Consider the following 144,179-nt stretch of genomic DNA (forward strand, 5'->3'; position numbering starts at 1 on the left):
ATATCTTAGAAAGGTATTGAAAACGCGAGCGAAGCGAGCGCCAAAATTTTTCGATATAAAAAAACGCAATTTGATGGACAGTTGTACATTTTTACTTTTAGTACGGAAATCAGTCACATCATTTTATCACGAAAATTGACAGTGCCGCAACAGTAACGTTGCAACAGAGTACCTAATGCTGCTGCAGTCGCTACCCGAATGTCACCTTTATCATATGTCAGGAAGTCATTGAAAACGCGAGCGAAGCGAGCGCGAAAATTTTTTGATGTAAAAAACTTATTTTGATAGACAGTTGTACATTTTTACTTTTAGTACGGAAATTAGTCACATCATTTTATCACGAAAATTGACAGTGCCGCAGCAATAACGTTGCAACAGAGTACCTAATGCTGCTGCAGTCACTACCCGAATGTCACCTTTATCATATCTTAGAAAGTTATTGAAAACGCGAGCGAAGCGAGCGCGACAATTTTTCGATATAAAAAAAACGCAATTCGATAGACAGTTGTACATCTTTACTTTTAGTATGGAAATCAGTCACATCATTATATCACGAAAATTGACAGGGCCGCACCACTAACGTTGCAACAGATTACCTAAACGTGCTGCAGTCGCCACCCGAATGTCACCTTTATCATATGTTAGGAAGTCATTGAAAACGCGAGCGAAGCGAGCGCGAAAATGTTTTGATATAAAAAACGCATTTTGATAGACAGTTGTACATTTTTACTTTTAGTATGGAAATCAGTCACATCATTTTATCACGAAAATTGTCAGTGCCGCACCAGTAACGTTGCAACAGATTACCTAATGGTGCTGCAGTCGCCACCCGAATGTCACCTTTATCATATGTTAGGAAGTCATTGAAAACGCGAGCGAAGCGAGCGCGAAAATTATTTGATGTAAAAAACGCATTTTGATAGACAGTTGTACATTTTTACTTTTAGTATGGAAATCAGTCACATCATTAGATCACGAAAATTGAATGTCACCTTTATGATATGTTAGAAAGTTATTGAAAACGCGAGCGAAGCGACAATTTTTCGATATAAAAAAAACGCAATTTGATAGACAGGTGTACATTTTTACTTTTAGTGTGGACACATTATTTTATCACGAAAATTGACAGTCCTGCAGCAGTAACGTTGCAGCAGAGTAATGCTGCTGCAGTTGCCAACCGAATGTCACATTTATCATATCTTAGAAAGTTATTGAAAACGCGAGCGAAGCGAACGCGTAAATTTTTCGATAATTTTTGGTGCCCCTAGACAATGGTGCCCTAAGCAAGTGCTTATTTTGCTTAAAAGAAAATCCGGCACTGCAAATGACAGAGGTCAATGTTTTTTTTTTCAAAGTACCCAACTTCGTGGCCATTATTAAGTGCTTAAGGAGGCGATACGTATGAATATGGATTTGATATGGATGCGATATAATTACAATTAGGTATAATTCATGACGGAGAAAATAAATAATTTTATGCAATTATACGCGTGTTGATATGTGTGTTTATTTTACCACTACGTAACTATGTAAACTCATTTTTAGTTTTCTTGGTTACTTAATGTTTACTCAGCTCCCCAAAAGATGGCACTGTGCAATGAGGGGCAATTAATTTACTGTCGTTTAATTTTGTTGTATTATTAAATCAACACAATTGTTCAATTAAATTTGTTGATATCCGTACGATTGATTGAAATTTTAGAAAAGGGGTCTTCTAAACTTAGAGTTAATTTGGCAAAATCCTTCCTCGGTGACTTATTTATGTCACATCGTATTAAATTCAGCGCCATCTGTTAGTTTACCAGGGTACTCTATAGTGTTAGCACATATTTGAAAAAAGTTTGCCCCTCCTTCCTAAGTAGCGCCATACGATTTAGGGGCAAACTTAAGTCAATCGAGTGTTGTGGCTACCCCCCCTTTTAGGGGTTGAATTTTTATAGCCTATAACCTGGCCGGGGATTTTCTCGACAGATTAGTAAAGTTTTCATCAAAATCCGTTCAGCCGTTTTCACGTGATGCGCGTTCAAATAAACAGACAAACAGATAAACAGATAAACAGACAAACAGACAAAAATTCTAAAAACTGTTGGAACGTGTTCTGTTATCAATTCTAAGTCTCCCCAGCCAACTTTTTTTCAAATATCTTCCATGTACAGACTTTCGACCCTCTTCAGCTTTATTATATGTATAGATAGATTACATCATATTAAGATTACATTTCATGCATAATATCCATAATATATTAATTACATTAAAATAATATCATAACTAAATTTATCATTAACTTAACGTATCATTAATTAGATGGAAGTTTAGTATTAGTACAATTGTTGCTTGTAATAAGGTTGATTTTGGATCTTGCTGTTTTTTGAAATAATACAAATGAGTGTTGCTTGTTCTACGATTTATTGAAGACTGAAGTGTGTTTAGGATAGTACGTATTAAATACGATATGCATGTGTGCCTGGGTCATGCATACAAATAAGATTTTTAAAACAGCTTTAACATACCGCCCACCAAAAGGATATTGAATATCCTTTTTCAAAATCAAGTAATCATGCAAAATTTACAACAAAATTAAAATACAATTAATCATTAATACATTCATTAGGTGTAAGTTTTCTTAACCAGGTTTGCGTAAACATCAAAATTGGAAAGAAATTTACAAATTAGTATAATAATAAAAATAAATATGTTCTTTATCAGAACAAATATAATTTTTTGGACGTTATACACAAGTATAATAGTACCTAGTTAATTTTAAATTTACAAATTAATATAATAATAAAATAAATGTTTTTTATCAGAACAAATAAAAAATTTTGAGAGTTATAAACAAATACATATAACAGTAGTTTTATTGTACCTACTTATAATTTAACGTCTACCTATTCTGAGACATCGACTGGAAAGAAACAAAGTTTACTGATAGAACGTTTAACAATATTTTCACCGCTCTTGACACTGTACACTCGCGTTAGGCCGTCGGTTCCAGGATGTTTGTCGACAATGCGTCCTAATAACCACTTTCCAGGAGGTAAGTTTTCGTTTTTTATTAATACGATTTGGCCAATATCAAATTCCGGTTCCTTTTTTGTCCATTTCATTCTTTGTTGAAGCGTTGATAAATAATTTTGTTGCCAAATGTGCCAAAAATCATTTAACATTTTTTGCAGGTGTTGCCAACGAGATAAAACGTTCGTGTTCACATCTTTGAAAGTTGGTGATGGTATAGTTATCGGTGCCTCTCCAATTAAAAAGTGTCCTGGAGTTAGAGGATCCGCGTTTTCATCGTCGTCTATGGGAACGTAAGGCCGTGAGTTAAGGCACGATTCGACCTGGCAGATCAGAGTTGAAAATTCCTCAAAGGTAAGATGAGAATTAAGGACTCTCTTTAAATGGAACTTCATGGACTTTACTCCACTTTCCCACAATCCACCGAAATTGGGACTATATACTGGTACAAAATGCCACTGAGTTCCATCTTGTGCTAGCTTTGTAGCTATATCTCCATCAAAGTCCAACTTTGCTTCTTCAAATGCATCTGCCAACGCCTTATTTGCTCCAATGAAGTTCCTCCCTTGGTCACTCCAGAGATTTGCACACCTACCTCTTCGTGCAACAAAACGTCTGAAGGCTCCAATAAAGGCTTCCGAGGTTAAATCTCCGACAAGCTCCAAGTGTATGGCTTTAGTAACCATACATACGAATATAGCTATGTATGATTTCATGGTTCTTAATCCTCTCCCCTTTGACATAAGTGTCTGATATGGACCTGCGAAATCGACGCCACTATTCAGAAATGGACGCGCTGGGGTAACCCGTTCCTTAGGTAGATCTCCCATTAACTGTTTCTTGGCAGTGGCGTTCTGTCGTGCACATATCAGGCATTTGTGAATGTATGATCTGACCTTTTGTTTCATTTTTAGGATCCAGTATTTACTTTTTAGTAGGTAACACATCATCAACTGTTGTCCGCCATGAAGCGTTCTCTGATGAGCATCAGCCACAATTAAAAAGGTAAGTCGGTTCTTACTGTCCAGAATTATAGGGTTCTTACTGTCTTCGTTCAGATTTGCGTGTTTAAGACGACCGCCCACCCTGAGTATATTAACTTCATCCAGGTAAGGATTTAATGATTTCAATTTACTGTCACATCTTACATTTTTGTTATTTTGTAATCTAGTTATATCATCATTAAATGCTTGTTGTTGAACCAATTTAATGCAAGTCGTCAATGAATTTTGTAACTCTTCTGTTGTGAATGTAGGGTTCGGGGTAAGCTTCTTATAATTTAAAAAGCGTTTGCAGTATGTAACTGTCTTAACAAGTTCTTGTAAATCATCAAAATTGTCAAACTGGCTTATAATTGAATAATTATCTTCCTCTTGTACTTCCAAGCTGGTGTGAAAGGTTCGTTTCATTTCCAGGTCTGTCGTGGCGTCTGATTTATTAAATGGAATGTCATGAGTCTTTAGCCATTCTGGCCCGTTCCACCATAAATGATGTGCGATGAGTTCTGGTAACGGGGAACCACGTGACGCAATATCCGCAGGGTTTGATTGGGATGTGACATGATACCATTTATCGCCAATATCATCGAGAATGGACACCACGCGATTTCTGACGAAGGTTTGCCAGCGGTTAGGGTCTCCCTTTAACCACGACAAAACTATTGTTGAGTCACTCCATGCGAACACTTGGCTTTCCGGGATTCTCATGGCTTCTCTTATTTGTTTAAGCAGCTTTGCAAGCAGCGCAGCGCCACACAGTTCTAATCGTGGCAAAGACACTGGCTTCACTGGACTTACACGGACTTTAGCTGCTATGATATTCGTCTTGATTTCACCTTCTTCAGTTTCTACTCTTAAATAAGCGACAGCTGCATAAGCCTTTGTAGACGCATCAGAAAATCCATGTATCGTAGTTTTATCTAGTCTTAGTTTAGTTGTGTGTAGCCATCTTGGTATATTGACGTCCTTTAAGTTTTCAAAATTGTGTCTTATGTTTAACCATTCTTCTTTTATTTCAGGTTCTACTTCATCATCCCAACTTGATCGGTGCAACCAAAGTTTCTGGATAAGCATCTTGGCTTGAATTATGCTTGGTGCCAACCACCCCAAAGGATCGAACAACTTTTGTGTTTCTGCTAGTATGTTTCTCTTTGTAATAGTTATCGGCGGCTGGGGTAGTTCAAGTTTGTACTGAAAACTGTCTTCACCCATGTTCCAACTGATACCCAGTGCACGTACAGTTCCGTCTAGGTTGATGTCCATGTTTACATTACTGTTTCTCTCATCAGGTGGGAATTGCTTTAAAAAGCTGGTGCTATTAGACGACCATTTCTGCAGATCGAATCCTCCGTTTTTCAGAATAATTGCTATATTTTTCGCTACATCTACGGCGTCTTCTGTGTTATCTTGGCCCGACATGAGGTCATCGATGTAGAAATCTTCTTTAATCGTTTTTGCAGCTACTGGATGATGTTTTCCTTCGTCTTCTGCGACCCTTTGTAACGTTTTCACAGCTAAGTATGGTGCAGATGCTGTACCAAACGTGACACGAAGCAGGCGATATTCTTTAATAGGGTCAGCTGCACATTTGCGCCAAAGTATACGCTGCAGATCTGCATCTTGTTTTGTAACCAAAATTTGACGATACATTTTCTGTATGTCTGCAACGAAGCAGATTTTCTTCATACGCCATCTCATGATTATGTTCCTTAAATCTTCTTGAAGCTGTGGATCCACCAGTAACTCTTCATTAAGTGAAATATTGTTTATGCCTTTAGATGAAGCATCAAACACAGCTCTAACTTTAGATGTGTCCTTGTCGTTCCGAATCACAGCATGATGTGGGAGATATACTGATGGGGCTTCTATTTCAGTGTCTGGAACTTCTTCCATGTGCTTCAATGTTGAATATTCTTCTATGACTTTGGTGTATTCCTTTTTGAATTCTTCGTCCTTTTCAAATTTTCTTTCTAGTTGTCTGAATCTTCTCAGTGCTATGTCCTTTGTTTGTCCTTCTGTTGACTTTATTTCCTCTGTTCTTGTGGGGAGTTTCACTACATATCTTCCTTCTTTTGTTCTGGTAGTTGTATTTGCATAAATAGATTCACAAAGTTTCTCATCCGCTGTAAGTTCTGGTTTTTCTGCTGACTCCAGTTCCCACATGTTTTTTACCAGAAGGTCTAAGTTGAGTTTGTGATGCATGACAATAATATTTTTTGAAGAATTGCCTTCAGCGTCTCCGAACACAATCCATCCAAGGCTTGTATTTTGTGTACATGGTGAGCCTGGAGGACCCTTGACTAAGCCATTCATTATAATTTGTGCATAGACCTTAACGCCTAGAAGCATGTCTATTCGACCTGGTTGATGGTAGTTCGGGTCTGCCAGATCGAGTCCATTAAGATGCTGCCAAGCGTGATGAGTCTTGGTGAGTGCTTGTGATGGAAGTTCAGCGGTTACTCGAGTAGACAAGACAAATGCATTGATGTTTAGGTTGAAGTCAGTGTCAAATCTTGACTGAAGCTCACACTGTACCATACTGTTGACCGAGGTCTTCATTGATTCCAGTCCTGTGGCTGAACCCCTGACAGGTGTCTTGTGTAGTTTCATCATCTGCACGGCTCTCTCCGTGATGAAGTTCGCTTCTGAACCTTGATCAATCAAAGCCCGCAGTGTGAGCACTTGCCCCGTCTCACCCTTCACTAGGACAAGCGCTGTAGCTAATAAAGCATCTGACTTTTTAGTAATGAAGTGCGTCGCTACAGTGATATCATCTTCTACTTCTTCTTTTGGTACGTCATCCTCAGTATTTTCTTCTATCTGACTAAGATGTGCCTTTATATTTTCATTCTTTGTGTGGTGCAATAGAGAATGATGACGTTTGTGACAGACTTCACACCACACCCACCCACCCACACCCACCCTTCAGACTTCAGTTCTTTCAGTTACGTCCATATTTGCAAACTCCTTACAGTGGCTCAGCGTGTGATTATCATTACACTTGATACATGTTCTACTTGAAGTCGCTGCTGGTGTTGTATTCAAGCTACTTTGTTCATTTGAAGGAGCTGGCGAAGTTAAATGAAAGGTTTTCTGCGTAGCCGGTCGAGAAACTGAAGGAACGGCCGAAGTAGTGTGGTGAATAAATTCCAAAGTACGGAATTTGGTTTCAAGAAAAGTCCTCAATTCAGACCACTTCGGTAAGTCATCCGGTGTACTCTTAAAGGAATATTCTTCCCAGTCCTTGTGAGTCTCTGTATCCAGTTTCAACACAATCAAATGCACTATCATAGGATCCCAGGACTCGACAGATACTTTAAGGTTGCTTAGACTGTTCAAACACTCCGTGGTTGTGTCTAAAAGTGACTTGATTTGGTTAGAAGTTTGCGAGTATATCTTTTTCTGCGAAAATAATCTCTTCATAATAGCATTAACAATGATTCTTTTGTTTCCGTAACGGTTCTTTAAAGTCTTCCAAGCTTCGTCGTAATTAGCGTCTGTTACTTGTATGTTCTTGAGTAAAGCTTGTGCTTCGCCAGTGACACTATTTTTCAAAAAATGCAACTTCACGACGTCGGATAACGAGCTGTTGTTGTGTATAAGTGACTCAAATATGTCTTGAAACGTTGGCCAATCTTCATAACTGCCACTGAAAACTGGTGGCTGTACGCGAGGTAACTTCACTTTATCGCCGGTTATATTGTAACGTTAGCGTTTCAACGCTCCCTGAGTGATCAATTTTGTCATAAAGGGTACTAAGAATAATCTTAAAAACTAAATAAATTATAAAAGGTAAAACTAAAATATAAGTGCCTAACTAAACAAATAATTCTACTGTAATATTATTGCTCGTGTAGCAATGTAGGCGCTTATCCATCGCGAAACACGTATGTGACGTATGTATCGTCATCGCGGGGCGCGAGGGGAGTTCATGCATATGGCTCGTTCATTTGGACTTCCGCGGCGGCGCGATGTGTTCGCTCCATCTTAAATTGTAACGGTCTCAAGCAAGACTCCAAAAATGTGCCGTCGGAAAATTAATAATTTGCAATAGAAACTATCGTTTTCTAAATTTATTTTGTGCGTGAGTGTTTTCCCCCGCTCGGGTGAGTGTTGCAAAATTATATTTTATAGCTACTATGTGCTAATTGTATCATTAGATAGTTATTTCTTCCTAATAAGGTGTGTGTTTAGCTTAATTGTAGTTAAGATCCTTTTATTACGCTTCGCCGCAGTAATTCTGTACAATTGGTTTCCTTTGTTCCTTGTAACATAACGAATTTCTACCCTCTTGCCTAAAAAGTGAAATCATGATTTGCAATTTCCAAGTAAATGTGTAGGTTAAATACAACTAGATTGCCAATGCTTAACATAATTGTTTTTCAATATAAATTCCACATTTACATGTTTTGAATTTAATAATTTTTACTGCATAAGTACTTACTCCATAGTACTGAGCCGATTTTGTATACTTCTACCACATCACTGATCACTATTTAATGCTTTGAGCTTGCCTTCCTTCTTCCTGCACTTTCATCTTGCGCTTTCTCTTCACGCGGCAAAATGTGGCAGGCAGTAACGCAAAATCGGACATTTTACTAAATGTCCAATAATGATAAATTCCAGGGGTCCTACCACCTACGCCTCCAACACTGGCTCCGGAGTCCACCTGCTGCCCTGCTGACCCGTGAAGACCTCAAGGCTGTGACGTCACCACCACTTACATGCGCAACCACCATAGCACCAAGCGCACAGCAGGGGAGTGGCACTTGTTCATGAGTTTGTGCAAGTGAATACGGGCTCGCTTTAAATTGTCTAAGGAACCACCTCTGAGATCTATAAATTTAATCTACCCTCAAATTTGGTTAATTTTACAAAATCGTTTTTTTTATTATTTTTAATATAGTTTTTTATCATGTATTAGTTGTTTTACTTCCTAGAACACTAAATAACAGCTAAACTGTTACAATATTAGAGCTGTCAGTGGCCGTACTGGCAGTATGATTACATTTACCAATCGAAAACGACGATAACATGTCCTTTATATCGCCACTTAAACAGAAGTATAAATCTTCATAAATGTAGTAATCTTCATTAACCAAATATGGTATATCCATTCGCTTTTCCGTAGGTGTACACTTAAGAAGGTCTTGATGCGCATTTTGAAATATACTCCAGTAGTGTTCTATGCTTTTTAATCGCGATTCAAGATACCCCTTTGTAAGTCGTGCTTTAGGACATTTCTTGAGATTTGTTTGAGTTTTTTGTAATATAGTTGCTGTATCTTGTAACAAACTTATTAATTGTTCCATATTTGATATTTTGTTTCACTAAATTTCACGTAAATATCCTTATATAAACGACGAAAAAGCTCAACCTTAATGTTGATTAGTTGCACTCAAATGTTTCATGTCTATTCACTTTATAACTTGCTATTTAATTGCAAAGTAAATGCAAAGATCAAAGTATTACACTTTAAATGCAAAGATCACAAAATGTTCACTATGAAAAAACAGTCGCCGGCCGCCTTATCGCTCTGGAATGCTTTTGTTCTCGGCTCCAGACTTCTTTGTTGCTATCCGGTTCGGTATGGACCATATGTTGCTTGTAATAAGGTTGATTTTGGATCTTGCTGTTTTTTGAAATAATACAAATGAGTGTTGCTTGTTCTACGATTTATTGAAGACTGAAGTGTGTTTAGGATAGTACGTATTAAATACGATATGCATGTGTGCCTGGGTCATGCATACATATAAGATTTTTAAAACAGCTTTAACAACAATATTTATAGTATTCATTATTTCTAGTTGTATGCATCATTAGAAACTAATTTACTTATAAGGTGTGATAGTTTTAACTTTTAGTATTTATTTATTACAATAATTTTCTTATATCTACTGGGCTGTCCATTTTTGGACATAGGCCTCCTCCCTCCTGTTCCACTCGTTCCTGTCGGCGGCTACTCGAGTCCAGGTGATGCCCGCCTCGGCGACGATGTCGTCTCGCCACGCGGGTACCAGTGCAGAATTTTCTCGCTCCATCGTCTGTCATTAGTGCGAGCCGTGTGCCCAGCCCATCGCCATTTTAATCTACAGGCCATTTCTGCTGCATCTATTATCTTTGTGCGACGGCGGATTTCTGAACTACCTATCTATCTATTTTCTATCTGTTAACTTAAGATTTAGCATACTTCTTTCGGCTGATCTTTGAAACACTTTGAGTTTGTGCGCAAGTTCTTTAGTTAATGGCCATGTTTGGCATCCATACAATAGAGTAGGCGTTACTACAGAGTCCATGACTTTTTTCTTTAATTTTGTGTCTAATTTAGACTTAAATATGTGTTTGTACGACCAGTATGCCTGCCAGGCTTTTTTAATTCGTCTCTCGACTTCTTGAATCGGGTCGCGATCCTTGATAGATATATTTTGGCCAAGGTACGTGTATTCTTTAACGTATTCTATAGTTTTGGATGATATTGTCGTAGATTTAGAGTCGCCGTTGGTCATAATACATGTCTTTTCGGGGTTCATTTCTAAACCACATTACTTTCATGTTGTAAAGTTTCCAGCATGTATACGAGCTCGTCGTGATGGTCGTCTGTCATCAAAACTATATCATCTGCGAAGCGTAGGTGATGAAGCCGTTCTCCATTTACAGAAATACCACAATTTTGCCAGTCTAGTCTTCGAAATATGTATTCTAGGAGAGCCGTAAATAAGTTGGGTGAGATTGGGTCTCCTTGTCTTACGCCACGTTTAATTTCGAAATACTCTCCTTTCTTTTCTAATTTAATTAGAGACTTTCCCCTGCTATATATTTCTGAAAGAATATTTATATATTTGCTGTCGACGCCCTGTTCTTCGAGTGCGATCCATAGCTTTTCGTGCGAAATGGTGTCGAAAGCTTTCGTGTAGTCCACGAAAGCTATGTAGAGTCGCTTGTTGTATTCACTATACTTCTCTATTACTTGTTGTAGAGTGAAAATGTGGTCGATTGTCGAATAGTTGCGTCTAAAACCTGCTTGCTCTACAGGTTATTCAAAATCTAATGTTTTTCGTATTCGGTTTAAAATTACAGTCGTAAATAATTTATACGTGGATTGGAGCAGACTTATAGGGCGATAATTATTTATTTTACATGGATCTCCTTTTTTAAATATTAGTGTAATATTCGATGTTTCCCATTCTCTAGGTATTTTTTCTTGTTTAATTATTTCATTGAATAGAGCTGTCAGATGAGGAGTTAGTGGTTCTCCTATTGCCTTTAGGATGTCGTTAGTTACGCCGTCTTCGCCAGGGCTTTTCATATTTTTCAATGTGTTTATAGCGTAATGTATTTCGTTTTCTAATAGCGGCGCTATATTAGTCGGTATTCTTTGTCCGTCTCTCAGAGTAGAGTCTTTGTTTTCAGAGTATAGAGTTTTGTAAAATGTAGTTGCTATTCTGATTATACTGTTACGGTTTGTATGTTGTCGACCTGTATCATCGATAAGCGAGGGTATCCACATTTTGTGGTCATTTATGCGTCTGCTTCCTCGTTTAGCGGATCCTCTTTTTGAAAGCTCCTCCTCTATAATATTCATTCGATGACGGAGTCTATTTTGTTTCAGTTTGTTGCGGATTTTTGAATATAATTGCTTAAGCTTCCTTTTTTCTAGAGCCGATTTAAATGTTTGATTCTTTAATTTTGTTCTCTCAGTTATTAGATTTTGTATTTTTTCTGTTATTATTGTAGTGTTTTTGTTCTTTGGGGCAATTTCAGGTGGTAGTTTTAAGGTGCAGTTTTTTATTTTGTTTTTAATCTTAGTGTAACTGTCCTGAATATTAATGTATGAAAGTGGTTCGGCGCATTCTGAATGAAAAATGTTTTTTAAGGACTCTTTTTCTATTGGATTATATTCCTTCACTTTAACTTTAAACGCTATTCTAGATTTTTTGTCTGATTTCAATATATAGCATGTTGCTCTAAGTAGTCTATGGTCCGTCGGGTGTGAGGTATTTATAACTTCTACATTTTGTACAGTTTTAATGTTCTGTTTTCGAGTTAAAATAAAGTCGATTTCATTATGAGCTTTTTCGTTTGGCGACTTCCACGTCCAATGAAGTTTTGGGTTTTTCCTAAAATGAGTGTTCATTATGTACAGTTCATGTTCAAGACAGAAGTCAATTAAGGTTTTACCTCGGCAATTCCTCCTAATGTAGGTAATAGGAAGAAAGATGATGCAACAATATGGATTCTAATAAAGTTATAATTTACTTACCGGGTAGTAACTAGTAATAATTGCGTTTTTCATTCATAGACAAAATTCCATTATTTTCAACCACAGGAAATTTTATACATTTCTTTTTTATTGCAGTGAGGATGTCCTGATTGTAAAAATCCAAGAGATTAGGTAGAGTATAATTTCTAATTATCTTTGTAAAAAATAAACGAATACGCTTAGCCCATACTTAATCCCAATAATAAAAAAAAAACAATACGAAATTTAGGTGTAAAAAAAATACAAAAAGTTATGTCCCAGCTGGGGATCGAACCGGGAACCTTCCGTTTATAAGCAAAAAAGCGACTGTTTACAAAACACACCATGATAGTTCTTAGCTAAGCTGACGAACTTCGGGTACTTATTCTCGCTTCGGTCAATTAAGTACCTGTCAACAAAATTGCACTAAACATGACGGCACTCCAAATTCTCGCCGTGGTCAGCCCGGCAACGTCGGAAATGGTATGGCAACGTCGCAAATGTATCTGTACACGACATTTGTGACACACACATACGTAAAATTGATGAAAAGTTAACTATGATTTTTGCATGATTTCTGTATGAAACATTGTTTTCCTATTAATTTCGCGCAAACGAATATTCGAAAGTAGAAAAATGGGGAAATATTTATGTACTAATAGTGTGTAGTTACTTAATGAACACGGATTGAATTTTGTATGAAAATCGAACCACCTTAAGTTTGTCACTAGTAGTAACGTAAGGCATGTGCAAACAAATGTCATTGTGAAGGATGAGGAATTGGAATTAGTTGATAGTACAGTTTTTCTTGGTATAACTTTAGATTCTAAACTTCAGTGGGGTCCCCATATTGCTACTCTTTCGAATAGAGTTCTGCAGCTTTTGCAGTGAGCAAAATCCGTCAGTTAACTGATGTGAAAACAGCTCGATTAGTATATTTTAGTTACTTCCATACCATTTTTGTTCTGCAGAAGCGGGCTATTCGAGCAATATATAAACTGAACCATAGAGACTCACTTAGATATAAATTCAAGGAAATTGACATAATGACAGTGCACTGTGAATATATTTATGAGAATATTCTGTATGTACATAAAAATATTGTTAATTTTAGGAAAAATTGTGACATTCATAATATTAATACTAGAAATAAACATAAGCTCGCAGTGCCCTTCACACGGCTCCATAAAATTAAAACATCATTCATGGGTAATTGTGTAAGATTTTATAATAAACTTCCAAACCATATTACTGAATCATCAATTAATAAATTTAAGAATTACGTATAGCGTAAACTTATTTCTAAAGCTTATTATACCACACAAGACTACATGAGTGATAAAACAACGTGGGATTAATTGTGACTCGAAATTGATAATTCAATGTATGTACTTCTTTGTTATGTTTTATTGACATTTAGATTTTATTCTAGAAACATTCTAGACTAGTATTTTTTATACAATTTTTATATTTGACGATCTTTTTGTAAAATTCTTAGTATTAAATTTGATCTGTATAATAATCCAATATTACTATGGAATAATATTAACATCAATAAATTGCTCTGATAATTAGCTTAAGATAATATATTATTATGTGAAACGTTCATAAGTGCTTGTTACTAGGCCGACATGAAGAAAGTATATTTGACTTGACTTGACTTGACTTGAGTCTTATGTAGGGTTACCAGATCCAAATTCCTGATTTGCGAATATTTTTCCTGACACTCATATCGGCGAGGGGTACAGGCTGGGGGGGGGGGGGGGGGCTATGTATGCTTGATACATTGTTTAAATTTGATTTGTTTTGGATTTATGTAAGTAAATTTGAATAATGTACCTTTTCAGGTTCATAATAGAAAAGTCTGTTAATTCACTAAAATTCCTGACATTTTCGTATTCCGGCCGCATTCCTGACAAACGGTCAAAATTCCTGACATGTCAGGAAAATTCCTGTCATCTGGTAACCCTAGTCTTATGTATCTTTCAGTAGGAGTAGCAGCGAAAGCGCTATTATTGTTTGTCCTTGTCACAGTCTCACATACTTTGTTCGCTTCCCTTCCCTTCACCTCACCTCTCCCCTCTAGCTCCTTCACCCTCGCCCCTCACCCCTCACCCCGCGGCATCGACCTTGAATGCTCACGTGTCGTCGAGGCGCCATAATGGCGGACCGTGCCGCATTCCACAATGCCCCTCTCCCGTTACCCCGCGGGGGGGGACATAACTATCTAAAGTGCGCTGGAAACCCCATATCTACTCTACTACTATGGACGGTTGCAGGATGATATCAATGCAGTCGTAGCATGGAGTGAAGAGAATCACCTTCTTTTTAACACCACTAAATGTAGTCATCACATTCTCTAGGGCAAAGCACCCTATCATCGGATTTGAACCGTATCGCCTGAATAGTGCTGGGCTAGAAAGGGTTTTTGATATACGAGATCTTGGGCTTATTATGGATCTCAACTTCCGAAAACATATAACTGTGACTTGTAAAACTACGTGCAAAACTTTTTGGGTTCATCATTAGTGAAGTATCTTAGGGTGCACTAGCTATCCAGGAACTTCTAGAAGAGAGAGAAAGCACAAGACACGTCCACTTGGTAACAACCATTTATTGAAAGAGAGCGATGATATGTAGGTATACATTAATCTGTCGCCGAGAATTGGTTCTACCCTCATACATAATTATACTCATATATTACACCTCCACCCTTATTTCTAACATGCATTTAAATTACAATTAACCTAGGTACATTAAAAGGATGATAAAGTATTTAGTCTATCTCGAAACCATATCTTTTTACAAGTGGTAACTTGTCCCTAGGTCTCAGTGTGGGCCGGGGAAGGTTGACCGGGGGGTCGGTGGGTTCTGACCTATTTGGTCGGGGTGGTGAGGGAGCTGCCACCGCTGCCCCACCAGATTCCTCAGAGCATTGATCTTGAACCGTTACACTAGATGTGTCGTTGCTCTCACTCCCCAAACCGTCCGACTCCTGGGTTGGTGATGATGGAGACGGATCCTCATATGAGCTCATCCAGCGACTTTTAAGTTGATCCACATGTCTATGAATGGGTGAACCGTTTTCCGCCGCAACTATGTAATTACGTGAAATTGTTTTTTCCTGAATTTTGCCATCTAACCATCTCTTACCCCCACTATAGTTCCTATACCATACATTTTCCCCCACGTTAAATTCCCTGGATGTACCGCCAGCGTAAGTTACTTGCTTTGTTTGCCGTTCTTTGACTCTGTCTTCTACCGATCCATCCTTTAACAAGTCTAGCCTGGAACGAAGCTTCCTACGCTGCAGTAGCTCTGCCGGTGATACCCCTGTGGTACTATGTTCTACATTTCGATACGCTAGAAGGTAAGCCTGCAACGCTGCATCTATATCGCCACCATCCCGCATAGCCTTTTTAATTGCCCGCTTGCACAACTTGACCGCCGCTTCCGCGGCCCCGTTGGACGCCGGATGGTATGCGGCCGCAAAGGTGACCTTGATCCGATTATGTGACATAAAACTATTATACTCGTGGCTCGTAAAGGGTGGTCCGTTATCTGAAACTACTTCCCGTGGTAAACCGAAACGCGCGAATGTCTCTCTTAATACCTTAATTACGGATTTCGCCGTGGTCGACTGCATTTGAAAAACCTCTAACCATTTAGAAGTCGAATCGATAAGAATCAAAAAAGTTCTACCCTGTACGGGTCCCAAGAAATCGATATGTAATCTGGTCCAGGCATCTGTCAAGTACCGCCAGGGCTGCGGCGGCGCGCGCGGCGGCGCCGAGCTCTCCGCCGCGCACGTGCCGCAGCTCCTGCAGGCACGCTCCACGTCCGCGTCGATGCCCGGCCACCACATCACACTGCGCACCATACTCTTCATTTTTACAATACCCATATGTCCCACATGCAGCTCCCGTAATAATTTTTCCCGCAGCACTTCTGGGATTACTAACCGGTAGCCCCAAACCATGCAGCCCCTATCCATATACAATTCGTTTCGTCGTAAAAAGTAAGGTTGGACCTCCCTATCGTTTACTGATAATGGCCACCCGGCCTGTAAGTAACTTACTATTTCATCAAACATCAAACATCAACATTTATTCAGCAAATAGGCCACAAGGGCACTTTTACACGTCATCATTGAATTTACATACATGCAAAAATAATAACATCAACAATTTTATAAAATAAAACTAAGAATTCAATCTAACGTATTACAATTACTAAGAGATGTATATGGTCTCTTAATGTCGAATTACATAAAAAATACAGATACAAAATACAAAAAAAAAACTATAATATTTAGAGGTGTAAATGTCTCTAGGTGTCAGAACTATAAGATTATATAGTTTATCAAGTTATCCTTAGAGATGTATAGGGTCTCCAAGAGTCAATATCCTGTATAATTAATACATTCATTAAGAGAAAAGAAACATACGAGAGCAGAATGAGGCGTCTCACTGTAATTAATTAATAAAAATAAAGTTACTAAGTATAATAGCTTGTGTTAGCTTAAACAGACCAGTCTCCACAAACAGTCTCCAAAAACAATTTGCCTTAATAAAGGATCTTTTTCTGTGCTAACCTGAACCATTTTTTTATCTATGGGTAAAAAATCTTGAACAAAATTCAAATACGTAACCTCTTTCGTTAAACCGACCGATCTTTTTACCGGTAAACGGGACAGGGCGTCTGCCGCGTTATTCTCACTGCGCACATATTCAATATTAAAATTATATCCGGCTAGCAATACCGCCCACCGTTGAAGTCTACTAGCTGCCATTACTGGTATTCCTTTCTTTTCGCCAAAAATAGATACCAGAGGCTTGTGGTCGGTTCGTAAAGTGAACTCTCTACCGTATAAATATTGGTGGAATTTCCTCACCCCAAATATTATACTTAGTGCTTCACGTTCAATTTGGGAATAGCCCTTCTCTGCTGCATTGAGTGTTCGTGACGCGTACGCTACCGGCCGTTCGCCGTCCGGCGTAATGTGAGACACCACAGCACCTACCCCCAAACTACTAGCGTCACATGTGAGAACCACCGGCAGATGGAGAGAATAATGAGCCAGGACTTCACTAGACATTAATATTTCTTTTATTCTCCTAAACGCCTCACTACACTCCTGGTTCCACTGAAAAGTAACCCCCTTCTTTAGTAACTTGTAAAACGGTGTGAGTATTGTACTAATATTTCGGACAAATTTCGCATAATACATTACTAAGCCTATAAACGAACGTAACTCAGTAATATTACTTGGTTCGGGAACTTTTTTTATTGCTTCTATTTTCTCGGGACACGTGTGTACACCTTGTTTACTGATAACGAAACCTAAATACGTCACCGACTTGGAAAAGAAAGTACACTTATCTTTCCTAACCTTCAGACCGTAAGTTTTGAGCCTCCTGAACACCTCGTGTAACGTTTTTAAATGCGTTTCGTCATCTTCCCCGGTTATTATCAGATCGTCTAAAAAAATACCTACACGCGGTAAATCTCCGAACAGCTGTTCTAATTTCCTCTGAAAAATACCAGGGCTCGAAGCTAAGCCGTATATAAGTCGATTGTACATGAACAAGCCTTTATGAGTGTTTATGACTGTAAACCGTTTGGACTCATCTAATTCAAATTGTGCGTATGCTTGTGATAAATCTAATTTTGTAAATCGATTCCCTCCATGTAATTTAGCAAGTAAGTCATCAACTCGTGGCAGCGGGAAACGGTCCACTTCCAAACATTTGTTGAGGGTTAATTTAAAGTCAGCACATACCCGAATGGTTCCATCTTTTTTCATCACCGGAACAATAGGCGTAGCCCAGTCGGACGAGTTTACCGGAGTGATCACACCGTCCGCCACCAGCTGATCGAGCGCGCGCTCAACCGGCTCGCGCAGCGCGTACGCCAGCGGCCGCGCGCGCAGGAACACGGGCGCCGCGCCCTCGCGCAGCCGGAACCCCACCGTTCCGCCGGTAAACCTTCCCAAGCCGTCTTCAAACACTTCACAATATCTGGAACTGAAATCGTTTATATCAAAAATATGTTTCGTACTGACATTATTACAATTTACCGATTTTACTACGTCAGGCAGAATTCCTAATTCTTCTATCCACTGTCTGCCGAGTAAACTCGTTTTCCCGTTAACCATGACATACAAATCTAAATCTTTACATTTTTTATTATATTGAACCGAAGGTAATATTTTACCTATGGGTGTGACATTAATGTCCGTATAATAACACAAATTCAAATCGCTAGCTTTTAACGGATACTCAGAAAATAATTGTTTATAAAAATCATAGCTAATACAAGATATCGGACTGCCCGTATCTACTTCCATTACTAAATTTACATTATTCACTCGTAATTGCACCATGTAAGGCCCATACTTCTTAAACTTTTTAGCCTCTATAGAAAAGTTATTTACCTCGTCACTGGCGTTACTGTCCCTGTCTGAATACTCGTAGACTGCCCGCTCTTCTAACATCGCATGAAATGCGACGTTTTTCCTCAAATTTGGACACATTTTCTTAAGATGCCCTTCTTTGTTACATACTCTGCACACGTAGGCCTTAAATTTACACGAGCTCTGCCCATGTTGCCCTCCGCACGCCGAACATTGTTGCGTTTGTGCACCCTTCCAGTGCGCACTGTTCCTAACGGCTCGTCGCTTGCCCGCGCCCGCGCCCTTTGTACCGTCGCACTGCGTGACCTTTGGACCGCGCGGTCCATAACGCTCTGTACTGGCCGCCTCCGCCGACTGCCGCTTGTCCCGCTTCACCGCGGCCAGCTGATGCACTGCCGTTGCCATCATGGACGATGATACTCCCTCCTCTGTTATAGACCGGTCCTGTACCAGCGCCGCATGACTTTCCGCAGCTTCCATCGCCACCGCCATTTTAAATGCTCTTTCAAATGTTAGGTTATCTTCCGTAAATAACTTTTGCCGAATGCTATCATTACGGATGCCACACACAAATTGGTCTCGTAAATTATCTTTTAAATTGGCTTCTTGAAAATCACAATCTTTTGTTAACTTTTTTAACTCCGCAGTATATTCTGCAATGGTTTCGTCACATCTTTGTGCCCTCTGACGAAATTTAAATCGTTCGGCCATGGTACTCCGTGTCGGCTGTAGGTGCTTTTTCATAAGTGCCACGAGGTCATCATATTTTTTTGTTGACAGTTTGTCCGGTGAACATAAATTTGCCATGAGTTCGTACGCTTCACTACCCATGACGGTGATTAAAGTTGGTACTTGCACTGCCGGCTTAACGTCGTTAGCCAAAAAAAATTGTCCCAAGCGCTCCACATACAAGTCCCAATTATCCTTATGGACATCGAAAGCACCAATCTTACCGACCGACATTGTCACTGCGATATTCACTCTCGTCCACTAAAAAAAACGTTTCACACGCGTTCACAGTTCGATTTCGTCGCCACTGAAGTATCTTAGGGTGCACTAGCTATCCCGGAACTTCTAGAAGAGAGAGAAAGCACAAGACACGTCCACTTGGTAACAACCATTTATTGAAAGAGAGCGATGATATGTAGGTATACATTAATCTGTCGCCGAGAATTGGTTCTACCCTCATACATAATTATACTCATATATTACAATTAGAACAGCTGCCCAAATTACAAGTCTTAGGCCAGCGTTGGCGCTCTATTTTGCCTATGTTCGGAGTCGGTTGGAGTATGGAACTATCGTGTGGGATCCGCATGAGGCAAAGTATACGCTCGTGCTTGAAAGAGTGCAGCGCAAATTTGCCAGGTTTGCCTATAAAAAGATGTTTGGCTACTATCCCTTTCTCTACCCTTCCCGCTTTGTCTTGGGCATGGTTGGCCTGAACTCTCTGGAACTCAGGCGCAAAAAGCTCCTCGTAGCGCATTTCCACTCTTTGTTCTGGGGTAGAGTCGACAATCCTAGTGTCCTGGGCCGCGTGGGGCTGGCTGTTCCGTTACCCAGCTTCTGTCCAATGGAAGGGGATTCGGTTTGGGGTGGCGCACGTCCCGCACGAAGGCGTAGGCGCCTACTGGCAGGCCCTGTGACGCGGACTGTACGTGCTGCGAGTGCGCCTTCCGCTCGGGCCATCGCACTTATAAATAATCAGCTGATGCAGGTCCCGGATGCTGACATCTTTGCTAACCAGTTAGGTATTTTCCTAGAAGCTGTCGTACCTGTTCTCGACTCTATGTAAATTAATTGTATTATTTTTATTTTTATTGACTTATTTTTTTATTTGTTTATGTTATACTGACTTATTGATAGTGACATTTATTTATTCTGTGATTTCTGTTTAATTAATTGGTATATTCTGTGACTTAATTTATTTTGTGACTTAATTGTATGCCTGTTATGCACAACTGTTTAGAAATTAAAACCAAAATATTATTTTGCTAATCCGCGAAAAGATAACGTGCTAGTCAATCAGTGCTAACCCGTTATACTTACTTGCGTATTTTTACATGCAATTAATATTCCCACCCTCCCACCGCAAAAATAAATACGCAAATAAATATAACAAACCACCACCAAAAGAATAAACCTCGACACGTGTTTCGCCTCTCTACGAGGCATCCTCAGGAGTTGTTGACGGTCTGACGCCCGGCAACGGAACGGGTGTTCCGTTGCCGGGCGTTATTTATTTTTGCGGTGGGAGGGTGGGAATATTAATTGCATGTAAAAATACGCAAGTAAGTATAACGGGTTAGCACTGATTGACTAGCACGTTATCTTTTCGCGGATTAGCAAAATAATATTTTGGTTTTAATTAGTATGGATTTCCGCAAAGTAACGCCTGATTCTATTCACAACTGTTTAGTTTTAAGTAGTGTCCGACCGAAACATGTTTTTTTGCCGAAACCGAAACCGAAACCGAATGTTCGGCTTTGGCTCTAGTTTCGGCCGAAACCGAAACCGAAACCGAACCTTTTGTAGACTTGTTAAAATCGTTGAAAAAATGTTATAAAACCGCTTTACAGACATATTATGGGGCTGTCAATACCCAATGTCCTTGAAATTGATGTTACTTAAGCAGTTTTTTAAGAAAGTTACTAGAGTTAGACCAAGATAATTCTGCAACGATTTGATAACACACGCAGTGCATGTGTTATTTTAAACGTCAAAACTTCTATGAAATTATGACGTATAAATTACATTTGCACTAGTTGCACTGCGTATGCTATCAAAATAATTGCAGTAATTTCTTGGTCTAACTCTATTCATTCACTAGTCAAGCCAACACCTAGATACAGGGTCAACCAAAAACGCGAGCGCAGCGAGCGCGAATTTTATTGTTGACAATATCGCAAGGCCGGGTACCGATCTTCACGTGGGCCTAAACGTCCGAAGTGCCCCAGTGAGGCGAACTTTCATGCGAAGTCAAAGCCGTGCTTCAGGCTTCAGGATAAGTAGTTGAGCACAGAGACTCCAACCAATGTCCATTGTATTAAAAAGCGAGATATTTCCTTGAGCGCTGGTGGCCTAGCGGTAAGAGCGTGCGACTTTCAATCCGTAGGTCGCAAGGTACAAACCCCGGCTCGTAGGAATGACTTTTTCGGAATTTACTTATATACGAAATATCATTTGATATTTACTATTTGCTTTTCGGTGAAGGAAAAACATAGTGAGGAAGCCGGACTAGTCCCGATAAGGCCTAGTTTACTCTCTGGCTTCGAAGGTCAGTCTGATGGCAGTCGCTTTCGTAAAAACTAGTACCTACGCCAATTCATGGGATTAGTTGTCAATTGGACCCCAGGCTCCCATGAGCCGTGGCAAATATTCCGGGATTACGCGAGGAAGATGATGAGTTTTCTTATTTCTTTGCCCAGGCCTAGTACCATGCGACAGTGCTATCTCATTTACTCCGATACAATTAGACAGTTATAGGTATTAACAGCCTCTTAAGATTGCGTCGACCGTCTAGTAGCGCCCTCATTAGTGGAATTGTGTTTTATAATAAACCAATTAATTTCTGTACCTATACATTAATCAGTATAATTATGTAGGTAGAGGTTATATTAATATTGTTATCCTACTTATTCCCCAACTTTTGGTCTTTGTCTTATAGTTTAGTTTCATAGTACGAAGTACCATTTCGTAAGTTTCGGCCCGGCCGTAAGGTTCGGCCGTTTTTTGGCCGAAACCGAAACTACAGCCGAAACATGATTTTTTGGCCGAAACTGGCCGAAACCGAAACCGAAACCGAACCTTCGGTCGGACACTAGTTTTAAGTTTATCGTACCTATACCGTGTAAGCGTTTTGGTGAATCACTGTTAGCTTATATGTGGGAAATAAAAGAAATGAAATTTGCGGTTGTTTTTGTGGCTGGTTGTTATCAAATGTATGGAGTTTGTAGTTTACTAACCGCAAAAAGGCCCAGTAAGTTTTTTTTTATAATACCACGTCGGTGGCAAACAAACATACGGTCCGCCTGATGGTAAGCAGTTATTGTAGCCTTTGGACGCCTGCAATTTTAGAGTTGATGGAAGCGCGTTGCCGACTGCAAAAAGACCCAATAAGTTTGTTTTAAAATATGGGGCATATATCGGCGTTTTTTTTAATACCACGTCGGTGGCAAACTAGCATCCGGCTCGTCTGATGGTAAGCAGCCACCGTAGCCTTTGGACGCCTGCAACTTTAGAGTTGATACATGCGTATAGGAACAGTTTAGCTATGTCAGCTCATATTCAAGTGCGCGTGCACCGCGATATGAGCTGACTAGCCAAAAGCTTAGGAATAGCTTTAAGGAACTACGGGACGCCAGTCCCGCCTGAACCTACGTCCGATCAACTTGGTTGTTTTAATATACGGAGTTAATATGAAAATTGATTATCATTCCATACCAAATAGGTCACCCAGAAACTAGATATATTTCTAGTACGAGGGCTGCTACTTATGTATCAACCACAACCTATTTAGTAAGTTTAAAAGTGTTCGCCTGCAAAACAAACTAAAGTCTTTGCAAAAAGTACCAAGTAAAACGGCATTTTTACAAAAAAGCATACTTGGAATGGCTCACAAAATATATAACAAGTTACCGGCGAATATAATAGCATGTAAGGACAAGGATAATGTTTTTAAAAGAAACCTAAAAGCTTTTCTTACCGAGAAAGCATACTACTCTATAACAGAATTTTTGACTGATTTGTAAATTAAAGTGTATTGACAACGGATCCTGACCACTATTATCACATAATATTAAGATTACTTTTCTAATTACCTATTATTAAGATTTACTGCATGAGATAACCCTGTTTTGACTATTATTGTTTATCTGTGATATTATGATTAGAGTGTGTATTTTTATTGAATTTGTATGCCAATAGGCACGACATAGTGATACTGAAACATTTATTTAACATCTTGTAACTTACCTATGTTGACCAAATAAATCTTTGAATCTTTGAATTTTTTTTTATATATGGTTTTATTGCCTTTGTATTTGTCCACCAAGATGAATGATGCACTTTTGTATAAATGTTGAAACGACTTTTCATAGCACTTTTTCCATTCTGATCTTGGTATACAAGACGTGCATTTTGTACGCAAGAACGGCTCTTTCGCGAGTTTTTCTTTTTTTTTAACCAAATGTTCATGTAATATCTTACAAATGCTCGTCATACTATTGCCATGAGATGCCTCTATCTTGCGATATATACTATGACCATCTTGCATTATGAGTTCGCTCACAGCATCTATATTTTGTGGGATAACAGCCGATTTTGAGCGTTTCTTTTTTAATTCGTCCTACCGTAAATACCGTAATATACTACGACCACAATTTAACTCACTAAAACATTGACCTTCGATGGAACTTACTCCCCAAAAGTCGAAAAAAGTCGATCCATGCACTATTTTTGAGTTTAACTCCGAACATCTATTAACTGTCCTTGGTTAAATAAGACAGCATCCTTTTAAAAACAGTGTTTTGTATTTCCATTATTCTGATACATTGATTTTTCTTTAAATATCCACCGTATCGACTCTTGAGTTCAGCTCCGATCGTCTAATGGCCACCTGCGCACCCTACCGCCATTTTTCTGGTAAAAAATCAGCTACTACCCTTTTAGTTTTACAATTTGATTTTATGAGTTTTGGGAGGATGCTAACAGTCGGCCATTCTGCAGTCGGAATGTCCTCATTCCGATATGTCTCGGCCATTCTAAATAATTAGGGTATGGCCCCATACCCAAATTAATCGAATTCACCATAGTCTAATAAAACATGGTCTTCCATTCCCAGAGTGACACGGGCCTACGTCACAACAACATGGCCGCTATATATAGCGCTATCGCATATTATCATATAGCGCTGTCGCATGATGACGTAGGCCCGTGTCAGTTAGGTGACCTAGAAAAGACGGGAATGGAGTACCAGGCGGAGTATATTATTATACCATGGAATTCACATCACATTCATAACAAAAATATTTAACAAAACCGATTTACATTCTTGAATTAAAGGAAAAAAATATTATGGTAGGTATATAACATTAGTTCTTGGTTTGATTATTGTTTTAGTAATATATTATTTTCAAGGTATAGGTTTACCATAAATACACATTAAAACAATAAATTAATATTTACTCAAAATTCGAAGTAGCATAGCAACATAACAATTTTCTTTACTTATATATATATTTTTTCTTCAATCACTAGGTATTTTAGTCACCGTATCACTGTTCTAATTAGTCAAATATTTATTAATTTATTTAGACATTTAAATCAGGCAACAAGGCCCATATTACAAATACCTTACAGACTAACATATATATGCAATTTATAAACTTAAAACGAAACACTATTTAGGCGACAAAACGGCTTGGCTCCGTTGAATCGTCTGGTCTTGTGTCGGATTCGGCAGTTTGCTCCGGAACCTCCGAAACACGACACCCTTCGGCCAGAAGTTGGCACACTCGATGGTCCCCTGCAGCGGTCGCGGCACGCGCACCACTAAAAACAAAGTTGAAGTGCACGTAGTGGCGCGATCGAAGCTGGAACACCCTCAGCGTGCAGCAGCATATAGGTAACAATTGAATAATCTCATGCGACTTCACTTGAAGCAAAAATAGCTCGTGTGTTGATCTTCAGTTATATTTGGCCATCCAAGGGTCGGTCTTCACTACACTTGGCTTTCAGACAGCCTAAACTACTTATATTTTAGGCCACCCGAGCCAGACTTCGTTCGTCATCTCCGCTTCACATTTTCGTCCTGGGTAATTTCCGACTACCCAGTAACGTCCACGATTTCTTGTGAGTCCTGGGTAATATCCGATTACCCAGCAACGTCCACGTTCCTTGCGCGTCCTGGGTAATTTCCGATTACCCAGCGATGTCCACAATTCCTTGCGAGTCCTGAGCAATTTCCGATTACTCAGCGACACCCGCGGTCCGATGTGCGTCCCGAGAACTTTCCGATTTCCCGGGGACGGCCACCGTCTCTTGTATCTGCAACTGTTAGAATAAGCATGAACATCTGTTACCTATGCTTATGCCAGCTTTTTACATCAATCAATTCTTAATAATAATAGTCAACAAGAGCATAACATAAAGACGAGCAAGCCGTAAGATGGTCCGGCTACGGCTGTCGTAAAAAGAAACCCGAAAACTTCAAAGAGTATATGCTCATCATTAAATAGGCGATAAGTGGCAAATAAAAACATTAAAATACGTGCACCGCCAACAGCCTGCGGCCCGGCACCATCGTAACGCAGTCCAACGATCAAACTGCTCCTGAAACTTGGCGGACTTCATTAAATTCAATAAATATCACTCCAGTGACAAACTGAACAACGCCGCGCACACATTGAATTTATAAAGAAAACAGCAATACAATTGTCTAACCGTACATCTGTCAAATGCAAATCTTGAACACCTCACGCTGCAGCACGACTTAAAGCGAAGGACCTGCACCACAAATACGTTTGGACCCGCAACGAACGCTTCTTACGCGTCGCGGACATGTACTTTAGGAAAGGCGATAATTCGGACTATAATTGGACTCGGGACACTCAAACTTTAAATCATCTGAATTCATTTTAAGATTATGTTCCACCATTTTCCACGTCTTATTTATTTCCTGTATACTTAACATTAAAATCTTTACAAATTTCAAATCACATGTTGTCACAAACCGTCATTTTGTAGGAATGTAGATATGTAGTTATTGTTATTATGACATCATTGTAGGTAGATACTTACAGATATATGATTACATGAAGGAGTGTTCAGTAGTGTGTTCTCAGATGATTTGTGGATAACTTAGTCTTGCCAGGGACTTGCCAGCGTCCCTTAACAACTTCAAGCAACATAATTATAATTACGTTTCCGATAACCAAAATAACATCCTTGATTTAGTACTCACTAGGCACTACTTCAGACTTTGAAGTCAGTCCAGCTGAGGGTATAGGTACTAAGTAAAATTGATCTCTATTAGCCACCCATTAGGTAGGTATTACAAATTGAATTTCAAACAAAAGAGTCATCTCAATCCTCGTAAATACAATCTTGTCCCACTTTATGCAACTGATTACGACAATATTATAATTTGTGTCTTTAATAAATCAAGTAAGAGAAAGTATCTCATCATATGATGGTTCACCAAAGATTGGATTGGGATACTTAAAGAAATAAAGGAAAACAATGTTAGAATTCGTTACAAAAAGAATGAGAACTCTTTAGATGAAAATCCGCCAGCGTATTCATTTTCTTTCTTTTTTTAAAGGTAAGTAGTGACAAATTGATTGTGCACTGTTATGATTCATATAATTATTAACATGCTTGAAAACTGATTGCAAGTTAGTTCCTGATATTTGGTGTTTTGATACGAATATACGTAGTTGCTCAGGGACGTATCCGGCTTCGATGGCAAATGGAATGACTGTTGCATCTAACCAGTGTAGAGGTGTAAGTATAGCACGTAAGTACTAATGTTTATATGTGTGTAATCTCTAGTATATAAGGCTAACGTACTCCAAATAAAGAGAGTTCATCTATGACTTTCGTTGTTATCACTTGTCTCCAACTCCCGTCCCTACATGGCGACCCTGCCAGTAGCCGCGGTGAGCGCGTGTTTTAGTGTTAAATACCGCGGAATAGTTCGGACAATTAAATAAAATGTGCGGGACAAATTCTAAATAAGCTTCTGACATGAAGCAATGGACATATTGTTGTATGTTTGTGTTTTTGCAATAATTTCTTTTGGGCCGTGTCATTGACACTTCGTAGTGCGTGAAAACCTTTTATGGACCGAGCGTGAGTCAACGAACGTTGCACCTTTGTTCGCATAAATGGGACAGATGGTTAGTACGAACTTTTGAGTGGAAATTGTGAAAATGGGAAACACCAGGTCGACGGCCACACCATCTGCGCCGAGTCAAGACATCTTGACTCAAGTCGGATAGGAGAACGTGATTGAGCAAAGTCACAACAACGTCGTCGAGCATGTTGGCACCACAAATTGGTATCTGTTCCTGCTCCTGATTGCTGTGTGTCTGGCCTTTGGGTTCCTGGTCATCAGGTACATCAATAAGGCATTCAACAAGAAGATCGAGAGACGAGCTCAGGCAATTGCTTTGAGCATGAGGAGTGTGGGGCCTACCAGCGTCGTCTGAGGAGCGCGCGTCACGTGAGTGTTGGGTAGTGCGTAATAAAAGTGCAAGTGAACGGTTTAAACATTATGATGTGCGTATAAGGAAATTTAGTTCTTACGGTAAAACTTACCTACTCGTAATATTAACGAATTACATTTAAATTGAATTGTTACCTATGGCTAAATTCACTACTCGTAATATTATTAATTATATTTTACTAAATGGCGGAAAGCCTTTCTGTATTATGCAATGAACTTAAAACTATACGCACTTACCTGTGTAAAATTGGCCCTGACCGTAGACAAGGTGAAATACTTACTATAAAGTTAGAGGAGGCTAATCTTATTGTGGATAAATATAAAAAAATAAATAACGAAGTGTCAGAACTCTTAAAAAAAGGGTTATTGCCAAATGAGGAGGTAACTTTATTTAATAAATTGTGCACGACTTTTAATACACTTCATAAGGAAATTTTGAATTATTGTCAGGGAAGTAAAGACACAAGTGACACAATGGGGGAGTCATTCGAATTAAAAACGGCCTTGAACTTGTTGCATGTAATGACCGATGAAGAAACTAATACAAAACAGCTCATCGACGGCATTGAGTATTACAGCACTATTTTAAAGAGTGACGACCAAAATAAACTTATACAGTTCGTTTTGAAAAGCAGGCTATCGCAGTCGGCCAAGTTAAAATTAAAATCCGATTATGATACATCAATCGAATTGATTCAGGACATGAGGAAAGTTTTACTACCAAAAAAATCTGCGACTGCTATTCAGAGCAAGCTGCAAACTATTAAGCAGAATAATCGAAGTGTAAAAGATTTTGGGTCCGAAATTGCAGAGTTATTTGTAGATTTGACTATTTCACAGGCCGATGGTAATTCTGACAGTTTCAAGGTTCTTAAGCCCTTGAACGAAAAATTGGCGATCAAAAAGTTCGCCGACGGTTTACGAAACCGCCGATTAAGTACTGTTATTGCAGCAAGGAATTTTGAGTCGCTAAAGGATGCGATACAGGCAGCTCAAGAGGAGGATGACTTCACCGCCGGCTCGACTTCAGGTGAAATCCTAGGTATGTCGCCACAATTTTTAACACGTGGACAACCATCTAAGGGGCCGTACCCCGGACAGTGGGAGTTTTATAATAGTAGTCGAGGACCAAGTCAACAATTCTACCCCCGAGGCGGCCGCGGCGCACAGTACAGTTACGGTCACCGCGGCGGCGGGGCTGCCACCTATCGTAGCAGCAACCGAGGCAACTCCAGGGGCATGCGAGGGCGACAGTCAGGTAATTATTCCAACAGGAATAGTAGTCAGTGGAACCGTCCGAGCATGAAAATGATGACTCAAACTGATACAGTTCCCCCGGTAAACTCAAACGACGAAAATGACGTGAATACGTTTTTTCGTGACTAAAATACTGTCAATATTAACATGCGATAGCACTTTGGTAGCTATATTTAAAGTTCAAGATTGCGATAGCCACTTTCTTATTGACAGTGGAGCGGCAATTTGCGCCATAAAATTAAAATATCTCAACCTGTTAAATATCCCATACCATAAAGAGAAGTCCACTGTAAATGGCATAGGAGGTAGCGTCGACGTATTAGGGTACGTCTATTTAGACCTAGTTGCGAACGGTGAATCATATCGTCATAAGATCTACGTTTTCGACTCACTGCCGTGTTTGGCTAATGGGATCATAGGCAATGACTTTTTATTTAGGTATAGAGGAGTCATAGATTACGACACGAGTTCATTGGCATTAAATACAAATGGAGGGTATAAAATATACTTACCCTTACTTAATATTTCTGATACAGATCTGTCTTACATTATTCCGGCCAGGTCGGAATCTATTCATTACATAAAAACAGAAATGACTGATGAATGTGTTGTGTGCACGGAAGAACTTTGTAGTGGAGTGTTTATCGCTAATACAATTGTTAAACCAGTCAATGGAACAATACCAATTAAGATTTTAAATACGACGGAACAACAAGTTGATTTGAAAAATATAACACTACAAGTAGAAAGGTTACAGAATTATGACTTATGTACGTTTAGCCCCATGCGAGGGGATGCGAATAGGGTAAAGGAATTATTTTCTCTACTAAATTTGAATCATTTGAATCCGGATGAAAAAACCTCCATAGAATGTATGTGTGCAAAATTTTCCGATGTTTTCCATCTGCCGAATGATAAGTTAACTACCACTAATATATACAAGCAAAAAATACATTTAAAGCCAAATACATCTCCAGTTTTCAAAAAACCCTATAGAATACCACATTCTCAAAAACAAGAATTAAATAAACAAATAAAAAAGTTATTACACGATGGAATTATTGAACCTACTCAAAGCGAGTGGTCAAGCCCAGTGTTACTGGTACCAAAAAAAAGTTTAGGAGGAGAAAAGAAAAAATGGAGGTTAGTTATAGACTATAGGCAACTTAACAACCAAATTCAAGATGATAAATTTCCTTTGCCAAATATTACCGAAATCCTAGATTCGTTGTCTGGATCCATTTACTTCTCTCACCTTGACCTATTCTCAGGCTACTATCAAGTATTATTAGACGAGGAAAGTAGAAAGTATACAGCCTTTTGTTCTGGCCAGTATAGGCTAACCAGGATGCCCCAAGGATTGAAGGTCTCGCCTGGAGCCTTTTCCCGGATGATAACTGTGGCTATGTCAGGGTTAAATTATGAAAAATGTTTTGTCTATTTAGACGACTTAATTGTGTTTGGTAGAAACTTAGTAGACCATAATAAAAATCTCATGGACGTGTTTTCAAGACTCCGTAAAGTAAACCTTAAGCTAAACCCTGAAAAATGCGATTTCCTTAAAAAGGAAATTCTATATCTTGGCCATGTAGTATCAGAAAAAGGTATACTACCTGACCCAGACAAATTAAAAGTTATGAATGAATATCCGATACCAAAAAACGTGGATGAAGTGAAACGTTTCGTTGCGTTCGCGAACTATTATAGGAAATTTATTCAAAATTTTGCCGAAAAAGCTTATCCACTAAACCAACTTTGTAAGAAAAACGTACACTGAGAGAAAAATCGGCCGACAAAGCACAATAAATGCTTTGTCATTTTTTTTGTTGTTGTAAGAGCAATAAGCTTTGTGGCGAAAACAAAACGAGCTTATTGCCACCGACAACTTTTTTATTGCTAACCGTAAATCAACAGTTTATTGTATCGGTAACAATATTTACATTGCTACCGGAACAACCTATGTTTCCTTTGTCATGGCCTTCATATAATATTGCTAATTTATCAACGTTAGACTTAGCTTCTACAACAAAGCATCTATATTTTGTCGTAGCGACCAAACTACTTTGCTGTTTTATCAAATCACGTGGCTTGTTACTGCAACAAAGCGTTTCTGTTTGTTCCAGTGACAATGTCACTTTGCAATGTTATCAAAGTTTTACATTGTTGCTGGAGCAAAGATTTTATCCTTTGTTGCAGGTACAAACGTACCTTGCTAATTTATTAAAGTTAGATTTTGCTTATATAACAAAGCAGTTATATTTTGTTGTTCTAACTACTTCACTTTGCTCATTTTAAAACTAAAACGATTTGTTACTGCAACAAAGCGTTTATGTTTGTTCCAGTGACAATGTCACTTTGTAATGTTATCAAAGTTTTACCTTGTTGCTGGAGCAAAGATTTTATCCTTTGTTGCAGGTACAAACGTACCTTGCTAATTTATTAAAGTTAGATTTTGCTTATATAACAAAGCAGTTATATTTTGTTATTCTAACTACTTCACTTTGCTCATTTTAAAACTAAAACGATTTGTTGCTGCCACAAAATGTTTTTTTTTGTTCCAGTTACAATATCACTTTGCAATGTTAACAAAGATTTACCTTGTTGCTGGAGCAAAGATTTTATCCTTTGTTGCAGGTACAATGTGCCTTGCTAATAGGGCTTGCAATTCGAATATTCGAATATTCGAATTTGTCGAATATTCGGCCTGTTTTGATATTCGAATATTCGGCCGCTCAGGTTTCGAATATTCGAATATTTTTTATTACTATAAAAAATCTATTTAATCCGCTGCAGTTACAGTTTCTGTGTGTTTTCCGGGTATTTACAGACTTACAGTGAATGAGTAATGGTAGGTACCCAAATACGAAGGAAATAATATTTTTACTGTATTCCTCTCGATAGACTTCGTGAATACAGTGAAACCTAACTCAATTTGAAAGAAAACGAAATCAAAAAGTATGTTATTTTTACGGTGCATAAGTTTTAAGTTAAAGGGTCATTCTGTTTATTAAGAATAAACCTTGCCCGCACTTATCGCAATTCTGAAATTTGATCATACCAAATCTGCCCAAGTGCCCAACTATTACGGTGCATAAGTTTTAAGTTAAAGGGTCATTCTGTTTATTAAGACTAAACCTTGCCCGCACTTATCGCAATTCTCAAATTTGATCATACCAAACCTGCCCAAGTGCCCAACTAGGTAATCTAACTATGCACCTTTAGCTGACAAATAATCCAGTAGTCAACTAACTTTTTCCCTTAAATATTCCAATATTATATAATTAAGCCGACCATTAATTAAGGCCTCTGAGTGACTACAAGTTAATTTAAATCAGAAAATAATTACCTACTAAAAAAAAATTCTTACATACCTAGGTTTGGTTTAGATGATTAAAGTTATATTATTGCACTCAACGGCGCATTTATAATAAAAGTTTTATCTAGAAATATTGAATACGTCTTATTTTGGCGTTTTACTTGTTTTTATAAATGTGGGCATCTCATTGTAGGATGATAAAATCTAGTCAATTAAGTGGATTTCTGCAAAATATCATTAGTTTTAGCAATATGTGAAATAAGCTTTTGAATAAAACGATAATAAACCGATTTCTCGTTCTTTTTCTTATTTTTTATAATATTCGAATAATTATTCGAATATTCGAATATGTCGTCAGAAAAAGTCGAATATTCGAATACCTGAAAGTTTCGAATATTTGCAAGCCCTACTTGCTAACTTATCAAAGTTAGATTTAGCTTATATAACAAAGCAGTTATTTTTTGTTGTTCTTACAACATCACTTTGCTCATTTTTAAAATAAAACGATTTGTTGCTTCCACAAAATGTTTTTGTTTGTTCCAGTTACAATATCACTCTGTAATTTAATCATAGCCCAACATTGTTGCTGAAACTAGGTGATTTTCTTTTATTGCACTAACAAAGTGCCATTGTTATTATATTCAAATATGACTTAGTTTTTATAACAAAGCAGTGTATTTTACTGAAGTTAGACTTTGTTGCTACGAACGTTACTAAGGTAGGTACACTCGACGTCAAATCAAGACTTTAACAAGATATAAGTTTACGACCAATTTAAGCACTAATACATCATTTCCCGCCCCGATTTCTATTCATTTCATAACCGAATATTGGAAACTCGAATAACCGGTTGTTACGGTTATTTTCGGTTATAAATTCTATGAATTTATCTTCTTTTTTGGCTGTGACACCTGTGACTATAATTTTTGTCATTCGTGTACTTAACGAAAATGTACCAAATTTACTTCCCTATTTATGAAATACATATTTTGATTGAATATTGTATCACGTCCAAGGTCATATTTTAACTTTTACTGTATTTTGTGTGCGTTATTAAATAATTACAACCGGCCGAGTGCGAGTCAGACTCGCGCACGAAGGGTTCCGTACCATTACGCAGAAAACAGCAAAGAAATCAAGTTTGTTGTATACCCTACTTCAACTGTCTAGCTATCACGGTTTATGAGTTACAGCCTGGGGACAGACAGACCGACGGACAAACAGACGGACTGCGGAGTCTTAGTAATAGGGTCCTGTTTTTACCCTTTGGGTACAGAACCCTAAAAACGAAGACTTACACTCACATTCCTTAATACTGTACATTTATTGTCGTAATTTTGTAATTATATTATTGTAATAAAGTTTATCATTTTTTGTCGAGATTCGAGAATAACCGTAACCGATTATAAACGATTATTTTTCGGGCATAACCGTAACCGAAACCGGTTATGAAGAGCCCATCAACGTGCACACTAGCGCCACTGCTAAATAATGGTGATTATTTAAATTTAACGAAAGATATTTAAAAAAAGGGGGCCGCTACGTACTGTATTTTGTATTTAAATACCTTTTGAATACATCAGACTAGGTTTTATGTTGCTGGATTCGTCGATCTAGGAACTCAAAACAAAAACGGTTGTTTTAACTTTGGACGCATAGATTGACGAATCCAGCAACAGATCTTTCGTTAAATTTAAATAATCACGATTATTTAGCAGTGGCGCTAGTGTGCACGTTGATGGGCTCTGAAGTTTGGCCGGTTATTGCATTTCCTAATCATGAGTGAAGTGAGTAATCGAGCATCACTCAAATCGAACCTTTACATCAAAAATGTCAAAAACAATTTCCCTCTTTAATAATTTTTTAAAAGTTAAAGGCACAAACTTATTCTGCCATTTAATTCAGTACCATTCAATATATAATATACTTGGTAAAGAAGATCTAGTCAGTAGAAAAAGGCGGCAAATTTGAAAAATGTAGGCGCGAAGGGATATCGTCCCATAGAAACTTTGAATTTCGCGCCTTTTTTTACTGACAAGATTTGCTTGACCAGCTTTAGTTTGTCAAAGGACTGCCGCATTTCAAAGATAGACAGAGAGAATCATACTACCTTTGTCTTGTATTAGCACCCAAAAGAAATGGATGAGTATAGTTTTTTTTTGTTCTTATTTACTGACAATTTGACAATTTGGTTTGACCAACTATACTTAATTATGCAATAAAAAATAATAATTGTGCAATATAAGCTGTATGAACACGGATGAGATAAGTTGTTATTAAGTTAATATTACTGTATTGTTTTTTATTTCCCGTCCGCTAAAACAGGACAGTAATAGTTAGTTTTTTTTTTTTGAGTTTTACAATAAAGAAGAATTTGCCGTACTATTTTTGCTACAATACGGAGAACATTTCCGAGCACATTGGAAAAATTGATTTTTTTAATGCATTTGCGATAATTTTACGCGAGTGTACAAGATTTAATTCGTCACAAATTTAATTTGTCAATTCGACAACCTACCGAAACTAACTTTGTAAAAATGGCAACTCGCGGGCACGGGCGGGGTACGGGGTAAGGGGTATGTATGTTGTCGTTTCGTTTAGTTTTTTTGTCTTCAAATACGAATGTCAACGGTAGAGAATGGACGCGCGCCTATATTACTTAGTGCTACGATTCGATGACCAAGTAAAGTGCTTTTATTATGAAAAGTGCAAAATGGACATAACTAGTTTTCTTGACAGTGCCGGGCTGACACATTTGTCGCAGCGTATGGTGGGTAAGTGTTTATTTATTCTTATGAATGTTATAAATATGAAAGTGAGTTTTTATGTTTATTTGATACTCTTTTATTCACGCATTAACTTTTCAACGGATCATCAAGACCATTTTCGTTTTTCTGCTAAAACATACTGCGTTCGATCGGGTCGGATCGGAAGGCAAGCGGTGGGCCCTGAGGCCCCTGAGCTCCCGCGTAGGCCGCCCCACGTGCAGCGCTCCATCGCCGCGGACCTCGCCTCGCCGCGATCCCAAGGTGACACTTCGACAGGCGCCTCTTCATAGCAGAGGAGGAGATTTTAAGTAAGTATCTTTATAATATTTAAAACTTTCGCGATAGACGCGAGATATATGTATCTTTAGTTAAGCGGCCCATATTAGGATATCAGCATAAGCTGCATAAGACCATATCATATTTGGCATATCACGATTACACGCCTATTATCACACGTTTCACGATAACAGCTACCTTGGTTGGCAGGTAGGTACATAAATAATCCTGACACCTTGACGTATTTATGTAACTATGTAATGTGGTGACTGCGTTCAGTCTCGCTACCTTAACGACAGCTCCGTAGACACGGTCGCCACTCACCATCGGTTCTACGAGTTATGTAAAAAATATAAAAGATTTAAAATTTGAAATAACATGTTTTGTATTAATGGATTTTCTTTAAAATGAGCTTCTTAACTGCATTTTACGTGTAAGTTTCTGGACTTTTGTAATGCCACCTGCTAGGGTCTGTGCGGAAAGAGAAGAGTCGTCGTGAAATGTATGGGCTCCCCTACATTTCACGACTCTTCTCTTTCCGCACAGACTCTATTTACTTGTTATTGTGACAAAAGTCTTAATTTAATTTAATTTGTTATTGTTTTTGGTTTTGGGTTTGTTTGTTTTGTATAACTTGCGATGCTCACTGATTTACTTTTATTTTAGTAAGTATATATTCTCATGAAGTGAAATGTACAATTTCTTTTGAGAAAATAAAGTTCTTTAAGCATAATACAGAATTCTTAAAATTATTTTTTTTTTTCAGAACGCCCCTTTTATGAATGACCCCGGACTGTTCTCTCCAAGGTCAAGCGCATGCAGCAGCCCAGTGCCAGTAGCTTTGCCTGAAAGGCAAAGTATATTAATTCTAGGACCAAATGGAACTCTTGAGGTATGTATTTTGAATCTTAATCCTTAAAAAAAGAATTCTGGGTGGGTAACGGAAATTTGGTGGGTAAAGATTTTAAATCATTTGAACAGCTTGGCAGATATTTCTGCCGGTGACTGTACCTACCTAACAATTTCTTTTTCAGGGTACTCCATTAGAGATCAGACCAAGTGTACAGCCCACTATACAACAGATCACACCTGTGCAACCACCTACGATACCGGCCACACCTGTGCAGCCTCCACAGCCTCCACAGGCGTTGCAAGATTATAATAGGGAAGGATACTTCGAACCAAAGGTAAAAACTGTTTTCATTAGTCTTAAGAGGATATTCCGCGTTAAAATGGAAAATCTGCCTTTTATTTTTATTAAAACACTTTTCAGTCTTGAAATCACCAAAAACGCAACGTTGCCAGCTAAGTCCGAGTCCAAGTGTCCCCTAAGCGATATTTTGGTAATTTTTGTGATTATGGAATTTTTAATTTTCACAATAGGATTGTGAACTATAAATATAAACTAAATTTTCCATATTGAATGCTCATACACACACACACACACACATAATCACGCCTATATTCCCGGATGGGGTAGAGTGGTAGACAGAGCGTTAGAGGTCACATCATGCCACTTTTGACAAAGTTTTGAGGCTTATGATATCATCAAAATCGGCACGCGGTGACAGGTTATCAGTCTATCGCCCACGGTCCAATCCATGTCCCTTTACTGATTTTTACAGTAGGTATGCCCGGGAAAAAAAAGCAGCTGGAACATTCTATGTTTATCTTTGTCTCCCAGCCCAGCATGAAAGTTAAGCTATTGGTCATAATGTATGTATAGGTAATGTATTATAAATGGTTGCATTTGATTGTTTTGCAGTTGGTGAGGAACAAGCAAATTCAACCGCGTTGCTGGGAATTGTTGTTGTATCGAAAAAAAAAGTGTGGAGGCTGTCAAGGCACGAGGCAAGCACTGGTTTCCTGGCGCGCGTTGCAGCAGCGTCAGAGATTGCCACATATTGCCCTCAACAAGAGGCATTCAACCTCTCAAAAGGCATAGAATCAACCATACATACTTCCGGTCGGACCTTCATGGGCTAATATACATACGTATGAAATTGTTACCACTGCTGGAGGGCTAAGATATCAAGTATCCACCATTTGTGAGACTATAAAGGTGACGTATAATTTATACTGGGCATTGGACTTAGCGTACCCTAAGGTAGCTGCACCTTGTTGGATGTTTATCCAACGGGCCATATTTAAGATGAAATCTAAGTTTGACTCTGAAGGAGTTCCATTAAGAGCTTTCGCTATTAAATTCGCTTGATTAAACTTTTGAACGCCTTTTGATAAGTGTCTCGCGCCATTAAACTAATTTACTAATAAACCTTATTTGATAATACCTAGCTTGATACAGTAGCGTTGACATTAACACGGCGTTCTTGACGTCCAAGGGGATAAAGCAGCTACACTTTCTTTGCACGAATATTGTAGAAAAAAGGAAAATGACTACTTGTGCGGTATGCAACACTTCCTTTGGCAGTTTTATTCGGTTGAGGAAGCACATGGCTTTTTATCATAAATAAGTTACAACTTTGATGATCATTACTTTGCATACCGTGATCAAGATGCTCCTTCCGAAGATGAGCCCGTATATCTTGATTATGACACTATGCAGTATCATTTTCCTTGCAATCTCATCAATATGAGTCATGGTGGGCTGACTATGAAAGATGTTTTTTGCGTAAGCCATTGTAATGTAATTAAGTGTACTCATTACTACTGTTACTGTTCCGATTAAAGGATCCGGCATATTGAAAGCAGTTTTGCCGCTGTACTAATAAACCATTCCTCCTATACACGCTGATGTTGGTCTCTGACGCGTCGGTCACATGCAGGAATAAACACAATGCTCTATGAGACGCCGCAAAGCGACGCTGATAGATCTGCCGCGCAGACATGAGTATCGCTGTGCGGTGTCCCATACCTACAACATTGTTTATTGGTACGCTTGACCGATACCAGCGTTAGCAGGAAATCAACCCTTAAAAACGCAACTGTCCGCAACCGCGTTTGACCCGCTTTACTACAGCCATTATGACAGTTTGCGCGGCCCCACAGGGTCATTGACGTCATTGTATAACTTCAACCCAATCCGGAAAACAACGCAAATGTATGGTCTAAATAAACTAAAGCTGACACTCGGCTCATACGTTTCCGTTGTTTTTCAATTAGCAACAACCCTTTCGGCTCGGCCACGACATTCAGTGCTTTGCGACGGCGGCAGCGATAACCATAGGTTGGAGCGAAACAGCGATCGGACCTTTCGTTCCCACCTATGGTTGTCGCTGCCGCCGTCGCAAGTCGCTCAACTCAGCTCAGCTCTCAAACTGCGCCGCCGCGCGCTGTTTCTGCCTTGCTTTTTAGTGTGCCGGAGCCTTAATAAAGAAAATAATAATTATTATCTATGTGGACTTTAGAGTGGTCCAAAAAACGCTTTTTTTATTTTTGAATGTGCTGTTATTTGAGGTCGGTAATATTGTAGGTAGGTACATGTAACAAAGGACCATGTTATGTTATTTTCTAGAGGCCTGGGGCCTCAACTGCTGTTACTTAATTACTTAGTGATTAGTTAAAGTATCTTTGAAATAAATACACATTAATGTACAAGTTAATGTTTTATTCACTATTTTTGCATTTCCCTCCTATCATAAACATAGAGGGCAAATTTCTTTTTAATCACCGCCAATTAATTGTTTTATTTAAATAGTTTCTAGTAATGTAAGTAATTGTTTTAGTCATTACATAACGTCGCGTTGTTTTAAGCTGTCAACTCTGTAAACATAGTATTTTAGCTATGTATTGCAACTAACCAGTTGTGCCTACCTTACCAAACGTCTTCAGGGGCCGATATTATAAGGGGGCAGCTGTAAGTTTACAAGCGGAGGAGAACAATTTACAAGCGGAAGTCTCTTTCTATCTTCTTCTGCTAGAAAGAGACTTCCGCTTGTCTGCGCTAGTAGTTGTATCCATGAACAGAAAGCGCTGTTATAGCTATAGCAATAAAATAATGGCAGCTAAAATTATGAATAATCCTTTAAAATATTGCAAGATATATATTTTGTTTATTTCACTGTCTGATAATGTAGATTCAGGCTCTCATTAAAGGCTATTTAGTGTTTATTATTTATCTGTCAGATTTAAAAAGTTTATTAGGTACCTTAATGAATAATGCTATTTGCGAAAGTATATATAAAAAAAAATGTATTAAGTATTGTTCATATCTAAGGCATAACACAAAACTAAACAACTTGCATGATTTTTGAAGAATACTTTTTCATACATTTTATAATTTAAGCTGCCTTTTTCTCATCGCTATGATGACAGTCTGAAGAGTGAGTGACTATTGATTGGGTAGCACCCAACAGATTTGTTGGAATAGCTAACTAAATGCTGTGTTTACAGATCAGTGTGGACAGCTTAGCAACATGTTATTGGTATTAATTACAGTTGCTGGCATATTAAAAAGTAGCTTGCTCTCACATAATATAGGTATATTGTGTCACTGTAGCAATACATTGTGAGACACACATAATATAATATTGTTGTCACTGAAAATTAAAAATGAAAATGAAAAAATGTTTATTCGGTTTTAGAATTACAATTACTTATACAATTGTATGTTGGCGCCTCTTTTTAAGTAACAAATACCTGTGTTAAGAGGCACTCTGAAAACAAAAATGTTGTCAATTTCACAGCAGATCTGTGACTGCAAAACTGTATCACTATAGCAATATGTTGTGTGACACGCATATATTGTTGTCACTCTGACAACATAAATGTTGTCGATATGGCTACATAACTATATCACTATAACAATATGTTGTGTGGCACGCATATATTGTTGTCACTCTGACAACAAAAATGTTGTCGGTTTGGCTGCAAAACTGTGTCATTATAGCAATATGTTGTGCGACACGTATATATTGTTGACAGTCTGACAACATAAATCTTGTCTATTTGGCAGCGGAGCTGTATCACTGTAACGATACATTGTGCGACACACATAATATCGTCAGGTGACAAGCAAAACTCACTAATTACCACCACAAGTTCATAGCCATAGTGAACCATATTAGTACTAAAAGAAGGTCGATTTTTGTTTATTTTTTTTTAGTAATTAGTGACTTTTGCTTGTCACCTGACGATATATTGAATATATTAATATATTGATATTGATATATTTAATATATTTAGTGTGTCTCACAATGTATCGCTACAGTAACACCGTCCGCTGCCAAATAGACAACATTTATGTTGTCAGACTGACAACAATATAAGCGTGTCACATAACATATTGCTATAGTGGCACAGTTTTGCAGCCAAATCGACAACATGTTTGTTGTCAGACTGACAACAATATATGCGTGTCACACAACATATTGCTATAGTGACACAGTTATCTAGCCAAATCGACAACATTTATGTTGTCAGTCTGACAACAATATATGCGTGCCACACAACATATTGCTATAGTGACACAGTTATGTAGCCAAATCGACAACATTTATGTTGCCAGACTGACAACAATATATGCGTGCCAGACAACATATTGCTATAGTGACACAGTTATATAGCCAAATCGACAACATTTATTTTGTCAGACTGACAACAATATATGCGTGTCACACAACATATTGCTATAGTGACACAGTTATGTAGCCAAATCGACAACATTTATGTTGTCAGTCTGACAACAATATATGCGTATCACACAAAATATTGCTATAGTGACACAGTTTTGCAGCCAAATCGACAACAATTATGTTGTCAGACTGACAACAATATATGCGTATCACACAACATATTGCTATAGTGACACAGTTATATAGCCAAATCGACAACATTTATGTTGTCAGTCTGACAACAATATATGCGTATCACACAAAATATTGCCACAGTGACACAGTTTTGCAGCCAAATCGACAACATTTATGTTGTCATACTGACAACAATATATGCGTATCACACAAAATATTGCTATAGTGACACAGTTTTGCAGCCAAATCGACAACATCTTTGTTGTCACACTGACATCAATATGTCACAAAACTTGTTTTGATTATATGACAACGTTGTACACATTGCTATAGTGACACAGCTCTACTGTCAAATTAACAAAGTTTTTTGTTGTCAGAGTGACAACAATTAATCACAAAATTTGTTTTGACTTTATGACAACGTTGTATACATTGTTAATAGACATTGTGTTCTGGACAATTGTAAAAGTTGTTGCAGAATGTTGTTATATCAACAATAAACTAGCGACAATAAAAACGTTAACTCAATAGCAATGTAACAATGTGGGTTGTGTGGCGTTAAAGTTTTATTGTTAGATCAACAGTATTTTTCTCTCAGTGTAGAGTTTAATTGGAACGCGCAGTGTCAAAAGTCATTTGAAAGTTTAAAGGAATCTCTTCTCACGCCTCCAGTTCTTTCATATCCCGATTTATCAGAGAATAACAATTTTATTTTGCAAACAGATGCTAGTGGTTACTCTCTTGGCGCGATTTTGGCAAACAGCGATGGAAGACCGGTAGCATACACAAGTAGGGGTCTCAATAAGGCCGAACTAAACTATCCTACCATACAAAAGGAGCTTTTGGCGATTGTGTGGTCCATAAAATATACTGGCGGCCATATTTATATGGCAGAAAATTTAAAATTCAAACTGACCACAGACCCTTGATATATTTGTTTAACTTAAGAGACCCATCGAGTAGACTATTAAAATTTAGACTGGCGTTAGAAGAGTATGACTTCACTATCGAGTATGTAAAAGGGAAAAACAATGCGGCTGCAGACGCGTTGTCCCGTATAAAAATGACGTCAGATGAATTGAAAGAGATGCATGTAAGTGTTATTAATGTAATGACTAGATCAAAGTATAAACAAATCATGAAACAGAACTCTAGCAATTCGTCGGCTGTAACTGATTCTAGAAGCGATTGGCCTGATCATCCAAAAGTGATAGAATTAAGTAAAAAACCGTCGAATTCGGTAGAATTATTGTTCAGTACTAGCCAAGAACTTGTAAAACAAGGTTTAAAAAATGAAGTCAAGTATAAAAGTAAGACATTGTGCTACATGCCTGCCAAAATGGCAATTTATATAAACTCACACGCTCAATCACAAATATCGCGAGCCGACTTTGTGAGAGAACTTGAGGTATTCTGCAAGACATGTCATGTCGAGCGAATATATATAATAAAAAGTAAAAATAATTATGTTTTTGTTAATAAACTAGCGCAAGAAATAAATAAAACAAAGGATTGGACCGGTCCGTCATTATGCATATTAAGAGATGTTATAAAAATAACTGACAATGATGACAAACAAGTTATACTTAACGATTTTCACTTATTACCTACGAGTGGCCACGCAGGTACAAGGAGAATGATAAATAATATTAAAAAATATTACTTTTGGTCGGGTTTAGAACGCGACGTAAAACACTATGTAGAGCAATGTAACACATGTAAAAAACAAAAATACACGTGTTACACCAAGGAACCAATGGTCATAACGACCACTGCAGATTCAGCATTTGATAAGATATATTTAGATTTAGTAGGGCCCCTAGATAAGGATAGTTATAATTATTCGTATATTTTAACTCTACAGTGCGAGTTATCGAAATATGTAGAGACGTATCCACTGACTACTAAAACGACAACGGAAGTAGCTAAAGCATTAGTAAATAATTTTATCCTTAGGTATGGTATTCCCTTAGAGATTGCAACTGACCGAGGTACAGAATTCATCTCTAACGTTATGATGGAGGTTTGTAACTTACTCAAAATCAATAAAATACAATCTACAGCTTACCACCACGAAAGTATTGGCTCGTTAGAAAATTCCCACAAACATTTGGCTACCTTTTTGCGCATCCAAACCGATTGTCACCCAGAATCATGGAGTGATTGGCTCCCTTATTGGTCATTTTCATATAATACTTCAGTCCATTCCGAAACTAAATACACCCCGTACGAACTAGTGTTTGGTAAAAAGTGCACTTTGCCAAGCAATTTATTAACTAAAGTTGACCCTCTGTACAATCATAATAGTTATCCGTGTGAGTTACGATACAGACTACAACTTTCTCAAAAAGAGGCCAAGGAAAATTTAATTAAGAGTAAAATAGTACGTAAGTCAAAATATGACAAAAATATTAATCCTGTAACATATAAGAAAAATGATTTAATATTAATTAAAAATGAAAATCGACTTAAGATGGATCCATTGTATTCGGGACCCTATGTAGTTGTAAGAGATTTAACGCCTAATGTAGAAATAGAAAAAGATGGAAAAATAGATATCGTTCACAAAAACAGAACGAAATTGTATAAATCAGTATACTTAATAGTAAAAAAAAAAAACCTTCCCTAATATGAAAGTTTTTTTTTCTCTTGTGAATGGGAGGTGTAGAGGTGTAAGTATAGCACGTAAGTACTAATGTTTATATGTGTGTAATCTCTAGTATATAAGGCTAACGTACTCCAAATAAAGAGAGTTCATCTATGACTTTCGTTGTTATCACTTGTCTCCAACTCCCGTCCCTACACCAGCCTCAGATATGTAATTTATTTGCTGCACAGTTTTCATTTCAGAGGATGTAACGTGTGAAGTACCTAAGTGACACGAATCCAGAACGATTTTAGGATCTGTATTTATTGACGTTGTGACTGTGTGATTCCATACTTAAAAACATTGGATATCCATTCAAGGATCTGGACCGAAAGGGATACCTGAAACTTTTATTGTCAAATGTGTATCTAGCTTAATTACGTCATTGCAGATTATTTATTTATAAGTAATGACTCATTGAATTATGGCCAATTTCCAAGAGTTGCCAACTTTTCCAAAGTTGTTCCGATTCATAAATATTATGATAATACACTAGTTTCCAATTACCAATCAATTTCAATCCATTCAAAAGTGTTTGAGTCTCTGGTATGATCATTCATTGAGTTACACTTTAGGCAAATTATAACTGATCACCAGCACAAGGTTGCCAGAGCTAGGCCCACATGTAGTTAACAATTTGATGTATTTTCCCGAATATGTCGTTGAAGCTATCAATGATCAGACGTATAAAACACCGATTATAGCAAGGCTTTTGGTCGCGTTTCTCATTCCATTCTTTACTTATCACAAAATTGACTCATTAAGATATTTATGGTCTCTTCTCCCGTGGTTAAAATCATATTGAGATCAAGGAGCTAATACGAAACATTAGTTCCCGAGTTCTGCAGGGATCTCAGGTTGGTGCAATCGTATTGAATATTTTTATTATTTATATTCCAAATAGTTTTGTATATTTCTGCCCGCGTCTATACGCCGACGATTTATAGTTTGCTAGACAAATTCCTACACCTGGTTACGTGGAACTTTAGTAAAGCGGCCTATACAGAGTAAATCAATAGTCTACGCTGAGAACTCCACACAGTCGAATATCATAAAATGTTTACATATGAAATTTACAACAAATTTGAACTGTATACATTCGTTCTACCACAACCACAGACCAACCCCTATAGACATAGCTTATAGGACGACTCGCGGCCTCCACTCGTGCGAGCAATAGCGCTTATAAAATATTTCACGCGCGCCGCTCCGATCAGTTGCGTCCAAATTCACGACCTGTTAACAGTGTGCGCGTGTTTACGAAAATAAATCGCAATTTATTCAAATCATGGGATTTTGCAGTGTGAAATGGTGTGGCAAGTCATCTAAGACTTCCAGTTATAAAACAGATGGAATAACATTCCACAGGTAAGTCAAAATCACTATTTTGTTGAAAATTATTTCTTGTCCGCGGGGTTCATTTTATACTGGTCAATATGGTTGTACTGAGCGGCAGTGAAGTAGCCCGTCCTTTTCCGTCAACTTGAAAATGCAATGTGCTATCCCTTTCACGTCAACAACTAGTGATGTGACGGTGATGGTTTTGTCAATTGCGGTAAATTCGTGCTTTCGCTCGAACCATATTGTACCATTTTAAGAAATGTAAAAGATAATTGTGATTCTCTTTCATTTTTAATTGAGAATGAGTTGAGAATAAATAAAATTGATCTGTAAAATCTATAGTTTTAATTAGGTAGTTGGTAGTTTATCTTAGTGGGTAGATTAGATTAGATTAGATTCATTTATTTCTTGTTGTAAATATACATTAAATTTCACACGTCAAAATAGAATGCATTTCACAAAAAGATCGTCACAACAAAAAATATCAATAATAATAATCTAAAAACAATAAAATAACAGTAATACAATATAAAACGACTTTCTATAAAATAGAAAAGAGTAGGTAAAATGTAAAAATCAGTCAAATTATAAAGAATATAAAAAATAAAAATGTCCAAAAATAATAATAAAAATATTTAAAATATACGACTAGCCTAGGTAATGTCTAAAGGTCAAAATTAATATATTACAATAATAGGAAATGTATGTCAATTGTTACTAATTTATAAAAATTTAAAATATACTTATTAAAAAATTAAATAGTCAAGATTTTATTCTTTATATTCTTTGGTATTTGGTATATATTATGTAGTATGTAGTTTAGTTTTTAGTTAGTAGTACCATTATTGAGGTAGCATCAAAATAAGAAAATGATCATATTTTAGCAGGTTTTCAGAGCAACGCCCATGTGACATTCTCCTAGTTGCAAGCGCCATTAGTTAGTAGTATAGTTTCCATAGGCTGCGTTTGCCACCAAAGTGTATTTTTGAAATTCATGATTGATTTATTAATAATAAATGAATGATGTAATTTTTTTTAAGAAGCCAGGTGAGCAGTTAGGTCACGAGATGGACCTGATGATGAACTTTGAAGAAGTGCAAGGGAACTCGGTGATGGTTTGTGATAAACACATGTTGTGTGGCTTTGTTAGAATCCTCTAGGTGAGCAGTACGGTGGGGGGGGGGGGGGGGGCACGAGATGGACCTGATGATGAACTTTGAAGAAGTGCGAGGGAACTCGGTGTTGGTTTGTGATAGACACATGTTGTGTGGGTTTATTAGAATCCTCTAGGTGAGCAGTAAGGTGGGGGGCCACGAGCTGGACCTGATGATGAACTTTGAAGAAGTGCGAGGGAAATCGGTGTTGGTTTGTGATAGACACATGTTGTGTGGGTTTATTAGAATCCTCTAGGTGAGCAGTAAGGTCTTGGGTCACGAGATGGACCTGATGATGAACTGAAATGGACTCCGACGAAATGTGAAATTTATTACACATGTATATTATTTTATATTTGTTTATGTTATTGCCGTAACCAAACTAATTTTACAGATGTGCTGGGATCATATACAAAATTGTCGCGTCGGTTTATTCGTAAACGTAGGTACTTAGATGCTTTAAATAGATTATGAATGGTTGTTTAGTATGAATTAGACTAGGAAAATAATACAGTATTTTTCATTAGCATGCATGCATTGGTGTATAGCGGCTTTTGCCTTTGTGTCAGTGACGTGGTGCCTCAACGGTACTACTGTAGAAAACAGCGTTAATAAAAACTGAATATCTGAGAGACCGAGCTTTGCACAGCAAACATAAAAAATCTAAAATGCGCGTTTTCCTAGAGTTAAAACGCCTCGCCTCCGTAAACCCCCATATAGCAAATTTCATCGAAATCGTTACAGTTTTTCTTATGTTTACAATCTTAGCTCATTAATAATATGCAAAGTAACATTTTTAGATACATTTTTAAAGTACCTAATGAATGATTATATTGTATGAATATTCTGAAGTAATTAATCTGTGGACTTTATTGATAACAATTATTTTACCGCAACAGATTACGGTACCATTGGTACCAGTACCACTGCAAGTAATGAACATGTCCCATCCCTACGCTTACACGTGTCAGCGCGCCACGACCAATCGCAACGCCGGGAGCACCCCTCCCGCGCCTCACAGTTTGGTGATTTGCGTCGCGAACAAAATGGCCAATATTAGGTTTCTAGTCGGGTGTTCTGTGACCACAACGCTAGAGAGTAATTTAGTAGTGTCCGACCGAAGGTTCGGTTTCGGTTTCGGTTTCGGCCAGTTTCGGCCAAAAAATCATGTTTCGGCTGTAGTTTCGGTTTCGGCCAAAAAACGGCCGAACCTTACGGCCGGGCCGAAACTTACGAAATGGTACTTCGTACTATGAAACTAAACTATAAGACAAAGACCAAAAGTTGGGGAATAAGTAGGATAACAATATTAATATAACCTCTACCTACATAATTATACTGATTAATGTATAGGTACAGAAATTAATTGGTTTATTATAAAACACAATTCCACTAATGAGGGCGCTACTAGACGGTCGACGCAATCTTAAGAGGCTGTTAATACCTATAACTGTCTAATTGTATCGGAGTAAATGAGATAGCACTGTCGCATGGTACTAGGCCTGGGCAAAGAAATAAGAAAACTCATCATCTTCCTCGCGTAATCCCGGAATATTTGCCACGGCTCATGGGAGCCTGGGGTCCAATTGACAACTAATCCCATGAATTGGCGTAGGTACTAGTTTTTACGAAAGCGACTGCCATCAGACTGACCTTCGAAGCCAGAGAGTAAACTAGGCCTTATCGGGACTAGTCCGGCTTCCTCACTATGTTTTTCCTTCACCGAAAAGCAAATAGTAAATATCAAATGATATTTCGTATATAAGTAAATTCCGAAAAAGTCATTCCTACGAGCCGGGGTTTGTACCTTGCGACCTACGGATTGAAAGTCGCACGCTCTTACCGCTAGGCCACCAGCGCTCAAGGAAATATCTCGCTTTTTAATACAATGGACATTGGTTGGAGTCTCTGTGCTCAACTACTTATCCTGAAGCCTGAAGCACGGCTTTGACTTCGCATGAAAGTTCGCCTCACTGGGGCACTTCGGACGTTTAGGCCCACGTGAAGATCGGTACCCGGCCTTGCGATATTGTCAACAATAAAATTCGCGCTCGCTGCGCTCGCGTTTTTGGTTGACCCTGTATCTAGGTGTTGGCTTGACTAGTGAATGAATAGAGTTAGACCAAGAAATTACTGCAATTATTTTGATAGCATACGCAGTGCAACTAGTGCAAATGTAATTTATACGTCATAATTTCATAGAAGTTTTGACGTTTAAAATAACACATGCACTGCGTGTGTTATCAAATTGTTGCAGAATTATCTTGGTCTAACTCTAGTAACTTTCTTAAAAAACTGCTTAAGTAACATCAATTTCAAGGACATTGGGTATTGACAGCCCCATAATATGTCTGTAAAGCGGTTTTATAACATTTTTTCAACGATTTTAACAAGTCTACAAAAGGTTCGGTTTCGGTTTCGGTTTCGGCCGAAACTAGAGCCAAAGCCGAACATTCGGTTTCGGTTTCGGTTTCGGCAAAAAAACATGTTTCGGTCGGACACTATAATTTAGTGAATTTGACCATATCGAAAAACCTTGGAGTTATATTTGACAAAAAGATGAGCTTTGTACCATGCATTGAGGTTGTATATTGAGGCAATTTTTTTTTTAAATATTTCTATATATAATGCTAGATTCTATCATAAGGCCTGGTAAACAATTTCGAACAGCAAGTAGGATTATATCCTTTTCTTATAACTGCTTTGTTTGTAACATCTTAGAACACTGTAGCACGGCCTGGCGGCCTCACTATTCATCGCATTGCAAAGAGAAAGAGAGAGAGAGAGTGCAGAGGAGATTTTTTTTGGTATATGAATGAATGAAATCAATCCACTCCAGAGATGTCCATTCCATATAAGTACATTTAAAATAAAATTACATAATAAAAACATGAAATTCAAATAAATTTCAATTCTAAATTTAAAAACATGTCAATTAATTAATATACATATCTAGCCCCACACAACTAGCTAGCCATTACACTTCTTATTCAGAGAGACTAAGACACTTCCAAATAAATAGTCTCGATAAACAAAGAGACTTACTATGTCTCCAATGTTTTTTTTTTATTAACTTTTTAATGATTACACACAGCCGTATTCATAAAAGTAAGGCCATAGAATAATGATTGCTGATAACAGTGATAACCGGATGCCAAAAACCTTACACAAACTAAACCACCAAACAAAATTAGATCTAGTGTCCCATAGAGATGTCCAACACAATAGATCCTCTGTCTTCGATACTTAGTAAAACCTCTCTAGGCGCTACTAATTCTCCCTGTGACTCCCTGTTCAGACTGTATAGATTATTCAACAATCACAGCCACTGCTGTGGTATTCATTTTGACTCATCGCCCAGTTTCCAAAAATATATTAAATTTGAACCTACCTATAATATTCACTAGCGACCCGCCCCGGCCAACGCACCTCCACGGCCGGCCTCGCACGGGCCAACACACCATACATACACAACCCTCAAGAATCACTCCATCGACAGGCGAAAACTACACGAAAATCCGCACAGTAGTCCCCGAGTTGTTTATACCTGATGGTGTTTGGTCATTGAACTATTAATAATAATAACTCAGTGTGTTAAGTAACTACGACGACGTCTCCTTCGAGAACTGCGAGTATGGCGCCAACGTTCAATTCAATGACTATAACAGTGGTTCCCAAAGTTGACTGGGCTCCGACGCACCTAACAAAAACTGCCAAATTCGAGACCCACCTCCCATGAGCCATGTTGAAAAGGGGCATAAAATATTAACTGACGTAACGCTCAGATATTTTCTTAACGATTTCAGGGCCCACAGTCAATAATCGGTCGCGGTCCGCCAATGGGTCGCGACCCATAGTTTGGTAAATACTGGACTATGATATGAAATAAATATGTCATAATGATAAATATTAATGTGCACCTGTGAACGGGTTCCAGTAGGTGTTCTACATGACATTAAGAGCCTCCACGTGTTGAATCTATGTCCCCACGCAAGCCTATCATAAGGCGGGATTTAAAGGCCCGTGAAATCCAAAATGGAGATACAAATAATATAAATATGTAATAATAATTAATGTTCCAAATAGATGACATGTAAAATTATTTAAGTATACGTACTTACATTATTGACTTGTAAAATTACTGCATTTTATCAATAGAGTAAGTACTTATACGTACGCCATCTAATATCAATCAAATACCATCTCCATTATTCCAACCAAAATCCAGTTTAGACGTGTGCGCCGCGCCGGCGCGCCGCCGCCGCCGGGCTTTTTGACCACGCCGCCGCCGCCGATAAATGATCGGCGTGAAATCGGCGTGACCTTGAGTGTTGTTAATTACCTATTCCAAGTTGGTTTTTGGATTACAATATGTTTTTTTTGTAATATTTATGGTACAGTTGTCAAATATACATTAATTATTAATTAAATGAAACTGAATAGCCAGTTGCAGAAACTATTTGACACACCAATTAAAGTAACAGAGTAATCCTAAGTATTCACCGTTAACTGTTAACGAACGAACGAAGACTGCTGCCTTGGACAGCTAGAAGAACAAACCCCTCCCATTCTCAGAGAGCTTTACATCGCCACTCAGCTCTTCCCGGTATGCCATGGGTGAACTTTTAGATTCTTCGGACATATTATCCATCGCATGATGTGGAGGAACACATGAATTTAAGCCGAATGACTGGCAAACGGGCTTGAGTTGGAGCATGTGTTAGATGGTCGAACGCTATGAAGAGGTCGCTTGCGCCGTGCAGTGCAGTCCATACGGCTTATGACCGCATGAAATGGAGACAAATTACATGTGGTCGCGATCCTCAGCAATGGGAAAATGAGAAAGAACAGTAGCGTGCCTAGGGTTTCGGAGTAAGGCAAGCCGAAAGATATATTTTCAGAAATCAGAAATTATTTATTTGCATTGATACAGTATGGGGATGTTACAATATATGGTGTTACAGATCTTGTACCTAGCTTGCATGCAAGCGTGCAAATTCATCATTATAATCATAAATTTAAATAAATATAAAATGTAAAAATTTTCGTTATAAATGTCCAATCTCACTCTTTGGACTCAAATGAATTTGCTAGCGTACCGCGGCGAGTTATCATAGTGCACAGGGCATACTAGGTACTACTATAACTACTAGATAGAATCTTACAAACATATCAGAGGGCCTACCGCGAACACTGAAGTTTGCAAATTGCATGCTTCATTCTCTGTCACTCTAATTACACCTTAATTGGAGTAAACCAACAATCCTTGTGCGACTGACTTATCTGAGAATACACAAGTCGGGTATTGGAAATGATATCCCGTTTTTCTACAAAGTTTAACGATTTTACCTTGTCTTCGTTGAGTAATACGTGGACGCATCTCATACCGTCACAAGGAACAACTTCATCCATTGTTAACACTTATAAACGTCACAACAAACAAACAAATCCACAATCACTACTTACCTAATTCAAATTCACTTAAATAAATTGAGCTTTCGTTACTTTCGACTCGACTAAATAATAATACACTTGAAGTAAACGCGTGCCCGTGCGAACTTATGCAGCTAACTTCACACCAAAAGCCAGGCTTACATCGCCTTATAAAATTACTATATATACCAAGAAATAGTTACATCGTTCTATGGCATCGTTCGTTCGTTTTGTAGGGTTAGAGGGCCAAGAGCGGGAGGAAAAAGCAAGCCCGGTTGCAAGCCGACGAGTGCGAGCAGGATAGCTAGAACATCCTACGCCTGATTTCTTTCGCGCGGATGGGGCGCCACCACGGCAAAAAATTGTAACAAGCTGGCGCCGCGGTCCGCGCGCTGTGGCTTGAATTTAATAATACGGGTTCATTTGGCACGCGGTTTAAAAATAATCTATATTGATTATTGATCTTATCACTACGTAATTTCGGTAAGGCAACTAAGGCAAGCCCGGCTTTTGGGTTTGTATGGAAGTACCGCCACTGAGAAAGAAGATACGTCTCAGTGAGCTTTGTGCTTGTACGACAAGAAAACCATTTAAAAAGAAACTATTGCAGTCCACTATGTCTAGCAAATTTCAAGGTTATGTGGAGTTCTGTTTTGATAAAGTACGTCATTTTTAATAGTATAAGTCATGGAAATCGTGGAAAACGGAGACTTACGGATCGGATCGAAGGTCATTGGGACGAGGTAACCTACCTCTTAATGCAAGCCAGTCACTAGGGAAATCAAGTTATTATACCTATCCTATATTATTTTTCAAACCCTATTTTACTCACAGCATATTCAAACTATACGTAGTTCACTGACCAGCAACCTGCATAGATCAAATTTTCAAGAAAACAACAAATTAATGATTTTTCTTAAGAAACCTAAAAGTCAAGGTCACGCCGATTTCACGCCGAAAACACGCCGCCGCCGCCAATTTTTTGGCAAACGCCGCCGCCGATCATTTTTTAATCGGCGCACACGTCTAATCCAGTTATACTTAGAAAACCTACCTCAGACCTATTCCTTTCTATCTCACCTCATATACTTACATACAATTACAAACTGTAATAAAACCTCTAGCCATAAAATCCAACGTCAAAACAAATCAAAACATTCCTATGCCTTATTAATATAAACTTTTTGTATCCATTTCCATTCCTATACTTATCAATGATTTTATATTTTCGTAAATATCTCCTGTGACTCGATCTCCTATATTTTTTTTTACTTTAAAATTATTTTTACAATGTCATTTACCGTGCTTATTATTGTTCCATCCGTGTAAAAATATTATCGTCAAGTCCAAACAAAAAAAATCTTGACTAAAATCTTAAATTTAAACACATAAATAATATCCATTTAAGTACTAACATTTTAACTTAACATGGTTAAAAGTCGGCATGTCTCTATATGTAATCATTAAGTTTAAATACGACAAAATTGAAATAATCTAAATTGTTGCACAATACATTCATAAGACATTATGTTGAAACTGAAATTCGAGATGTAATAACAGAAGCTACATTCCAATCCCTTTTATGTGAACTCACGCCGCGGATGGCACGCCTTACTTGTACAGTTGTACACTATGACGAATTTTGTATCCAAGTGCAGAAATAATCTATTGTTAAGTGTCCCAAATAAAATAAAATTACGAAATGCTAAAATATGATTAAATAATACTTTTAATTTACATGGAGCTAGGAAATGAAATGAATATGTGCCTTTCTTTTAACCATACTATTATTTCGTTATTAAGCAGCATACTTATTTAAAATAAAAAAAAAAAGAAATATTAAGCCACATCTTTAAATTATACGTTAGCACCAAATTAGGAAAAATCAAAAAAAAAAAGTAAACTTCATTTCCATGAAAGCAATAGCTTACATAATGTCACTTATTTTAATTTTAATTATTTAATAAAAGAAAAGAAATGTAAAATAAGAAATGACAACGAAAATAACACTATACTTATTTAACACGAGAAAAAAAAATGGACAATCAACTGTATATAACGTAACACCACACTGTGTACCGCACCTGCCTTTGAATATCTCACGATTACATTTCCACCTTGTTCTCGACTCCAACTCCGGCAAGGTCAAGTCTGGGGTCCGGGACGCGAACAAGCTCCCGGCTGCAACTTCCAAGTTTATCAGCGGTTTTTTTTTTTTTATTATAATTTTTATTTTATTTAAGTCCATTTTCACATTTGTCTTTTTGCCACGTCTAATTTTAAAATACTTATTTAGGTATTTTTTTGCATTTGCACTAGGTACTTGTCCACGTTGCACACAATTTAATTGTTATAATTAGTCTAAACTTTTCACATTCACTTTTTGTATTACGAGTATTAGTCTTTTTATTACACTGAATGTTCCAATATTTTCACCAAGGCCAGTACTTCTGGCTGGCGCAGCGCGCCGCCAGTGCAGCGCAAGGCCGCACTGGCAGGGTCGCCATGTGAGGTGGGACGTAAAGGAGAACTCGTTCGTACTGAATATAGGTTTATTCTGTCTTAAATAACAAGTACAAGCCTTTATATACTAAGCTATGCACGTGTGTGGGTAAGGCGTAGTACACACACTACAATATGTATGTGTCTGTACGTCGTGTTGATACTTTACTGTTCGAACTCTCGTCGCCATTGGTGTTATAATCGCTTTTACGTAAGACTGTACTGTTGGTATACGAAGGCGTAAGTATATCGCGTCTCATTATCCGGGGACATTAATATAATATCTTCATATAATAAGTAAACTTTATTGATTGTTGATTTGTCAATAAAAATCGGTTCGGTGAAAACTACATAAACTGGTAGTAACTGTAAATATATATCAGTACTTATACAGCAACTGTATATATATTATTTTATTTATTTCGATCCAATATACATAAGAAATCATGTCTCCAGTTATTAAGCTTCAGTACCGTTATTTGAAGCCTATTTAATATTTGAGAGAGCGTTACTGTTGACAGATGACGTAGCGGTTCACAATTGGCTGACACCTACCATCATACCCCCCACCTTCAAGTTACGTTTGCAGTTTTAATCCCCTCCATCGACCACCAGGGACCGTGGCTCGATGCCACGGAGCTTGCCTTCATTGGCGTTCTGTTTGTCGGAACGTTCGGTTCACTACAAAAAATTCTTAGAAATCCTGAGATTCTTAGAATTTTTTGTAAGTACTAATTTAAAGTATTCTTTAAAAACGGTGTTACCGTTCGATGTTTGATATAAATAATTTAAAGGATTTGACGGACAGCTCGTGTTCGTCAACGTATTTGGAATAGCTGACACCTGATCGATTCACATCGCGAGTGCAGCGCAGCCGTCGCGTAAGTAAGCGATTTTTATTTGATTTATTTACAGTGAATTGATTCGTCATAAGCACGGAGCAGGTCATTAATAAATGTAAAAGTGAATGGCAATTTATAGGCCTCAGTTTTATTGTCTTCCGAAGGGGACTGTAAGGTTCCTATTACAGAATAGAACTGCCAATTAACTTCGGTGTTCTTAAAAAGACGCGCTCTGTGCCGTCGTATGTTATGCTAAACCATCTGTGTTTTTGCATTAAGTAAGCTGAGTCTAATTACAATGATAATGATAGTAAGGTATATGACCTGATATTTTCCGTGCATTTCCATAATTTCTGGTACTGTGCTGCCGTGATAACCCCCTAATTTTCAAACTGGTTCAGAAAGGGGCTATAATGTCGAAAATATGCTACAATAAGAGGCCATGATCATCAGAAATACTACCTATGTTTGGTATCGCCATGGGCCATTAAACACTAGTATCTTGTCCGCCTTAAAGTTGACGAAGCCCCGCTGTCGCGGGGCTTCTATTTTCGCTCTGAGAGACGAAAGGTAACTAACAAACCTACATCGAATATCTTATTTTCAACCTTTGTGTTCATATCCTTTGGAAAGTTTTTTCTTAAATAATACCGACTTTGGATGCACAGTACCGTCAGTACCTCTGTGGATTTTATTTTCAATAAGGGTTTTGTATAGGTACCTAATAATAAAAAGTGCCACTGAAAAAAGCACCTCCTAGTTAAAGCAAGGGATTTAAAAGTGAAACTCTTGTATGTATAACAAAAAAAATAACCGCCGAAAAAAAACTAAAAGGAAATAAGAAAAAACCGGCACTAACACGAAACGAGTCGACCAACAAAAACAATAGCACACTGAAAAGAAATAATTATTTTGTCTTCAATAACGCAAGTGAATACCTATAAACTATGTATATACATACTTCTGAAATCAATCACACAAATCTGCGTATTTATATATTTACAATCTGTTATTTTTGGAGTCGGTGCAGGTGCTTCACTAAGGTGCTCAAGTTTGTTTGAGGCTGGCACCGACTCCAAAAATAACAGATTGTAAATATATAAATACGCAGATTTGTGTGATTGATTTCAGAAGTATGTATATACATAGTTTATAGGTATTCACTTGCGTTATTGAAGACAAAATAATTATTTCTTTTCAGTGTGCTATTGTTTTTGTTGGTCGACTCGTTTCGTGTTAGTGCCGGTTTTTTCTTATTTCCTTTTAGTTTTTTTTCGGCGGTTATTTTTTTTGTTAAAAAGTTTTTATTTTATAATTTTCTGTGGCTATAATTTATACAAATTATTACATGCTTAATTTTTGATTACTTTTAAAATAGCTACCTACCTTGCTTTAGCTATTAACTGTTATATTAATAAACCTACTTTAACTATTATTTTGTTCTGTAATATAAATAAACTACCCCTATTTTCCCACCCTTAGGGTAGGATTTTTTTCCAATTTTTTATTATTATTACGACTACTCTGTAAAAGGTTATGCGTGGTCATACGTTACAATCGGTGAGTGAAAAAATCAATCATCCCCTATTTTCCTACCCTTAAGGTTGGATTTTTTTTTTCAAATTTATATGGGACCAACTTCGGGGTATACCCTTTCCAATAAAAAAATAATTATCAAAATCGAACATCTCTGTAAAAAGTTATGCGTGGTCATACATAAAAAAAAAAAAAAAAAAAAAAAAAAAAATATACGCGTCGACTTGAGAACCTCCTCCTTTTTTTTTCGTCGGTTGAAAAGTGACATATCTCTATTCAGTTTATGCGTTATTGTGATTTTTGGTTAATCATGAGTTTTAATCTGTATACATACAAAATTTATATTTGCTATACATATATGTATACCCACATACAGGAGAAGCACACTATTTAACCCTTTGCTATAATAACAACCCTTGTGAAAAAAGGAGGTTTGAATTTTTTTTCTGTTCATGACATAATAAAGTAATTGAGAGTATGAGGTCGGGTGGTTATGGGGGCCGCCTGCACAAGGGATGATAAATATCCTGCTGCATAAGCAGAGTAGTACAATCTTGCATTATGTAAATTAGCAGACTTACTCTAAAAAATTACCCACCTGCGCAAGGTGTAGAGAAATTTACTACTATTACGTAACTTATTGTACCTATACTATGGATGTCCGCCAAGGCCTACTACGATAATTATCCAGCTGCGTATGCGGGTATTAGCGGAAATATTATTGAAAAAGCGTATAAAATACAAATAACATACTTAACATTTCCCGCCTGCGTAAGGCGTGTGAATATTATTATTAAGCCAACTGAAGATACGCCGCCTGCGCAAGGCGTGTGATCTTCATTAACCTGCTACGCTAGCAGATGAAACAAAATGGGCACTATAAGACTGGCATAATATAATCAACAATGGCTCCATATACCACTTATTCCGCCTGCGCAAGGTGTGGAAAATTATTAGTCATGGGGAAAAATAACTTATAATCAGACATTGTTCTGAATCCGTAATAAAAAGCAAGGTTGCTTTCTAGTTGTCAGACTAAAATTAAACAATTTTAAAGCGTAAACACGCTAAGTACATATGTTAAAATTATACAAAAGGCCTGCGCAGGGCGTGAAACACCCATTAGCCTGCTGCGCAAGCGGGTATCAATTAGTTCATGGTTTCACTAACCAAATATTGCTACTACCAACATGCATGCAACATGCATGTAAGCATTTACCATACATGTACCTATTTATCATGTTTTTCAATATGCCAATATAATTTACCCCTCATGTAAATCTCTGCCTACGATAGGCATTTGAGAATTTTTAATCATATTTTCGCCTTGCTGCGAAAACACACCCCAAAACATTAAATTGTCTCGGGAAGACCCTAATCTTAACATTACAAGATCCTAAGAGGATAAAATAAGTCTTAACACACTCACTGCCAGCGACCCGCTAGGCGGGATCCCTTTTCGTAGGGGCTGTTCGTTGCATAGGTGATTTTCTCGTGTTATCGGCCACGCTCGGAACGCGTAGCTCGCGCTGACACTGTGTTAATCTGGCTTTTGAGTCAGTAACATTAGAAATCACCAAAAACGTGACGAATCCCGTTTTTAACAAGCCCAAAGTCTGGATTCGAAAGTGTGGTCATACGCGACCCAGTCAATGGCCAAGGTCATGATAATCTAGATACTAATCGTTGCACAAAAATTTTGGAAATTGCTATTGAATTTAATTAGCCGGCCGCCCCGCCGCTACATAATGCGAGTCATTTAAAAATAGAAATATAATGCCCTGGAATGGTTCAAGGTTCTTGACCATTCATTCATCATTTAAGCCCACGTGGGTTAAACATATTTTAGAAAACGGTACCTTCCATAGACATAAAAACAAATGTTGGATGTATCTGTAATGGTGCAGCATAAAAAATAGCTTTAAACTCCCTTAACTTTGCGTTGTCTACAGAAAAGACGTGAGCAAGTTAACCATAATATAAAATGTGTATGACCCACAATTGGTATGCTCATCAACTCATTGTCAGTCCAAATGAAAGAAAGCCTTTTTGGTATCAATCCAGATGACGACTGATAGATGATGACTCAGGCTTTAAAGATAGATGTCCTAGATTCCCTAGACGATTTCATATCATTTCATATCAGAACCTTTTTTACCTTAAGACTGTATTTACCTATTGATTCGAATCTACTTTCAAACCTAAAACCTGACCCTAGGTTAGGAATTTCCCTGAAAAATGTAAACAGGCAAACTCGAGGGTTATTTCTATACCAATGCTCATTAATTGGTGTGCTGTGAAATTTCTAACATTCATTAATTTGGCATTTGGCAACAATAACGTAGAAACCTGTATCTATTTACTTTACGAATGTTGCAAATATACCTAGGTGAAAATCAGTGAGCTCACTGAGTTACCTAACATTAAATTTTATTTAAATCATTTTACTATAGACCATTGAACGATTTAAAGCTATGCAACGGCGCTATACCCCACGCAACTGTTTGAATTGATTCTAAAACTTGAAGTGATGTATCATTCGTTTTTCTTAAAAAACTGGAAAATACGAAGGCTGATTAATGCCAAATGAATATATAAAACTATCTAACCTGTCAGGCAATAACATCTCCTTGTTAAGATAAGTAGTTATGTTATGTCTATATATCTTGTACTTCCTTGAGCTTGCACCAGGTAGTGCAATTAATCCCGAAATAAGGTGCATTCGTGGACAAAGCCAGAACTACCAGCTAGCATGGCTATTACTTATATGTTTTAAACAATGCGAATTGTAATTTATTAAAACGCTTATTGAACGTAGATCTATCATCTACTCACGAGCCAAACCTAGGCTTAATAGGAACGCAAACATAGTAATATGTATGCAAAATACCAGACGATACAACAACAAGCGGGAGAGCATTCCTCGGACAGAATTATCAAGATTAAATTGTAGCTGGTTAACAGAAATGGACGGGCTTTTATTACTAATGATACAGAACGTGCTTAAATTTCTGATAAAGAAAAAAAAATAATTTATTGACCCAAAAAAGAAAAACATAATAATAACAGCATAGGTACCTTCAGATCCACAGCGCAGGCTTCGTCATCATACAGATAGCTCATCCACCTCAGGTTTCGTCAAAATAAAATGTATACGTTCACATATGTCATCTGCAACGTGCATCGTCAAATTTAAAAGGAAATTGGTCATTACAAAACACAAGCAAGCCATAAACCTATATCCTAATCCGGTAAGTACCCGGCACAAACGTCCCCAAAATACCAGCGGCGTTCCCGCGCTGAATAGCCAACGATATACGCTGGACCAGGTACGAACCAGACCTAGGATCGCAACCCCTATCCCGCATGCGTTTTCCCAGGTCCCTCACAAAAACCTTCGCCTCGGAACACCAAGGACCAGCCGACTCAACAGCGAGAGGGACAAAATCGTAAACCGGCTTCAAGTTTGAGTACTTGGCATGCTTCTGTCTCGCGGCGTTCTCCGCAGCCCCCCCAGCCGCACGTATCGTCTGTGCAAGATGCGATGCGGCAAAGGTGCTCACACATGTAGCATCCCACAGCAGACTCCGACCTTTAGCCCAAGGAACAAGAGTGAGACCGTCTGGCCTCTTCCCGTCCGTCCGACTAAGACCCTGGGGTTCTAACATGCACGGCAGGTTAGCCGACACCATCGCTCTGCGCACAATATCATTAATGGAATGATGTCGAGGAAACCTACCAGCACACCGCGCACAACTCAATCCATGGTGCCCGTTTGCCTCCACCATCACCCCACAGACGCACAAATGAGGCTCGCACACAGTACACCCGAGCCTTAAAGCAGCACCAATCCTTAGGGAGTCGTTATCTAACAACGTCCCCAAGTGTGACGACGGCAAGGCGTGCAGCCACGCCCCAGACTCAGGTGCAACCACCGCTTTTAACCGAGCCAGCTCTACCCCCGAAGCGCCTTCCAGCAACCGCTCGTACATCTGACGGCATAAAACATCATCCCAAGACCTCTGAACCCCAAGGTCGTCAGGCCGCGTGTCGTCAGAACAGCGAACAGACCACTCATCCAATGCAGCACCCAGAAAAGGCATGTGAACATCACCCTCACTGATGGACAAAATGCGCGCAACCAGGCCCCGCGACGCATACGAGGAAGCAAGAAATGCTACAAGCCCCACGTTCTGCATGCGACGTACTCCCAAACCGCCATGTCGAATGGGAAGAGCAGCCTGACACCACTGAGATCCCTCAAACCTGACATTGAGGATGCTCTCTAAACCGCTTTGGAGTACCTGATCGAACTGTAATACAACCTGCATATGCATCCACGTCGGCGCCGTTCTCAAAGTGTATGTCACGCGTGGAATCGATAAACAGTTACGCAACAACACCAGAGACACATGCGCCGACAAATGCTGCAAGTGTTTCACAGATTCCGAAAGTGCCACGGTCTTCTCCTGGACCACCTGACTAACCCCTTCCGGAAAAATTGGCGCCCCAAGAAGCGACAGCGATGACCTCTCCACCAACCTCAAGCCGGGCAAAACCGCTTCAAAATCAGCCACTGACCCCCCCCTATCCGGGCTGCAAATAAACAATTCGCACTTCTCAGCATTTATTTGCAAACCAACGGCCGACAAAGCCTGCACAAGCTTCCGCACATCACCCAACACAACATCCGGCGCTCCACCCAACGTTCCATCATCCAAATACCAGACGTTTAAAGGAGAGGCTAATGATCGTATAACACCCTGTACGGCCAGGCAAAAAAGAAGAGGCCCCAACGGGTCCCCCTGCTGAGCACCCACCCGTGACGCAATCGGATTAGTGCCATAGAAGAGATTGCTCGGCGAGGAATAACACTGATGAAGGAAGGGATATAACGAAGGCACACGATCCTTAACCTCTCTCAAAATTACATCCCTCTCCACAGTATTGAAAGCGTTTCTAATATCCACTTTCAGAAGCACACTAGAAACATTTTCCTGAGCCATAGCAAAAGAACGCACCGCATGAATGGCTGCCTCACACCCCAAAGGCGTACCAAAGCCAACCTGAAATGGCTGAAGATATTTCGCCATCTCTTCCTTGACTGCACGACAAGCAAGCTTCGAAACAAGGCGCCGCAACGTGTTCCCAACAGCAATAGGCCTAATCCCACCATCCCTCTTCGCTAGAGCACACAACGATGCCCCATACAGATATGGACAAGCTTGAGGATTAACCATACCACGCAAAAGGAAGTTGCAGAGCCTTGTAAGAGATTCCAATAGTTTCCTCCCATTGTCACCTGCCGACAAAGAAGTTAGCTCTTTTAAATGCTGAGGGCGCAAACCATCCAACCCAGAAGCAGACCCATTATAAAAGGACCCCAAAGCGCCTACAACCTCCTCCTGTGTCACCGTCAGGAATGGACTAGATAGATCAGGGTCAGGGGGGAAATCCAACTGCCTCGAAGGTGACGGATGTTTTCCGACCAAAGCCTCCAACGTGTCTCCATTAGCCGGCGCGAGGGTGGAATCAGAGAACAAAAGACGGACTGCCCCTCTCAAATCCCCATCATGCACTTTCGCCTCAATAGTACGGTAAACCGAACTTGTCTTAAGACCAACTTCAGCTGGAAAGTACAGACAACAACTGTCAACATTCTCCTTAACCTTCGAAGTTAAAGACCCGTGATTCGCTAATCTGGATTTGCGCATTCACGAAGCGACAATGCTCTACGAGGTTAAAAAAGGATACAGTGAGGATCACATGCCACCCGGAAGAGAAATTGAGAACAGAACTGACGCTCTAGCGAGGCCGCACCCGTCAAAGACCGTGACTATTGATTACGTCAGTTTGGAGGAATTCAACCAAGACGTGATCGATAGGCACGGCCTAGGAGGCCCTCAGATTTACACCGACGGCAGTAAAATTGAGGGGAAGACGGGAGCGGCACTCACATGGTGGGAGGGTGGAAGAGAAATCCGCCACTCGACCTTCAAATTAGCACCTCACAACACAATGTTTCAGACTGAAATGTACGCGCTCCTTAGAGCAGTGCAGATTGCGATGAAACACAAGGTGCAAAGCGTCAGTGTTCTCAGCGACTCAAAGTCCTCGCTGGAACTCCTAAAAACGCCAGAAACGACACACCCTCTGGCCCAAAACCTCCGGAACCCTCAAAGCCGTGAAAGAAAAGGTGAGCAGCGCAAACCAATCTTTCAACTCATTATTGCTCAAACAATCTTGAATAATTCCACACAACTTTCCTGCGGCCAGATTCCTAGCCCCCCTCGGAACGTGCCGCAACACCCTAACATTCTTCTTCAGCTCGGCCAACTTTGTAATCTCAACATCGTTCCCCACTCCCGGCTCAAGCTCCTCACCAGTACTAGGCGCCTGCACACCAATCACATCCCTATGCACACGACTAATATGTACATTTAGGCCCCTAGGTACAACGTATTGTCTTGCAGCGCCAGGACAATATGGACACGCCTGAAGATTGGGGTTGCTCATGCTTGCTCAGTAACACACATTGGAATAATAAAACCCATATAATATAGCACAAAGTAATAAAATAAAATAAAAAGAAATAAAAAAACACAAAATGCAAAATTAGACAAAATGTCATAGATAAAAGAAAGCCATATGTCAGTAAAATCTGTACAAATTATTAAATAAGTCACGATACAATTCCTTAAAGATAATCATACAGAATTGTCAAATCATAAATACAGCACTAATAATGATCCCACCCGATTTAAACTATTTTACACTCACAAAAGCAAAATTACGATACAATTTAATTGAATGAAAAAATAAAATCTAACGAAACCAAAAACAATATTAGTCAAAATTATATTAATTACATTGAATTATTCTAAAATTAAATGACATAAAAATTAATAAACAAAAAACAATACAAAAAAAAAACAAAAAAAAACAAAAAGTGTTCAGCGGGGCTCGAACCTGGCCCACCCGGAGCACAAAAGTTTAGTCAACCGCGAATATTCATATTCATATTCATATTCATTTTATTTGTATTAATCATACATTGTCCGTGTTATCTTATAATTAGGTACATAGGTATGCGAGATGGAAATCAAACATAAATACATTAATACAAAAAGAAATATACAACAATAAAATTCTCAGAATGTCATAAAAATTTAAAAATAATAGTTATCATCGAGCTATTCATCCAAGAATTCAGCAACGGAATAATAGGCCTTTTGGATTAAAAACGACTTCAGTTTTAATATAAATCCTAAGTTGGTGCGAACGTTTTTTAGACTCGTTGGGATCTTATTATAAAGTTTAGGTCCTAGTATGTGTAAGCAGAGAGCAGATTTTCTTAATCTATGTTTCGGCAGATCTAGGTCGTGTCGCCTCTGGTCCTGGAAGCGGTTGCTTGTCCATATTTTCCTCGGAAACTTTTCTAAATTTAGCCTAACATATTTAACTACCTCTAGAATTAACATAGAAGGTAACGTTAGAATATGGAAGTCCATAAATAACTGACGAGCTGGCGCGTCAGGGGCCACCCGTGCCATTTTCCTTATAATTTTCTTTTGTATGAGGAATGGTCTGTCCCTGTCAGCAGCCAGGCCCCATAAATCTACTCCATACGACAGAACAGAATGACAGTATGCATGGTAGGCTATCATTAGGTTCTCCTTAGACAGGATAGGCATAAGCCGAGATATTATATAGTAGGCCGAGTTGAGTTTGCTGCATATCCTGTCAATATGTTCCTGCCATTGCAGACCGGAGTCCAGAGTAAAACCCAAGAACTTAGCATGCATAACAAAAGTGACTGGAGTATTTTGTACGAGTACCGAGTCTGAAGTGGCAGCGGCATCTGTGCTCCGCTTCAAGTTAAATTCTGTAATACTAGTTTTTTCAAGATTTAGTATCATTCCGTTTACAGTGAACCAATCCGAGAGGCGCAGAATGACAGACTGAACATTTCTTAGCAGCTGGTCCCTGCTCTCTGCATTCACAATGGCACAGATGTCGTCTGCATACATTATAAAATCCACAATAGGCGAGTCAAAGGGAAGGTCGTTCATGAGGATAAGAAATATATTATTTCCTATATTTGATCCCTGGGGCACAGATCTGTCACCTATCGGGTTTAGACTCGATCGTTCATTATTAACATCCGTAGATTGCTCCCTGTCACTCAAGAATGACATAATGACCTTCTGAGCAATTCCACGGACGCCGTAATGGCTCAACTTGCTCGCGATGAGACTGTGGTCGACTAGATCGAAAGCTCGTGATAAATCAAAGTAAACAGCAGCTACGCGCTTCCTATTTTCCAGTTTGTCCAACACCGTTCGCAACAATAGTCGAGCGGCACCGGTCGTGGATTTACCGGTTTGGTAGGCGTACTGCTGTTCACAGAGTGACTTGTTTATAATTAAGAATTTTGTTAGTCGATTACACAGTCCCATCTCAAACATTTTCGACACAGCCGGAACAATCGATATAGGCCTGTAACATTTTTGTTCTTTCTGGGAGCCCTTTCCTTTGTAAACAGGTGTTACCTTTATTTTCTTTAGAGAGACAGGATAATTACCGTTACACACGGACTTATTAAATAAATAGCACAATGCATACAAAAAATTTGCTGGAAGACTACGCAATATATGAGTCGGGAGACCATATATATCTTTAGTGCCCTTAGGCTTTATCTTTTTTATTATTGCTATGAGTTCCCCAACTGTGAATGGCGCAAGAAACATTGCTTTCGCAACACCTGGGACGTTCATTCGCAAATGATTCATTGCATTTGCAATCTCAGGTCTCTGTGGCGTATCACGCACGACAGATATGTAGTACGCGTTGAGGGATTCAACAAGTTGAGTGTCCGAGCCAGTTGGGCCGCATACTGCATGCCGCAGCACACTCAGCGCGCCTCCCCCCCGCGACCCCTTGTTTGTTTGTGATTTGATCATACGCCAAAGGGACCTGGAAGTGTTTGGTGCATTAGCAATCGATTGGTTTAGGTATTCTCTTTTTACCCTTTTAAGCAACCCGTCGTGCTTGCATTTACTAGAGAGATATAAATTGTGCAGTTCTTTGTTTCCTGGGTAAAACCTCCGCAGCATGGACAAAAATTGAACAAAGTTTTTACTTTCGTTTGTCTTACTGTCACACCATGATTTTTCTTTAGCTACAATTGCGACTTTTTTTAGTGGAAAGTAACAGTTGAACTTATTTGCGAATGCCGTCATTATATTATCGAAATCAGCATACTCGTGCGCAAAATTAAGCCAGCCAATGTGTCCAATTGAACCTAAAAATGTGAATAGTTTATTTTGAGTCAGTAGCCGCCTTAAACAATAGCTAGGGCGGTGATTCTTATCTGGGATATATATTTCGACACATACTGCAAGATGATCACTAATCGCACGATCAATTGGGTATGCTTTCAATTGATCCTTCATTAAATCAGTATAGCCGATACCGCGAATACCGCGGGACCACCGGAACAGAGCGTGACCCGACGAAAATAGGGTACGATAATCGCCTACACTACAACCGCCGGCTGCTGACTTTGATTACCAACAACGTAAACACAAGGTGTACCCTCAAGTTATTTTGGTTAACACCCGCTTCACCTTATTTTGTCAGAAATAACCACAATTACACTATAAAACACCGGTACACGGTACACCAAATTCGCTTCACCCAAAAATCCAATCGTATTAGCACATACCGCGCTCACCGCGAATGACTCCAACAGCGGACCTCGCTTTCGGACGGGCCGCCCCCATAAAAACAATAGCACTGGTTCTCGCTCTGATTCTGATTGCTTACTTAAGATTTTAATCGGTCACTTTATGTTAATAATTACCTAAAACTAAAGGCCATGTAAAGTTTATTCAGATATAACGCCTTGATATAAGGGCTTGGCCATACATCTTGCTTGATGGTACATAATTGCAATATAAAAGTAATGAGACCTTTACGAGAAACAATCCTAGTATTATTCTTGCTGTATTACAGCCGTTGAATTAGTAAAGTCCAGATACTTACCATATTAGCCCTAATTATTATACCAGCATATTATAAAATAAAACCTCATCATAGGTTGGTTAAAGTTTGGGCTCAGGCCCAAAAATATTTTAAGAATACTCTCTGGGGCGAGACTTTACTAACGTAGCGATTTCATGGGAAAAAACTGTGATTGTTACAACGTGATTAGATTTTTAATATTATTATAGAGGATTGTATATTTTACAAGGCCAATTACATTCTGAATGGCTGCGCACTGTAAACAATTGACTGCAGAGAAATCGTATTTGGTAAAGGGTTGAACTCCTTCAGATGATTAACAGAAAGCTGTTATAGCCCTACCAAAATTAATCTATCTATCTATACATATAATAAAGCTGAAGAGGGTCGAAAGTCTGTACATGGAAGATATTTGAAAAAAAGTTGGCTGGGGAGACTTAGAATTGATAACAGAACACGTTCCAACAGTTTTTAGAATTTTTGTCTGTTTGTCTGTTTATCTGTTTATCTGTTTGTCTGTTTATTTGAACGCGCATCACGTGAAAACGGCTGAACGGATTTTGATGAAAACTTTACTAATCTGTCGAGAAAATCCCCGGCCAGGTTATAGGCTATAAAAATTCAACCCCTAAAAGGGGGGGTAGCCACAACACTCGATTGACTTAAGTTTGCCCCTAAATCGTATGGCGCTACTTAGGAAGGAGGGGCAAACTTTTTTCAAATATGTGCTAACACTATAGAGTACCCTGGTAAACTACCAGATGGCGCTGAATTTAATACGATGTGACATAAATAAGTCACCGAGGAAGGATTTTGCCAAATTAACTCTAAGTTTAGAAGACCCCTTTTCTAAAATTTCAATCAATCGTACGGATATCAACAAATTTAATTGAATAATTGTGTTGATTTAATAATACAACAAAATTAAACGACAGTAAATTAATTGCCCCTCATTGCACAGTGCCATCTTTTGGGGAGCTGAGTAAACATTAAGTAACCAAGAAAACTAAAAATGAGTTTACATAGTTACGTAGTGGTAAAATAAACACACATATCAACACGCGTATAATTGCATAAAATTATTTATTTTCTCCGTCATGAATTATACCTAATTGTAATTATATCGCATCCATATCAAATCCATATTCATACGTATCGCCTCCTTAAGCACTTAATAATGGCCACGAAGTTGGGTACTTTGAAAAAAAAAACATTGACCTCTGTCATTTGCAGTGCCGGATTTTCTTTTAAGCAAAATAAGCACTTGCTTAGGGCACCATTGTCTAGGGGCACCAAAAATTATCGAAAAATTTACGCGTTCGCTTCGCTCGCGTTTTCAATAACTTTCTAAGATATGATAAATGTGACATTCGGTTGGCAACTGCAGCAGCATTACTCTGCTGCAACGTTACTGCTGCAGGACTGTCAATTTTCGTGATAAAATAATGTGTCCACACTAAAAGTAAAAATGTACACCTGTCTATCAAATTGCGTTTTTTTTATATCGAAAAATTGTCGCTTCGCTCGCGTTTTCAATAACTTTCTAACATATCATAAAGGTGACATTCAATTTTCGTGATCTAATGATGTGACTGATTTCCATACTAAAAGTAAAAATGTACAACTGTCTATCAAAATGCGTTTTTTACATCAAATAATTTTCGCGCTCGCTTCGCTCGCGTTTTCAATGACTTCCTAACATATGATAAAGGTGACATTCGGGTGGCGACTGCAGCACCATTAGGTAATCTGTTGCAACGTTACTGGTGCGGCACTGACAATTTTCGTGATAAAATGATGTGACTGATTTCCATACTAAAAGTAAAAATGTACAACTGTCTATCAAAATGTGTTTTTTATATCAAAACATTTTCGCGCTCGCTTCGCTCGCGTTTTCAATGACTTCCTAACATATGATAAAGGTGACATTCGGGTGGCGACTGCAGCACGTTTAGGTAATCTGTTGCAACGTTAGTGGTGCGGCACTGTCAATTTTCGTGATATAATGATGTGACTGATTTCCATACTAAAAGTAAAGATGTACAACTGTCTATCGAATTGCGTTTTTTTTATATCGAAAAATTGTCGCGCTCGCTTCGCTCGCGTTTTCAATAACTTTCTAAGATATGATAAAGATGACATTCGGGTAGTGACTGCAGCAGCATTAGGTACTCTGTTGCAACGTTATTGCTGCGGCTCTGTCAATTTTCGTGATAAAATGATGTGACTAATTTCCGTACTAAAAGTAAAAATGTACAACTGTCTATCAAAATAAGTTTTTTACATCAAAAATTTTCGCGCTCGCTTCGCTCGCGTTTTCAATGACTTCCTAACATATGATAAAGGTGACATTCGGGTAGCGACTGCAGCAGCATTAGGTACTCTGTTGCAACGTTACTGTTGCGGCACTGTCAATTTTCGTGATAAAATGATGTGACTGATTTCCGTACTAAAAGTAAAAATGTACAACTGTCCATCAAATTGCGTTTTTTTATATCGAAAAATTTTGGCGCTCGCTTCGCTCGCGTTTTCAATACCTTTCTAAGATATGATAAAGGTGATATTCAGTCAGGGACTGCAGCAGCATTACTCTGTTGCAACGTTACTGCTGCGGCACTGTCCATTTTCGTGATAAAATGATGTGACTGATTTCCGTACTAAAAGAAAAAATGTACAACTGTCTATCAAATTGCGTTTTTTTATATCGAAAAATTTTCGCGCTCGCTTCGCTCGCGTTTTCAATAACTTTCTAAGATATGATAAAGGTGACATCCGGGTGGCGACTGCAACAGCATTAGGAACTCTGTTGCAACGTTACTGCTGCGGCACTGTAAATTTTCGTGATAAAATGATGTGACTGATTTCCATACTAAAAGTAAAAATGTACAACTGTCTATCAAAATGCGTTTTTTATATCGAAAAATTTTCGCGCTCGCTTCGCTCGCGTTTTCAATAACTTTCTGACATATGATAAAGGTGACATTCGGGTAGCGACTGCAGCAGCATTAGGTACTCTGTTGCAACGTTACTGTTGCGGCACTGTCAATTTTCGTGATAAAATGATGTGACTGATTTCCGTACTAAAAGTAAAAATGTACAACTGTCCATCAAATTGCGTTTTTTTATATCGAAAAATTTTGGCGCTCGCTTCGCTCGCGTTTTCAATAACTTTCTAAGATATGATAAAGGTGATATTCGGTCAGGGACTGCAGCAGCATTACTCTGTTGCAACGTTACTGCTGCGGCACTGACAATTTTCGTGATAAAATGATGTGACTGATTTCCATACTAAAAGTAAAAATGTACAACTGTCTATCAAAATGCGTTTATTATATCGAAAAATTTTCGCGCTCGCTTCGCTCGCGTTTTCAATAACTTTCTGACATATGATAAAGGTGACATTCAATTTTCGTGATATAATGATGTGACTGATTTCCATACTAAAAGTAAACATGTACAACTGTCTATCCAATTGCGTTTTCTTAAATCGAAAATTTGTCGCGCTCGCTTCGCTCGCGTTTTCAATAACTTTCTAAGATATGATAAAGGTGACATTCGGGTGGCGACTGCAGCAGCATTAGGTACTCTGTTGCAACGTAACTGTTGCGGCACTGTAAATTTTCGTGATAAAATGATGTGACTAATTTCCGTACTAAAAGTAAAAATGTACAACTGTCTATCAAATTGCGTTTTTTTATATTGAAAAATTTTCGCGCTCGCTTCGCTCGCGGTTTCAATAACTTTCTAAGATATCATAAAGGTGACATTCAATTTTCGTGATATAATGATGTGACTGATTTCCATACTAAAAGTAAACATGTACAACTGTCTATCGAATTGCGTTTTTTTACATCGAAAAATTGTCGCGCTCGCTTCGCTCGCCTTTTCAATGACTTTCTAACATATGATAAAGGTAGTGATCCAAAGGACTCGAGCCTTTTAGCTCTTTTTTTAGGGCTCGCCTCATCTCTTGACGCCTAAAAGGCTAAAAGGCTATTTAGCTCTTTAGCCCCCGAGCCTAATTCTATTTAAGAGCCTAGGCTCTTGGGGCTTAATAAGGTAATTGTAAAATATTTTATCGGGACACAGTGGATACAGTCCTCTAGCATATCCATCTGTCAACTTTACTTCAAGTTCCGCCTCCAGGGGAGAGGGAGAGAAATTAGGATTAGAAATTAGCCGCTTACTGACACAGACCGAATTCCACGCGGGCGGAGCCGCGGGCACAGCTAGTCATCAATATATCACTTACCTACTGTCTATTTAAGATCGTACAACAGCTGGCATGTAAGAGTAGCTAATCAGTTAATCTTCTTCTTCTTCGACCTAGCGTTTTCCCGGCCTGGCGCCAGGGTCCGCTTTCCTGCTCAGTCTTCTCCACTTTGCCCGGTCTTCGGCATCCTCGGGTGTGAGATTGTTCTCCCCCATGTCCGCTGTCACGACGTCCAGCCAGCGTTTCTTAGGCCTACCGCGTGATCTAGGGCCTTGGACAGTGAGATTGAGGCATCTATTTCCGACGTAGTCTACCGGTCTGCGGCGTATATGGCCATACCATCGGATTAATACATGAATTAATTGACCAAAAGCCTTGACTACTTCTACAGTATAAGAGACACTATGGCATGTATTATGGTTGTGATAAGTGCACTTTTCAAATGAATTAATTGCCTTTAAGACTGTAAGATTTTTGAAAAGAAACAAGAGAGGCTCTGAGAAAATGTATAAAATCGTTTTTGTGTGCCTATAAGTTGAATTGTATCCTGCCTTATTAATACTAATATCTGGTAACCATATCTGGGTACAGGACACTGAGAAGTGTCAAGAATCAAAGTTTATTTTCTTCTTTGCTAGATAAAATAAGTAAAGTATACCAGAATTATTTGTTAGAATGTGGACCTTGAAATTAATGGAAACACAAATTATGATCTGAATATAATTGTGGGACGGAGAAAATAAAAACATGATTGTTTGCAGAAATGATTTTAATAAACACAGTTTTCTATACACATGTCTTTTGCTTTTAACAACACTACTTACCTATCTATAACTAATAATGTATAGTAAAATATGTCACTGCACACCCATATAACCATTCCAGTCGCAGAATCACAAAGTGGTAACTAAATGTCAGATGTGTCGTAACAGAGTCCACACAATGTGTCTAGAATTGTTTCGAAACAAAGTGTCGTCGCCGTGTCTACACTTTTCCGTAACAAGGTGTCGACACATTTGTGTGCACTTTGCGTGTGGTTTGCGACTAAATCTGACAGCAAATTTGTGACAGCAAATGTCAATATAAAATACCTCTTGAAAACCAAGGTTTGTCAAACTACTATTAGTGTCTCGTGTGCTCGTAATTCTAGTAAGTCATCATGGGCAATGCAAATGATAATAATCGACCGAAACCATGTAAACACCCAACACCCGTCAACCTTTTACAGAAAAGTTTTTAAAGAAATTCAATAAGCTACTTAGGTCAGGCAACGAATGCTCCAAAAGTTGTAGAGGGAAATGCTCGGAACACAATTTTTGACTCCGTAACTCGGTTTGACAAGTTAGGAGGTGAACATATCAAAAGTCCCCGGCCGTAGCCCTTGAGCGGGCTTGAGGGGGCTTTGAAGGTCCCATTTTCCCGTTTTTCGATTATATCTCGGAAACTATGCATCTCAGCGACATGGCCACTTATACAAAATGAAAGTTAATTTAATTTGTTACAAGTTTATTCAATCAATTTTTTCGATATGTTGAATAGTTTTTGAGATATCCGCTCTTGAAAGTTTATTTAGGGCTCTCAATTTTATCTTGATATATCTATATCAGTGAATAAGGTGCTAGGCCGTGTTTGGTATCGTTTTCGTATAAATCTGGGGTGCTGAATCCATTTAAGATATCACATTGACACCATTCCACAAAATAAAAATAAATCTTTTTAGGGTTCCGTACCTCAAAAGGAAAAAACGGAACCCTTATAGGATCACTCGTGCGTCTGTATGTATGTCCGTCTGAATACACAAAATAGTTCTTTACCTATAGATGACAGGAAAACCTATTAGAAATGTGCAGTCAAGCGCGAGTCGGACTTAATGTACGGAACCCTTAATACGCGAGTCCGACTCGCACTTGGCCGGTTTTTTTGAAACTCTTCTTGACGCTTAACCGCTGAACCGATTTCGTTGAAATTTGGTACAGAAATAGTTTGCGTCCCGGAACAGGACATAGGATAGATCTTATAACCAAAATCATCTTTTGAAGGTGTGAAAAGTGGCGTGGAAATTTGTATGGGAAATCAATAACCGCTGAACCGATTTATATGAAATTTAGGATGGTCTACATCTTTGATTTAGTTAAAAATGATGAAAAAACATGACTTCAAACCTAAACTTAAACAGTATTAACTTCAAGAAGTCAATTCTGAATTCCCCCCTACACCTCATTTCACACCTTTAAAGGATGATTTTTGAGATAACTTATTATATCTTGTCTCGGGAGTCAAAATATATGTGTACCAAATTTAAATAAAAACTGTTCATCAGTTTAAGCGTGAAGAGGAGTTTAAAAGAAAGTATTTTAATAAGTTTATATGTTTTTACTTCGGAATGGTGTCAATGTGATACCTTAACTAAATTTGGTACTGCGAATTTATACGAAAACGATACCAAACATGGCCTCGTAGCTTTACTGTTGTAGAAGTCAAAATAAAATTGAGAGCCCTAAATTCTTATTACTTGGCCAAACTTGTGTAGAAGGAAAAGGTAAAATAAAAGTCTTCGGCAGGAATATAAGACACAAATATTTTTTTTTTTACGTTACTATTTCAATCATCAAATATAAACATACCTTGATTATACTATTCTAGTGAGATCCTCATAGATAAACAAAAACATTTACTTAAAAAATTACAAGGTCGAAATGTCACGGAACTTGGGGGTCATCCATTAATTACATCACACGTTTAGGGGTTGGGAGGGGGTCAAGAAAATGTGACATGTTGTGACAAGAGGGAGGGGGGAGTCATAAACTTTGTGACGTCACTTTAACTTCATCAGTAACCGAAAATGTATTTAAATTATTTTATACGCTAATTATCATTTAAATAACAGGTTTTTGAAACGATAATCGTTTTTATTCGTTTAATTTGATTTTTTATCAGTTTTGGGTTATAAAATTACTAATATTCTTTTGTCAAAAATATTTTGATAAAATATTAAATTAATATTTGCCGATTTCGTTGAAGAAATGTGACGTCACACCAGGGGGGTGGGGTTTGCCAAATGTGACCAAGTGTGACAAGGAGGGGGGAGGGGTAAAAAAACCTAGAAATTCGTGTGACGTAATTAATGGATGACCCCTTGTGAGAGTAATATGTGAAAAATATAAACTTTTATGACAAAAAAAATCTGGACACAATTTAAGAATCACCCAATTGCGTCGAGGAATCATCTGTATTTTTGCTTGTTTCATTACCTCCTCGCTTCTTTTTTGTCCTTTGTATTCTGTAGCAATTTGTTAGATCTGAAAATAAAGATAACTTGCGTCGTCACGGATGTCGATTTATAGGTTTTAGGGAGTGCAGAATTCGAAAACGATGATCATTTTATAATCCAAGATGGCGGCTACGTATTTTGTCATAAAATTGGAATCCAAAATAGTCATCATTTTCGAAATCTGCGCCCCCTAAAACCTATAAAACGACATCCATGACGACTTTTATGACATAGTGCATGGCCGCCATCTTGGAATCCAAAATAGTCATCATTTTCGAAATCTGCGCCCCCTAAAACCTATAAAACGATATCCATGACGACTTTTATGACATAGTGCATTGCCGCCATTTTTAAATTGAAAATGTTATCATTTTCGAAATCTGCGCCCCCCAAAACCTATAAAACGACACCCATGACGACTTTTATGACATAGTGCATGGCCGCCATTTTGGATTCCGAAATGGTCATCATTTTCGAAAGCGGGGCCCCCTAAAACCTATAAAACGACATACATGACGACTTTTATGACATAGTGCAGGGCCGCCATCTTGGAATCCAAAATGGTCATCATTTTCGAAATCTGCGCCCCCTAAAACCTATAAAACGACACCCATGACGACTTTTATGACATAGTGCATGGCCGCCATTTTGGAATCCAAAATGGTTATCATTTTCTAAATCTGCGCCCCCCAAAACCTATAAAACGACACCCATGACGACTTTTATGACATAGTGCATGGCCGCCATTTTGGATTTCAAAATGGTCATCATTTTCTAAATCGGGGCCCCCTAAAACCTATAAAACGACATCCATGACGACTTTTATGACATAGTGCATGGCCGCCATCTTGGAATCCAAAATGGTTATCATTTTCGAAATCTGCGCCCCCTAAAACCTATTTCAGCATAGCATACCTCTATGTAGACTAAATCGAAATTTCAAACTTAATTTTTATTTTTCTTTCAAAGTGAACCAATGCCCGGAACTCCGCTGTTTTATATACTACGAACACACAGCTATCATACAAGACCAAATTCTAGCCTAAAACTCCTGAAAACGTTTCAGCATAGCACACCTCTATGTAGACTAAATCGAAATTTCAAACTTAATTTTTATTTTTCTTTCAAAGTGATCCAATGCCCGGAACTCCGCTGTTTTATATACTACGAACACACAGCTATCATACAAGACCAAATTCAAGCCTAAAACTCCTGAAAACGTTTCAGCATAGCACACCTGTAAATTCACTAAATCGAAATTTCAAACTTAATTTTTATTTTTCTTTCAAAGTGAACCAATGCCCGGAACTCCGCTGTTTTATATACTACGAACACACAGCTATCATACAAGACCAAATTCAAGCCTAAAACTCGTGAAAACGTTTCAGCATAGCACACCTGTAAATTGAATAAATCAAAATTTCAAACTTAATTTTTATTTTTCTTTCAAAGTGAACCAATGCCCGGAACTCCGCTGTTTTATATACTACGAACACACAGCTATCATACAAGTCCAAATTCAAGCCTAAATCTGCTGAAAACGTTTCAGCATAGCACACCTGTAAATTGAATAAATCGAAATTTCAAACTTAATTTTTATTTTTCTTTCAAAGTGAACCAATGCCCGGAACTCTGCTGTTTTATATACTACGAACACACAGCTATCATACAAGACCAAATTCAAGTCTAAATCTGCTGAAAACGTTTCAGCATAGCACACCTGTAAATTCACTAAATCGAATATTTCAAACTTAATTTTTATTTTTCTTTCAAAGTGAACCAATGCCCGGAACTCCGCTGTTTTATATACTACGAACACACAGCTATCATACAAAACCAAATTTAAGCCTAAATCTGCTGAAAACTTTTCAGCATAGCACACCTGTAATTTCAATAAATCGAATTTTCGGACTTAATTTTTATTTTTCTTTCAAAGTGAACCAATGCCCGGAACTCCGCTGTTTTATATACTACGAACACACAGCTAACATACAAGACCAAATTTAAGCCTAAAACTCCTGAAAACGTTTCAGCATAGCACACCTGTAAATTGTCTATATATTGAAAAATAAGAAAAATTCAAAGATAATGGTTTTCTACACTTTATAGGTCACGCCAGGGCCAGGCACTCCCTAGTTCTGTATACATAGAACGCACAGCTATCATTTTAGACTCAAAACACGCTTAGAACTTTTAAAAATATATTTTTATATTTACGCGTGTATTTTTTTAATTTGAAGTTTATGAAAGTTACATTTTTGTGACTTCCTTGCTCGATTTAGAACCGAGAACTCCTAAGTTCTGTAAACAATAGAGCTAGAGCTTTCGTTTGGAACCAAATATATGTCTGTGCGTAGTTAAATGACATCAGCATAGCACGTGTGAACTTAGCATATCATATAATTTAAAATCTAGTTAAAAATTGTAGTAAATAAAAATAAAAAATAAATATAAATATTAAGGGACATCTTACACAGATCAAACCTAGCCCCAAACTAAGCAAAGCTTGTACTATGGGTACTAGGCGACGATATACATACTTGTATAGATAAATACATACTTATATACATAGAAAACAACCATGACTCAGGAACAAATATTAGTGTTCATCACACAAATAAATGCCCTTACTAGGATTCGAACCCAGGACCATCGGCTTAGCAGACAGGGTCACTATCCACTAGGCCAGACCGGTCGTCAAATCGGCAATGTTCTCAAAGATGCCTTTTTTGTGTCAGGAACTCTTTGTTACCATGTGTCGAGGCGAGCATATTTTTTTTATCCCATTTGTAACAAAATGATATGCTAGTGTGTGAACTTAGCATATCATTTTGTGAAATTCCATAGTATTGGTTTTCACGGTAAAAACGCCAGAACTATTGCTAAAAAGTATCAGGAACTCTAGAACTATGGTGCATGCTAATAGAACTCCAATAAAAACGTGATCTGCTAGACTTTGATATGCCAACTTCACAGACATTAAAACGACACCCATGACGACTTTTATAGCATAGTGCATGGCCGCCATTTTGGATTCCAAAATGGTCATCATTTTCAAAATTGGGGCCCCCTAAAACGTATAAAACGACATCCATGACGACTTTTATGACACTGTGCATGGCCGCCATTTCGGATTCCAAAATGGTCATTATTTTCGAAATCGGCACTCCCTAAAACCTATATATCGACACCCATCTCGACTTTTATGACAAAGTGTTTTGCTACCATCTGCATGCAAGACATTTCTATTATTTTTACGTACAAAAATGGCCCCCTGTCAACTTTCAATCGAGATTTAATCCATAATTTATTCGATTAATATTCAGATTAATTCAATTTCAATCTATGTTAGGTCGACTAAACTAATCGCGATTAAAATTTGAGAATTAACTTTTTTTATTCCATTAATTAGTCGAATAAACAGTTAATCGATTAATGCCCATCTCTGACCACGGCATTTTTACACTTTGAGAATATCTGAAAACAAATCAACACAAGGAGCCATTTTGCAAATCCAGTAACATACCAGTAACTTTGTTATTACTTTTGACAGCGCGTGTCATGTGTCAACACAGAGTCGACACAAAGTCGAAACATTGCAACTACTTTGTGACTGCAATATTTCTCAGCCTTAAACCATATTTATACATCATAATTAACAAGTTTCGTAGTATGTAAAGCGTTATTTCTGTTATTTAATTATAGTATACGCATCGAAGTACTAAAAATGCTTCAAATAATATAGTTATGAACACAGGCACTGAGAAGTAAACAATTTCATTTCCGGCTAAACTAAAACAATGTGGTGGCGCGTTGATTATATTACACTTAGTTTATCAAATCACTCGAGCAGTCATTCCGCGCGCACGCGCTCAGCGAGTGGACGTGTGATTTTTTGTTTATGCTGTCTTAAGTACGAAACGGTAGTTATCTAATAGTAATAACAATGGTGCAGTGCAGAAAGTGCAAACTATTCGTGTCTACGGCAAAGGACGACACAGTTAAGTGTAAATCCTGTGATGCTGTCCTTCACAAAAAGTGCACAAAGAAGGAGATGTGTGAGGAGTGTTTTCGGAAAGAGTCTGGCAGCCCGGCTGGGTCCAGGAGTGATGGAAATAAGGCAAAAATAGAATTTAAACCGGGAGAAACTTCATTGGAAGCTGTAATCAAGGAAGTAAACAGCAAGCTGGATGCGATATATAACGTCGAAAAAAAGTTAGATGAATTAAAGGATACAGTAGATTTCTACTCTGCGCAGTACCAGACCCTGATAGAACATAAGGAAGCAGCAGAGAAGAAAATGAAAGCGCTTGAACAAAAGAATACCTACCTTGAAAAGTGTAATAAAGCTCTAGAAGAAAGGATCATGGACCTAGAACAGGAAAAGAAGGAGAAAAACGTGGAAATAATAGGGTTAGAAAAAAAAGTGGGTGAAAATACAACAGAAATAGTAAAAGAAGTTGCTAAAAAACTTAATTTAAATCCAGACGACATAAAATACGCAAGGAGGGTCGGCCGAGAAAAGGCGGGCGAAGCCAAGCCGCAGCCGATTGTCGTCAAGCTGAAGTGCAGGGCCACACGCGACAAGTGGCTCCAAGCTAGAAAGACCCTGGTCAGTAACAGCCATATATATGCGAACGGAAGCCAAAAACCTATTTATATTAATGAGGACCTCCCGAAGTTTAAGCGTCAGTTGTTCTGGTCGGCTAAAACTCAGCTTCGAGATATTTGCAGATTTGTATGGGTACAGAACTCCAATATATTAGCCCGGAAGGAAAACGACGCAAAAATCTACAAAATTAGATGTGAAAAAGACATCATAAACATTCCAGCCTAGTCACTAAGCAATTAGCTGTGTGAACACACTACTTGATTTCCTTTATCAATAAAATTCAATAGTTTTCCAGATATTGAGTCTGAAGTGGATTTTTCACGCCACAAGAACATACAAGAATGGAATACATCTTATTTTAACAACAAAAAAAATCAAATTAAAATATTACACCTAAACATAAGGTCGCTGCGTAAGCACTTTAATGAGTTATTAGTCTTAATTAATCAATGTAAATATCAAGTCGATATAATTATTCTATCTGAAGTTAATATAAGGGAAGATGAAATTTCATGTTACATGATAAAAGGATACTGCACCTATTCAAAGACAAGACCAAGTGGAAGAGGAGGGGGTATAATAATATATGTTAAAAATCAAATTAATTTTACTTTGGAAGAAGTAAATTATCCCAGTATGGAGTCACTATATGGAATTATACGCCTAGAGACCAGAAAAATTCACCTTTTGTCTATTTATAGACCACCCCATAAAAACAAAAATGTATTTACACAACAATTGGAACTATGTATTCAACGCGTACCAAGCTGTGAAGATTTGATAATTATAGGAGACATGAATATGGACTTATCAAGAGAAAATATGAATTCAACTGTTATCAGCTACAAAAACACCTTGTGTGGATACGGCCTGCAGTGCGGCATACCTAGCTCGGAGATAACGCGGGCGGCCATTGTGAGCGGGCGTCTGGAGACATCGTGTATAGACCACGTATGGGTGCGAGCGAAACGGCAACAAGTGCACGATGACCCTGCGGCTGCGAGTGTGATAGAGTGCGGAATATCGGATCACCATATGATTGGCATACGTTTGGACCTTGACCGTGAGCATTTTAAAAGTACATTGCAAACAGGTACGCGTTTTGTTTTAGATGATAAACTCGTTAACAATAAATTAGATAACTTCGATTGGTCACAATTACTGCTGATAAATTGTCCTGTGTTGTTGTATAGCAAATTATGTAATGTATTTGAATCGATTTATAGTGAAAGTAAGGTTGAAAAAAATATTAAAAGAAATAGGATTACTCAACCATGGATAGATAAAAGGTTATTTGCTATGATATCTAAGCGGGACGATTTGTTTCGAGTTTGGAAGGCGTCACCAAATAATATGAATAAGAGGTTAGATTATACTAAGTGTAGAAACCAGGTAAATAAACTAATAAATATTGCCAAGAATAAGTATCGTAGACAGGAACTAAAAGATTGTCAAAATGATTATAAAAAAATGTGGAGCACAATTAATAGCTGGTTAGGTAGACATAAACTAAATGTAGACGAGGTGGTCATGCGTTATTTGGGAAAATTTGATAATATTTATAATATATGCAGTAGGTTCTCTGAAACATTTACTCAAGAAATATTAAACATAAAGCACAAATGTAATGTAAAATTTTTAGATCGCAACACTTATGTCAAGAAACTAGACTTGTCTCTTAGGTTTAAAAAAGTATGTGCAAATGACATTGAAAAAATTATAAATAATTTAAGTTTGAATAAGGCGCCAGGAATGGATCAAATTAGAATACAAGACGTTAAATATATTAAAAAGCAATTATGCCCCATTTTGGCCAACTTTGTTAATATGTGTATTTCAAAAGGTGTTTACCCAGAAAACTTGAAAAAATCCGTTATAAGACCTATTTACAAAAATGGAAATCACTTGGAATACACGAATTATAGGCCTATAGCAATTTTGCCGGTAATTAATAAAATTGTTGAGAAGGTGGTCGTCGGACAAATATCAGGTTTTCTGGAGAAACACAATGTACTTACGGACGCGCAGCACGGGTTCAGGCGAGGTCGAAGCACGGGGACAGCTCTGGCACACTTCTCAGATGAAATTAACAGCTGTTTGAACGACGGTAAGCAAGTTCTCACACTTTTTATAGATTATAAAAAGGCTTTTGATACATTAGACCATGAAGTGCTACTCCAGGCCATGAGTGAGTGTGGCATTGCTGGCCCCGTCAACGACTGGTTCCGCAGCTATTTAGCGGGCAGGACCATACGCACGAGCATCGCCGGCGCTACGGGCGCGGAGTGTGACGTCACGCTCGGGGTGCCGACCGGCTCGGTGTACGGCCCTGTCGGCTATCTAATGCTTGTCAACAGTGTTGTAAACGTCGTGAGCAAATGTAAAGTATTTATGTACGCGGACGATATGTGCTTACTAGTATTAGAGGTCATCTGCTTCCAGAAATATATACAGCCTTTGATTTGTAAATCAATGTATTCTGCTTTTCCAATTAATTAAACTTATATTATTTTAACAAAGAACCAGCCGTTACACCTCGATCATCCTTCCTCTCTAGAATACCCGCCTGTTATATTTTTATTAAAAATCAATTCTTACCCACATTTTATTTGTTTTATTTTTAAAGATCGCCAGTGTTGCTAACAGACGGCCATTCTGTTGTAGGAATGTCCCCATTCCGGTTAATGCTCGGCCATTCTACACAAGGCGTATGGCCTCATACAATTATTTTATATCTCTTAATAATCAAGAATTTATTTACAATAAACACATTAACAAAACTAGTATTCCAAAATGTAACTTTAATCTTATACAATACATCATTAATCAATCAAATCAAAAAAATCAAAGCATTTATTTTCAGGCTGCTAAGGCCCACAGATACATACCTTACAAACTAACATATATGTATATACAATTATAAAAAAAGTTAAATACTAAAAAATCATTTTCGTGACGCAGTTTTCTGTTGCGGCGTCACTTGCTCTGGTGTAGGATTAGGCAGATTCCCACGGAACCGCCGAAATATCACACCCTTCGGCCAGAAGTCCGTGTTCGCGATGGCTTCCAGCAGCGGCCGCGGCACGCGCACCACAAACGAGCGGAAGTGCACGTAATGACGCGATCGCAGCTGGAACACTTTCAACTCGTAACGGGTGTTCTTGCGCAGATATTCCACCACATCGTCAGCCGTGGCGGAAACATGCAGGCGCGATACGTATAGCGCCGTATTCGGCGTGGCAGCCCTCAGTCCAGATGCAATATCTGGCTCCGCTGTGCCACACTGGCTCTTGCGAGGCGCCTTGCGCGGCCGCCTCTCCTTCGACGCCTGCGTGAATCCTTTTTCGGCAGGCTTTAATAAGCATATAAAAAACTAAAATGAAATAAAACTTTCTATGGCAATGTATCACTTTGATATAACATAACGTTCATTATGCAAGCAATTATTTCAGAAATTGCACTCATCATCGTCGATTTAATCACACAATTCTTCAGCGTAGACGTCGCTTCTTTGCAAGTGTGCACGTCACCGTCGACGAGATCAAGCACTCCTTCTTATGTGTACACGTCACCGTAGATGAGATCACACACTCCTTATGTGTACACGTCACCGTAGACGAGATCACACACTCCTTCTTATGTGTACACGTCACCGTAGACGAGATCACACACTCCTTATCTCATGTGTATCCGTCACCGTAGACAAGATCACACATACCTTCTTTGTTTTTAATGTGTATCCGTCACCGTAGACAAGATTACACATACCTTCTTTTTTTTTTTTAATGTGTGTCCGTCACCGTAGACAAGATCACACATACCTTCTTTGTTTTTAATGTGTATCCGTCACCGTAGACAAGATTACACATACCTTCTTTTTTTAAATGTGTGTCTGTCACCGTAGACAAGATCACACATACCTTCTTTTTTTTTAATGTGTATCCGTCACCGTAGACAAGATCACACATTCCTTCTTACTCACGTCACCGTAGACGAGATCACACATTCCGTCTTATGTGTACACGTCGCCGTAGACGTGAGGACACACTCCAAACACTGAAAATAAACTCATGTCAGTTACAACTGGTAATACAATTAGTAGCAGACTACTAACAATTTCCTTTTCGTCACTTCTCCACTCAACAGTAAATAATCATTTCATACCGAACAATAAAATGAGGATAAGGTTATGATTCCACATTTAGCGTCAAACCTCCACTTTAATCTGCCTCACCAAACCTTTTTCATTTTCATTTTTAAATGTTGCGGCATTGAAACAACTAGCATTTACTGCATAACAATTACAATTTATAGAATACCATAAAAACTCAGTCCCATTACTGTGTTTTTCCTCACAAGCCTGATAACAATTTACCTCAATTTTTAACACTCAAATAGAGAAATATTGTTGTTCATGGTGATCGGAATATAGACACTCCAAAAGACAATTCATCTACAAAGGAGCTATCAAGTATAATGAGAAGTTTTAACATGGCAATGCACACAAAAGCACCAACCAGGATCCATGCATTAATGTGTGCGTAATGCTAACTGACACCCACCAACTTGAATTATCAGATTATGACCTGTCACCTCAAACATCAATGAAATCAAGACTGGCACGACCCGGATTGAACCGAAAAGGATTTATTGTTGATTCAACATTCGAAAGCTTCATGATAGCATAAAGGCTCCGAGGGTCTCTTCTTTTGTGAAGCTATTAGCTCGAACAACGCTCAGGAAGCGTTTAATTATCCTGTGTCTTATTCAGACTTTTTCCGATCTGTGTTTTCCCATCATTATCATCATCATCATCATCGACAAAAGGGAACCAAGAGGTTATCTGCCAAACAATAAACTCTTCAAAAATATGACAAGATATTAAAAAAATGTATACACAAATTGCAATAGCAAATATATATGTATCTTCTAACAATAATACACAAATGTAAAGCAACCTGGAATGTCATATACCCACGCAGGTACCAAATTTAGATCAGACAACAGATATAATTACTTTAAAAATGAATTATAAGATCTACCAATAATAATTAGTAAGATACAGGTAATGTACTATCCTACATTAATAATTTTATCGATTAAGTAATTTCAATGAGTTGACAAACAAACTAAATGTTGAGAATAGTCCACAATACGATTCTCTTAATGCCAACAGTAGTTGAGTAATAGTAAAACCTTTGGTACTGACGATATTTCAACCGAACCAGTGAAGTCAGGCAGGTTATTTTTAAGCAGACCTCTTGCTCATGTACATTTATCCTTCAGTCAAGGCCCCCTCCCAGAACAGCTTAAAGCTTCGTTTGACGATCTTAAAGTAACGATCCCAACAATTACAGATCGCAGTTTTACAGTGTAATTACAGCACAACAGTGATTGTCCCAATAATATCAAAATTAATAGAAAAAGCTTTTTATTAACAAAAGACAATAATAACCTCCTTACTAAACATGACATTTCACACCCTGACCAATTTGGGTTCCGTAAAGGACCAAATCCAGAATTGGCTTGTTTTGAATGTGTCAAATTTGTGACTCAAAACTTCAATAAGTCACCGATTATGGAAATTTTCCTCGACATGACAAAAGTATCTGACTCAACTGATCATGCCGAGCATCTCAATAAATTATATGCTAATGAAACTTAGAGGCCAGGCAAATGATTGACTTAAATCTTACCTAGCCAACAGAATGCAGTGCACGGAAATCAGCAAACTTGTTAGAACTAACAACCAAATTAATCACTGATCACCTCTTTGATAGTTTCTAAAGTAGGTGCTACACTTATTTATTACTTAAGGGGGGAAGGGGATTTTTTTCATTAATGATATTCAGATGGCGATACAACTATAATTTCAGCCAGTGGTCAAGATCAAAGTATGTATAAAACAGATATTTATAATGCCCCATCTGATACTAAATATTGGATAGGAAATTAATAAGCTTCTCATTAAGCTCAGAAAACACAACCCATGCAATTCACCCATATGGAACAATACCTCGACAGCCCAACACTCGTATAAATGACTATGCATTTCATAAAACAGGTAACATAAATTAAGTTCTTTGGTTTAAATTTCAATTCATTTTTAAATTGGAAGGACCATAACCACTCTGTCACAATGTTCAAGACTTGACCATTTCGTCTTGGCCTGCAAAACTACGACTATCTGCTTCCTACGAAGCAGTCCCCATGGCCCATCACGGCCACGTCTCATCATACTTTAGCAAATGCTCCTATGGGGATCAGTTGTAAACCACTATTTAAATATTACTGTAAATCTGGCTTGTATGTATGTATATACTCAAAATCTGTAATTTTCAAAAATCATATCCAAAATATTTTCAAGACCTTAAAATGATATGTGCTCCGTCAACCCAAGAGCACAATATCTCACACCATCCACGCTGCATGACAGAGATGCAGAAAAAATGCTTATAAAAGATATACAATAACCATACCCGTTCACACAATCACCCGGGGCCATAAGTTTAACAAACTTCTATTGGACTGGCCTCCAGATCACTGCTTTTATAATACTCGCAACATTACCTACTGATTATGTTGCTCATAAGGAGCGAACCAACTTTTTTTTTTTTTACTATTTGTAGGTACTCGCTGTGTGATAACTAAATGTTACTTTGTTTTAATTCCTGCTGTCTATGATACACCTTGGTGGTATAGTTATTAAGTATACCTATTCTTTAATGCTCATTTATGTTTGCCATTTTGGCTCATGTACCTCGTAGTTTTATAAATGTAACTATGTTAATTTCTTATTAACGGTGTACTGCATGCCGCCTATAAACAGCTGAAGAAGGTGAAACGATTACACACTTAACCCAAGACACTTATTGTACCCTTTTTCTGCTAATAAATCATTTCTATTTGTACTCTCTTTTACTACTACGTTCGAACGTCTCATTTAACCTGTCAGCGTCATTTCGATAGTATGATGGGAAGATCATGAGTATTTTATTTTCCATTTTTGTATTATCGTTCGTAAGGCTACCCTGTGACAGCTTGAAGCGAAATCCAATGGAGAAATAAAAAGAAACATTATAGTGCTCATCAGCGTCATCAGCAGACTTATGATATCGGAACCAATCATACCGTCAATAACTAGATACATACATGTACCATTAACAAAACTTTACAGGACCTGATACTGGACCATACTGGGCATATCTATCCAAAAAAATAACAGTCTTCTAATTGTGGTCCACCGCATGTAATTTCCGAAAATCAAATTACATTCGTGAAGTTCAGTTTTAATTACTTATGGTGCTAACATTCGTTCAAAATTGAGTAAAGCTATGCATTTTTATTCAGTATTTACGTCCTAATTTACATGGCGCTATAGGTTCAGCTTGTAAGTTAGTCTCTAATAACATATAAGGTGTTACTAAGGTACTGGACTGGACAGCGCTCGTCCGCGACTACGTGACCCACAACCGCGACTAACAACTTCTCTATTCAACTGCAAGTGACACAAAGGAGCCAAGCAACGATTGCAATACAAGGAGCTACAAAAGACTTTTTATCGCCCGCTCAGAAGCCAAAGTGCAAATTGCAGCCGCCTACAACTCACATAGAGCCACAACACCAGCTGCCCAACACGCATTATACGAGTAGCAGCAAAACAGCTACTGTAAGTTAAAGCTATAGCTGAACCTCTTAACCAGTTTTATGTCACCTCAGCCTGGCTAAGCTAAGACTATGCAACCATTTTACAGCCATTCTATCTCTAAAGGTTATAAAGTAGGTGCTGAGTGTCGCCTAATTGTCTGCTGGGTTTGTATTTACACATTTGATCCTCAAAACAAACCTGATCGACTGATACATTAATTAAAAATTGTCATCCCCATTACTAAATTATTCATTGAAATATCAGCTTTATTGTGCAGACAAACGATGCAAGTTGTAATGACCTTACTGTATAAGATGTAAATTGTAACGTTAGTCTACCATACATTTCTATATTGATCAAGCTCACCGATCGCTGCATCACGGAAAACCCAAATAATGCTGATCCTCATTCACGTGTAATGGCCGTATATCACATGGGGTCAATTAACATTGGACCGGGCGTGAAGGCGAAAACAAGCGTTTCGTAAATTGCTAATATCTTGTAGTCTGCACTTGATATTTAGTGGGTAGTTTTCTTTTTAGCTTACTCGTAAATAATCTTACTAAAATCACTGAATGATATAAACAATCTATAATAGTCTATATACCTATCTTAAAACTTAGTCGTGTTTGTTATATTACAACACATAACTCGAGAACAGCTGACCCATTTTCATGGTTTTACTGTTTGATTTGTCTCCATCGGAATATCAGATAAACTATTTAAACAGTTAGAAATATTAGAACAAATTAAATTATTTTTCTGAAAATATTTTAATTTGTTTTTATGTAGGCCTTGGTAACTTTCTCAGTATCTGACATTTATTTCAGTTAATACCTATTAAAATAGATGTAAACAAAATTATAAAAGTAATTCATTGCCATAAAATTGCTCCTAGGTTAGTCCGACACGAAATTGTAGAAAATGATTGAGGGCGCCACTGCGCTTTAACAGACAACTAGGGCTTGCAATTCGAATATTCGAATATTCGAATTTGTCGAATATTCGGCCTGTTTTGATATTCGAATATTCGGCCGCTCAGGTTTCGAATATTCGAATATTTTTTATTACTATAAAAAATCTATTTAATCCGCTGCAGTTACAGTTTCTGTGTGTTTTCCGGGTATTTACAGTGAATGAGTAATGGGTAGGTACCCAAATACGAAGGAAATAATATTTTTTACTGTATTCCTCTCGATAGACTTCGTGAATATAGTGAAACCTAACTCAATTTGAAAGAAAACGAAATCAAAAAGTATGTTATTTTTACGGTGCATAAGTTTTAAGTTAAAGGGTCATTCTGTTTATTAAGACTAAACCTTGCCCGCACTTATCGCAATTCTCAAATTTGATCATACCAAACCTGCCCAACTAGGTAATCTAACTATGCACCTTTAGCTGACGAATAATCCAGTAGTCAACTAACTTTTTCCCTTAAATATTCCAATATTATATAATTAAGCCGACCATTAATTAAGGCCTCTGAGTGACTACAAGTTAATTTAAATCAGAAAATAATTACCTACTAAAAAATAGTACATTTCGATGCTAGTGCGGAAGGTATGTCATTACTTCACGAGTACCGAGATATCTTGCCACGAGCCGCAGGCGAGTGGGAAGACTCGGGACGAGTGAAGAATGACATTTCCGCACGTGTATCGAACGACGTTTTTTAATACAGTTGCGAAAAAATAAGTAAAACATTGTTAATCGTACACTAAACAAAAGTGGTAACAGTGACAGCTCGCTTAGACGTCGTCTTTAAGTATATTATATCTATGGGCGTTTGGCAGCTATTCCGTTCCATTCAGACACCTTATTAAGAACGGAATTTTCAATATTCAATATTAAAAAATAAACGTGTTATAATGATGAAGAGGTAAGTATTAAAATATGAAATATGTATATTTTTCATATTCTTACATTAACAGTAGGTTTTTATGCTGATTACGACGTTTAAAGGAAACTAATATTAACACTCATCAATAAGTAGTCGTGAATTGGAACAAGTATAAATTTAAAAAAATTGGAAAAGTAAAAAGCACTAGTTCGACATAACCAACTTTCCGCACGCTAAACAGCTACGTAAAGTAGCACTTTGTGAGCAACTGTATTAAAAAATATCTTACATACCTAGGTTTGGTTTAGATGATTAAAGTTATATTATTTCACTCAACGGCGCATTTATAATAAAAGTTTTATCTAGAAATATTGAATACGTCTTATTTTGGCGTTTTACTTGTTTTTATAAATGTGGGCATCTCATAGTAGGATGATAAAATCTAGTCAATTAAGTGGATTTCTGCAAAATATCATTAGTTTTAGCAATATGTGAAATAAGCTTTTGAATAAAACGATAATAAACCGATTTCTCGTTCTTTTTCTTATTTTTTATAATATTCGAATAATTATTCGAATATTCGAATATGTCGTCAGAAAAAGTCGAATATTCGAATACCTGAAAGTTTCGAATATTTGCAAGCCCTACAGACAACACATGATGCAACACGGGTCCATCCATCTCCTTTTGCCGCATAAGTTCGTCCTTCTCGTTGTTTGACGTTGACATATATAACTTTACATCGTAATTCAAACATGTACAATAGATAAATTTGATCATAAAATCACGTATTTTATTAATAATTGTACATCATCTCTGCGTGATTTATCAATATAAAATTATTTATTAAGAAATACTTTTCCAAAAACATCTTGAATTCAGATCACAATCCATCAACATGCAATTTCGGGCCAATCGCCTTTAAAAAATGTTTAATGTTATCTTCCGAGTTTAATTACATTTTGTTTTCTTGAATTTGATGCTTACTATTTCTTTTCTTCATTTAATTAACTAAGTTGACACAGAAATATTTTAAAATAAAAATAATTATTTACACTGTTAGTCGGTCGGTGCGAAGTTTGCCGGGTCAGCATATAAAAGCCGAAACTAAGTTCACCTGAAAGGTAGGACGAACAGTCGAACACGACATTCACTGACAACGACATACGAAGTCGCCGGGTCAGCTAGTTAAATCATATCATAAGTACCACTTTATGGCTGATAAAAGAAACACTTACCCATAACACCATCATCATTATAAAATGAATACTTACTTTTAATAAACACAGGATAACCAAGGGGGAACCTTAAATGATTTTATAATAACATATAATTATGTACCTACACCTATTGCGTAATGTACCAGTTATCTGTTTAAGGGAAGAAATCCCAAATTATTTGGGACCATTTTACATAAGTATTTACTGGATAAGAGTTACCGTTCACTGCAAGAGTTTTTTTTTTTTGGTGATCCTCCCGGAATAAATAGTACTTGAAACTGCATAATACTATTATTAACTCTTTTTTTTTATACATAGTTTATTAAAATGTCTGTACAGTGTAGTTTATAAGGTTAATACTTAATACTTATGTATAAGTATGTAAAAGACAAATTGATGTGCCCTTACGGGGTACTTAAGTCATATATTGGCAATAAAGATGTTTGAAGTTGAAGTTAATCGCTTATCAAAATCGTCAATTCGTAAAATAGGTAACAAATATTAATCAGAAAAACCTTTATTCCTTTATTTTTGTAATCTCAATACTTGTACCCTGTACAATGATTGTATATTTTTTTTTTTATAATTTACTGGCACTACTTACATATGCCACTAATATTGTATTAGTGTATAGTTATTTTACACTACTCCAATATTATTTAATACAAGTGATATTCCAAATTGTAGGCGTGTAGTTGTTAAAATTTGTATGTAATCAAAATTAACACATACCTGAGGTTCTCTAAACGTTCTTACCACTTCGGATATATTAGAGGTCATCTGCTTCCAGAAATATATACAGCCTTTGATTTGTAAATCAATGTATTCTGCTTTTCCAATTAATTAAACTTATATTATTTTAACAAAGAACCAGCCGTTACACCTCGATCATCCTTCCTCTCTAGAATACCCGCCTGTTATATTTTTATTAAAAATCAATTCTTACCCACATTTTATTTGTTTTATTTTTAAAGATCGCCAGTGTTGCTAACACTAGCTTCAGATACAGATATATCGGTAGCCCATAATAACATTCAAAGTGACCTTGACAATGTAGTGAAATGGGCCCACGATAACGGTATAATTATCAATTTATCAAAAACGAAGTGTATGCATATATATTCCCCATACAATCGTAAGGCGAAAACTGTTAATTACAATGAGTATGGAATTATAGGTCACGGGTACGAATGTCTGCACAACCGAATAAATAATATCTATAGCTGTAGCTGTGAACCTTTAGAATATGTTAGTACATACAAGTATTTAGGTATGCATGTAGATAACAATTTTAACTGGAAAACACATGTTACTGCAGTTTGTTCTAAACTCCGTTCAGTCCTAAGCAAGTTATATCACTTAAATATATTAATATAAACAAAGAAACTACCTCAAATGATCCAAATTATAAATTGAAATAATTAATTATGTGATCAAATGCGTTCAAAACTTGCGAAAAACATCTATTGTGCGGTAGCAACAATATAGCTCAGCCCTAATGGTGTCAAACTACATAAATAATGCCGAACTTACCTAATTGGCTATTTGAACATATTCGTTTTAAATGATTCGCCTGAGTGCTTAAAGATTAGGATTTTACCATTCTGTCGTCAGGATTGTCACATTCTATCAAGTATGTAAGTGCGAAAATGACACACAAATCACACAATACGACGATATAACGATCAGTTGTAATAGCGGCTTTATTACTAGAGCTAGCAGATCCAAGATCAGCTACAGTCCTTAATGATGATCGGTTAATGGGTATTCGTAATCGTCATCATAATAAGCAATCGAATTAAAACATAATACGTACCTAGTTTTATAATATTCACCTGGCCGTTCAGTAAATGAACAATCAATCAAATAGGAATTTTGTTACTATATAAAACTAGACTTATAGTATAAACATTATTTGCGGTATTTGACGTCTGTCACTCACAACAGCAATACTACGTAAAATGTCTTGCACATCGAAATCACAAAGGAAAACAATTGCACTGCGAACGTTTACGTTCTACGTCTTTTTTTTTTAATTTTAGGGTTGGCCGGACACCACCGTTATGAATCGGTAGTCGTCTAAGTAAATCGATATGAATTTTTCATTTTTCTTTTAATAAAAATAAGGAAAAGGTGGATAATTAACTGTAAATATATAAGGATATATTTATCGTCACCTAACAGACAACAAATTTGACAGAAATAACATAAATAAACTTTAAAATTGATCCCCAGTTAGTTTAGATTTTGACGATGGGTGCGACCTACTCGGTCGGTGTATTAAATGCATTTACCTTGCGGGAAAACTATATAATTCTAGCTTTATTTAAATCTCAAATAACTAGTAGTTCACCCCGAACTGAGAACTCGCAGTTAACCAAAAATTATTATAGAGCGATTGAATTTGTTTCACCTACTTAGGTACTCGTATAGTGCGACATAAAATAGTAGATAATAAATGAGGGCATTACTTTCTACGTAACTGTCACATTTTTGACGTGACATGCTTACAAATGGCAACAATTTCGTATGGACATTTTTGAGTTCCATTTTATTTAATTTCTACTATTTTACGTCGCACTATAGGCGGCAATGGATCAAAAATCGCCTGGATTTATTGCAAGGTCTGTAGAGCCCTTGACTGATAGATTTAAGCAAAGAGTAGTATGTATAATATGCAGGGTGTCCCAAGACTATGGGACATCAAGGGAAAGTACCTTAAATATCGTAGATAGGATGTTTTACTGAAAGAAGACATTATTTTAATTTAATAAACAATGTATACTGCATTTATACATTTTTAAATAATTACACGGTTGAACCGGGAATCGAACCCGCTACACGAGAAAAATCATAAGGATATTTTTTTGCTAAATAACATAGTGTCAGAAATAAAAGGAATACCACGAAGTTTAGCGTTAAGTAATATAGATGTCGCTATGTTTTCGAATAAGTGCATTATATACGACTGTCCCTGGATTTAAGTCATCATAGAAATCATAGAGATTAAAATAAACTGTATCTGTGCTAAGCCGAAATATTTCCTGTCAAATGTCAAATATAGTCGCACCAATAAAAGTCTGCAGCGGATCCGACAGCCCACGCACCGCAAGTGTTATTTATACGTCATAATTTCATAGACGTTTGACGTTTAAAATGACACCTGCACTGCGTGGGCCATCAAAATCACTGCAGACTTTTTACGGTCTAACTTTACCTATATCATGTTTATATTATTTTATTTTTATCTTGCTAATTATTTCAAAATGGTAAATTTAAAAACGATATTATAAAAGTGCAAACCGAGCACTTTCATTTGATACTAAATTCGACCATGTTTTTTCAAATAAAATGACCAGAATAGCAAGACCTCTAACAAACAGCTTTTTGGACTTCTAAGCTCTTCTACCTCAATAATCCCTTGATCCAGCCTGCTCATAATTTAATGACTAAAATATAATGCCCTCAACTACACGTTTACCCAATTTCATTTAAATTAGAACAAATTTACTTAAGTTCTTGAGTATCAAACTATCTTCTGACAGTTCAGCTTAAAATCATCGAAATGCCGGGACGTGCCGCTAGCCAGCCGCGTGATCCAAGTCGAATGTAAGAACTTCGCTTCGCTTCGCTCGCTCGTTCGAAAATTCATTATACGTCACAATTCGATACCTCAGTCTACGTGCCATCCAGTTGAGCATTACCATTTAAATTAATTGTAGTGATGCAACCTTTTTCACTTGTAATGGTGTCCGGTATTTAAATAAAAGAAATCATCATATCTGTGGGTTTTCCAACGTTCTTACCACTTCTGACTATTAACTGTCCTTGGTTAAATAAGACAGCATCCTTTTAAAAAACAGTGATTTGTATTTCCATTATTCTGATACATTGATTTTTCTTTAAATATCCACCGTATCGACTCTTGAGTTCAGCTCCGATCGTCTAATGGCCACCTGCGCACCCTACCGCCATTTTTCTGGTAAAAAATCAGCTACTACCCTTTTAGTTTTACAATTTGATTTTATGAGTTTTGGGAGGATGCTAACACATCGTAAAAAAAACATCTGCACGAAAATTTTCACAGGTAAATCCGTTGAAGATGAAACAAAGAATTTTTTTAAATAATGCTAAAATGATAGACATGTGAAACAAACTGTATTTTGCTTCCAAAGAGTTCAATTTTTATATGTTATATATGTTTTTTTAATATAGTTCCAGTAAGTGGCCCATTCCGGATACATAAGTAGCAGCCCTCGTACGACATAATTTCTAAAGTGGTGACCTGCCGACGTTTGATTGAACTAAAATTAGTGAAAGACAATATCGTCCTATTACTGCAAATACCAACTATGTACAAAAATGTCATTTTGAGATAATGCGGTTTTAAAGTTTGTAAGCTCCTATTTATATAAAATCATTTAAAAAAATCATGCAATTTTATTTCTTCCTAAACCTTATAATATTATTGTTCATAATAACAATGAATTTTACCCGGGCTGTGCTTGATTCACGATAAAAAGCTGATTTAAATGAGAGAGTCGGGTACATAGTTGATTTTGCTTGTAGAAAAACATTTTTGTATATACCACTTACTAACACATTTAAACCTATGTGTTTAGTCAATTTAACTTCATTTTACTTACATTAGGCTTACTGACTCAGAAAAATGATAAAACACCCATAGGTTTTCAAGTTTATTGGAAATAACTGAAAAATGGTCTGTAACAAAAGTGGTTTTACCTGTAGGAAATATTGACGCATCTTATTTAAGGTATATTAATTCACGAGACACTATTGATTACACTTTTATATTACGGTTGTTTATTCACAATATATATAACGAATCGTCTATTAAATCATCCACTTCATCCAGTCATCTTCAGTCTTCTTCATCACTGCTAGATTCGGATAATGCAACATCCGGAACCCGATCAATAATACCATTTTCACAGTTAAGCGAGTGAAACCATCCATGATACTCCTCAGGGATGACACCTTTATCGCAAAGAGTGATTAAATCTTTTTTCTTTGCCGCGGAAATTGCCAAAGGTTTGTCGTACAATTGTCCTAAATGAAGACTTGTGAACATATTTTCAGGAGTCGGAGGTGGTTCCACAGAATTAGGGTTTGATTTGTCGCGTTGTTTCCCTTTTCTTGTACTATATCGAGGGCCGGATTGAGGAGTCGCTGTCTTGCGAGATGTTAGCGCGCCCCTGGTATCAAAGTTTAAATAAACTTCAGATACGTCATAGTTAAAGTATATTTTTGGATCACCTTTGACATACTTCATTTTTTTTATTTTTAACCAGAGAACTTTGTCTCCATTGCAGTCTTTAGTTTTATTTTTGAATGTAGCTTCAGCTAGTTGCTTCAGGTCATAAAACTCGTTGTATTTAAATTCCTTAACACAGTACCGTTCTTTTTTTACCCTTTTTTTGCCAACTTTATAGACACCTTTAGATCTGGCACTTTTAAAAATGTTTGACCAGTCAGTCATGGAAAATACATCCCTGTTTTTCTTCGCGTTTTCAATGCTGCTGTGCATTGAATCGGCTTCCATGTAGGAATGCCCAGACTCCAGAAATTTCTGCTCAATGACCTGCAGATGATCTATTTTATTAACAGCCCAAAGTAATATTGCTGCCACGTTCTGGTTTCGATTTTGACCACCGCAAGTATCGGAGAATAAAGATACACTTGTTACATCAGTGGAGATGCATTTGGTCAAATAGTGATATAAAATTGAACCTATCTCGGCGCTCCCTTTTTTGCCGTTCACCTCTGACCATGAGAAGCAGAAAGCATTATTGGGTAATGCACTTTCATATATCGTTAAATTATACACCGTCAATTTTCGCACATAATAAAGTAGACCAATCTTTGAACAGGGTATTTGCAATAGGGCTTGTAAATCGAACGAGACCGATAAGAATGATTTATCAGACCCTGCTTTTTTTTTGTCAGAATCTTTCTCAGCCTCGCAAGCAATTTTTCTCTCTATATGCTCGTTATAAAGTTTTTCCATGTCAGTTTTATCATTTTCGTTAGCGGAAGTATACTTGTTACACACTTGACATTGGTCTTTTTTTGGAACGAAGAAACTCAAGTTAAACTCTGTTGAGAAAATTCTGCGGTAAGTAATTTCAGACACAGGGTTGTCTTTTTCATACTGTTCCAAGTAAAGCCTATACATCTTGCTAATGGACAAAGTGCTTTCTAAATATTTTCTTTTGGTTTGCTTTCTAACGTAGTGACCTGCCATTGTAGGAAAAGAAGAAATATGATCAACTACTTCTTGAATTTTTTCGGGAGGAGTTTTGTTTGGTGGAACGTGATGCCCTCGTCCGTCTTCACCGATGTAAAATCCAAGTTCATCTCTGTGTTTAACAGCATCGTGGATTACTGAAGGTGAAATGCCTAAAGTGGAGCAAAAGAATTTCTGACAAACTTGTCGCTTCTCTCCATCTATATCAAAATAACACTTTGTGGTGTAAGGTTTAGCTGCGCGTTTTTTCTGTACAACGACTCGCTTTGGTGAACGGACTGTAAGACGAGACAGTATAAAATTTTTCTTGCTCCCAAAGTCCAAATTCCAGTATATTCTGCATATTTTATTTCGGTGTTGTTCAGTAAAGCTATCTGTACACTTAAATATGCATTTTGTACAGTCAATTGTCTTAGGGACTTTTGGAGATCTTATTTGATTATTTGTGGTGTATGACAACCCTTCCGCACGTCTTTTTTTTGCTACATTTTTTTTCCAAGTCCCCGGATCAGCAGCACGCCAACGGCTAATTATTTTCACGTTATCCCAAACTAAATCTAAAATATCTGTTAAAATGAGAGAAGCAATTTCGGTGGCTGTGTCGTGGTTTGTTTCTTTATATTGATGACTGGTGCCAGGCACAGGTGATATAGCATCAGCAACAGATGGAATGATGTCATTAGATATGGAGCCTAACATATCTGCTAATGTTGGTATAGTGACCTCGGAGACTGTGTCGTTTATCTCTTCCTCATATTGGTGACTGCTGCCAAATTGTGGTGATATTGTAACAGGTGACATATTTTCACTAGCTTTGGAGCCTAATAAGTCCTGCAAAGTAATTAAATTATCTTCACAGTTTAGGCTAGCAGAAGATCGCTGCTGTTCCTCTGGGTGATAGCTAGGATCCTTATCAGAAAAGTCCCCGCTGAATAACGGCCTTGAGTCTGACGACGTTTCTGAGACACGTCTTTCTGGTAGTGGTATGTTACCCTGCGATAAGTCTTCATCCGATTCTTGTATGTTATCGTCCAGAAAAATATCACGAACAATTTCTTCCATCTGATCCGCGATACGTTCTTGCGACTCGTCAAGATCGGAGGCCTGGCGTTGCTCTTCTTCTAAGTCACATTTAACTGAAAATAAATTTAATAAACTATAATTCAACCACAATTTTATTCGTATAAAACCTCTTACTTATATGTAGTCAGTTAAGATCCAGGTATATGTAAAAAAGTGATTTGTATAGCACTCGTGATAATTGACTAAAACTACATTGTAAATAATACAAAAAACCGGACAAGTGCGAGTCGGACTCGCGCACCGAGGGTTCCGTACTTTTTAGTATTTGTTGTTATAGCTGCAACAGAAATACATCATCTGTGAAAATTTCAACTGCCTAGCTATCACGGTTCATGAGATACAGCCTGGTGACAGATGGACGGGCGGACAGCGGAGTCTTAGTAATAGGGTCCCGTATTTACTCTTTGGGTACGGAACCCTAAAAACAAACGCGCATACATACTTACATACTTTAATACAAAATAATTATATCGATTGTAGGTAGTCTAAGAAAAATCACGATAGCGGTCAGCACTCGGCGGGTGTGTTGGCTTTTGAACTTTGTACCTATTAATACCTACCTAAGTAGGTAATATCACAAGACAAACGCTATCAACTGCGATTCCTAAATTTAATATTTACTAAAAACTTACTCTTATTATATCAATGTAGGTACAATGCTTATGTAACTAAATTTGTTCAACATTTTACAAATACTTACCTTAAACTTAAATTATAGCAAAATAATGTTACTTACGTTTTGCGTCCTGCTTTCCCGTGGCCATTCTTACAAGTCTTTTACTCCTTGCACTCATTTTTATCAATCACTCAAAATCTTCGGCTTATAAACAATTTTTAAACGGACAATTACGTAAACATCAACGGAAACATCGACGCGTGAGTCGCAAGTGATCGAAGAAACTAGGGCTCGTAGCTGGTACGCGCACTTAGTTGGTTCTGCCTGTAGGAATGCGTATTAATATTGCCATAAAACCACAAGCTAAACCAATTAAGTCGCTTTACCATTTTATGGCAGTATGATATTTCATTTATAAATTCAAATATCTTCTGACAAAACATGGTATACATCTTTAGTATATTTAGCCTGCCGAAAATAAGTAATTTAGTACATACTTTTGTGTGCAAATATCAATTAAGTATATTTAAAACCTATTTTCAGAAGAAAAAATGCTCATATTACATAAACTGAATATGCAAAAAAACACTATGCGCCAGTAACTACTTCTACTTGGAGGTGAAAACTTAAAACACTACGTTATTATACATCTACCATATTCTGCCTGTGTACAGTGTCACGGAATTATCAATAAGTTACTTTATGCTGGAGGCTATCTTTTAAACGCGGGATCATATAATAAAATGGGTTTTGCCAGATCGTAGTGCTTGAAAAAATACATCTTAAGGTCTAAGAAAAACGATTTCGTCAAAACATCACTTAATTGGTATTTGCAGTAATAGGACGATATTATCGTGCTAAGTGTTAAGATCAACAATGAGTCCGGACCCGACAAAGTCAGCTACGGGCGACGAAACGAATAAACAGCATATAGGAGATGACGCTAAGTTCCACATGGTAGTCTCAAAACTACCAAAGGAAGTTATTTTGCGTCTGACGGACTTCCTCACCAAGCCACCAGAGACGAATAAATATCAGGCCTTGAAGAGCAAGCTGCTAACCACGTTAGAGGACTCAAAGAACAGACAGATTGAGAAAGTGCTGAGTGAGATGGATTTAGGGGACCAGAAACCCTCACATCTGTTAGTTAAAATGCGAAACCTAGCGAAGGTTAGTTTCCCAGACGACACCCTACGTATAATGTGGCAGAACCACCTACCCACAACAGTGCGGGCGGTATTAGTTGCATCCAGAGAGACAGACCTAGACACATTAGCTAACATAGCTGACGAGGTAGCAGAGGCAACCAAGACCCACGTTGCACCGGTAGAAACACCACATAGCACGGCACGCAGGACTTTGCCCAGTGGTTCCGGAGCAGGCGACACAGCTGTGATACTGGCAGAAATTGCCAAGTTATTTTATTTTTTAGATAGATAGATAATCTGTTTATTTGTTTGCCACAATACACACAGAATATTCATATACAAAAATGACAGAAAAAAAAACAATCAATATATAGAGAAAATAGAAAATACAAACACAAATAAGAGTCAGACCGATTTTTACAAAAATAGAAAAAGAAAGAAAAAATACAATTGATTCACACAAATGGAATGCTGTGTGCGTCGCAGAGGGTCGAGAGGCACTGATATTCTGCCAGGACCAGATCACGTCAATAAAATCAGTGAAAAATATGAAATGGTTAAAAGATATTACTTACCAAATTACCAATAAATAACTTAACTAGTGACATAAGTAATTTAAACTATTGTGACATTTAAAAATGTGTGCACATAGTTGTGATGTAGAAGTGTCAGTGTGGTTAGCATGTAATGTAAGTAGTGTCAAATGTGATTTAGAGCAGATTATTATTTTAACCCTTAAATTGGCAAGAGTAAAAATTTGTAAAAACAAGTAATATAGTAGCATACCTTTATTTAATACCGTCTGAGGGTCTACAGAAAAATGTTTAAAAAAATCCAGTATTATCGGTTTTTCAGAAAATCTATGTACATCACCATGCACGTTGCCAATTTTATAACAAGAAAAGTAACATTGTTCTATGTACACGCTGGTTACCGCTGCCAAGAAGCCAGTAAAATATTATATAAAAATTAACGTAAATTATTATGAAAAAACGTAATTTAGTGTGAAATTATTAAAAGCAATTTAGTTTTTTTGTTTCTCCGACAATGAAACAAAGGAGCATATTGCATTTGACGCAATAAAATTTCGTCTATCCCTCCTTACAGTATCTGTAGTGTACATTTTTCGGTCCACTCTCAGGAAAATGCCCCAAGTTGTTAAACCAAAGACTGTCTGTAACTCTGTAGGACGCTATTTCAGAGCCTTTTGTATTTTTTTTTTCTTATGGCAAAGTTTCTCAACTTTCATTTCATCGGTTACCAATCTTCGTCGCTTTACAATGTCCTTCGAATAGCTCAATCCGGAAGTTCTAAAAGTAACCTAAAGCTGTATCTAATTCTGTTTTTTTTCAGGCTGGTACATTTCACGTGTTTATATGAAGCTCTTGTTACCCTAGTATGTAGTTAATGGCGATGAGTGTTCAAGTGTAGTGTAGGCAAAGCATCATAAATAACTGTAGATGGAGATTATAGAACTCTAATACGCTCGAAAGAGAATCAACGTGCTTTCGGAATTAAATCGTGCTTCATTATATTTATCGACCTCATCCTCGTCCAACAAGCTGTCTAGCAAATTTAATCGCTCCAAAGAAGAATTTAAAGAAGGTGGATCAGAGCTATCGTCAGAATAGTATTGTTTGAATGCACGTTGGTTCCTCATCGGAATCTGATTCATAATCAGAACATACATTTTTTACGTGAATTAAAACTAAAATCTTATGCGATCTAGATAGTGTTGAGTACTACAGACAAAGAAAGGAAACCATTCTGTTTAAAAATATTTTAAATAAACAAGGACAAGCAAAATCGTTAGATTCAAAACAAAAGTTAAGTACAGATAGGTTGGCAACGTACACGGTGGTTACCGTAGTTGAATGTAACTACATCTTTACAAACTTGTCAACGGTAACCGTGGTGTACATTCCAATTTACCAGTGATTATCTTTATTATTATGCCTTATGCACACAAAATTACCAATTATTCATATACTTTACCATTTTCTTATAAAACACAAAACATAATAATCATAACTTGCATACAGAAAAGTTGTTAAAATTTAATAAAACTTATTAGAGGTACTGGCGAGCGTCGCCGCTTCGAACAGATTTTTTGATAGCGACGTTAATTTGAATTTTTTGCCATATCACATATTTAATTACTATTGATAACATAATTATTAAGTAGTTTCTGTTAATAAAAGCTTAGGAAATGAGATATGTTTACGACAGGAATTTTTACTAACTAACGTACACTGTGATGCACAATGCCAATTTAAGGGTTAATTAATTACTAAGACTAAATTCGGTAGTCAGCAACCAGGTAACCGTGAGGGATTCCCAAATTTTGCTTCTCTAAAATGTGTTTTTTGAAATGAAATTTGAAACTATTCTTAGTTTTCATAACACGAATAGGTGGAGGAATATTGTTCCAACACCTGGTTGCGAGATACCGAAAGCAGCCAGTAAAAGCAACGGTTTTGTGAGGATGTGCTTCCAGGAGACATCGTCTGGTAGAACGAGTACCGTGTCGTTTATGAAAAGAGGATATACGTATTTTAGTAAACAAATATTTGGGCTTTTTGTCATTCAAAACGCCAAATAGCAGACTCGCAAGATGTAGGTGTCTACGAGAGGACATATTTAATACTAGCTGTGCCCGCGGCTCCGCCCGCGTGGAATTCGGTCTGTGTCAGTAAGCGGCTAATTTCTAATCCTAATTTCTCTCCCTCTCCCCTGGAGGCGGAACTTGAAGTAAAGTTGACAGATGGATATGCTAGAGGACTGTATCCACTGTGTCCCGATAAAATATTTTACAATTACCTTATTAAGCCCCAAGAGCCTAGGCTCTTAAATAGAATTAGGCTCGGGGGCTAAAGAGCTAAATAGCCTTTTAGCCTTTTAGGCGTCAAGAGATGAGGCGAGCCCTAAAAAAAGAGCTAAAAGGCTCGAGTCCTTTGGATCACTACCTTTATCATATGTTAGAAAGTCATTGAAAAGGCGAGCGAAGCGAGCGCGACAATTTTTCGATGTAAAAAAACGCAATTCGATAGACAGTTGTACATGTTTACTTTTAGTATGGAAATCAGTCACATCATTATATCACGAAAATTGAATGTCACCTTTATGATATCTTAGAAAGTTATTGAAACCGCGAGCGAAGCGAGCGCGAAAATTTTTCAATATAAAAAAACGCAATTTGATAGACAGTTGTACATTTTTACTTTTAGTACGGAAATTAGTCACATCATTTTATCACGAAAATTTACAGTGCCGCAACAGTTACGTTGCAACAGAGTACCTAATGCTGCTGCAGTCGCCACCCGAATGTCACCTTTTATTGTAATTTTAGGGCCGTGGAATAAAAGATTATATGCGGATTAGATAATTATATTGATTTATCTTTTGTAAAACACTGGGAAGTAAGTACAGGTCCGTTCAAGTTCAAAGAGAGGGTATATAAGAATTGCCACAGAAAAATAATGTAACTTAGTGTTGCTACATTTCAATGTATAACTCGATTTAATTAAGTATCGATTTACATTTGATTATATTATTGTGATTGATTTTTGTATATAAATATTAAATAAAACCAACACGCCCCCTCAAAAACGAATCACCTTTTTACATAAATTCAAGTACCTAGCATTAATTCAGAGACCATATATTACTTCCGAGTGTATGCTGGGAAATACATTATGATCCAACATTCGTTGCAAGGATTAGGGAAAACCCAGAAAAACCTAATCAGACCATTTGCATCAAATTAATTAATCATATGAAGCTATGATTTTGATTTACTCATTGTTTTCATTATCAATATAGAAAATCATTTTAGCACAGTTTGCAATCATTACAATCATAACTTATTCAAGACCCATCCTGCTTCTCATCTTTTGAAAAGTTACTGCAGACAACGGCTTCGTCAACACATCGGCCAATTGATCACCTGTAGGAACATGCATTAATTTTATTACATTATTTTGAACTTGTTCCCTTGAGAAATGATATTTGATGTCAATATGTTTTGACCTTTTGTGACAAGTTGGATTATTAGCTATACTTATGCATCCGTTGTTGTCTTCAAATATAATGATTGGGTCAGTAATTTTTAAATTAATACTGTTTGCAAGAGACTTAAGCCACAATGCTTCTTTAACTGCTTCATATAAAGCCATATATTCAGCTTCAGTAGACGATGCAGCTACTGAAACCTGTCTCTTTGTACACCAAGTAATTGTGCATCGCTCAAATAATTGAAATACATAACCAGTAGTACTTCTTCTGTCACTATTATCACTGCCTCCCCAATCAGAGTCGGCATACCCACTTAAAAGGTTTTTATAGCTACCTCTTTTGTAGGTTAATTTTAAATCCATAGTACCTTTTATATATCTAAGTAACCTTTTTAGACATTGCCACAATTCTTGATTATTATTATTTGTATACCGACTTAGTATATTTACTGAAGCACTCAAATCAGGTCGTGTACATAACATGAGATACATTAAGCATCCTATAAGGTTACGACAAGGCGCATCATAATTTGTTTTTGAGTTTAATGCGTCATAGTTTAGTTTTGCTTCAGTGGGGGTAGACACGGGATTACATTCACTCATGTTAAATTTACTAAGTATAGTTTGAATGTATGCACTTTGGTCCAAGGTAATAGTGTCACTGTACCGTGTTACTTTTATACCGAGAAAGAATTGTATGTCCTTAAGATCCGTCATTTCAAACTTAGTTCTTAAGTAATTTTTAAAATCATTCATTGTTTGAATATCGGCACACACTATGACCAAATCGTCAACATACAGTACAACGTAAATATTTTTGTTGATGTCTCCTTTATCTAAAATATATATACATCTATCGACTGACGAATTTTGAAAGCCTTTTTCCTTAAGTGATTTCTCGAAGACCTCGAACCAACATCTCGCAGCCTGTTTAAGTCCATATAAAGCTTTGTTTAATTTGCAAACATAATTAGTCTGGAACTTTCATATATATTTCTTCTTTTAGAGTTCCATTTAAAAACGCTGTCTTAACATCCATATGATGAATCAACAAGTTATTTTGATTAGCGAAACTAATTATAAATCGAAAACTAGCTATTCTAGCAACAGGTGCAAAAGTTTCATTATAATCGGTCAAGTATTCTTGGCTGAAACCTCGAGCTACAAGACGAGCTTTATACCGCAAAGGCTTTCCAAATCCGTCACTTTTAATCGTAAAAATCCATTTACAATCGACTATGTTTTTATTCGCGGGTCGTGGTACAAGAGTCCATGTATCATTCATTTTTAATGAATTTAATTCATCCCTAACTGCCTTCTCCCACTGAGGCCTATCATCAAGGTTTTTAATTTCATGAAATGTTTTCGGTACTTTACTTGAGATTGACTGTACACTATACAAATAATCGTCATCAATTTCATTATACGACACAGGCATACGACCTTTAAGCCTATCACTTCGCCTAGGTGCACTTAGGTCCGACTCATCTCTATTTACAGGTGTCTCAGATGTATCAGAGTTTATCTCAGTTTCAAGTGGTTCATTGGAATTTAATCTGCGAATTTTACTTGACCTGCCTTGCTCATCAACTTTTGAATACGTTGATTTAGGAACGTGTATATCTTGAGACTTTTGTGATACTGATTTTGGCACAAGGGCACTATCAGTTTTGTCCTGGGAATATTCAACTTTACTCCCTTCTGGCCTTGGCCTGGACACAAGAAAATTCGTCTCATCCACCACAACATCCCTGACAGTAACACATTTTTCGCATTCTGTGTTCCATACCTTATAACCGTTTGGCTCGTAACCTACCAATATGCCTTTCCAAGATTTATCATCAAATTTAGTTTTACCGGTTTTATTATGGACAAACACAGTTGAACCAAACACTTTAAGGGTTTTGATACTAGGTTTTTTGTCGTGCCACATTTCATATGGTGTTTTAGACTGGTTTAAAGCCCTTGTTGGTGTTATATTGATTAAGTGTACAGCAGTTTGCACTGCTTCACCCCACAAACATTTATTCAATTTAGCACCAGTTAACATAGAACGAGCCTTTTCAGTTATTGTCCGCACCATGCGTTCAGACACACCATTTAACTGTGGAGTCCTAGGTACTGTCAAATGATAAGTTATACCCTTTTCCTTGCAAAAATCTTTCATGTCGGTAGATAAATATTCTCCACCGTTGTCACAATACAAATTTACTAATTTGAGGTTAAACTTTGCTTCACTTTTTGCAACAAAGTCCTTAAACGCTGAGAATACGTCTGATTTATACGTTAGTGTATATACGACACAGTAATGTGTATACTGATCGACAAACAAAACAAAATAATTTTTGTTGTCAGTTGTCGGTGGAGTAATAGGACCGCAGACATCCGAGTGCACAATAAATAAAGGTCGTTTAACATAACTTTTATCCTTAACTTTATTAAAGGGTAGTCGCGTCTGTTTCCCATTTATGCAAGCTTCGCACAAGTTGTCATTTGGAACAACTTTTTCAATCTGTTGCATGTCTTCAATCATATTATTCGCTTTTATTTCAAGGAATTTAGTTTTACTTATATGACCTAAACGTTCGTGCCATAATTTGTAAGAATCATTACTGCTTTGACATACTTGGGAAACAGACTGATTTATTCTCGCAGGCAGATCGAAATCTACAGCAATTAAATTGCGCGAAGGTTTACCTGTCATGATGACCTCACCATCCCTCGTGATGCGGCAGGTCCCATCCGATTCGAATATTATTGTGAAGCCAGCCTTCTGCATCTTCGTGATCGACAGCAAGTTGTATGGCACCTCCGGGCTGAACAGCACGTTCTCCAAAACACCAGGGACACCGACATTGCTGACGACATTGATATGGCCTCGTTTTGTTGCTGAAATAAATGTATTAGTTTTAGCAATAGACATTTTCACAGGTGTACTTAATGTTTCGCAAGTATTAAAATAATCATCCCTGTTTATAAGATGTTCCGATGCACCGGAGTCCAATAAAAACGTCAGTTTGATTGCGTTATTTTCTTGCAGACGCTCGCCGGCCATAAATGCAAATCCAGAGAAATCATCTGACGTCGATGCTTGATTTAACTGAACATGTTGAACTGTTCTCGGCCTGTCCGTGTTATTTTGCTGGTTGTTGTTCCTCTTGAAGTAATAACAATCGTTCTTAGTATGTCCTTTGCGACCACAGTGATGACATTTAACGAATTTCGATTTAAACTTTCCTTTGAACCTTTTATTATTTTGTCGAGGGTAGTTATGATTAGGATTTTCATCGCTAAATTTCCGTTTTTTGCTTGTTTCACCTTTGTTCTCAACATGTAAGACTTTTAGACTTGTATCACCTCCTTCATTTTTCAGTTTAACTTCATGATCTAACAGCCTGGTTTTGACAAACACCAATGTCAAGCTATCTTCCGACAAAGTTTCAATAGCCGTTATAACGCCGTCATAAGATCCAGGCAAGGTCAGCAACAAATGCGCAACCTTGTCCGTCTCGTCTAATGTTGCCCCGGCCGCAATCAACTCCGTGATTAAATCATCAAATATAGTAAAATGTTTTACTAGGGACATGTCACCCTGTAGCTTCAAACATAACAGTTTTTTTCTTAAAGCCAATTGAGTTGCTAAGCTTTTACGGTTATACAACGAATCAAGGTTACTAAACACTTCTTTGGCTGTAATTGTGTCATTTACAAATCCAATATACGAATCAGATAAATACTCAACTAGGAGGTTTTTCGCCACTCGATTATTGCTCACCCAGTCCTCATCTTGAACCTCAGGAATTTCGTTGTCAATAACATCAATCACATTTAATTCACTGAGCAACGATCGCATTCGAAATTTCCATATACTATATTTTTCACCATCAAAAGGCTTAATGTTCCGTTTTTGTTTTAACTTGTCCATTGTTAACGGTTATCAATTTTTTTACTATGACACTTTCACTTTACATTGATTTTAATATTTACACTTTTACAACGACCATACTATTTTTAAAATGCTGGACACATAACCTATTGTAATTTTAGGGCCGTGGAATAAAAGATTATATGCGGATTAGATAATTATATTGATTTATCTTTTGTAAAACACTGGGAAGTAAGTACAGGTCCGTTCAAGTTCAAAGAGAGGGTATAAAAATAAAATAATAAAATAAATATTAGGGGACATCTTACACAGATCAAACCTAGCCCCAAACTAAGCAAAGCTTGTACTATGGGTACTAGGCGACGATATACATACTTGTATAGATAAATACATACTTATATACATAGAAAACAACCATGACTCAGGAACAAATATTAGTGTTCATCACACAACACACAAATAAATGCCCTTACTGGGATTCGAACCCAGGACCATCGGCTTAGCAGACAGGGTCACTATCCACTAGGCCAGACCGGTCGTCAAGAATTATTTTATATAAGAATTGCCACAGAAAAATAATGTAACTTAGTGTTGCTACATTTCAATGTATAACTCGATTTAATTAAGTATCGATTTACATTTGATTATATTATTGTGATTGATTTTTGTATATAAATATTAAATAAAACCAACACATGTATATTAAACCCAAAGAACATTTTATTTAAATAAGTAATTATAATCATCATCATCGTTTTTCCCGTACATTCGTCAGAAATCAGAAATAATTTATTTGTATTGATACAGTATGGGGATGATTGTAACATCCCCATACTGTATTGCTTTAACAGAACCAGCAATTGTTTTGTGCTTATTGCTTCGAAGATGACCTACCCAATTCTTTTTTTCTACAGACGTACTACACGGTACACAAAAAGGCATAATGAAATGATAATAATAACACGAAATATGTAACTAAACGTACGTCCTAACTAAACTAGAGTACTTCTAAATAGTTAATTGCTTAACACAAATAATTTATTTGTATTGATACAGTATGGGGATGTTACAATATATGGTGTTACAGATCTTGTACACCTAGCTTGCATGCAAGCGTGCAAATTCATCATTATAATCATAAATTTAAATAAATATAAAATGTCAAATTGAAATAATTAACATAATAGGCATATCACAATACGATTAATAACTAATTATCACTAATTTGAATATTGCTGGTATTCGAGATACGACTCTCTATTCCCTATTAAACACATTACTATAACCTACAAGTGAAAATAATGAAGAAATATTAACAGTTTCTCACGGCATATCTATTAAAAACCTTGAATGTTAAACCTAAACTATCAATTATTATTTACTCTTTGCTGAGCTCTATATACCTACATATTTATTCAAACTTATACATTATTGAAATTGTAATAGGGAAAATTTCAAGTTTCGTTAAACAATAAAATACTCTCACAAAACATAACGCACCTATTTAGACAGTCGGGTAATAAATATTTCTTAACTTGTATCGTGGTACAGGGTCGCATTGGTAAGTTGGTAGGTTTTATTTTGTTCGGTTGGCCAGAACGATGTGACGATGAACAGGTGAAACCATTTTATTTTAGAAGAGCAGACTTAAATTTACAACATGGGTGCATTGTTTATAAATATAGAATAGTTATTCCACCGAAATACCAAAAAAAATTGTTGTCGGAAATTCATGAAGGCCATTTAGGAGTAGTTAAAATGAAATCGATCGCGCGTAATTATGTTTACTGGCCATCCATTGATAAAGATATCGAAACAATAGCCAAGGAATGTGACGCGTGTTGCAGTGTGCGCGACGCCCCCCCGCGGGCCAGCCTACACCCCTGGGAGTTCCCCGACACGGTGTGGCAGCGTTTGCATGCGGATTTCGCACAATTTAATGGAAAGTATTATATTGTGTTAGTAGACGCGCATTCTAAGTGGTTGGAGGCGGAAGAGATCCGTAGTACGTCAGCAAAAGATACAATAACGTTCCTAAGATCCCTTTTTGCGAGATTTGGTCTTCCACGACAATTAGTGACTGACAATGGACCCCCGTTCCAAAGCGAAGATTTTAAACAATATTGCGCAAACAACTTGATTAAACATACCACCTCCGCCCCGTACAGACCACAAACCAATGGGGCGGCAGAAAACACTGTAAAGTCAGTAAAAAAGGCTTTAAAAAAGGCATTGTACAGGGGACAAGATCTTGTAACAGGTCTACATAAGTTTCTTTTTCCATACAGAAACTGTGAACACGCGAGTACCGGCGTATCGCCCGCAGTCGCGTTACTCGGTCGACGCCTGCGCAACCGGCTCGACGCACTGCGACCCGAGACCGCTGAGGTCGTGCGCAGGGCACAGCAACGGCAGGTGGAGGCAGCCGGCGGTCGCGATAGGGAATTTCAGTTAGGAGACGCAGTACTGGCAAGGGATTATTCGACTCGCGGAGGCAAATGGACTCCGGGTAACATTGGGGAAAGAACGGGACCGGTGTCCTACAAAATAAATTTAGGCGGGGGGACTAGCTGTCGTAGACACGCGGACCAAATAATACCCGTGCGCCGCACAAGGTTTTCCTTAGCAGGCCCTAGTTCATCGTCCGAAGGACACACGGAAAGCACGGGCGCTAATCCTCCGTCACCGCCAAAGGAGCCCGTAAGTTCAGCAAAGGAAGGGTCAGCAGATGAAAGCGAGTTTGATTCTGCTTCGGAAGGATCCGAAGGATGCTCGGCAGACCCACCCAAAACCCAAAGTCTAATACCTTCCGCAGAAGGCAGCGAACGCGCTAAAAGGGCATTTAGAAGGGAGAAAAGATTACGGGGGGTGGAATAGAGTAAAAAAAAAAAAAATAATAATAAATAAATAAATAGTATTTAATTACACAAACGGGTCTACCGCGATATACCGTCTACTTGGGGACCAGTGATTCAAATGTTGAAACCAGCGGATATATCTTCGGACCAGTGTACGGATACTGTGAGTGTTGCGTGTCGTGCCGTGGACAATAAACATTAAACTTTAACGGGTAGCTGCAATTTCTTTGTCTACCCCGAACATTTTTATAAACTAATTTCGGGTAGTTTAGTGGTGTTTTATTAATATCTCCGTTGACATTTGTTGGGACGTCAGTCTTTCCGTGACCACAGCTGGTGCAACTCAGCTGAAACGTCGGAATTAAAGGTAAAAACAATGAAATTATATCGCGGTAGACCCGTTTGTGTAATTAAATATGTGTACAAAACGCGAGAGTTTAAAGTGTTATAAATAAATAGTATATAGTTAGTAACAAATAGATTAAAATAATAGTAGGCCTAAATTTTTATTAATAGAACCGTTTTTCCCCCGAAGGGTAAAAAACGGATATTTAGGTTCCTGCCGAAGCTTGAACCACATTATGAGATAACACCCTTGTAACTCAGCCCTAATCAAGCGAATTCATCAACTAGTAGCGCCATCTATCGCGCTACCCAAGTAGTAATGTCACCCGGTTGCCAGCGCGCGGCTGCTTTCTCTTCAGTACCACATAAGCCGGCAAGGCCCTTAGGTGTGGTTCAAGCTTCGGCAGGAACCTAAATATCCGTTTTTTACCCTTCGGGGGAAAAACGGTTCTATTTAGGTGTCCGTGCCTTCGCTTGAACCACATTATGAGACGTGTTTAAACCTCTGCCGGCGCTGGCCCGGGCGTACTGTGACTGATAATATTTAAATTGATGCAAAAATCACTTAATAAGAATATGGGTTTGAAATTTATTCCGTATTGATATACTAAAGGATTGTTTACGTCAAACCTTAACTAGATTTTCCTTATTTGTAATTACCGATAGACGAGACAATTGTTAGCACTGACTGGCAACATAAGTTATCCATTGCGACTATAAAACTACTTAACTTTTTATATAAAACAAAACTGTGTGACTATTAGTTGAAAGACTGTCCCTAAAAACATAATTAAAGACATAAGTAGGTACTTGTAGGTCGTACAAATTTAAGTGTAACCACTATCTGAAGTAGTAGCTCTGATGCGTGTAACGTGAACCTCATCGAGTGAGTTTTACATTAAACCCGTCCAAATTACCTGATTCTTTCCTTACAATAGCCCACTAGGTTTTGTTGTATGATGTCATGATATTACTACTACCACTACATGATACTACTACTTATCTACTGCTTAACACAAATAAAGCACTGTCGGCCCATCCACTGTTTAAAATTTTTGTAACTAATTGGAAAAGCTTGGGTCCTCTCTGATTTATCGTATTTTCCAACAATTTAATGTAAATTGGTAAGTTGCATCATAGGCCAGATGTAATGTAATATGACTTTTAATGTGGACAAATAACCAAAGGTTTGTATAGGTACCCACTACAATACGATATTGACATTATTTAGATATTAATACATAGTTATTGACTAGGTATAGCAGGTTTATTTGTTAATGGGCTATCATTACATAAGGACAACATATTCCGTAAATGTGTTAAAAATTATAAACATGATGTTCTTATTTGTGGAAGCAATTGAGATTTATTTCGAATCAAGTGCTCCTCTGCCTGAAAGTAATAGCGTCAGAAAGTGAAGAAGAAAATACAACACTTCATGATTTAATGTATGCGTTACTAACAAGTAACAACTCTCAACAACCTAGCAGTAGTTTCAACTGAGGCGATAATACATCCTTCCTTACTGATTAGTTTTAGGTGAGGGTTGCTTTAAAAACAACCATATTAATAGTAAGCCATGAATAGATATTAATTCTTATATGAAATGGTAGGCTCCTACCTATTTTAAGTGTCAATTATGCTGCTAAATTTATTACTCCCCACAGATAACTGAAAACTTGCCAATTAGGCTGGTGCCGGGTCAACCAAGCTTATATTATATGCTTGTCACTTGTCAGTCATGCAAGCGAATGTAACGAATGAACAGAATCACTGACACGAAGGTTACAATCGTATGGAGGCGATGATTATGAATTTAAAGTGATGCTGACAACTCCAGTTGTTGTGTGGCATCTCACCATGTTGTGCGTAGACTGAAGATCCGTCTACCAAGTAGGATATTTTAGAAGATTTTTTAATCTTTGAATAATTCCAATGCCTTCACCCATAATTTTTAGGCTAATTATAATAAAGGCTTGTAATTGTAGGTTGTTTAATGTTCACTCTTTCCGGTGGCAAGCTGATTCCCAAACTGAAGATTTTATGGTTCGCGCGCTGGTAATGGATTGTGCTTTATTGTTAGACTTAGCACGATTTGTGAGTATTTAATGCTTTCGTATACATACGATCTTCTAATAAGAGTGTAAAACCTCTTGACTGACGATGAAATAATCTTTGAGTAAGAGTAGTGGAGGTGGACCTATCTACTTTAAATTGTAGTGCAACCTTTTCAAACCAATTGCGGAACTTTCGTAACACCCAGACAAATTAAAACATTATTATTATTTGTATATTGGTCTGAACCAGTAAGTTCTTGGCATTATACCATTGCAGTGGCACAAACCACGGGTGTCTCATGATGTCATCTAATCTCAAGTGCTGCCAGCACCGGCGCGCGCGGGTGATGCTGTGGCACAATTCCTGTCGAACCTTAACACGTGTAGACGCGTTCATTACCAAATATTAATTTGATTATTTAATTTGTACTTTGAAGCCCCAATCCGCATTAGGCCAGCGTGGGGACTATAGCCCAAGCCCTCTCGCGAGTGAGAAGAGGCCTGTGCCCAGTAGTGGGACGTATATAGGCTGAATTATTATTATTATTAATTTGTAGGTACTTTTGATTAGAAATTTAGCAATACAAGGACGTTGTATGTTGTTTATCGGCTTTCGTGCAATCAAGTTGTGTATCATTTGATGATCTTGAGGGATCCCTAGGGTTAATTAGGCATCATGATGCCCACAAATAAACAATTAATTGATGATCTAGGCCTTTCTGCGACATATTATATTCATGTCACTACCTTGACGTAACCATAGAATAAATAATAGTATGTACTATTACGACAGATTATGACCGCAAGGTGGCGCAAGCGCGAGCACGCGTCCGTTCCATAGCGGTGCGCGGTAACTATTAGTGCTAGGTACCAAAATTGGTGTGGGCCGCATGTACTTGTAGCGACGCGACGAAATCGCGGAGTGAGCTACGCCTGACGTAACGTTGATATATGTCTACTGACATTTCATATTTACTGTATTTAATGATATAAGCATATTATCATGAATATATAAATATATGAATTGTAGTTGTCTTCACAACTAATGCTGTAATTCGATTAGCAGCGCATCTGCCCTATAACCAAGACACGATGATTTTGTAGGGTACTACACCTGGAACTCTAATTGATTGCATTGACGATGACGTTTCCAATTACATGCCCTACGAGACCTGTTACAACAGTATTCTGTAAACCCTGGACTACTACCTTTCAGCTAAGCTTATTGTACTTAGATCCGGCAATGACAGCAGAACTAGTGTTGATTTTCAGAGTAAATTGCAGGCTCTATTTAACCGGCGAACATATTTGTAGTCATGAGTCACTACTGGGATCATATTTCACTTAGATCTTGCATTTTTTCCTGAACCACCGTATGTTGTTGTTCTTTTATAAAATCACGTGAGTACTTCCTTATCTGCAAAGGAAACCTCTCATCTGGAAATCGAAAGAAGCATATTTCTGATCCGTGTTCTTTCAGAATCCGGTATCTGCTATCGGTGACTGCCTGCAAATATTTTCTACATATTACGCATGTGTGTACGTTTACGTACGTTGTACGTTTGTATGTACGTTGGCTTGCCCCGCAGTCCACATGGTTTCAAAGTTTCTGAAGTGACTTCATTTTAATTTGTATATTTGGAGAAATTAAACAATCATCGTTTAGATGTAAAGCCGTGGACCGTGGCTATTGGTTCGACACCTTAGTTCTCTTAGGCGGCTTCACCTCTAATTCAATTCGCGATTTTTCGAAACAGAATCAGTAACTCCACTCTAACTAAACTACCGAAAAATCTTTTCATAAATTCTTTATTTATTTACATAACTTGAAGGGGCGCTTCATCTTCTACATAGGCATAACATTTACCACTAAAGAAACCGATGTTTCACCTATTGAACAATCATGAGTAACTATGCGGATTACCATACTAATTTAATATTTTACTAGTTGGTCCTTTTAGACATTCTGTGAAAGCACCTCCTACAAATACCGTCTGTTTCCGATAGCTATATTACCAGTAAGAGTTCATTTCCTTTGAAATTGAACTATGTAACGTTTATGGTCAACGTTTTATGATGTATGATTGTTATACCAACGGCAGGTCGATTGACAACCCACTGCTTAGATAATCTTCCGAAGTGGAGCTTGTTACTTGAATTTTGAACCTAATTTCACAAGTTTCTACCTGACTGATGTGAATAGAGCACTAATTACATTATAAATGCCTTTGTCAGTTCGGTCTATTGGACGGAATGCGATGGAAGGTACTTGCTGTTTTCTACGTGTTACTCTTAGTTTAGTGGTCTCTGTTTCACAGCTACATAGTAGACGATTTAAAGTAAGTAATAGATTTCTCTTTGTAACAGGCCGCAATTTTTTAGCTAATGGTCAATATTTAGAGAGTATACAGGAGATGCTTCAGTATTCCCAAAGATACTATCAACCTGACTAGTCATTCATCATTCAAAAGAGGGATTTAGTGCGATGATTTTTCACTAATATATATGAGTATCATAAACTCTATTCTTTTCAGGCTTAGAGCCGCAATAAAGAGATATCTCTTGTTAGCCTATGACAGAGCCGTAAATGAATTGGTATTCCTATTCAGAAGAGAGAGTTTTAGTTTTCTTTCCTTCTTTAAGGCTAACGTCAATTTTCTTGCCTCCCCCTCTCTCTTTTTGGTATAGGATCTAGTTGGGCAAAGTATAACACAAGGTTTTTCACTTCGTACTTTTCCCTTTTCACAGTTTCTTAACTGCTATTTTTCATGGCCGGTTAGTCATACAGTTTATGATCCTCAGAATGTATATTTTTGGTTTGTTTGGTATCTCACGAGAATTGTTTGTTATCGACCCAGACCAACATTTGTACACGACCAAGACGGAAACCTTCCTTTTTCCTGGCAGGTTGAGACAATTACTGTAACTGCATTTCGTTATCAATTTCGCGCCAAACCCTCTAATAGAAATTCTGCTGCTCGTCGGTTTAAAAGGTGACACACCATTTGGTCGGCTACATTGATGATGACGCCACTAACTAAGTCGTGCATTGTTCATGACCATGCAGATCTTAAATGCGAGGCCCACCGTGCAGACATCGAACGATAAAGCGACCAATAAGACGTCCGCTACCGTATTAAAGGTAGACCATGAGACAACGGTTTTTGTATAACAAGACAACGTCATTTCAATGGACGATTCATAGGACGATGCGATATCGTCTCATAGGACGACGCATTAATGTCTCACGATACGACAAAATGTAGTCTTATGGAACAATGCAATGTAGTCCTATGGGACGCAATATCCTCTCACGGGACGATACCACAGGATGGCGCAATGTCTTCTCACATGAGGACGTAACTCATCGCGATGCCTGTCGTATCACAGGATGACGCCTTATCGTTTTACAGGACGACGTCTGATGTCCCACAGGACGATGTCACGGGACTACGCTATGTCGTCTCACGCAACGACGCTTGTCGTCCAACGGGACGACGCCGTGTGCCATTTATACCCGTAGGTATTCTATTTATGGTGATGGCTAGAGCTCACTTAGTCTCATCGCTGGGCCACGGGCACTGAGCGGAATGTCACAAGGTCTTTTAACGAGACGATGCTCGTCGTCTTACAAGACGCTGCCATGTCGTCTGTCAGGACAATACCATTGTCAGGACGATACCACAGGACGACGCCATGTCGTGTCACGGGACGATGCCTTGTCCTCTCACGGGACGACGCCTCGTCGTCTCACGGGTCGATGCCATGTCGTCTCATGGGACGACGCCATGTCATTTCCCGGGACGACGCTTGTCGTCTGACGGGACGACGCCATGTCGTCTCACGGGACGACGCCATGTCGTCTCACGGGACGACGCCATGTCGTCTCACGGGACGACGCCATGTCGTCTCACGGGACGACGCCATGTCGTCTCACGGGACGACGCCATGTCGTCTCACGGGACGACGCCATGTCGTCTCACGGGACGACGCCATGTCGTCCCACGGGACGACGCCATGTCGTCTCACGGGACGACGCCATGTCGTCTCACGGGACGACGCCATGTCGTCTCACGGGACGACGCTTGTTGTCCCACAGGACGAGGCCATGAGGCGTAAGTACCCGTGTACTTTTTGTGACGGTGCCTGTAGGAAGGTCACTGCGTCTCGTCGCTGGGCCATGGGCACCGAGCGGAATGTCACGAAGTCGGAGGTTTTCAAAATATTTTTACGATTTAAATTTCTTGATCTTTTTAAACTTGCTTTGTAAACGTGTTGCTCGGCTGAGTTACAAAAGCGTACTGAAGAGAAAGCAGCCGCGCGCTGGAAACCGGGTGACATTACTACTTGGGTAGCGCGATAGATGGCGCTACTAGTTGATGAATTCGCTTGATTAGGGCTGAGTTACAAGGGTGTTATCTCATAATGTGGTTCAAGCGAAGGCACGGACACCTAAATGAAAAAAATTGGCGAAGATAGAAGGTTGAAATTGTAAGGTTTAGAAAGTTGTGTTAAAGATGACAAAGCTAAGCAGATAAGTTTTCAAGTTCAAGTTCAAGTTTCTTTATTTGGCCAAGTAACAAAAGAACGTTACATCTAGCAAGTCAAATACAGGACATTGCTAAAACTAATCATGCAATGTCTTAATAGGTAGATAAAATTATACAAATCAAAATTTATTATTAACATAGTAAATGATCAAATAGGTAAGGTCAATTTCATAGTGTAAATAAAGCATGCTTAGAATTATTTTATATAAGAAAGTCATTATTTTTCATTTTATCTGTAAATTCATTGATTGAGTAAAATGGGTTACATTGAAAGAAACGTTTAAGTTTACTTTTAAATTCTATATATGTTAAATTCGTTATTTGTAAAGGCAATAGGTTGTAAAGGGTAACTTTTAGGGAGATACCTTGCTTAAATGTTTTTATTAGCTTTGTCGTAGGAACGCACAGCTTATCCTTATTACGCGTGTTATATGTATGAATGTCCTTCCGGGATTTAAAATCATTTTTACTTCTATGGATTTCTAACAGGCTATTAAATATAAATAATGAAATTACTGTCATAATTCGACTTGTTATAAAGAATTCTCTGGCTGAAGTGCCTTTGCGTAAACTAAATATGGTTCTTATAGCTCGTTTTTGTGATATAAGAATTCTTTGTACTCCAACAGCATTATGATGCAATTAGCCTGATCACCTAAGAGCGAATTAAAATCCTTATATGTTGTAGTTTTGATGGTTTGTGAGTAATATGATGCGGATAATAATTGTTTTTAGATATGAGGAGAATAAATTATATTCAAAGAGAGACAGAGAGAATAATGCTATTCGTTAGCTTCAGTGGCCCGAAGGGAACTGTTGTGCGAATTAAAACAATGTAGCAAGGTACACCAGGATACAAGGGCAGGCACGAAATCCTTGTTACCTGATCATGATTCGGTCGAGTTACCTTTCGTGAGGGTCCTTGGACACGTGGTATGTTTGTTAAAGTAAGGAAGTGTTAAAAGAACTGCCTGTTAAGTAATCATTAATGGTATAAATAAAATATGCGCAAAAAAGAAATAATAATATACCTTGTATCCTGAAAGAAATAATGAATAAAATAATATGATTATGATATATTAAAGAGATATTGTAGCGCTACAGAGTAAATAATATGTTGTGTATCCTTGCAATGAGTAACGCATACGTTATTACGTAGCGTGGTTTGTAATTGAAAATTGTATAAAAATAAATAATAATATGTGTGTAAAGACGTCATAAAAAAAGAAGGAAATATAAAGGAAACATTATATTCTTGCAAGTAAATATGAAAGACGATACAATAATATGAAAAGCTTTGTATAATGACATTAATGTCTACTTATATGAAAAGAATTTGTGTAATTTAAGGTACCTAGGATTGAGACAAAGAATATTTTTTTTTTTTTTTTTTTTTTTAATTTATTTAGAACACAAACAGTCACATAATGCAAATGGATTTTTTGTACAATGTAGTGTACTTAACATACTTAAGAAACAGACCTGGAGGTTCATTAATGAGTAGGTAATACATAATGTTAACATACATAATAACCGCAGAAAGAAAAAGAAATTTGAAATTATGAGCCATACCTACTATTACTACATACTACTATAAATTATATTTACCAGTCTTCCAAACAAAATCAGTATTGTGTGAAATTATATAGAGGGTAGGTAAGTTGAAGATTGGTAAATAGGTTTAACATCAATATCTATTTTAGTATTATCGGATAAGTAGTCATCAATTTATTTTACTATTTGGTAGGTAGGACAATCGGAAAGTTACATTTATACATTTTGTTATTTAAAACGATGTTTAATACTTAAAACTAAAACAATTTACGTTTAAGTTCAATTTTGAGACTAGACAAGGAAGAGTGAAAAGGATCAATATCATGTAAATGCTTATTAACATAACTAGGGACTCGTCTGAAAAAAGTGTGCCGAGAGTAATTCTTACGAGCAAAGCTGATATGAAATAGAGATCTGGAACGTAGGGGGAGGTGCGGGCAACTGAAAGTGACTAATTCTAAGAGATTCGGACATTTAATTATTCCATTAAGAATTTTGAATAAGAACATTACATCTAAATAGTGTCTTCGGTTATAAAGGGAAGGAACACAAAAATGCTTCGCTGCTAACGAAGTACGTTCGAAATAATTGCCCGTTCTGTAACAGAGAGATTTTAGAAAAATATTTTGGATCCTTTCCAGGCGATCAATATGAACTTGATACTGAGGTGTCCACACAACACAACCAAATTCAAGTATACTCCTAACAAAGGAATAGAACAATAGTTTATAAGTATTGGGGCGCCTGAAGGGCTGTCCGATCCTGAGAATCATCCCTAACTTCTTATAAGCTCGCTTACATATATTATCAATATGTAAACTAAAATTTAATTGTGAGTCTAAAGTAACACCTAAGTCCCTAATGGAAGATACCCGGGCTATATTTTTCCCAGCTAAGGTGTAATTGAAAATTACGGGATCATTTTTACGATTAAAGCTGATTATGAAACATTTTTCATTATTCAAGAAAAGATGATTATCTGAACAATAGCGGGAAAAGTTATCCAAATCATGCTGTAATGCACGGCAATCTGCTTCCGATGACACAGCTTTGTAGATTTTTGTGTCATCTGCATAGACGAGGTGCTCAGAGTTTCGAAAACAGGTTGCCATGTCATTGACATATAAGATAAATAGTAAGGGACCAAGATGCGATCCTTGGGGTACTCCGGAAGGTATAGGAAGAAAGCAAGAAGTATAACCCTTCAAGGCAACCGCCTGACTGCGATTGGACAGGTAAGACTTTATCCATCTAAGGAGGTCGCCGTGTATACCGAGCTCAAAGAGTTTCTTGATTAAGTTATTATGGTTAATTTTGTCAAAACATTTCGAAAAATCAGTATACACGACGTCCACCTGACAGCCAGAAGAAATCCTATTGATAATAAAATCGGTAAAGGTCAGGAGATTTGTATCCACGCTACGACCTTGACAAAAACCGTGTTGGCTAGGGGCAATGTGCTGAGAGAAAGCAGAAGTAATCTTGTTGTAAACGATCTTCTCAAAGATTTTAGCAAATATGTTTAATTTACTAATGGGCCTGTAATTAGTGACTAGGTTCGCATCACCACTTTTATAAATTGGTGTTATCAAGGCTTTTTTCCAAGAAGAGGGAAACTGGCCATGAGCAAAGGACTTAATAAAGATTTGAGTTAAAGGCACTGTCAATTCACGGGCGCACATTTTAATGAAAAGGGGATGAATCAAATCGGCACCACTACCCTTCTTAATATCTACTTTCACTAAAAACTTAAAAACGCAATCCTCGGAGATTTCAACGGTATTAAGATCAATCAAGGAGTCATTAGCTACATGCAAATAATCGGGTAAGGTAGAAGAATCAGTAACAAAGACAGAGTTAAAATATCTATTAAAAGAATTACTAATTGGGTCAATTTCTGAACACGATTTTTATTCTGTCCGTGATGAAAATCGCGGGTTAGCATCAGATAATACTTACCATTTTTTTTTTACATAAAGAAGTCACACTTTCACACCGAGTTCCATATGAATTCACTGATTAATTGGTTTTTAGAGTACACTTAAAAATACCAAAAGGCTCAAATTACTACTCCCGTGCCCTGTCCGGAATCTACTTTTGAGCATAATGAAAAATGCTACGAAAAATTCTACATTAGTATCACTAATTTAGTGTCAAATACTTAAACTAGATGATATTTACTATCACTGAGCACATACACTATTAAATTCATTGTGGTAAATAACTCGTGATCGAAGTTTAAATTTTGTCCGAGCGCGCGAGTACAATTTCGTCGGCAAAACTCAAAGGGCTCTGACAGCCGACGTCTGTATTTGAACCGCCTCGTGTCCTGCCTCACCTGTACTGGCAGTATTCGGCTGTCTCTTAAAGCAAGCGGATGTACGTCAATCCGCGGCGTGTTCGAGCAAATCGCGTAAGTATTTCGGAATCCGGGTGGGCGACAATTTTTTTCTAATTTCGATGCCCCTTATAATTTTTATTTCCCACATAGCTTTTCAATAACAATTGTCATATTTAGGAGCCCTTTATGTATCTTTATGTAAGCGATAACATAACAGTTTGGTCAAACACGATTTAAATTTTTGGCGAATTTTTTTATTACGAATTCTAATTTCCGTGCCCTAATTCCCATAGAATATTTACCTAAAACAGCTGATTAAGTGGCACGGGAATTAGAAAGTATTACATATATTGTCAACAAATCTTTTATTGGGGGCGCTGTAAGTTAATTGGCAATGTTTATGTCATATTATTATTACATATATATAGGTATATATATATATTGGCATTGAATATATATTATATGTAATAATAATATCACGTATATCTTTCTATTTTACATTTAAGGAAATCTTAAAGAATGCACAAAAATCTGTGAACGTTTTTTTAGTATAAGTACTAAGTATAGTACTTACTTACATGGTGGACCCGAATAACCCGGGCAATTTTAATACGTAAGGTAAGGTGGGTAAGACGACACTGGGGTAAGACTATCACTTGTATGGAATCCTCGTACTGTTAGTGGGGCAAGTCCCACCTTACCTTATTCATTGATCATATTATAACATTAAAATATTATATAAACATAAAACTGTTTTTGGAATTATTACATATTATAATACCTGTACCTAAGGTTACATGAAACAAAATGAATCAAATTTATTTTTTGTAAATTTGACAGCTGACAGCGTATGCCGTATAAAGTTTAAATATCTGGAAGACCGAGCTTTGCTCGGAAAACATATACCTACCTAAAAACTCAAAAATGCGCGTTTTCCCAGAGATAACACCTAGCTAGATTGATTTTTCACCCCAGAAAACCCTCATATATGATCAAATTTCATCGAAATCGTTAGAGCCGTTTCCGAGATCCCCGAAATATATACAAGAATTGCTCGTTTAATAGATTAGTTGTTATAAATTAGCTTTTCTAATAGGTACAAGAAAAATAAATATATCCTTCTTACTATATTATAAATGCGAAAGTATCTCTGTCTGTCTGTCTGTTATCTCATCACGCTTAAACCGCTGAACCAATATCATCTTGATGATACATATTTGGCATGGAGATAGTTTGAGGCCCGGGAAAGGACAAAGGATCTGGGGGCACGGCAGTGCCGCCGCCAAGTCGAGCAAAACAAAGTGGCACGGCCGTACCATCAAATCTCAATAACATTCTATCTAAATAACATTTAATTTGAACATGTAGTCTAAGAATTAATACACTTTAAAATCCCTTAGTTTTGTCACTGACACAATCACTCACAATCATCATTATTCTAAGGTACTTCTAGCATACCCACAAGTTCCAAATTTGAAACGTAATTAGGTTTTACCTTTTAAACCAATAAAAATCTAATAATACTGCAATATTAGTCACGTTCTAAGGATCTAATAACTGCATAAGTAAGTTTGTAGCCTATAGAAATATATGCGATAACAACGTTACCTTTTAGTTCTTACAATTAGTAGGGAAAGTAAAGGTACACTACGATGTACGATTTGAGTATGAATAAAGATGTGTGTAGTAATGATATGTGTATACATAGTATCAGTATGGTATGGGTATGATTACCCGAAAAGAAGGACAGCCTACAAAAAGAGATGGGATCCTATCAAAAACATTACATGTAAAAAGATGCAAGTCTCGCAACGCAGTTCTTCTACTACAAAAAAGTTTTGAGATGTAATGTGAAACTAAGTCGGTTATTTTAGTCAGTGCCAGGGGGTATTTTTTTTTTTGAAGTTTTTTTTAGGAAGATTATGATATTTTTGAGAAATTACTTAACCAATTTGAAGATTTTCCCGGAGGGCAGGGACAGTGTATACCTATGTGTAAAGTAAGGCGGGGTAAGACTAACTTAGTTTATTTTGATCGGGACTAACAGTATGAGGATTCCATACAAGTGATAGTCTTACCCCACCTTACCTCATATGTGTTCTAACAATTTTTTGTGTTATGAATTTATGAAGGCAGCATATTCGATTTCTTCAGATTAACTCACACAATAACTCCTTCTCACTGTGCCCCTATTTATTCCTTAGTATCATTTCCTATACGGCCATATACCAGATCATACACCTTGTACCTATCTACATGCAGATACATAATGACACTTTTTAATGAATAGTTTTGTATGTAAGGCGGACAAGTTTACGAAACTACTCAAAGTATTGTTTTGGAATATGTACATTTTACTAAGAAAGAGAGATTAGTTGCCATTAAAATAAAGGAAACGATTAGTCAGATACGTAGTTTTTAGTGTATCATACTTTCGTAGATTTGTCGTCCGAAACTAAAATTAAAGAAGGTAAATATGTTCGATGCCACTTCAGTATGGTTGCAGTATATTATTGTAGATTAAAATATACATAAATAAGAGTTTTAACTACCAAAATAAGTCAAGAAAACAATTCCCGTGCCATGTTCTAATTTCCGTCCTAGTAAAATCTAATTCCCATGGACACACTAATTCCCGTGCCCTGACCAAAATTTTAAATTGAAATAACTTTTATAGTTTTATGAATATTTTTATCCCATAAGAAAATTAATGTTTATTATATTTTTTATCAAATTATCAGCATAAATATTTATGTGTAATGTTGGTATTTCAAAATTCCATGGGAATTAGACAAAAATGCTCGTTTGGTGAAATTGACCCAATTATGTTACCATCTTTAGAAATCTCACCAAGGTAAGACATTTGGTCGGGTACACAATTACTAGGGAATTTTGACTTCATAAACGACCAAAAGTAAGTAGGATCACTGTGTATTCTATCCTCAGCCAACGAAATAAAATTATTATAGCATTCGGAGGCTAATTTGTGTTCTCTTTTTCTCAATAAAGTAAACTCCGCCCTATCAAGGGGATTACCATATATTTTCCACCTTTTATGGACTGATAGTTTTTGTTTGCGAACTTTTATTAGTGCACGAGAAAACCAAGGAGGGTATCCAGTATTACTATTAACGCTTTTATGTGGAACATGACTGAGAATAAGTGTTCTAAGAACCGAATAAAAATACGTAACTGAATCCTCAACATTCATGTTATTCATACACGACCAATCGGTCTCAGATAATTCCTTGCGGATAAGGTCATAGTTGCCGCGGTAAAAAATCGGTCTAGTACAATAATTACGCGTATATTCTATTACAATGACACTGAGAGAAAGGATAACTAAAAAAAAAAAAAAAAGAGATTTGAATAAATAAGACAATTTAAATTAGAAAATAATTATTTTTATTTATGTTGTTTTAACAATTAAGTTTTATTTTATTAAAATAAGAGATTTATGTATTAATTAATGTTTTTATTTTAAAAATGTAAGTTAAATTTTTAGCATATATGAAACATATTTATTATAGAAAGCCATATGAATATTATTTTGATATTACGGATTATGATGATAAATGTAAAAAAGAAAAAAAAAATAGAGAAAGAAAAAATATATTAAATAATATATTTTTCCTTTTCCAAAAGGAGGGAGATGGAATGTAGGTATAAGTAACATAATCTATTATTGTAGTCGGTACATATAAGGAGAGGCATGTAATATGACTCTCCTATATATTAGGTTAGGAATGTAGTCCATATACGGAGAGTCATGTAAGATGACTCTCCTCTATATAAGGAATGGTATTTAGGTCAAGCTACTGGACACCTGAACTGGATACCTTCCACGTGTAAACCTCCCCACCTAAACACGTGTGACCTAAATTCCCAAGTTTATATATTCTAGGTTTTAATCAATAAATTATAGTATTTACTCTGCAAGCGTGTGTTTTACTACTGTCCTGGGTCCCATCCTTACAATATTAAGTATAGCGGACACACCTATTTTATAATAAACGACAGCATCACTGCTTCGTTCCTTATTCAAGTCCTAATACATTAGGCAAATTATTTAATTCCGGCCACCTTCACAACTATCCTCTGCCAGAATGGTACCGGGCCACTCATTAATTATGTCCTATGTAAACAATGGTATCCGCAGTAAACACTCCCCGTGTTTCCCTTAGACAGTCGCACATCACACTAGCATTCGACATAATGGTGATACGGTAATGAGTGAGTGTGACAGTAACATATAAGTGAACACATATGGTTTATAGTCCCACCCGCCCACCCGCTTAACCTAGGGAACATAGGATACAAATGTTAGAGTAGGACAGTCCCAGTTTTTGCTACCTATTTTACATTTAATGGACCAAGACCCTCGCTTGACTTGGCCCAATTACTCACCAGATTATACTCATTAAAACATTTATAATATTTAGCACATTGTACTTAAACATTAACCTTATTTCTCAACGTGATCAAAACACAAAAAAGACTCGGTTACATAATTCATTTTATATTTACTTAGTGAGACATTGCAATTTACAAAGGCAACAGCTGCATCTAAAAGTTGACGACATCATAGCGGCAACTTTGTTAGATTCAGCTACATTCTTTACTGCCAACTCAGCACCACGCTTCATTCAGTGTCCACAATTTGGTTTTCAACTTTTTTTCTTTTTTTAAATTCACTAAGCAGCACATGGGTCACCCATAATTCATAAATACAACCCTTCACATAACATTATTGTAACCCTATATTTTTTTTTAAATCATTTTTTTTTTACAATTTTGGCAATTGCACTAACCAACACTAGCACCACTATGGTACTAGTACATATAACCACATACTCACCACAAATCCAGAGGTAGGGCACAGCAAACCACCATCATTGCTCGAATATAGGCCATGCCCGCACTGGTGTGATACCTCGCCTTTAGCAGACAGACCATTAGGACCCGTGTCACCATATACCTCTCCAGGTCATGGTGGTGCGACCTAATCAGGTGAGCTAGGGATTCCAGACGGCCACGAACTGACGCGCTGTGTCGGTATTGGGGGGACATAAATTTTACTTACTAGAGGCAAAATTCAATTTAATTTACCAACTATTTATTTACATTACTTACTTAGACCATTTTACACCCATACTGATCCACTTAATTTATGATTTAAAACTTTGGAGCCTCAATTTTTCAGAACTTCCATCAAGAATAAAAAAAAACATAATATAACATTAACTTCATATTTAGGTGTCCGTGCCTTCGCTTGAACCACATTATGAGATAACACCCTTGTAACTCAGCCCTAATCAAGCGAATTCATCAACTAGTAGCGCCATCTATCGCGCTACCCAAGTAGTAATGTCACCCGGTTGCCAGCGCGCGGCTGCTTTCTCTTCAGTACGCTTTTGTAACTCAGCCGAGCAACACGTTTACAAAGCAAGTTTAAAAAGATCAAGAAATTTAAATCGTAAAAATATTTTGAAAACCTCCGACTTCGTGACATTCCGCTCGGTGCCCATGGCCCAGCGACGAGACGCAGTGACCTTCCTACAGGCACCGTCACAAAAAGTACACCGGTACTTACGCCTCATGGCCTCGTCCTGTGGGACAACAAGCGTCGTCCCGTGAGACGACATGGCGTCGTCCCGTGAGACGACATGGCGTCGTCCCGTGAGACGACATGGCGTCGTCCCGTGGGACGACATGGCGTCGTCCCGTGAGACGACATGGCGTCGTCCCGTGAGACGACATGGCGTCGTCCCGTCAGACGACAAGCGTCGTCCCGGGAAATGACATGGCGTCGTCCCATGAGACGACATGGCATCGACCCGTGAGACGACGAGGCGTCGTCCCGTGAGAGGACAAGGCGTCGTCCCGTGACACGACATGGCGTCGTCCTGTGGTATCGTCCTGACAATGGTATTGTCCTGACAGACGACATGGCAGCGTCTTGTAAGACGACGAGCATCGTCTCGTTAAAAGACCTTGTGACATTCCGCTCAGTGCCCGTGGCCCAGCGATGAGACTAAGTGAGCTCTAGCCATCACCATAAATAGAATACCTACGGGTATAAATGGCACACGGCGTCGTCCCGTTGGACGACAAGCGTCGTTGCGTGAGACGACATAGCGTAGTCCCGTGACATCGTCCTGTGGGACATCAGGCGTCGTCCTGTAAAACGATAAGGCGTCATCCTGTGATACGACAGGCATCGCGATGAGTTACGTCCTCATGTGAGAAGACATTGCGCCATCCTGTGGTATCGTCTCGTGAGAGGATATTGCGTCCCATAGGACTACATTGCATTGTTCCATAAGACTACATTTTGTCGTATCGTGAGACATTAATGCGTCGTCCTATGAGACGATATCGCATCGTCCTATGAATCGTCCATTGAAATGACGTTGTCTTGTTATACAAAAACCGTTGTCTCATGGTCTACCATTAATACGGTAGCGGACGTCTTATTGGTCGCTTTATCGTTCGATGTCTGCACGGTGGGCCTCGCATTTAAGATCTGCATGGTCATGAACAATGCACGACTTAGTTAGTGGCGTCATCATCAATGTAGCCGACCAAATGGTGTGTCACCTTTTAAACCGACGAGCAGCAGAATTTCTATTAGAGGGTTTGGCGCGAAATTGATAACGAAATGCAGTTACAGTAATTGTCTCAACCTGCCAGGAAAAAGGAAGGTTTCCGTCTTGGTCGTGTACAAATGTTGGTCTGGGTCGATAACAAACAATTCTCGTGAGATACCAAACAAACCAAAAATATACATTCTGAGGATCATAAACTGTATGACTAACCGGCCATGAAAAATAGCAGTTAAGAAACTGTGAAAAGGGAAAAGTACGAAGTGAAAAACCTTGTGTTATACTTTGCCCAACTAGATCCTATACCAAAAAGAGAGAGGGGGAGGCAAGAAAATTGACGTTAGCCTTAAAGAAGGAAAGAAAACTAAAACTCTCTCTTCTGAATAGGAATACCAATTCATTTACGGCTCTGTCATAGGCTAACAAGAGATATCTCTTTATTGCGGCTCTAAGCCTGAAAAGAATAGAGTTTATGATACTCATATATATTAGTGAAAAATCATCGCACTAAATCCCTCTTTTGAATGATGAATGACTAGTCAGGTTGATAGTATCTTTGGGAATACTGAAGCATCTCCTGTATACTCTCTAAATATTGACCATTAGCTAAAAAATTGCGGCCTGTTACAAAGAGAAATCTTTTACTTACTTTAAATCGTCTACTATGTAGCTGTGAAACAGAGACCACTAAACTAAGAGTAACACGTAGAAAACAGCAAGTACCTTCCATCGCATTCCGTCCAATAGACCGAACTGACAAAGGCATTTATAATGTAATTAGTGCTCTATTCACATCAGTCAGGTAGAAACTTGTGAAATTAGGTTCAAAATTCAAGTAACAAGCTCCACTTCGGAAGATTATCTAAGCAGTGGGTTGTCAATCGACCTGCCGTTGGTATAACAATCATACATCATAAAACGTTGACCATAAACGTTACATAGTTCAATTTCAAAGGAAATGAACTCTTACTGGTAATATAGCTATCGGAAACAGACGGTATTTGTAGGAGGTGCTTTCACAGAATGTCTAAAAGGACCAACTAGTAAAATATTAAATTAGTATGGTAATCCGCATAGTTACTCATGATTGTTCAATAGGTGAAACATCGGTTTCTTTAGTGGTAAATGTTATGCCTATGTAGAAGATGAAGCGCCCCTTCAAGTTATGTAAATAAATAAAGAATTTATGAAAAGATTTTTCGGTAGTTTAGTTAGAGTGGAGTTACTGATTCTGTTTCGAAAAATCGCGAATTGAATTAGAGGTGAAGCCGCCTAAGAGAACTAAGGTGTCGAACCAATAGCCACGGTCCACGGCTTTACATCTAAACGATGATTGTTTAATTTCTCCAAATATACAAATTAAAATGAAGTCACTTCAGAAACTTTGAAACCATGTGGACTGCGGGGCAAGCCAACGTACATACAAACGTACAACGTACGTAAACGTACACACATGCGTAATATGTAGAAAATATTTGCAGGCAGTCACCGATAGCAGATACCGGATTCTGAAAGAACACGGATCAGAAATATGCTTCTTTCGATTTCCAGATGAGAGGTTTCCTTTGCAGATAAGGAAGTACTCACGTGATTTTATAAAAGAACAACAACATACGGTGGTTCAGGAAAAAATGCAAGATCTAAGTGAAATATGATCCCAGTAGTGACTCATGACTACAAATATGTTCGCCGGTTAAATAGAGCCTGCAATTTACTCTGAAAATCAACACTAGTTCTGCTGTCATTGCCGGATCTAAGTACAATAAGCTTAGCTGAAAGGTAGTAGTCCAGGGTTTACAGAATACTGTTGTAACAGGTCTCGTAGGGCATGTAATTGGAAACGTCATCGTCAATGCAATCAATTAGAGTTCCAGGTGTAGTACCCTACAAAATCATCGTGTCTTGGTTATAGGGCAGATGCGCTGCTAATCGAATTACAGCATTAGTTGTGAAGACAACTACAATTCATATATTTATATATTCATGATAATATGCTTATATCATTAAATACAGTAAATATGAGATGTCAGTAGACATATATCAACGTTACGTCAGGCGTAGCTCACTCCGCGATTTCGTCGCGTCGCTACAAGTACATGCGGCCCACACCAATTTTGGTACCTAGCACTAATAGTTACCGCGCACCGCTATGGAACGGACGCGTGCTCGCGCTTGCGCCACCTTGCGGTCATAATCTGTCGTAATAGTACATACTATTATTTATTCTATGGTTACGTCAAGGTAGTGACATGAATATAATATGTCGCAGAAAGGCCTAGATCATCAATTAATTGTTTATTTGTGGGCATCATGATGCCTAATTAACCCTAGGGATCCCTCAAGATCATCAAATGATACACAACTTGATTGCACGAAAGCCGATAAACAACATACAACGTCCTTGTATTGCTAAATTTCTAATCAAAAGTACCTACAAATTAATAATAATAATAATTCAGCCTATATACGTCCCACTACTGGGCACAGGCCTCTTCTCATTCGCGAGAGGGCTTGGGCTATAGTCCCCACGCTGGCCTAATGCGGATTGGGGCTTCAAAGTACAAATTAAATAATCAAATTAATATTTGGTAATGAACGCGTCTACACGTGTTAAGGTTCGACAGGAATTGTGCCACAGCATCACCCGCGCGCGCCGGTGCTGGCAGCACTTGAGATTAGATGACATCATGAGACACCCGTGGTTTGTGCCACTGCAATGGTATAATGCCAAGAACTTACTGGTTCAGACCAATATACAAATAATAATAATGTTTTAATTTGTCTGGGTGTTACGAAAGTTCCGCAATTGGTTTGAAAAGGTTGCACTACAATTTAAAGTAGATAGGTCCACCTCCACTACTCTTACTCAAAGATTATTTCATCGTCAGTCAAGAGGTTTTACACTCTTATTAGAAGATCGTATGTATACGAAAGCATTAAATACTCACAAATCGTGCTAAGTCTAACAATAAAGCACAATCCATTACCAGCGCGCGAACCATAAAATCTTCAGTTTGGGAATCAGCTTGCCACCGGAAAGAGTGAACATTAAACAACCTACAATTACAAGCCTTTATTATAATTAGCCTAAAAATTATGGGTGAAGGCATTGGAATTATTCAAAGATTAAAAAATCTTCTAAAATATCCTACTTGGTAGACGGATCTTCAGTCTACGCACAACATGGTGAGATGCCACACAACAACTGGAGTTGTCAGCATCACTTTAAATTCATAATCATCGCCTCCATACGATTGTAACCTTCGTGTCAGTGATTCTGTTCATTCGTTACATTCGCTTGCATGACTGACAAGTGACAAGCATATAATATAAGCTTGGTTGACCCGGCACCAGCCTAATTGGCAAGTTTTCAGTTATCTGTGGGGAGTAATAAATTTAGCAGCATAATTGACACTTAAAATAGGTAGGAGCCTACCATTTCATATAAGAATTAATATCTATTCATGGCTTACTATTAATATGGTTGTTTTTAAAGCAACCCTCACCTAAAACTAATCAGTAAGGAAGGATGTATTATCGCCTCAGTTGAAACTACTGCTAGGTTGTTGAGAGTTGTTACTTGTTAGTAACGCATACATTAAATCATGAAGTGTTGTATTTTCTTCTTCACTTTCTGACGCTATTACTTTCAGGCAGAGGAGCACTTGATTCGAAATAAATCTCAATTGCTTCCACAAATAAGAACATCATGTTTATAATTTTTAACACATTTACGGAATATGTTGTCCTTATGTAATGATAGCCCATTAACAAATAAACCTGCTATACCTAGTCAATAACTATGTATTAATATCTAAATAATGTCAATATCGTATTGTAGTGGGTACCTATACAAACCTTTGGTTATTTGTCCACATTAAAAGTCATATTACATTACATCTGGCCTATGATGCAACTTACCAATTTACATTAAATTGTTGGAAAATACGATAAATCAGAGAGGACCCAAGCTTTTCCAATTAGTTACAAAAATTTTAAACAGTGGATGGGCCGACAGTGCTTTATTTGTGTTAAGCAGTAGATAAGTAGTAGTATCATGTAGTGGTAGTAGTAATATCATGACATCATACAACAAAACCTAGTGGGCTATTGTAAGGAAAGAATCAGGTAATTTGGACGGGTTTAATGTAAAACTCACTCGATGAGGTTCACGTTACACGCATCAGAGCTACTACTTCAGATAGTGGTTACACTTAAATTTGTACGACCTACAAGTACCTACTTATGTCTTTAATTATGTTTTTAGGGACAGTCTTTCAACTAATAGTCACACAGTTTTGTTTTATATAAAAAGTTAAGTAGTTTTATAGTCGCAATGGATAACTTATGTTGCCAGTCAGTGCTAACAATTGTCTCGTCTATCGGTAATTACAAATAAGGAAAATCTAGTTAAGGTTTGACGTAAACAATCCTTTAGTATATCAATACGGAATAAATTTCAAACCCATATTCTTATTAAGTGATTTTTGCATAAATTTAAATATTATCAGTCACAGTACGCCCGGGCCAGCGCCGGCAGAGGTTTAAACACGTCTCATAATGTGGTTCAAGCGAAGGCACGGACACCTAAATAGAACCGTTTTTCCCCCGAAGGGTAAAAAACGGATATTTAGGTTCCTGCCGAAGCTTGAACCACACCTAAGGGCCTTGCCGGCTTATGTGGTACTGAAGAGAAAGCAGCCGCGCGCTGGCAACCGGGTGACATTACTACTTGGGTAGCGCGATAGATGGCGCTACTAGTTGATGAATTCGCTTGATTAGGGCTGAGTTACAAGGGTGTTATCTCATAATGTGGTTCAAGCTTCGGCAGGAACCTAAATATCCGTTTTTTACCCTTCGGGGGAAAAACGGTTCTATTTAATTTAAACCAAAATTTATTAATTTCATTTTTTTAATTTAAACTATTCATAAACACAAAATTTTATTAAAAACCAATATTCACATCATAAATTCATTCCAAAATAAAACTAAAAGTTGATAACAATAAAACAAAACAAATCAACAAAGTCACTCATTCAATAGCCTAAACCCCCCAAATACTACACATTGCGTCAGACAATTATTTATTTATAACAAGGGTTGGCAACAACAATAGTACTGAATTGGGCCACATAGCGTTCAATTCACTACATATTTATTTTCATATTACATTTACTTTAACTTAATTCATCAATTTAATTTAACAATCTGTCCAAAGACAGGTATAAAATAAAGACAACATTTTCAACATATTCAATTACAAATATAATTTTTTTTCCAATTAACAAAATAATACCTAGAACATCCTGCTTATTAACGCTTATTACCCTAACTTACAATTTTCATTACCAAATTTCGCACGCATTAATCCATACCCCATACTAACATTATTAACACCCTATAAACCCCGCTTACTAACCGCTTTAAATGCAATCAACTAACCCAATGCTTAGCCACCCCGCTTAAAAATCCCATTCCATCATACATACTTCTTAATAATTAAAACCTTATCACATTTAAATTTAGTATAAAACAAGACACATAATTATAATTGTATTTACATTCATTTAGCTCATATTGTAAACTGACTGCAGGAATTAAACTTGAAAATTAATTTTAAATATTTATCTTACCATTGCCAACCCTTGAAAATATTTGTCTTTCTTTCTCTAACATATATTACTTATAAAAGTAAACTCAATATTTTTTATTCTCAAACAAAATTAAATTTTAAAAAATCCCCATGTATCTGCAAAATCTTTCAATTTATTAACAGCTGTTCAACAGCCTATACCTAAAGTTCAAAGTACATTGTGTTGGAGAATTAAGTTTCTTAATGAAACTTAAGGCGTGCTTTTCCCGTACGAGCTAAGCGAACCAGTTTTTTGAATCCATCGGAAATATAAGAAACAATGTTTTAAAATTGTGAAAAAAATATATCTTATACTTAAGGATCTGGCAGATATGTTTTGGATCTCAAAAACATGATTAGATAAACTTTGCTCGATAGAAAAAAATTCCAAAGTTACGCCTTTTTTTAACAATAAATCAATCTCAGAGCTACAATACAAACTTTTTTGACTTGTTTTTTACATAAATGTATAGGTAATAAGATAATCTAGATGATTTGGATCACTTTGTCTCGGTAACATCATTAAAATAATTTCTATGTTTCAATACCTACTAAATCCGCAAGCGCCGTCACTCGCGAACGCACTTACGCCCTCTTCAGTCGCGCGGCAGCGCTTGTAGAGGACGGACCTGCGTCAGTGTGTTCCGCGCGGTCACGTGATTTTACCATTTACAAACAATGGGAAACAAAGCATATGAAACGTAAGAAAAAGTCACTAAGTGCTATAAAAACACACTTTCTGATAACAGAAGCATCTAATACTTTACGAGGTGCTTGAAAGCGCCTAGCTTTCCTACATCAACAGTTAAAATATTTCAGTATTTTCACTAGGTCAGCAACCAATTTCAATGTAGGTAAATAATATTATATAATTGTGAGTATGTAAGTATGATATATTTACAGTATTTCACCTTTACTGATATACCTACGTCCGATCTGCAAAATGATTATATTCCTTCGTGCTCTTTGACTCCTTTGAAAATCAGAAATTATTTATTTGGATTGATACAGTATGGGGATGTTACAATATACATATGTATGTATAGTGTTACGCTTTTAGTATGAGGGTGCCGAAGGCGCCCGGCTTTGGATCGCATACAACGCGCCACGCCCGTCAAGCGTGCAAATTCATCATCATAATCATAAATTTAAATAAATATAAAATGTCAAATTGAAATAATTGAAAAAATTACCCTAATAGGCATATCGCAATACAATTATTTAAGAACTAAATACATATCACTAATTTTAATATTTGACCACGGTCGACATGAATTAAATATAATTGAGAGTTCAAGGTGCCTACAGGCAGTTCATCTTGCGCTTGGTTGTATTAGTCTTGTTCGAGAAACTGAACACGGTGAAAAATAGAGATAATACTCCTAAAAATACGTGTGATACCTCATTAGATTCGTCATAATGCCTACAAAACTGCATTCGAAGCACACACAAAATATCAAAAGTTATAAGCAAAAAAAGGGGGAAAAAGTAGAGACCTTAATTTCCCCAATATCTCAAAAAGTATTCATATTACGGTGCGAGATGGGTGGGGGGTGCTCGACCAAATGTCATAGAGGGCCCCAAGACAAAACAAACTGCATTTAAAATTTTTCAAAATGGCCGACTTTTTTTTAATTTTTTTCAAGTTGGTCCGAGCGCGCTGAGATTTGGCATGGCAAAAGATAGAGGCCTCTAGATTCCTACGAAAAAAAAAATTTTTGGAAAAAATCTAAGATGGCGGAAATAATGGTCATTTAGGTGTCTGTGCCTTCGCTTGAACCACATTATGAGATAACACCCTTGTAACTCAGCCCTAATCAAGCGAATTCATCAACTAGTAGCGCCATCTATCGCGCTACCCAAGTAGTAATGTCACCCGGTTGCCAGCGCGCGGCTGCTTTCTCTTCAGTACGCTTTTGTAACTCAGCCGAGCAACACGTTTACAAAGCAAGTTTAAAAAGATCAAGAAATTTAAATCGTAAAAATATTTTGAAAACCTCTGACTTCGTGACATTCCGCTCGGTGCCCATGGCCCAGCGACGAGACGCAGTGACCTTCCTACAGGCACCGTCACAAAAAGTACACGGGTACTTACGCCTCATGGCCTCGTCCTGTGGGACAACAAGCGTCGTCCCGTGAGACGACATGGCGTCGTCCCGTGAGACGACATGGCGTCGTCCCGTGAGACGACATGGCGTCGTCCCGTGGGACGACATGGCGTCGTCCCGTGAGACGACATGGCGTCGTCCCGTGAGACGACATGGCGTCGTCCCGTCAGACGACAAGCGTCGTCCCGGGAAATGACATGGCGTCGTCCCATGAGACGACATGGCATCGACCCGTGAGACGACGAGGCGTCGTCCTGTGAGAGGACAAGGCGTCGTCCCGTGACACGACATGGCGTCGTCCTGTGGTATCGTCCTGACAATGGTATTGTCCTGACAGACGACATGGCAGCGTCTTGTAAGACGACGAGCATCGTCTCGTTAAAAGACCTTGTGACATTCCGCTCAGTGCCCGTGGCCCAGCGATGAGACTAAGTGAGCTCTAGCCATCACCATAAATAGAATACCTACGGGTATAAATGGCACACGGCGTCGTCCCGTTGGACGACAAGCGTCGTTGCGTGAGACGACATAGCGTAGTCCCGTGACATCGTCCTGTGGGACATCAGGCGTCGTCCTGTAAAACGATAAGGCGTCATCCTGTGATACGACAGGCATCGCGATGAGTTACGTCCTCATGTGAGAAGACATTGCGCCATCCTGTGGTATCGTCCCGTGAGAGGATATTGCGTCCCATAGGACTACATTGCATTGTTCCATAAGACTACATTTTGTCGTATCGTGAGACATTAATGCGTCGTCCTATGAGACGATATCGCATCGTCCTATGAATCGTCCATTGAAATGACGTTGTCTTGTTATACAAAAACCGTTGTCTCATGGTCTACCTTTAATACGGTAGCGGACGTCTTATTGGTCGCTTTATCGTTCGATGTCTGCACGGTGGGCCTCGCATTTAAGATCTGCATGGTCATGAACAATGCACGACTTAGTTAGTGGCGTCATCATCAATGTAGCCGACCAAATGGTGTGTCACCTTTTAAACCGACGAGCAGCAGAATTTCTATTAGAGGGTTTGGCGCGAAATTGATAACGAAATGCAGTTACAGTAATTGTCTCAACCTGCCAGGAAAAAGGAAGGTTTCCGTCTTGGTCGTGTACAAATGTTGGTCTGGGTCGATAACAAACAATTCTCGTGAGATACCAAACAAACCAAAAATATACATTCTGAGGATCATAAACTGTATGACTAACCGGCCATGAAAAATAGCAGTTAAGAAACTGTGAAAAGGGAAAAGTACGAAGTGAAAAACCTTGTGTTATACTTTGCCCAACTAGATCCTATACCAAAAAGAGAGAGGGGGAGGCAAGAAAATTGACGTTAGCCTTAAAGAAGGAAAGAAAACTAAAACTCTCTCTTCTGAATAGGAATACCAATTCATTTACGGCTCTGTCATAGGCTAACAAGAGATATCTCTTTATTGCGGCTCTAAGCCTGAAAAGAATAGAGTTTATGATACTCATATATATTAGTGAAAAATCATCGCACTAAATCCCTCTTTTGAATGATGAATGACTAGTCAGGTTGATAGTATCTTTGGGAATACTGAAGCATCTCCTGTATACTCTCTAAATATTGACCATTAGCTAAAAAATTGCGGCCTGTTACAAAGAGAAATCTTTTACTTACTTTAAATCGTCTACTATGTAGCTGTGAAACAGAGACCACTAAACTAAGAGTAACACGTAGAAAACAGCAAGTACCTTCCATCGCATTCCGTCCAATAGACCGAACTGACAAAGGCATTTATAATGTAATTAGTGCTCTATTCACATCAGTCAGGTAGAAACTTGTGAAATTAGGTTCAAAATTCAAGTAACAAGCTCCACTTCGGAAGATTATCTAAGCAGTGGGTTGTCAATCGACCTGCCGTTGGTATAACAATCATACATCATAAAACGTTGACCATAAACGTTACATAGTTCAATTTCAAAGGAAATGAACTCTTACTGGTAATATAGCTATCGGAAACAGACGGTATTTGTAGGAGGTGCTTTCACAGAATGTCTAAAAGGACCAACTAGTAAAATATTAAATTAGTATGGTAATCCGCATGGTTACTCATGATTGTTCAATAGGTGAAACATCGGTTTCTTTAGTGGTAAATGTTATGCCTATGTAGAAGATGAAGCGCCCCTTCAAGTTATGTAAATAAATAAAGAATTTATGAAAAGATTTTTCGGTAGTTTAGTTAGAGTGGAGTTACTGATTCTGTTTCGAAAAATCGCGAATTGAATTAGAGGTGAAGCCGCCTAAGAGAACTAAGGTGTCGAACCAATAGCCACGGTCCACGGCTTTACATCTAAACGATGATTGTTTAATTTCTCCAAATATACAAATTAAAATGAAGTCACTTCAGAAACTTTGAAACCATGTGGACTGCGGGGCAAGCCAACGTACATACAAACGTACAACGTACGTAAACGTACACACATGCGTAATATGTAGAAAATATTTGCAGGCAGTCACCGATAGCAGATACCGGATTCTGAAAGAACACGGATCAGAAATATGCTTCTTTCGATTTCCAGATGAGAGGTTTCCTTTGCAGATAAGGAAGTACTCACGTGATTTTATAAAAGAACAAAAACATACGGTGGTTCAGGAAAAAATGCAAGATCTAAGTGAAATATGATCCCAGTAGTGACTCATGACTACAAATATGTTCGCCGGTTAAATAGAGCCTGCAATTTACTCTGAAAATCAACACTAGTTCTGCTGTCATTGCCGGATCTAAGTACAATAAGCTTAGCTGAAAGGTAGTAGTCCAGGGTTTACAGAATACTGTTGTAACAGGTCTCGTAGGGCATGTAATTGGAAACGTCATCGTCAATGCAATCAATTAGAGTTCCAGGTGTAGTACCCTACAAAATCATCGTGTCTTGGTTATAGGGCAGATGCGCTGCTAATCGAATTACAGCATTAGTTGTGAAGACAACTACAATTCATATATTTATATATTCATGATAATATGCTTATATCATTAAATACAGTAAATATGAGATGTCAGTAGACATATATCAACGTTACGTCAGGCGTAGCTCACTCCGCGATTTCGTCGCGTCGCTACAAGTACATGCGGCCCACACCAATTTTGGTACCTAGCACTAATAGTTACCGCGCACCGCTATGGAACGGACGCGTGCTCGCGCTTGCGCCACCTTGCGGTCATAATCTGTCGTAATAGTACATACTATTATTTATTCTATGGTTACGTCAAGGTAGTGACATGAATATAATATGTCGCAGAAAGGCCTAGATCATCAATTAATTGTTTATTTGTGGGCATCATGATGCCTAATTAACCCTAGGGATCCCTCAAGATCATCAAATGATACACAACTTGATTGCACGAAAGCCGATAAACAACATACAACGTCCTTGTATTGCTAAATTTCTAATCAAAAGTACCTACAAATTAATAATAATAATAATTCAGCCTATATACGTCCCACTACTGGGCACAGGCCTCTTCTCACTCGCGAGAGGGCTTGGGCTATAGTCCCCACGCTGGCCTAATGCGGATTGGGGCTTCAAAGTACAAATTAAATAATCAAATTAATATTTGGTAATGAACGCGTCTACACGTGTTAAGGTTCGACAGGAATTGTGCCACAGCATCACCCGCGCGCGCCGGTGCTGGCAGCACTTGAGATTAGATGACATCATGAGACACCCGTGGTTTGTGCCACTGCAATGGTATAATGCCAAGAACTTACTGGTTCAGACCAATATACAAATAATAATAATGTTTTAATTTGTCTGGGTGTTACGAAAGTTCCGCAATTGGTTTGAAAAGGTTGCACTACAATTTAAAGTAGATAGGTCCACCTCCACTACTCTTACTCAAAGATTATTTCATCGTCAGTCAAGAGGTTTTACACTCTTATTAGAAGATCGTATGTATACGAAAGCATTAAATACTCACAAATCGTGCTAAGTCTAACAATAAAGCACAATCCATTACCAGCGCGCGAACCATAAAATCTTCAGTTTGGGAATCAGCTTGCCACCGGAAAGAGTGAACATTAAACAACCTACAATTACAAGCCTTTATTATAATTAGCCTAAAAATTATGGGTGAAGGCATTGGAATTATTCAAAGATTAAAAAATCTTCTAAAATATCCTACTTGGTAGACGGATCTTCAGTCTACGCACAACATGGTGAGATGCCACACAACAACTGGAGTTGTCAGCATCACTTTAAATTCATAATCATCGCCTCCATACGATTGTAACCTTCGTGTCAGTGATTCTGTTCATTCGTTACATTCGCTTGCATGACTGACAAGTGACAAGCATATAATATAAGCTTGGTTGACCCGGCACCAGCCTAATTGGCAAGTTTTCAGTTATCTGTGGGGAGTAATAAATTTAGCAGCATAATTGACACTTAAAATAGGTAGGAGCCTACCATTTCATATAAGAATTAATATCTATTCATGGCTTACTATTAATATGGTTGTTTTTAAAGCAACCCTCACCTAAAACTAATCAGTAAGGAAGGATGTATTATCGCCTCAGTTGAAACTACTGCTAGGTTGTTGAGAGTTGTTACTTGTTAGTAACGCATACATTAAATCATGAAGTGTTGTATTTTCTTCTTCACTTTCTGACGCTATTACTTTCAGGCAGAGGAGCACTTGATTCGAAATAAATCTCAATTGCTTCCACAAATAAGAACATCATGTTTATAATTTTTAACACATTTACGGAATATGTTGTCCTTATGTAATGATAGCCCATTAACAAATAAACCTGCTATACCTAGTCAATAACTATGTATTAATATCTAAATAATGTCAATATCGTATTGTAGTGGGTACCTATACAAACCTTTGGTTATTTGTCCACATTAAAAGTCATATTACATTACATCTGGCCTATGATGCAACTTACCAATTTACATTAAATTGTTGGAAAATACGATAAATCAGAGAGGACCCAAGCTTTTCCAATTAGTTACAAAAATTTTAAACAGTGGATGGGCCGACAGTGCTTTATTTGTGTTAAGCAGTAGATAAGTAGTAGTATCATGTAGTGGTAGTAGTAATATCATGACATCATACAACAAAACCTAGTGGGCTATTGTAAGGAAAGAATCAGGTAATTTGGACGGGTTTAATGTAAAACTCACTCGATGAGGTTCACGTTACACGCATCAGAGCTACTACTTCAGATAGTGGTTACACTTAAATTTGTACGACCTACAAGTACCTACTTATGTCTTTAATTATGTTTTTAGGGACAGTCTTTCAACTAATAGTCACACAGTTTTGTTTTATATAAAAAGTTAAGTAGTTTTATAGTCGCAATGGATAACTTATGTTGCCAGTCAGTGCTAACAATTGTCTCGTCTATCGGTAATTACAAATAAGGAAAATCTAGTTAAGGTTTGACGTAAACAATCCTTTAGTATATCAATACGGAATAAATTTCAAACCCATATTCTTATTAAGTGATTTTTGCATAAATTTAAATATTATCAGTCACAGTACGCCCGGGCCAGCGCCGGCAGAGGTTTAAACACGTCTCATAATGTGGTTCAAGCGAAGGCACGGACACCTAAATAGAACCGTTTTTCCCCCGAAGGGTAAAAAACGGATATTTAGGTTCCTGCCGAAGCTTGAACCACACCTAAGGGCCTTGCCGGCTTATGTGGTACTGAAGAGAAAGCAGCCGCGCGCTGGCAACCGGGTGACATTACTACTTGGGTAGCGCGATAGATGGCGCTACTAGTTGATGAATTCGCTTGATTAGGGCTGAGTTACAAGGGTGTTATCTCATAATGTGGTTCAAGCTTCGGCAGGAACCTAAATATCCGTTTTTTACCCTTCGGGGGAAAAACGGTTCTATTATAATATTATACATAAACATATTTTATTAATGTATTAGTATTAAAATGTAAATAATGTTAATTAACATAGATATTTAAGAATTAACTTTTTTATTATTAAGAGAATGACTTTTTTGTTAGAATGTATGAATATATTTTGCATTATAATATACCCTAACACGTTTTTTTTTAAATATACTACATACATAATAATTGTATTTAAAGAAAAAGTAGAATAAATCAGGAAAAATCATATAATATTAGTTATGGCCGCCTTCCCTTGGCGCGCAGCCCACCGTGCGATGGTGTATTCGCTTCTTGGATGGCCTTAATTGTATTTTCCAGCAGGTTGAATATGCTCATCATGCCATATTTGTTTACTTTTCCATTTAATTTAGCGGACATATCATACGAATAAGTTAAAGCAACATTTGAGTCTATCAAAACGGCATACTGATGGGTTTCATTATCAAGATATAGTTTTGTTGAAGGTCTCTATCCTCCAATTATATATGTCACAGCCCTTGTAATCGTATTTATAGGTTGGAGCGCATATAATTATATTAGTATGGTGTATTTGACGCAATTCGTCTCTAATGAAGTGCACTAAATCAACATAATTGTTAGTTGTGTTAAAATCCTCTTCACCTACAAATGTGACGAAGTAATCTTTCATGGTGTAGCATTGTGTTTTTATGTCAATGCCTTTGAACAATTCTCGTATTCCTCGACGGGGTAGTAGATAGTGGCATATTTTTGCGTCTGATGAAAATATGTTTTCAACTATAGGTAGCATCTTAGGTGTAGTAATCGTACTTATTATTCCAATCTTTGGCATTATGATCTGGTTAGAGCTACCGAAGGTCTTTTGAGGTGAAAGTTCTTTGTTACATTTATTTTCTGCATCCTTTAATGATTGTGGGGTAAAAAAGAGCTGCGTTGTTTGTGGCACACCGTTTAAAGTTTCTTTCGCAGGACTGCCGTTATTGGTTGCGTGGTCGATTGGACTGCGTAAATATGTGGACCCTTTTTTTACAGGTGTATTTTTCTGAGAAGACCCGCTCTTTGTTGTATTTTTTTTTAATATGTCAATTTTATTTTGTTTTTCTGTTAGCTGTTTATTGAGGTCGATAATGTCTTCGTTTAATCTAGCAATTTCACCGTGAGCACTTGCAAGCTGAATTGAGAGGTCATCTATTTCTGATTTTAGTTCTGATATTTGCTGATCTTCTGCTGTAGATATATTTGGCAGATTAGTATCATCCCCTTAATGCGGTTCTTGAGAATGGAAGTCATGCTTTGAGGTGCTTTCAAAAAATTGGGAGGGTGGAATGTTTCTTTGTTCCGAGGTCGTAATAATCCGAAGTTGTAATCGCTGATTTTTTTGAGGCAATCGGAGTTGCTTTGAAGACTTTCGTCGTCACTTTGTACACGATTTTTTTCCTGAACTCTTTTCCGGGGTCGTAAGGTAAGTTTTTTTGTTTGGTCTTTCTTGGTTTCCATTGTAGCAAATTTTTGGTCATACAATAAAACAGTGATAAAACACAAAAGTCCAGATTGTAAAAATAAAAAAATGAGAATAAATTATAATAATACAAAAAGTTCTTTGTTGCTCGTGGGATTTGAACCTTCGGCACTTACGCACAATCAAAAGTTTAAAAAAACAAAAACACAAAGTTGATAGGATTTGAACCTCGAACACTGAGCGCAACATTGAATTATAGTCCGCACTTTGCACGTCGAGCCAAACAGTCAGTTACGTAGATGGGCGAAATATGTGTAGAGGTTTTTCAGATTTGGTTGTATAGAAACGAACGACGTTACTACACCCTCAATTGACGAAAGAAAAAAATATCAACACTAAAAGTACACATAGTCACTTATTTTTTTAAAGTTTGCGAACTGTATGATGTAAATACACATTAATTGTCACTTTAACTTAGTTTTTGTTATATTTCACTTATGTTTTTGTAGAACTTGTTTATAGTTTTGTTGTTTTGGTCACTGTTTTTGTCACTATACAATAACACCATTTTCCAGCACTGTTACCGGGAGTCATAATTAAATAACATTTTCAAGGCTTTGTTATACATGACCGATCAATAAGAAACGATCGATGTTGTCTTTTTTTCATCCAGTTAATTTATAAAAGCGTATTTCTTGGAGGTCTTTGTTTACTGCGCGGCTGATCTACCCTCCCTTTTTGAATGTTATACTTTGAATGTTATACTCATCAATTTTATAACTTTTGTGATTATAGCGTTTAATATTATAGATGTTTAACATTAGAACTATGAAACGTTATACTTAACAAAAATTATGACTATTGATGTTTATGTTCATAAATTATATGGATATCAATTTCTGACTATCGAAATTCGAAACAATAAGTTTATGGGAAACAAAGGGATCCCTATAATAACACTTTGATCTTATTCCTATAAATCTTGATATTATTCTTCCACTAACCTCATCCTTCATTTTTCCCAATACATTCTTATTAACTCTAGGTAAAGTGTAAATATTATCTATTTGGAAATCTGATGTGTCGAATTTATCCTCTACATCCGCTTTGATATCCTCATAGAAATCATTCGTATTAATGTCATAGATGAATGAATCTGTATCTGTGTATAACAGTCGTATATTTTCATTATATTTAGGCAGCATATAATTATAATGGAAATCATACATATGGGTTTTACTTAGTTCTAAGACTGTAAACCCTACATATATAGGCTTATCATATTTTATACAATTTCTAGTCATTTGTGCTTCGTGCTTCGATACCCAACTAAAATTCGATCAAAACATAGTGCAAATCTGTAACAAAGCGCGTAAGTCTCTTGGATTCGTCTTAAGGCAGTCCAAACTTTTTAATAGGCACCATGTTATTTCGTTACTTTACAACGCCTATGTCCGTAGTGTGCTTGAGAGTAACTGCATCATATGGAATCCGCATTATCAAAAACATGTTACCTTAATTGAAAGAGTTCAAAAATCATTTGTCCGTTACCTCTATTATAAAATTCATAACTTCTACCCTTACATGTACCCAACACTGTTTGTGCTAGGAATGGTATCTTACGAAAGCCTTGAAATGCGTAGATGACTTGCTATGGTAAAATATTTCTTTAAACTGATACGAGGCACATTGTCTAATCCTTCCTTATTGCAATTTGTATCGCTTAAAGTACCACTACACATAAGAGGTTCCCTCCGTCCACGCCAACGGCCGCTATTCCTGGTCCCGCACGCCAAGATAAATCTGAGCAACTCTCCTCTGTATGTGGCCTTGAACCACATCAACAATATTCTGCTCTTTGACCCAACACTGGACTTGTTCTCGTAGTCGGAGTCGAGATTTCTGGCCACAGCCGCTCGCTATTTGGAGTCGATTAACACTCCTACCACAATACAGTATTAGATTACTTTACTTGTGCATGTCATGTTAGGTCTAATATGTGTATCAAAATTAATGTAAGAATATTAAAATTTAAACTGACCTACCTATAAATTGAAATGTATACGTGTTTATCTTATAATTTAACAAAATGCTATTTATGTAATTAATAATTTTATATTTTTGTACTGTGACCTATAACTTTCATGTTTGGCAATCTGCTGTAAATGTAAGTTGGTTAAATAAATGAAAAATGAATGAATGAACTAAAATATTTCAAAACAGTTAAAGCGAGCATGAGTAAAGAACAGAGTGACAAACTAACTCGAGATAGGAGATTCGATCGTAA

General features: G+C 37.6%; 4 protein-coding genes across 4 annotated transcripts; 2 read left to right on the forward strand and 2 right to left on the reverse strand.

Annotated features, from left to right (window-relative positions):
• Positions 1-2,851: 2,851 nt before the first annotated feature.
• Positions 2,852-6,883, reverse strand: LOC134805951 (uncharacterized). Its single transcript, XM_063779132.1, has one exon. The coding sequence runs from the start codon at positions 6,624-6,626 to the stop codon at positions 2,889-2,891; it is 3,738 nt and encodes a 1,245-aa protein (XP_063635202.1). The 5' UTR covers positions 6,627-6,883; the 3' UTR covers positions 2,852-2,888.
• Positions 6,884-9,907: 3,024 nt separating this feature from the next.
• Positions 9,908-19,711, reverse strand: LOC134805952 (uncharacterized). Its single transcript, XM_063779133.1, has 6 exons — positions 18,534-19,711; positions 18,035-18,272; positions 17,645-17,785; positions 16,011-16,121; positions 15,479-15,751; positions 9,908-10,057 (listed from the first exon to the last, which is right to left on the reverse strand). The coding sequence occupies exons 1-6, from the start codon at positions 19,628-19,630 to the stop codon at positions 9,908-9,910; spliced, it is 2,010 nt and encodes a 669-aa protein (XP_063635203.1). The 5' UTR covers positions 19,631-19,711.
• An 8,092-nt stretch (positions 19,712-27,803) lies between these two features.
• On the forward strand, positions 27,804-46,369 carry LOC134805953 (uncharacterized). The gene is made up of 4 exons (XM_063779134.1): positions 27,804-29,234; positions 36,280-36,405; positions 36,548-36,700; positions 46,250-46,369. The coding sequence occupies exons 1-4, from the start codon at positions 28,080-28,082 to the stop codon at positions 46,367-46,369; spliced, it is 1,554 nt and encodes a 517-aa protein (XP_063635204.1). The 5' UTR covers positions 27,804-28,079.
• A 31,761-nt stretch (positions 46,370-78,130) lies between these two features.
• LOC134805950 (uncharacterized) lies at positions 78,131-79,680 on the forward strand. The gene has a single exon (XM_063779131.1). The coding sequence runs from the start codon at positions 78,133-78,135 to the stop codon at positions 79,021-79,023; it is 891 nt and encodes a 296-aa protein (XP_063635201.1). The 5' UTR covers positions 78,131-78,132; the 3' UTR covers positions 79,024-79,680.
• Positions 79,681-144,179: the final 64,499 nt, after the last annotated feature.

Source organism: Cydia splendana, unplaced genomic scaffold, assembly GCF_910591565.1.
Source record: "Cydia splendana unplaced genomic scaffold, ilCydSple1.2 scaffold_92_ctg1, whole genome shotgun sequence".
NCBI classification, from domain to species: domain Eukaryota; kingdom Metazoa; phylum Arthropoda; class Insecta; order Lepidoptera; family Tortricidae; genus Cydia; species Cydia splendana.

Coding starts and splice junctions, on each gene's coding strand:
- LOC134805951 (XM_063779132.1), bottom strand. CDS start 6,626: ATGATGAAACTACACAAGACACCTGTCAGGGGTTCAGCCACAGGACTG.
- LOC134805952 (XM_063779133.1), bottom strand. CDS start 19,630: ATGTCGGTCGGTAAGATTGGTGCTTTCGATGTCCATAAGGATAATTGG. Junction 18,273..18,533: donor TATAAACAATTATTTTCTGA/GTATCCGTTAAA, acceptor TTTCAGTTCCAG/ATATTGTGAAGTGTTTGAAG. Junction 16,122..17,644: donor TCAAAACTTACGGTCTGAAG/GTTAGGAAAGAT, acceptor TATGGTGCGCAG/TGTGATGTGGTGGCCGGGCA.
- LOC134805953 (XM_063779134.1), top strand. CDS start 28,080: ATGGCGGAAAGCCTTTCTGTATTATGCAATGAACTTAAAACTATACGC. Junction 29,235..36,279: donor AAACTGATACAGTTCCCCCG/GTAAACTCAAAC, acceptor TTTTTTTTTCAG/AACGCCCCTTTTATGAATGA. Junction 36,701..46,249: donor AAGGATACTTCGAACCAAAG/GTAAAAACTGTT, acceptor ATTTTTTTTAAG/AAGCCAGGTGAGCAGTTAGG.
- LOC134805950 (XM_063779131.1), top strand. CDS start 78,133: ATGGTGCAGTGCAGAAAGTGCAAACTATTCGTGTCTACGGCAAAGGAC.